General features: G+C 45.0%; 12 protein-coding genes across 24 annotated transcripts in view; 5 read left to right on the top strand and 7 right to left on the bottom strand.

The window, feature by feature from the left end:
- LOC310809298 (protein shisa-9) overlaps positions 1-5303 on the top strand; it is a gene marked incomplete at both ends in the record, with an annotated part of 51170 nt that extends 45867 nt beyond the window's left edge. Inside the window, one exon of the mRNA XM_083676493.1 lies at positions 4714-5303. Coding sequence (XP_083532619.1) covers positions 4714-5303 — 590 coding nt within the window. The remainder of the gene's footprint in view (positions 1-4713) is intronic.
- Positions 5304-18149: 12846 nt separating this feature from the next.
- mrtfaa (myocardin related transcription factor Aa) lies at positions 18150-49778 on the bottom strand. 6 transcript variants are annotated; one of them, XM_083677519.1, is made up of 19 exons: positions 48829-49778; positions 46887-46946; positions 42552-42751; positions 32951-33016; positions 26650-26705; positions 26391-26466; positions 26016-26177; positions 24356-24516; positions 24083-24208; positions 23578-23831; positions 23291-23459; positions 22713-23138; positions 21268-22284; positions 20846-21043; positions 20612-20728; positions 20074-20217; positions 19805-19894; positions 19539-19596; positions 18150-19444 (listed from the first exon to the last, which is right to left on the bottom strand). In XM_083677519.1, exons 3-19 carry the CDS (start codon positions 42712-42714, stop codon positions 18867-18869), a joined length of 3861 nt encoding a protein of 1286 aa, XP_083533645.1. In that variant the 5' UTR covers positions 42715-42751; positions 46887-46946; positions 48829-49778; the 3' UTR covers positions 18150-18866. The 6 variants fall into 6 exon arrangements, with proteins under 6 accessions (XP_083533645.1, XP_083533646.1, XP_083533647.1 ...); XM_083677520.1 differs by lacking the exon at positions 48829-49778 and adding an exon at positions 48629-48816; XM_083677521.1 differs by lacking the exon at positions 48829-49778 and having other exon boundaries at positions 19805-19891; positions 46887-48816.
- Positions 49779-49801: 23 nt separating this feature from the next.
- slc25a17 (solute carrier family 25 member 17) lies at positions 49802-53081 on the bottom strand. The gene is made up of 9 exons (XM_083677525.1): positions 52862-53081; positions 52574-52634; positions 52418-52484; positions 52140-52291; positions 51868-51984; positions 51305-51453; positions 50748-50843; positions 50563-50648; positions 49802-50395 (listed from the first exon to the last, which is right to left on the bottom strand). Exons 1-9 carry the CDS (start codon positions 52934-52936, stop codon positions 50245-50247), a joined length of 954 nt encoding a protein of 317 aa, XP_083533651.1. The 5' UTR covers positions 52937-53081; the 3' UTR covers positions 49802-50244.
- A 3691-nt stretch (positions 53082-56772) lies between these two features.
- LOC310809986 (uncharacterized protein) lies at positions 56773-61941 on the bottom strand. 3 transcript variants are annotated; one of them, XM_083677553.1, is made up of 11 exons: positions 61756-61941; positions 61164-61286; positions 60943-61047; positions 60607-60740; positions 60311-60382; positions 60144-60198; positions 59831-59986; positions 58930-59117; positions 58599-58665; positions 58097-58393; positions 56773-57890 (listed from the first exon to the last, which is right to left on the bottom strand). In XM_083677553.1, exons 1-11 carry the CDS (start codon positions 61784-61786, stop codon positions 57277-57279), a joined length of 1842 nt encoding a protein of 613 aa, XP_083533679.1. In that variant the 5' UTR covers positions 61787-61941; the 3' UTR covers positions 56773-57276. The 3 variants fall into 3 exon arrangements, with proteins under 3 accessions (XP_083533679.1, XP_083533677.1, XP_083533678.1); XM_083677551.1 differs by lacking the exon at positions 61756-61941 and adding an exon at positions 61612-61724; XM_083677552.1 differs by lacking the exon at positions 61756-61941 and adding an exon at positions 61612-61724 and having other exon boundaries at positions 60311-60364.
- Positions 61942-62588: 647 nt separating this feature from the next.
- On the bottom strand, positions 62589-65314 carry LOC310809297 (uncharacterized protein; the record flags this gene model as incomplete). Its single annotated transcript, XM_083676492.1, has 4 exons — positions 62589-63539; positions 63746-64038; positions 64315-64389; positions 65137-65314. The coding sequence occupies 4 exons, from the start codon at positions 65312-65314 to the stop codon at positions 62871-62873; spliced, it is 1215 nt and encodes a 404-aa protein (XP_083532618.1). The 3' UTR covers positions 62589-62870.
- Positions 65315-65874: 560 nt separating this feature from the next.
- LOC310810056 (uncharacterized protein) lies at positions 65875-75850 on the bottom strand. 3 transcript variants are annotated; one of them, XM_083677655.1, is made up of 25 exons: positions 75424-75850; positions 74910-75084; positions 74325-74558; positions 73566-73679; positions 73225-73355; positions 72792-72848; positions 72611-72656; positions 72260-72370; positions 71906-72094; positions 71407-71540; positions 71143-71199; positions 70968-71013; positions 70691-70840; positions 70420-70536; positions 70187-70320; positions 69910-69966; positions 69737-69782; positions 68791-68913; positions 68501-68640; positions 68255-68323; positions 67813-67940; positions 67497-67614; positions 67324-67398; positions 67041-67184; positions 65875-66786 (listed from the first exon to the last, which is right to left on the bottom strand). In XM_083677655.1, the coding sequence occupies exons 1-25, from the start codon at positions 75577-75579 to the stop codon at positions 66700-66702; spliced, it is 2838 nt and encodes a 945-aa protein (XP_083533781.1). In that variant the 5' UTR covers positions 75580-75850; the 3' UTR covers positions 65875-66699. The 3 variants fall into 3 exon arrangements, with proteins under 3 accessions (XP_083533781.1, XP_083533783.1, XP_083533782.1); XM_083677657.1 differs by having other exon boundaries at positions 68255-68320; XM_083677656.1 differs by having other exon boundaries at positions 68791-68910.
- Positions 75851-78205: 2355 nt separating this feature from the next.
- On the top strand, positions 78206-84398 carry LOC310809468 (uncharacterized protein). 2 transcript variants are annotated; one of them, XM_083676737.1, is made up of 12 exons: positions 78206-78723; positions 79067-79241; positions 79535-79773; positions 80125-80284; positions 80769-80942; positions 81098-81286; positions 81629-81772; positions 82140-82264; positions 82619-82675; positions 82786-82831; positions 83202-83386; positions 83990-84398. In XM_083676737.1, the coding sequence occupies exons 1-11, from the start codon at positions 78580-78582 to the stop codon at positions 83342-83344; spliced, it is 1596 nt and encodes a 531-aa protein (XP_083532863.1). In that variant the 5' UTR covers positions 78206-78579; the 3' UTR covers positions 83345-83386; positions 83990-84398. The 2 variants fall into 2 exon arrangements, with proteins under 2 accessions (XP_083532863.1, XP_083532862.1); XM_083676736.1 differs by having other exon boundaries at positions 79535-80284.
- Positions 84399-86427: 2029 nt separating this feature from the next.
- aldh3b1 (aldehyde dehydrogenase 3 family, member B1) lies at positions 86428-91601 on the top strand. 2 transcript variants are annotated; one of them, XM_083677566.1, is made up of 10 exons: positions 86428-86561; positions 87307-87478; positions 87768-87878; positions 88098-88218; positions 88307-88392; positions 88709-88790; positions 88956-89348; positions 89793-89959; positions 90230-90329; positions 90619-91601. In XM_083677566.1, the coding sequence occupies exons 2-10, from the start codon at positions 87317-87319 to the stop codon at positions 90813-90815; spliced, it is 1419 nt and encodes a 472-aa protein (XP_083533692.1). In that variant the 5' UTR covers positions 86428-86561; positions 87307-87316; the 3' UTR covers positions 90816-91601. The 2 variants fall into 2 exon arrangements, with proteins under 2 accessions (XP_083533692.1, XP_083533693.1); XM_083677567.1 differs by having other exon boundaries at positions 86434-86561; positions 87288-87478.
- A 455-nt stretch (positions 91602-92056) lies between these two features.
- Positions 92057-95969, bottom strand: clpp (caseinolytic mitochondrial matrix peptidase proteolytic subunit). Its single transcript, XM_083678000.1, has 7 exons — positions 95900-95969; positions 95277-95378; positions 95034-95105; positions 94685-94781; positions 94274-94461; positions 93558-93663; positions 92057-93037 (listed from the first exon to the last, which is right to left on the bottom strand). Exons 1-7 carry the CDS (start codon positions 95909-95911, stop codon positions 92811-92813), a joined length of 804 nt encoding a protein of 267 aa, XP_083534126.1. The 5' UTR covers positions 95912-95969; the 3' UTR covers positions 92057-92810.
- Positions 95970-99922: 3953 nt separating this feature from the next.
- On the top strand, positions 99923-111386 carry carm1 (coactivator-associated arginine methyltransferase 1). Of its 2 annotated transcripts, none has more exons than XM_083676871.1 (16): positions 99923-100098; positions 102879-103004; positions 103339-103445; positions 103697-103801; positions 103942-104052; positions 104218-104395; positions 104598-104688; positions 105495-105576; positions 106561-106646; positions 106863-106952; positions 107450-107587; positions 107847-107936; positions 108064-108176; positions 108913-108990; positions 109181-109249; positions 109493-111386. In XM_083676871.1, exons 1-16 carry the CDS (start codon positions 99957-99959, stop codon positions 109630-109632), a joined length of 1746 nt encoding a protein of 581 aa, XP_083532997.1. In that variant the 5' UTR covers positions 99923-99956; the 3' UTR covers positions 109633-111386. The 2 variants fall into 2 exon arrangements, with proteins under 2 accessions (XP_083532997.1, XP_083532996.1); XM_083676870.1 differs by having other exon boundaries at positions 109490-111386.
- Positions 111387-112397: 1011 nt separating this feature from the next.
- yipf2 (Yip1 domain family, member 2) lies at positions 112398-116508 on the bottom strand. Its single transcript, XM_083676880.1, has 9 exons — positions 116258-116508; positions 115793-115858; positions 115382-115530; positions 114974-115054; positions 114694-114781; positions 114376-114492; positions 114074-114240; positions 113451-113633; positions 112398-113285 (listed from the first exon to the last, which is right to left on the bottom strand). The coding sequence occupies exons 2-9, from the start codon at positions 115821-115823 to the stop codon at positions 113187-113189; spliced, it is 915 nt and encodes a 304-aa protein (XP_083533006.1). The 5' UTR covers positions 115824-115858; positions 116258-116508; the 3' UTR covers positions 112398-113186.
- A 425-nt stretch (positions 116509-116933) lies between these two features.
- On the top strand, positions 116934-118799 carry timm29 (translocase of inner mitochondrial membrane 29). Its single transcript, XM_083676237.1, has 2 exons — positions 116934-117055; positions 117572-118799. Exons 1-2 carry the CDS (start codon positions 116950-116952, stop codon positions 118297-118299), a joined length of 834 nt encoding a protein of 277 aa, XP_083532363.1. The 5' UTR covers positions 116934-116949; the 3' UTR covers positions 118300-118799.
- Positions 118800-139426: the final 20627 nt, after the last annotated feature.

The raw sequence follows: 139426 nt of genomic DNA, 5'->3' as shown, positions 1-139426 counted from the left end.
TCTGTCTAGTTCTCCTATCGTAAACGCACCAACGCCGGGGAGTGAAGCGGCCCATCTTATTATTCTGCTCACTGATTAAATAAGCTTGATTGCACCCAGGGACCTTCAATAGAAAAGCCAATGGATTCATAAGACGTTGTCATTGACATTTTGCTGTAAAATTGCTTAAAATTACATTTCCATTTCAGTTGTGATGCAAGACACTTTCCTTCATGGTCATATCTATTTCTGTTTGATGATTGTACGTTTAATAACTTCAAACTCCCTCTCACCAGTTGGACCCTAAACAGAATGCATAAGTGGGGGTGACTTGGTCTGCGTTTTTTTAATGTAGTCACTTTTAATTGAGCCGCATTCATTTTTCAGGGCTCTCTCACATCACACACACAGCTGTACAGCCGCACACACACACGCACACATGCACACACACACACACACACACATGCACACACACACACACACACACACACACACACACACACACACACACACACACATATGCACAAACACACACACAAACACACACACACACACACACACACACAAACATATGCATGCGCACACACACAAACACACACATGCACACACGCAAGCACGCACGCATGCACGCACACACACACACACACACACTCACATACACACACACTTCTTATAACACAGTAGGTCCTCCGTAGCATGGATGCCATGTCTGATGCCAGCTGGGGCACGGGTGCTCTGGCACTACAGGTTGGCATGCTCCCTCAACGGGTCGTTGACAAGGGCACGCCTCGCGGCTGGTGCTGGACCACGGGCAGGAGCTTTGTATTTACATTCTCTGCATCTCATTTGAATCCAATTGATCTTCAGAAGAGAGCGAGTCTGTATTTCTTTCCCTCCCCCCAGGGGCTCATCACTTCTTCCTGTTTCACAAAACAGAGCGAACAGCCGTATGGTCCTGGGGACACAAACGTATGAAATACACACGCACACACACGCACACACACGCATATGCACACATACGCTCACAAATGCTCACAGATGGCCGCACGAGCAGAAAAACAGTTTGACGCACGAGATGGCTCTAAACTATGGCAACGACACAGGAAAAGACATGAGAGGACGTTGAAGTAGAGAGATGAAACACACACACACACACACACACACTTACAAACACACACACGCACACATACACACACACACTCTTCTCACACTCTTTACACACAGCCAGCAGCTGAGTTTGGCTAGGCTTGTTACCTGTCTCATCTCTTCACACGTGATTTCAGCCCACCAGCAGGGCAATAAACAAAACTACAGGTCACCACTCACTCCCTGTGTGGGCAAAGTCATTGGGAGGACAGAGTGCTGATCACAAGGCCCCGGCCCTGGCGCCAGCTTACCTCTGCCAGGTGTACCAGCAGGTCCTTGGACCAGCTTCCTCAAATCCCTGTATCTTAATTAAACCCTAACGACCTGAGAACATCCGCCATAGGGCACTGAGGGGTGGTGAGAGAACAGAGGAAGAGACGGAGAGGGCGAGAAATGGACGGAGAGGGCAGAGAGTCTCCTGCCGCCCGCCTCCCGTGTGGGCGCATATGCTCTCGCGCCGCCGCGCTTCCTGTGCAGCCTGGCTGGGGTGCGGCGGAGATACTCCCTGTGACGACGTCGCAACTCCGAGGTCACTTTTGTTCAAAGCTCACGCAGGAAGTGTAGTGGAATTGGGTAGTACTGTACGTGATTTCAAGCAGAGCTGTTGAGTACAAAGGGAAAGAGCTGCAACGTTGCGTGCATCTCAATAATCTCCTTCTCTTCATCTGCACTGACTTTTAACACACGATAAGTGAAAGCAATATGGACAAATCATCATTATCCATCCATTGCAGGTAGGTGAAGGAAAAGAGACAAGGGGCCACTTCAGACTACTGAGCTTCACCCCCCCCCTAGTCTTTTTCCAATGTATCATTTTGTCATGTTCCCCACCGCGCAAATTAAAGAGTAGCATCCATTACACCAGTGGATGCAGGTGGAGGTAGAGGACGGGCTCATTGTAATGCATGGAACGGAAAGAGGAATGGTCTCAAACACGTGGAATGAAATGAGGAACGGTATGAAGCACCCTGCCTGCCCTCCAAATGACTGTGGATCAATGGACGTCATCTCCAGTATTATAATGAATGACTTGGCACCTGCAAGACTGCGCTATTCTTTATCTAAATCACGTGACGGGTCTTTATACACTGGCAGGGTCTGGAATCAAGCAGCTTATTCCCTTTCAGAAAAAGAAGAATGTATGTAAATGTATTCGTTGTTGTGTACACCGTGACGCTGGCATCATAGCCGTCTAAACCCTGGCATGTGTGCCAAACTTGGCATGCTCAGCAACATGAAAGCAGGCCTCTTTTCAGAGCCACCATCATTATCAACATAATAGCTGTTTAATGCCTCCTGCTTGAAGAATCTCCCACAATTGCAGTGATTTGGCCGTTTGAAATAGCTTCATTTGTATGCTTCAGTTCCTCTGTTTCGAAGGAAGTGAGGACTTCCCTTAACAAAGGAGACACTCAGTGCTCTATGTTCTGTATTGAAATGCAATTTACCTCCGTTAATAGTGCACATGGTATGGGTGTTGTTTGATCTTCAAGATGTCCAGTTATGGAGTCTGGCCATTGACTACGTTAGCTTTGAGGGGCAATGTACCGTAAGCATACTTTAGACTATGAGCACAACTCATGCTATGATCATAGTGTTCATGGGGAGAGTGAGAGGATGTGAGACTATGATCTTGACTTTCTCTAAAACCTTAGGCTCATTTGTAAGCCTGAATATTCTGTATTTATGGAGTTTGTGTAATACAGTATAGTCTCTGCTAGGCTAGAGCTTCTCCTACATCATCTAGAACACTCAATGGAAAGGGTTCAGCATGGAACCCAAAAGGGTTCTACATGGAACCCAAAAGGTTCTACTGTACATGCAACCAAAATTGGTTCTTCAAAGGGTTCCTCTACAGGGACAAATGAAGAACCTTTTGGAACCCTTTTTTCTAAGAGTGTAGGGGAAGCTCTAGCCTAGCTGATCTCGAGTTAGGATTCCACCCTTACTAAAGATAAAACTCAACTTGCTGCTTGGCTGCTTAATGTTCTGACTTGAAAGGGTATACCCTTTGCTAGTGTGTGCATTCATACATGTATTCATGCATCTTACACACACACACACACACACACACACACACACACACACACACATACACACACGGTCCACAGTGGCTGTCAGCAGCTGTGTCTTCTCTACTCGTGGTTCTCAATCGATAGTGAAAGGAAGACCAGGGCGGTTAGACTTGGGGTGAGGCGGGGGGGAGAGGTGGATGGGAGGAGGGGATGAAACAAACAAACAATAACAACCAGGAGAATGTTGTTGTTTTTTCCTTTTTCTATACCAACGAAAAAAGGGAAAGAAAAAGACAACAGTGAGGCAAACAAGGTTGTTAGTGTCTGAGGGCTGTGGGGCTGGGGGCTGTGACCTCACAGAGCAGAGCAGCACTCAGGGCTCTCGCGCTAATCTGACACGACACTACAAACCCGCTCTATTTTTACTCCACTCAAAACTCCCGCTTATCCGCCAGTCGCTGCTGCTTTTTTTATCCTTTTTTTCTTTTTTCCTCTCCTTTCTTTTCATTCACTGTCGACGGTGAGGGGCCTCAGGCATTTTAGCCCCCCCCTCCTTCCATCCCTCTCTCCTCTCCTTCACCGTGAACCAAAGCCCCTACAGGTGCCGTTGTATACTCAGCACAGCTCCACTTCCATTTGCATTCTAGGTTTACCTGACAGGTTGCAAGTTTAGGGAGGGGATGATGGTTGGGTGATGGTGTGTGTGTGTGTGTGTGTGTGTGTGTAGGTGTGTGCGTGCGAGCGAGCGTGCGGGCGGGCGGGCGGGTGTGTGTGTGTGTGTGTGTGTCTGTGTGTGTGTGTGTGGTGTGAAGCTACAGGTTGCACATAGTACATTGCGTAAGAGGAAGCCAAGGGCAGGATGAGAGGTGTCTCACCTTGGTTCCTCTCTCCACAGTGACACCAGGCTGGCTTAGAAACACTATGGTGGCTTTTATTTCTACTAACCAGAAATCTGTTATTGTTGGGATAAGATCAGATTGGGAATAGGGGGATGAAGCTCCAAGCCTCTAGTAATGACATGGCTGATAAATTACAAATTACAAATCTGTGATAAACCTACAGCATGACCTTGTGTGTCATTAATGACGTTGTTAAAGTATTATTACAACGTCATTACTTATGTGGTACAACAAAAGACATTTCCTAATTCATATTCTATCCTATATTACGCCATTCTATTCTATTCTCAATAGGAGCCATCTTTAAAGGTGCAATCTGTAATTCAAACAACAACAAAGCGGCTCCCTGCTGCTAGCTGCTAGAGCGCTGAGCGTCCAGAGACAGCGCTGTGCTCAGCTTTTTGAACTAAAAAGTGGACACGGCCCCTGACAGTTGATCTGAGCTCATGAGGCATTTATAAGTTATACTCTTCAATAATCTATGGCTATTTATTATTAATGGCTATATATAATTAATTTATATGTAAAAAAAAGTCAAAAAATGCATGTACCAATTACAGATTGCCCCTTTAAGGACCAACAGGTTAAGTGGGGCCAGGTCTTGAATATGAAATGTAAACTGCTTTCTTCTCTCTCTCCTCCACATCTTTCACTCTTCCCCTTCCTCTCTGCAGACACGGCAGCCAGAGACTACTACAAGAGCTACCCCATGGTGGACTACGTCCACCACCAGCCCTCGCCCCCCACCTTCCAGCCAATCGCCTTCCACCCCAAGGACAAGCCCTTCCTCCCCCCACCAGACATCCACGCCCCCCTGGCCATCACCATCACGGCCGCCCAGCTCCCCAAGCCCAAGATCTCCAAGACCAACACCCACCCGCTCACCTCCAGCTCAGCCTTCAAAGTCTGGGACCCCAGTAAGAGCCATACCCAGCACCCTGCAGCCCACATCGGGCAGCCTCAGCAGCAGCATCAGCATACGCAGCTACACCAACAGCAGCAGCTCCACCAGCAGCAGCAGCTCCACCAGCAGCAGCAGCAGCTCCACCAGCAGCAGCAGCTGCACCAGCATCAGCAACATCAGCAGCATCAGCAGCTACATCAACAGAACAGCAGGCGCCAGGCTTACTCAAACAAGCGGCAGTTCAGCATCGAGACGCTCCCTGAGCTGTTCACCCAGCCCATGGCCTACGGACAGTCTCCCCGCATGCACCCCAAACACAAGGGGCTGCCCACCAACAGCAAGACAGAGGTCACGGTCTGAGCATGGATGTTTGCAGAGCAGGGGAGCCAGAGAGTATACAGTAGTCTATGGGAGCAACTAAGGCCTTTGGGTGTGATGATGCAACCTTTTGTTAAGAATCAATGTGAATGGCTCTAAAAGGGGGACAAAGACAAGCATCTGTACTTGTGTCTATCTTTCGCTGTTTTAATTCCAGGTCTTCTGTGTTGTTGATAATGTATACTGTGTGTGTGTGTAACATCTACTGAAGGTAACGGTCAGATGACGCTTGGTGAATCACTCTCTCTCTCTCTAAACCTAGTTCCCCTTCGTATCCCAGCATCCTCTCTGTTTTTGCCAATCTCTCTCCTCCTCTCACCCCCCCTGGCACCACGACGCTACTCTCCCCCCTCCTCTCCTCCTCCTCTCCCCCGTCTACACACACTCTCTGCCTGTGTGTTCGCAGGCTGTCAGGCTGGAACACATAGGAGCGGCACCCCCAGGACCCTTCACATCAGCAAGGACAATGCCATTGTGTTGTCAGCTCCCATCACCCTCCACCCAGAACAGAGTGAGATATCATTCTGGCAAATCTATACCAGAGAGGGAAGGAGAGAGGGAGAGAGGGAGAGAGGGAGAGAGAGAGAGAGAAAATAAAAGTAAGACAGAGAGAGAAAGACAGACGGTGGGATACAGGGAAAAGGGGGGCCTGTTGACTCATCTCATCCTTGAGCAAAAGGCAGGAAAGAGGAAGTGGACTGGACAGACGATTGGTGCGCCACAAGCAGCACCCCTCCTATTGGTCACCTGCTGGAGGAACCCTGGAGCAGCTTTAGACCCCCCACTGGTCCACAGAACTGGAGGAATCTCACCCTCCTGTCCACAGAACTGGAGGAATCTCACCCTCCTGTCCACAGAACTGGAGGAATCTCACCGAGCGGTTCTAAGGAGGAACGTTAATGTCAGCGTCTCACACTGTTGTTGTGTTGTGTTGTTTGTTTGTTTACTAAAGCGGTGAGCTGGTGACATATACATTGAAAAGGGCAAATGGCACAGGTATCACCGAGGGCACTGAGCATCCAGCCGTATGTGTCTGTGAAACATCAACGGGTGGGGCCAGGTGCTGGTCGCCAGGGACAACAGGCACCAGAGCAGATGAGCCGGCTGGCGCCCTCAGACAGGGGGGTGGGATGGGGGGTAGGGGAGGGGTGGTTGTAAGACACTGTGTCCAGGTTACGATGTCAAAAGCAAAACTGGAATTGGAGGTGTGAAACAAAGGTCATTGATCTTTACAGAGGCACTTTGTCCAGCTGTTGGAGGGATTGTCTTAAAATGAATGCAGGAGAAATCATATACAGAATATTGTAGACGTGTGACTTCCAAACTGGCAGCAAATTCATGTGATGCATGCATATATTACTGTAATATTAAAATAGGCTTTAATATGATTATTTGTTTTGAATGCAGGTGTACAGTTAAGGTTCCTCTGTATGTAATGAATCACTTTAAATGCAGGGGTTGATGCTAGAGGCTAACATAAGAGAGAGAATCCTCACCAAGCAGGATTATATTCAACAGTCAAACTGAGGGAGAGGAGAGTTACGCATCCTGACTTGTTAAAATGTTAACACTTAACCTCAATGTGCTGTATTTGCATGGAAAACTGATACCAACTATGTCCACACTAAGCCCCATCCTTCACTCCACATTTCCATGGACTCTCCCATAAATTAACCAAGACTCCAAGCTTATCATAAGTAAACAAGTAACGCCCCAGTGCATACAGAACACCCAGAGCATGCTGCACAAGACAGGTGGATCCCAACGGAGAGGTGGCCGTCATTCTGACTAGGGTCACACACCATTTACTGCTCGTCCCTCCCCACCTCCCACTACCCGGCCCTCCTGCCTATCCCTGACATCCACCAGACTCCCTCCCCCCTCCCTCAGTGCTCCTGTGCCCATGGTGAGTTGAATGATGGAGGGAGCCTCCAGTGTTCAGCCCCTGCATGGTCTTCCAAGCTGTTCCCAGCCAGGGGACTCCCTGCCTCCACACAGTAGGGTGTAGCTATAATTAATGACAGACGATCCACAGCATGGCAGGCCCAGACCAACTCTCTCTCTCTCTCTCTCATACATACTGTATATACACAGATACACACACACACACACACACACACACACACATACACACACACACACTTGTGCGTGCACACACACACTCACACATACACACACACACGCAAACATAGTCGCACACACACACACACATGCTCGTGCGAGCCCACACACACACACACATGCATGCACATGCGTTCGCACACACACAGGCGTGCATGAGCAGGGGCTTTGCAGTGTTAGATTATTCACATTTGGAGATATGCAATTATTATATACTGTACCAAGTGGGTCTTGGGTAGCCTATATCATAGCTAGATATGAATAGAACTTCATAGGACATTCTTAAATGTGTACACAGTACTTACTTACAATAGGTGAAACCATACAGTATATCTTGCATTTAAGATAATAAAGACTGGTTCTATTTTACATTTTAATGGTGGATTTTAGGAGAGCAAAAGAGCTACTGTATCGTCCATACGTCAAGAATGTGAAAAAGCTGTTATATAATCTATGTAAGACCCACTTGGAGTTGTTTGCATGTTTTTGTGTTGGGGATCAAAAGCTGGTCATAAATAGAGAAGCATTGGGATATGCAGCGTATAAATATGCATCATGCACATCTGCACACAGTAGCTATACAATATACAACTTGCATGGCTCTTCACTTGCCTCTCTCTAGTTCAACCAGCTGTGTTCCATGTCCTACAGTATATTACCCTTGACAATGGGGTTTTATACAGTGATGCTTCCAAGCTTAAAAGCCCCACCATATATAATCTATGGACTCTCTCCTTCATCATTCAATATTATGCATTAAGGGTTGAGAACAAGCAATGGATGTGTGCAAGTAACAAGCAATATGTTCTGTCTGCAAAGCAATAAGGATCCATCTGGGAGTCAGACCGCACTCCCTGGAACCCTCCTGAGGTTTTTTGTCTGCGGGGGCTTAGAGAGGGATGAGATAGGAGAAGAGATGCATGTACACACTGAGTTCTCTTTTTACTATATCTGGACCTTCTGAAGGATGGTTTGGACTATTCTCTGAAAAACCAGTCTACTCAGCTTCTTCTTTTATAAAATCTCTCTCTCCACTTCTCTGGTTGATGTTGAAACGAGGCACATGAGTCAGGTGACATCAACGGATCAAAACTCTGAGAGCTCTAACTGCTCAGTAAACTAGCTCTACTGGCACATTATGACTCTTATAGACACAATTCAAGAAAGGCTATACAAAAGAAAATACAAAAACAGTACTTGGCAGTTGAGTTACAGTATGTCATGGCTGGACCTACAAAAGTGGACACTTCTTTAACCCCCATCTGAGCTCTACTGGCTGGAGGTGTTGGGATCTTCTTGTTAATGCTAGCTGAGTAAGGCTAGCTGAGAATGGCTAGGTTAGCAAGACTGCTGTTGTTATGATACTGTATGAGGATACTTACTTTGGTAAACGCAGACTCCAGGGAGTCTCCCTCAGCAAGCTGAGCTTATGGGACCCTTCAAGGACAAACAGAACCTGAGGCCAGACTGACAGCAAGACAGCACCAGGATGGCACCAGGCTGAAAACTTCTTGCCTCCTCAAACAAAATGAAGCTCTACGATTGGCTGAGAGATTCCTCCCTCCTCTCTAACCTCCCCTTCGTCCTGTGGGAGCGTCGCCACACAGGCGTGCGACTGATGGAAGCTGGACAAGACTGCTGATTACTCTAAACAGTGACACCTTCTATTAGTATCACTTTCCCCGTGATGGGCCTTTTTGGCCTCCAGGTATGCCTGCGTCTCTGTTGTGCTGGACTATGCACAGTGAATCCTACACCATTGCTGTCACGAGCCCTCCAACTTCGGAACACTTCAGTCTGCATAACATTGAACAGTTGATAGCTAATTCAATCTCTTGAGAAAGGTTCTCTGGCCTAAAGTTTTGCCTCAGTCTCTCTCAACACTGGACGATGTACAGTAACAACGCGACACATCAGCTTGGTAGAGGAGCTAGGAGGTGTACGTCTTTCGGACGACGTCCGCTCAGCGGTGGTAGGTGCAGGACCAAAAGCATTCCTAATCAGAAGAAACTGAGTACACCTAACTGATGCATCCAAACAGTAGGAATGCTGTCAGTCTGTTGTGGAAAACATCAGATTAGCGTGCTATACTCAATCTCTGCTGATTACGCTACATGGCACCCTCTCAAAAGAGCTGAATGACTGTTCTTTGAAAAACTTCCTTCAACGCAAGTATTCTACAAAGGTGATCTGAATGCAACCTGGTAGACATACTTGGGTCCATCCTTAGCAATATATTGTGTATGAATCTTTTTTTTTTTTTGTACTGTGTTCGGGTTTGAAGTTCTGTCAAAAATGTAGCGTTTGACTGATGAAAGATGAAGTGCTTCCAGATTTTAAACTCGAGGCCACGCACTCCCTTCCTCCCTCCCCCTTTCAGAGTATGTCCTGTGTTTGAAGCTTGTGCTTTATTTGGGTTACTATCTATGGTACATACACTCATGTATTTAAGTCAAAGACGCGTTGTATTCAAGTGCTTTGGCAACACATTAGTTTAAAGATGACGATCGAGATTTGTGATTCCTGTGCAGCTTATATCTGCAAAAAACATGTGTTGTTCCATACTTTTGGTAGTAGGCTACCTTTGATTGCTACTGTATGTACTCGTGTATATAAACTGTACCACTTGTCTGCTGTGAACTTTGTTGAATACTTGGTTTATATAAGGGCTTTTTATAGAGTTAAAAACAAACAAGGAAAATACATCTTTCTCTTGTAGTGTACAGTGGAGTGTTGTTACCAGCTCTCACAGCCTGCAGTCTGGGTCACCCAGATTGCCGTGTCCAAATTAATTTGTTCTGACATCATCTTGGATTTGGCTGAATCCATTTCTGTGGGTTGTTAGCTGGCAAAAGCGTTTTAGACCCCTGGAGTATGTGAGTTTATCTGACAACATGCAAGGCTTTAGAGTGGAGAGACCTTCTCCCCCCCTGTTTTCTCTGCTAAAAGACCTCCAACATCCTGCTCTTTAAAGCAGGGCATGTTCTGGCACTCTTTTGAATCTTAACCTTAAAAGGGGTTCCTGTATTTCAGCCAATAGCAAGATTCTTCAACCGGCAATCATCCATGCCCCTCCCACCCCTCCGCTCCTACATGATGAAACAGATGGAGCATAACCTCTATATGGAGACAATAAGGAAAAAAACCTTAGTGAAGTTTCAATTGACATACTGTACCAATAATCTATCAAGCTCCACGTACTGCAATGCCTGTCAACATGGTCAATAGAATAACCCAATTACGAATGTCTGAAATTGGATTGTTGAAATGAAATAGCCACCTAATTAGATTTTCATTCGACCGGCGACTTTGATTAAATGTCTTTTAAATGAATCTGAAAATTGGACTTGACACTCCTAATATGGCCTGTCTTGTCTAGAATAAAGATATACGGTAATTTGGGCGCTGGAACATTTGCATGTTTTGACCTGATATTATTATTTACAGAGCTGGAGGGGCCGGTGCTAATTAGACTGCACTCATCTAAAAATACATCCTGTTGCAGAGTTGCAGGTCTTCTGTTCTGTTCTGTTCTGTGTTCTCTGTTTACACGTGCTTCAGAGTATGCTGTTCTTTATTCATAGTTCAGGGCTAAAAGAAATGGAGCAAAAATGGAATATTTAATCTGTTAAAAAATTGGTGTGATGTGAATAAATGCATATATAGTATATATTTCTATACATATAAACTGTATGTTTATATATGTATGTACATGATATATGCTTATTCACGAACACACATTAAAACATTGTAGTACACACAGATACCTGGATGTTCCTTCAGATATACACAGCAAAAACACAGCTCCAAAATAGCAGGCACAAGACAAATTAATCGCATCTTAGTTTGTTTATTTGAAGGGCACCCTTGGCATTCAATTGGAGCGACACGCTCTGTCAACAGAACAATTCCACATTCTGACATTCCATGAGGTCACAATCTACCCGGGCATCCCCGACTCACACACAGTGTTCTTCATTCTTTTTTTTATATACCCTCCCACCCCCTCTCTTTCACCAGATAGAAGCCCACAGCCTGGAGTTCTGGGTTGGTAGTTTATTTTGCTCTCCTCAACTCAGGCCATGGCTCCAGGTTGTTCCACCACTGTGGGGGCAGTGGACACCCAGCTGTACTGTCACTGATGTCTCACTTCATTTGTAACATCTCCAGGCTCTGGACCGCATCCATCACTGAGAGCAAAGAGCCAAACGCCACGATCCATGTCCCCACTAGCCTTTCTGTCTGTCTGTCTCTCTCTCTCTCTCTCTCTCTCTCTCTCTCTCTCTCTCTCTCTCGCTCTCTCTCTCTCTCTCTCTCATTCTTTCTTTCTCTCTCTCTCTATCATTTTCTCTCTTTCCCTCTGTTTGTAATGCTCTCTACCAGTGGTGGGCAACAACGACATGTTGATGTTAATGTTCAGGTCAAAAGACTGAATTATTTTACAACACTGCTACTACTACTACTTCTACAACTAGTACTACGACTATCTATGTTAATTCAACCACACACAGTGATTAAAGGTTACAGGCACAGCAGACAGCGTTTCAATGACCTTGCTCCATAGATGACAGACAGCAATGAGCAGATTCGTCTTAACAAAGGTGGCTTCTGAAATTCTGACCAATTGCACCCTAGGTCTCTTCCAACTCTCTTGCCGAGAACGACTAGCCCCTCCCGTACAACCCTAACCCTCCTACTAACAGTTCAACCTGTAGGCAGATTGCCTCAGACAGATAGCAACTATAGCAACTACTGGGTCCTCTCACTCCTCAACTTACTGACATATTGAGGGGGGTGATCATATGTTTTGATGATAATTACAATAACAATAATAACAATGATGATGATGATGATGATGATGATGAAGGTGATGATTGTTTATGTTTTTACAGCACTAATTACTATTATTTTTGAGGAAGAGTCAACGTCAAACTTACTGTCTGGCTTTTTAAGCATCTCTTTTTAGAGGAAACCTTACTAAGTGTTCTTTGTATGAACTTGATAAAAAATTAAAATGGTAAGAGAAACCTGTGTCTTGAGTTAGTCTGTCTATCTGTGAAAGATGGGAGGTGTGTGTGTGTGTGTGTGTGTGTGTGTGTGTGTGTGTGTGTGTGTGTGTGTGTGTGTGCGTGGGTGTGTGCGTGGGTGTGTGTGTGTGTGTGGGGGTGTGTCTGGGTGTGTGTCTGTGTGTGTGATTGGGTGTGTGGGTGTGTGTGCGTGGGTTTGTGCGTGCATGCATGTGTGTGCGTGTGGGCGTGCGTGCATGTGTGTGTGTGTGTGTGTGTGTGTGTGTGTGAGAGAGAGAGAGAGAGAGAGAGAGAGTGAAACCCTTCTTCCTAGACCAGTACTGCGGTAGAGCCAATGTTTTTACACAGTACCTTTGTGCTTCATGCTCTGAATAGGTTTCTACTGGCACCTGACATAGTAAGATAAGAGAGGACCAGGAGCACAAAGGGACTGCAGTCAATAATGACAGGAAAGAGAAGGGAATGAATAAATCACGAAGCAACGGGAGGCTGAAGAAAGAGACTGGCAAAGGAAGAGGGCAAGAACAAGACACCACGGGACAACGCGAGAAGAAAGAGCAGGACAAAAGAAATCAGAAAAAAAAAAAAGACGACATTTCCAGAGAGAGAGAGGGGAAGCAGTACTGAAGGAATGGAACATGAGAGAATAAGCGAGAGAGAGAAAGAGAGAGTTAGATTAAAAGAGACAGAAACGAGAGAGACAGCAACACCGGGGAGAGTGGAAAAAGTAGAAGGGAGAGATAAGCTCACCACGAGCAGCAGCAGCAGCAGTATTGTGATGGTAATACTGCTAATGTTGTGATTGATTGTGAACTGTGCGGCAAGGATGGGGGTCCATGAGGGGCCTGAGGGGAGTAAGCAGGAGAGGAGAGGGGGTTTGAGACGGGCAACAGTCGGGCACAGTGGCTGGGGGGGCCTGGGCTGCAGAGACTAGGGATGTAAATACATTCAAACCTCCTCCACAGTTCACACACACACATACGCGAACATGCACGTAAGGACACATGCACATGAACATGCACGCATGCATGCAAAGCAGCATGAAGCATGGCGCCTGTATATGCCAGCTGCTTGACCCATGTCTGCTCTTATCTATCCCTCTTCCCCCTGCATGTTCTCACACTCACACACACACACATTAACACACACACACACACACACACACACACACACACACACACACACACACACACACACACACACACACACACACACACACACACACACACACACACACACACACACACACACACACACACACACACACAGCAGGCCAACGACGGCTCCATCAATCTTGTTGGCTCACTGTCTGTATCCAGCAGCTGTCAGCACGCAGTCAGGGAGGTCGCAGGCTGTGCAGACAGGTTTAAGGAGAGGAGGGGAGGCAGTGTGTGTGTGTGTGTGTGTGTGTGTGTGTGTGTGTGTGTGTGAGAACATGCAGGGTGAAGAGGGATAGATAAGAGCAGACATGGGTCAAGCAGCTGGCATATGCAGGCGCCATGCTTCGAGTGCCGCAACAACTCACAGTGGTGGCCCTGCGATGGTTGGTCAGTTGGACCGTAATGGTGAGGGAACGGCTGAACACCCAGTCTGTCCAAGGAGGGAGATCCACACAGAGGCCACAGTATATTAGATGGATGGGCTCCATCGATCTTCCCATCCACCGTTTCATAAACTCAATTAAACTGGAGGACTCCTGAGGAAGTGCAGCGTAGACCTGTTCTGCCACTATCCAACCTGGAGGGAAATCATGTCACATACCCCAACTACTCAGAGGTCACATCACACCCTGGTGGCCGGAGGAGGAAGCGCAGGAGAGAGAATAAATAACTGGTAACCTTCAAACCTCCAAATCTTTTTACCTGTCAATCAATAAAATATGACCACTTCACTTTGTATTTCAAAACTGCTGACTGGGTTATCATTTGTCAAATTCATATCAGTGAAATTGCTTCAACTCTTCCCCAACAATAACAGGTAAGGAAAAAGGAATCCTGACCACTTCATAAAACAGTAGCGACCCCAATCAATACGTGTAGTTTAAGAGGGGCAGTCTGTGATCGAGTTGTGGGTGGGTGTAGACAGCCCATAAAACCTGATGGATTATCCCAACCGCAGAAAATTAATTAAATGCAGAGGAATTCATTGAGATTGGACGCATCCGCAATGACTTGGGATTGGGGGGGGGGGGGAGGCAGAGGGGGGGTGGAGGGTGGGTGGTGGGCCATGATGGGCAGGGGAGTGGGGGGTAAAGTAGGGGTATGGGGGGGGGGGGGGGGTTCTCACTTTCAATTAGCCTGCAGGAATAAAGTACCTCGTTTACAGACCTGCACGCTCTATTGTTTCAGCTTCAATTAGAGGCCTGGGAAAAAGTAGCATGATGAATTACACAATGAGACGGGGCACTTCCTCTGTAGAGAAAATAAAGGCTTCCACAGATTAACTTTGGTAATTGGCTGGAAAGCTTCTTGCAGCCGGGGTCCTCCTTCCCGCAGTGCAATGGTTAAATAAGCCAATGGGAGGGACACAGGGAGTAGCAGTGAGGGGCGAGGATGGAGCATCATCACTGACATTTCAACCAATGGGTGGCCAGTTCACTCACCATAGAGAGGGAAAGACGTGAGGGATCTCCCCACTTTCAATCTCACCCTCTATTGAGCATATATAAATAATATAGGTCTATCTATTTACACACAAACACACACACACACACACACACACACTCCCAAATGTATTCCGGCGCCATTTCATGTGCTAGTCTACATCCCGTAGTGAAGACTGACGTGTGATGGTGGGTATCCAACGTCTACATGAAATGGTGGTTTGTTTTGACAGATAAAAAGGGCATATGAATGATGCCATATAAGCATTAACTGTGGTCCTCTGTGGCTCAGTTGGTAGAGCATGGTGCTAACAATGCTTAGGTTGTGGGTTTGATTCCCACTGGGACCATATATACTGAAATGTATGCACTCACCATCTCTACCTGTCAATCTTGTTTCTGTACAAACCTCTTACAACTACCACAGCTTGGTTGTCTAGGGAACATGCCAATGCCAACTGGAGTTCCAACCTGATAGCTTGAAGGCAGTATGACAGGGAGGTGACATATGTCAGCCTTTGTATCTGTTATGTGTAAGTCTACTTCTGACAGGACTTCACTTCTGAGTAACACTGCCCCCTGGGGCTGTGGAGTGTGTAGGCAGTCAGTTATGTTGTATCTAGTCAAAACCCAATCTACTCATACCGAAGCACAGTAGCCTATATTGTAATTTGGAACATTCAACAATCTCCAAATTTAGAAAGTATGCTGTATGCTGCTTGATCACTAAATAAACACTGCACTGTTGAGAGGTAGCACGTTACTGCTGTATCCCGTACAAGTGATAAACAAACTTTGATCTGAATCAGGGTCTGTCTATATGATATGATCACACTCCCTTTTGAAATCTGGTTCTAAATGAGTGCATGACAACATAATTATTCCCCATTTTCATTTTCAAAACCTCATTCCCTCCCCTCTCCCAAAACACACACTGCAAAGCACAAGTGTTATCACATTTTTATTTCACCAACTCTTTTCCTCTTTTCTAGAAAATGAAAACATAATTAAAGTCAAAATATGCATCAAGCCCAACCAGCCTCCCCCCTCCCCGTCCCTCGTTTTGACAACAACTTCAAATGGAGCGGTTCAGTACCCCTTATACAGTAGAGGCTGACTGGTCTAAAAAGTTCCCCAACCATGGGACTTTTAACGTTCAAGAGCACCCATCGCAAGTGCAAAGTCATAGAGGAGGTTATACCAGACACATGCTGAATCCTAAATCCACCCCTAGCCACCCCCTGGACACTCGGGTATTATAGTGGTATCATATTGGTAGGGGAGGCTCGTGGAGATAGAAATCGGAGGACAGGCTCATTGTAATACATTTACAATGAGCCTGTCCTCCGATTTCTACCTCATTGTAATGCATTACAATGAGCCTGGTTTCTACCTCCACCAGCCTCCCCTGCATAGTGGTATAATAGACGAAAATTCATTCAAAAGTAGGGAAAGGAGGGACAGAATCTGAAGTGGGTGACAAAAAAGATATAATTCTGATATTGATTAAATAGTTCTGAGAAAAAAAGCAGGCCTCTGTAGATCTGAAAGGATTGGAAAGATAGAATAGCTTCTTCTTCAATATGATGACATGATAATATCTTGGATATGATAAGAGCTCCATCTTCACCTCTGATTTGCCGGGTAGAAGATTTGACTATATTGTTTACGCCTACAGCATAAGTACCAACCCTCGATTATCTACAGGTGTGACTAGGGCGTAGAAAGTAGGAGGTAGGGGATAGAAGGTAGGGGGTAGGGATCCATTTGGAATTCAGCAAAACACTGCCCGTCCTCCCCACGACACACACACAAGAAAAATGAGGGATATCCTGAATGTTTTGTGGTGATATGCAACAAACCGTGAAAATGAAAAATTCAAACAAGCAAGCGATGCTCAAGAGAGAGAGAGAGTGTGTGAGTGTGAGTGTGAGTGTGAGTGTGTGTGTGTAGTATTACATGAGGGAGAGCCTAATGCCGTGCAAGTGGGTTTTTGACTCAGTATACAGACTTCTCACTTGGAATTTGTCACAGTAGCCACGTACTGCGTATAGTGCTCCATTGCTTAAAATGGAAAAGCTGTCAAGTCAATAAAAACTAAACAACAAATGTGCATTATAATACATATTCAGTGTCTAAACTGGTATATTACAGCAAGTATTCATATTCATAGGGAGGAATTTAACAAAATATTTTCTCCCTGTTGGCAAAGGTACTGATACAGTACAGCATAATAATAATAATAGTAATAATAACAACAACATTACAGTCCTGATATTAAGGGTCATTCATGATAATGATTAAATACAGCATTTGTGATTCACCAATGCAGCTCTAGGTTCAGTATGAATAACCTACTAGAGTGTCTGTGTGTGTGTGTGTGAGAGAGAGAGAGAGAGAGAAAGGGAGAGTGAGAGAGGGAGGGAGGGAGAGAGGGAGGGAGAGAGAGAGAGCGGGGGGGGAGAGGGAGAGAGGGAGAGGAAGGGGGGGAGACAATGGTGGTTTAAACACACGGCAGGAGAACTATACATATCATTTGTACTCAGTTGCGCAAATAAAGTTTAAAATAAAACATGAACATTATAATGACTGCCGTCTATGATACAGTATCAACCCTAAACGTACAGTATCTAAACTATAAGCATGTTATTGTATGGTGTGCCCAGTGCCCAGTGTGAATATGGTAATGAGTGGAAATAGTGAACACTAAGTAGCAGTAATACCTCTGTTAAAAAAAGCTGATTCTCACTTATTCATCAAATAAAGAATAAAACAATATCTTATCTGTCTAAAAGTATATACTTACAAGAGCAATACCATTAAAACTAAGAAAGTAAGACCATGCAATTAAAAACATGAAATCGTGTTTCATGGCGTCTTAAAATATATCCAAAATACATGTCCCGAATAATAAAACAGTTTGCCGTTATTTAAGACACCACACCAACGCCACGTCCTTCTGCAGTCCTCCTACCCAGTCAGAGCGGTGCTCACCGCCGGAGCCCTAGTCTGACACTATAACCATGTGAAATATACGTCTACGGCAGGGGAGGCTGGTGGAGGTAGAAATCGGAGGACAGGCTCAGTGTAATGCATGGAATGGATTGAGGAATGGTATCAAACATCATTCCTCATTCCATTCCATGCATTACAATGAGCCCGTCCTCTGATTTCTACCTCCACCAGCCTCCCCTGGTCTATGGTCTGACCATATGGGTATCACTCCCATATCCAGTAGGACCCTCTTCTACAGGCATGTGGATGCATGCCAGCGCTAAACTATTAGCCACTTAACTGTCCTTCACCTCGGCTTCGGCTTTCAGGATTATTTCTGATAATTACCCAAAGAAACAGGTATTGATTGTAGCACTACAGTAAGAGTTCTGTTTTTTATCATGATATCAAAGTTCTAACAATTATAATATATATCATAATGGCTGTAAGAAACCAAGACAGTAGTCGGCTAGTCCTGAATTCAAAATAAATGGCAAAGCAAGTTTGCCATTTAAAAGCCTATAATCCACAGGGTTTGTTAACAAAGGTATTACTGTTTAGAATAAGTTAAGGGTAGGTCCTGCCTTATGCGAGGGAAGGGTTTACCAGCAAGTCTTTCAGTGTGTGTGTGTGTGTGTGTGTGTGTGTGTGTGTGTGTACAAGAGCAGGACTAAATTCAGAGTGCTCTACAGTTCAACACACCAGTGTGTGTTTTTGTGTTGTGTGATAACAAAAGAGTGCTTTACACTAATGTGTATGTGTGTTCTACAGTGATACTGTAAGACCTGGTCTCTCTCTGGGCTATAAGCAGGAGTCCCAGTGGAGCTGGAGGTCGGAGCTGTCCAAGAAGTCTGCTGAGAACACACTGGGGGGCGTGTGGGGGCCTAGAGGGGTGAGCGTGGGGGTCTCGCTGACCCCCCCACCCATGGTGATGTCCAGCCAGTCCATACTGTCCAGGGCGTGGTCTCCAAAGTCCAGCCCTGGGGGATTGTGGGTGTACCCCCCCAGCTCGAAGGTGTCCATGGGGGAGGTGGGGTGGTCCAGGATACTAGGGGTGCTCAGCATTTGGCTGTGGAGGTCGTCAATCAAAGTCATGGGACCACCGGGTTCCACCCCTAATAGAGGCTTCCCGGTCGTGCTTTCCAGGAAGTCCTCCAAACGACCACTTCCTGTGTTACTGACCTCCTCTTGCTCTATGGTGGGTGGCGGTTGTAGCTCATCCTCCACTGAGGGCGGAGGCTGGGGGGTCTCAGGCTCTGGGGGGGTAGGGGGCGAGAGCTGGAGCTGGAGAGGGGACGGGGCCGGAGAGTTGGGAGGGGTGTTGGGCCGGAGCCTGGCCAGGGAAGGGTCGGGCGCCGGTTTGAAGGTGCCTGAGATTTCTGAAAAAAGTAGAAGGCAAAGAACAGAATGTTAAATGTATGTCAGTGGAAAGTAAGAATGAAGGAAAAGTAAGAATGATCTACTGACACTTACCTCCAGTCTGTATCAGGATGTCAAAGAGGTCATCCATATGCTGAGCTGAGCCATTCTCCTGAGGGGGGAGGGACAAGGTTAAATCCTGAACAGCCACAGGGTTGAGCTATTCACAAGGCGAGCACATCTGAATACAGAACAGCAGTGGCCCTGACATTGTTGGCCAAGGCCTACACTATGAGAGGGAGGGAGGGAGGGAGGGGGAGAGAGAGAGAGAGAGAGAGAGAGAGAGACAGAGACAGAGACAGAGACAGAGACAGACAGACCTTGTCATCAGGTGAAGAGGGGGATAACTTGATGGGTGGAGAAGGAGGGCTGAAGAGGGCATGCTGGTCCAGACCTGGACACACATCCTCCTGGTAGAAAGATAGAAAGGCAGTTTGATATCAGGTCTTAGAAAATGTATATAATTAACTTGACCCTTGAGACAAAGTGGTACTCAATGTAGACAGTAGGACCCCTCGAATCTGGGTTAAGAGATCTAACTACAGGAGTCTGCCCCAAGTTTTTCACTTTATAAGTTGACAAGAATTACCGTGTGGGGAGGAGACTGGGCGTCTTTCACCGAGGGGGAGGAGTCGTCACTGAGGAAGAACGGCTGGAGATTGGGCGGGGCAGAGAATGAGAGAGCGACGCCCTCTGAGTGGCTGGTCGAAACCTGCAGCCCCGCCTTCTTTCCCTGAGCAAAAAGCAAGAGATAAATCTTAATTTAGCTAAAGATGCTAATTAGTCTGAATCTTTTTTTTCCCGTTCCAAACATAAATCACAATGATGGCGAACATCGTTAGTGCAATTACCAGAATAATAATCACTATTACATGACATTAGTCAGCGGCTTTCTTATCAAGAATGCTGTCACTGTCTTTTCACAGACGGTATACATCATTAATTTCTACAGCCCGATATTGGCCTCACTGGAGCAGTTCTGAACGACTCTCCCTCTCTCAGTTAATGGAACATTAGCGACAACCCAGTCGCCATCACAAGTGAGGCTCATTGACCATTGGTCAGAGGAGATGCTTAATGACATTTCCAAGTACAAGACATTCCTTTTATGACCTTTTAGAACTCACCTTTTTGGTTGCCTGTTTCACGGGGCCTGTGTGTGTCGTCTGTTTTGATTGGGTGTCAGGGCTGGACAAACGAGGAGGGGATTGGCTGGGCAGCTTGATGGGACTTGACTGCAGTCTCTGAGAAAGTGTATGGGGAGATAAATACAGCAGTGAGCATAGAGTACGTCATAACACACCTACATGTAAAGATTACATGAGTAAAGAAAGGGGGATTGAACCACGTTTGTACTGTACCTGCAGTTTGATGTGATTGGCTCCCTTGCCCTGTGGCGTGTCACCTCCTTGGCTCTCTGCAGTGTGATTGGTCAGTGCGATCAGGAAGTGGTTGCCGTTGCCATCCGTCACCAGGGTGGGGGTGGAGTGGGTCTTGAGGAGATCCAACGGGAACGAGGTGGTGGAGCTGGACTGCTGGTTGAGGAACACCTGAGACACCTGCAGAAGACCACAGGTATTTATCACAATGTTACTCTAACAACGAGGTAGTGACCAGAGTTCTCCCTGGTGAGGTCACACGCTGAGGGAAAAAATATGGCCCCTGCATATGACTAACACAAAGTGCTAAGCTAACTCCATCTTGACTGAGATCCTATGTATAAGGTAGTCATTGCAACTCTTGTTAAGCATGTGACCAGTTGATTGCTTTGACTGTCACTGACCTGTTGTGACTTCAACTGCTGCTGCTGTTGCTGTTGTTGTTGTTGTTGTTGTTGTTGTTGTAACTGCTGCAACTGTTGCTGCTTGGCCTGCATGATCTGCAGCTGCTTGGACTGGATCTGCTGTATCTGCTGCTGCTGTGACAGTGACTGCTGCTGCTGCTGCTTGAGCTGCTGCTTGTGAGACTTCTTCTTCCTCTGCTGCGAGCGTTTCTGCAGGTTCTGCTGCTGCAGGTTCTGTTCATTCTGCAGCTGCAGGTTCTGCTGGTTCTGCTGTTGCAGGAGGAGCTGCTGCAGGGCCTGTTGCTGGGCCCTCTGCAGGTCGTTGATCTGCTGGGTCTGTTGTAGTCTTAGCTGCTCCAGCTGTTTCTGCTGCTGGGTCAGAGTCTGGGTCTGGGTCAGTTCAGGCTGCCTCTGGAGGGGGATCTGTCGAGGTGGAACCTCCAGGGGAGTTGGTGGGGTTGGGGGCTTGAAGCGCATTTGAGCCTCTGGCACCCCCTTTTCTGACATGGTCTCTTCCATATCCTTGACCTCCTGCTTAATGGTAATCTTAGTGACCTCCATGTTGCAGTTATGAGGGGGTGGAGGTGGAGGAGGGGACGGGGGTGGGGGACGGACAGGGAAGCAGGAGGGGGAGAGGGAGACAGTAGGGTTATCTGGAGGCTCCTCCTTCACCCTAACGAGACCCAGGGGTTCCGGGGCGTCTCCTCCACCGCCTCTCTTGCCCTGCTCCAGCTGGGAACGAAGGGTCTCCACCAGCCTCTGTTTCTGCCTCAGCATCCTTGTCAGCTCCTGGATCTGCTTGTCTTTCTCCTGCAGCATCAGGTCCTTGTCCAGAGGGGGCGCCACTGAGACGGGCTTGGGGGCTGGGAGGCAGGGGGCTTGGGGTAGCAGGCGTTTCTGCAGGGCATGCTTGGAGAACTGGCAGGCTGTAGGGGCTGAGCTGCAGGTCTCCTCCTTGATAGTGACATGGTGCTGGGGGGAGTGGTGGAGGGTCAGCTGGGTGAGAGGAGAGCTGACCTGTGTCGAGAGAAACAAATTGAACGTTTGTAATGTAAGCTTTATCAAATCAATAAAGTTGGGTAGAAACATAACCAAACAGTTTTCTAGGAAATAATTCTGTATCAAGGTTTCACTTTAAAAAGTTTCAAGATAAAAAGTTATACCAAGATAATGCTACAAAACGATGAAAAGATCTAAAGCATAATTTGCCCAGCTGATAGATATCATCATCATCTCCACCAATGGTTCTCAATCTTTTTGGCTCACGACCCCAAACATTTTTTGGTGGAGACTGGCACCCCCCCCCCCAAAAAAAAAAGAAAAACCCAGACCCTCGCGACCCTCCCAAAATCATCTCACCACCACATGTGGGGTCCCAACCCCAAGGTTGAGAATCACTGATCTACACTACTATGCCATTCCATCTATGAGAACAGGAGTCCTACCATCTCCCCAAATGTGTCTCCATTACAGCTGGTCTCATCCGGGCTCATGCCAGCTAGTGAGCGGTCCGAGGGGGCAGGAGAGACTGGGGGGGAGGAGCTGGTGCTGCCAAAGTGCATGACCTTCTGTGAAGCCGTTGCCATGAATGGGAAGGTGGCCACTACCATACCGCTCTCCCTTGACTGGGGGAGGACGGAGGAGGACCGGGCCTGGGGGTGTTGATGATAATGTTGATGTTGTTGTTGTGATGGGTTGGTTTTGTGAGCTCCAGCCCCTGACCCTGTGGTGCCCCCTGCTGTTGTAGTGGAGGTACTGCCACCAATGCCACCGTTCAGCTCCTGGTAGTTCCTCAGCCGCTCGATGAGGTCGTTCTTAGTGCCTGATACAGGCAAGCTCCGCAGTTTGAGCTCATGCTTCAGTTCGGCAACCTGAGTGGAGAAAAACAATCGATATGTCAATATTTACTGTGTTGTTCGAGCGGGAGACAATTTAATAAAATGTGGATTCTAGAGGGCTAGAAACACAGTTACGTTTTGTCAATATGAGGATTTCTGTATTTGTTACTGTTGGTGTTACTAACCTTCATTTCATCCATGTTAGGAGGCAAACAGGTCGGCTTGGCCCCTCCCAGAGGCATGACGTTTTGACGGTTTGGTGCACTCTGACTGGAGGAGGCAGTTGAGGGGGCGGGCATGGTCCGAGAAGGGGAGGGGCCAGTGGAGGAAGGAGGGGGCTGATCTGTTTGGGGTCTGGAGAATATAAAGAAGTGATGATAAGAATGTAGGAAGAGGTGGACAGACATGTGCTATGTACTACAAAACTACACTACACCACACACACAGACACACACACCCCGACCACACTCACTTGGGTGGTGCGGGGAGGATGGTGTGGTAGTTGTAGTGCTGCTGCTGCTGGTTGATGATCTGCAGCTGGAGGAAGAGCTGCTGCTGGTGAAGGATCTTGGCGTAGGTAGAGTCCAGCTGAGGGGGAGGCTCGCGGTCCGCCTTCTGGTCCGGGGGGATGTACTGGTGGTACTTGAGCTTCTTCACCTTGGGCTTGTTGTCCTTGGGCTTCTTGGACCTCTGAGGAGGCCTCTCTGAACTGGGCTTAGGCTGGGACTGGATTGGAGGGGGGGTGGGTGAGGGGGGGGGTCAGTCAGATGTGGTGGGTTAACTAATGGACCGGTAGAATAGAACATCCGTTACTGTCCAAGATAATGTGGACAGACTGATACACATCAAAACAATGGTTGAGTAACAACATTGAATGAGAATATACAGTATATATATATATAGAATATATTGGTACAGGTTAGACAGTGTTAAAAACTAGACTCATAATCCCATTGACTGTGACATCTGTCACTCACCTTTATCAGTGTAGGGGTGGCCCTATGAGCAGCTTGAGCTGCTGTCCCATTGGTCAACTTCAGTGGTGGGGAGGGCCCACAGACGGGGGGAAGAGGGGGTGGAGGAGGAGGAACCTGAGTGAGAAACTGCAACAATTCACTAGGTTACGATATGTCCTATTGAAGAGAGATACATACACACATTTGAGACCAGAACATTTGTCAGTGGTAGATGATTAGTAGAAACTGCATCTGTATGTGGGTGGGTGGGTGAGTGGGAGAGAAGGGACATACCTGTGTTGGGGAAGGGTTGCTGTTGCTTGCCAGGGTGTCAGGGGGAGAGGGTAGAGGCCCATGGCCCAGAGGGGAGTCCTGCCCAATGGGTTGATCAGGAGAAAGAGCATCACTGCTGTCCTCATCAAAGGATGAGTTCTCAACCTTAGGGAAGTCTGTCTCTGAGAGACAGAGAGAGAGAGAGAGAGAGAGAGAGAGAGAGAGAAAAGAAAAAAAAGAGAGAGTGAGAAAGCAGAATAACAAACGACAAGTGACAGTTGGTATCTGCTCTGTCATTGTTGTTGTCATCTAGCAGTATGAGACAATGAGGTACTGTAGGCCTAGAGCAATATCAGCCATGTCATCATTCCTTTCTCTCAGGCTGCTGTCTCCCTGTCCTGCCCGTCTTCCTGTCCTGCCTGTGTCCCTGCCTGTCTTCCTGTGTCCCTGGAGCAGTAGCAGCAGGAGCAGTAACAGCAGCAGCAGGAGGCCCGCTGGGAGTTTTATCCCATTGTATATGACTGGTACCTCCCCCATCCCTAAGTCTTTGATAAAGACCATTATGGATCTTTTATTTACTGACAGAAGCTGGTTGGAGCTCGCTCAGTTAGCACCGTAAGCTATTAATTTCACATCAGTGGGAGATGATGAACAACCGCTGTGGGGGTGATTAATACTCTCTCAAGCAATAACATGATGGCTTCCCCTCTACCGCCGGGAGAGAGTGTGTGTGTGTGTGTGTGTGTGTGTGTGTGTGTGTGTGGCTGCAGTGAGCTGAGAAGTGTAGGTCTCTAGGTCATATCCCTGTACTCTGTGGATATTACGGCCTGTAACTTGAGTGTTGTTATTAAGGACCACCGACAGGCAGGCAGGCAGGCAGTCCCCTGAAACGAAACCGTGTAGGGATATTTGCTCAGGCATGTTTACCTTCATTTTCCTGGCTATCAATCTATTTCATAGAATTATTCTCATAATCTACCGTGGAGGCAGGCCCCCCTGACTGCCAAAGAAGTTGCATATTGACCAAATATTTCATCATGCAATCCACACGACCGGGGGAATGTGGGAATATTTCATTTGAATTTTTTGTGCTTCCCCACAGAAATGTGAACATGGGTCTAATTAAAAGGCCTAATTAAAATGTCCTGCTTAATTTGGACCTCAGAGTGTTCTGTGGTGGGGAGCTGAGCTTTGAGTCTGTCCACTGCTCATCAGACAAGGAGGGATATAGCAGCATATATATGATTGCATATTTAAGGTTAATGATGCTATCTGGATGCTCGGCAGCGCCTCTCTGAAGCGTCTGAAGCTAAGCAGGGACATGGAAGACGGGAACGGAGGGAGGATGGGAACGGGAACATCAATATGTTTATTATGGCTGGAGGAGGAGACGGCCAGGAGGGACTGTCAGAGGCTTCACACACTCTCTCACACAGACACACACAGACACACACACACACACACACAGACACAGACACACACACACAGACACACACACACACACACACACACACGCACACGCTCGTGTTGTCGTCCGCCGTGATCCTTCATTAGAGAGTAATTCAGAATAAATGCATGTAATCATCCTTTACAGACATATGCTGTGGTTTTAACGGTAGTACCGCTGATGGCCTGTGGTTATGATATAGCTATAACATAGTTATAACCCAGTGGTATGTACCTATGATGGCCTGTTTGAGGCTGCTGTGCACAGGCAGGATGTTCTTGTGGATGAGTTCCATGGGACCGGGCCGGTGGGAGATCTTGTCGTTGAGGTCATCAGCCAGACGAGCCCTCTTCAGCTGCAGCTGCTTGGCCTGCAGGGACGGTTCCGCTGATGTCTCTGGACAGACGGAACATAGAACACAGTCAGTCAGTCTCTAGAACCACAGAACGGGGCAGGTTCGGCGATCTAGAACCACACAGAACATGAAGAGAATGGGCTATCTTTTCAAACAAGAAACTACATGAAACCATAGGGTGAGGAGGTTTTTCCAGAACATGAGGATCTCCTCAATATCAACCGAGACGAATCCCATCTGTGGAGAAACCTCACCCTCCAGAATGTGCATCCTGACCAGCTCCGCCCTCTCAGGTCGACTTCTGATCTTCCTCTTCAGGTAGTCTTCAGTCTGGAGGGGGGGAGAGGAGGAGGAGGGGGGGAGAGGAGGGAGAGAGATGAAGAGAGATGATGCAGTAGGTAAAGGGTGGTAGGGTTCACCGTTGATAGTCGTTGATGGACTGTTTGAGGACCGTAGAGAGTTCTGCTGGCAGACACACACAGAGATAAGATGGCAGGATTATCAGAGACTCACCCGCGCTCGCTCTAAACTTCGTCTCTGTTCGTGGAAGGCAGCTGGACTTTTCAGTGCTGTGGGGGAGGGAGAGAGAGAGAGGGAAAGATCAAAGGAGCATATTAGCAGGGCAAAGTGTTGGCCCTTATTCATGCTGTTGAATTAAAAATGGCTAGAGAGAGACGCATAAGTCCTTCTGATGTCACAGTCAAGCCCGCTGACTAATAATAATAATAATAGTCTCCCCTCCCTCTCTCCGTTCAGAATTCAGATGTCGAGAAAAAAACAATTGTCATGTTGTGGTACATCTCAATGATGTCATGGAACCATATCATTCACTAGTGGCTCGCGGGTTGCATTAACATGGTCATGGTCCGAGGGCCATAATCAAGGTAGGGTACATTATTATCATGGGAAAGAGACATCTGAGGGTTCTGCTCTAATTTCATTATGCACTGTCCTGAGGCACATGGAACCTCTGACGCAAGTGTGACTCCAGAGAAATGCATGTCAAAATGGTATATATTTAATGGTCTGTATTTAACATTCAGTTAGACTAGCAGGCATTGCAGTAAGGAACATGAATAGATTAGATTCAACAATGAATAAATTGACACTGTATGCCAGGAGTAAATGGGTTGACATCAGTGTATGCATACAACAGTAGTGTATTAACATAACTGTATTTAACATGATAGTAGGGATTCCATCTGACAGTTCCAAGCCACTGGGCAGCTACAGGTAAGCTACAGTAGATCACACACACGCACAGGCAAGTGCGGGCACGCACACGCACACGCACACGCGCACGCACGCACGCACACACACACACACACACACACACACACACACACACACACACACACACACACACACACACTTTGTTAAACAAGTGTCCCTTTCATAAACCTCTCAAATGGATTTCTATGTAAGAGAAGAAGTGGTGGAGATGTGAATCCCCCACCTACATATCTTCCTCTCTCTCTCTTCTGAACAGACAGAACAGAGTGTGTTCTTTTTTACAACTGTAACATGTCAATTTGCTACAATGAGCCTATTTTCTGCGCCACAATCTCTCCATCTCAAACTCAGTCCCAGACAGAGAGACTGAGAGTGCTAGATCGTGTCAGTCACACATTAGCCCTGGCACCCACAGTGCACAACCACCATTAGTGTTCTGACCCGGCAGGCCAGCCTCCTGGTCCTGGTTCAAGCCTCAGTTCACGCCGCTGAGCATTGGCACAAACATCACTGGTGCCCCCCCCATCCTAGAGGACGCTCCCCCCTGTGCCCCCGTCACCCTTCCCCCGGGGTGGGGGTACGTGACCCCCTTGGGCGGGGTAAGAGCACGGCTGTCCGTCAGCCTAAGGGGGGAAGGGCGATGAGGTCAGAGGGAGAAGACCACTTTATCTGCGTGAATGACCACATCAAAGTCCCTCATGTCCCTTATGTAACTAGCATGGATGAACAGGAAGACCCCCAATCATCAAGACCCCATCATCAAAATCCTCTAGTTGTCTTTAACAATCGGAATCAATTGACTACAACTGCGGTTACTCTCATACTGGGCATACAGTATCATACCATCACAGCATCTTACTGTAAATTCAACGTTAACTCAATGTTGATTCAACGTTTCTTCCACTTTCTTTCATACCCAAAAATCAACCAATCACGTTTGGGGAAATATGCCTGGCCCGTTGAGCAAAAGCCCTGGAGCAAAACCCTGGAGCTCGTCCCCAGTGGTACTGTAGGCCTGACAGGGTGACACAATGTCTCCCAGGCAGAACCCCTGGAGCTCGTCCCCAGTGGTACTGTAGGCCTGACAGGGTGACACAATGTCTCCCAGGCAGAACCCCTGGAGCTCGTCCCCAGTGGTACTGTAGGCCTGACAGGGTGACACAATGTCTCCCAGGCTGAACCCCTGGCGCTCGTCCCCAGTGGTACTGTAGGCCTGACAGGGTGACACAATGTCTCCCAGGCTGAACCCCTGGAGCTCGTCCCCAGTGGTACTGTAGGCCTGACAGGGTGACACAATGTCTCCCAGGCTGAACCCCTGGAGCTCGTCCCCAGTGGTACTGTAGGCCTGACAGGGTGACACAATGTCTCCCAGGCAGAACCCCTGGAGCTCGTCCCCAGTGGTACTGTAGGCCTGACAGGGTGACACAATGTCTCCCAGGCTGAACCCCTGGAGCTCGTCCCCAGTGGTACTGTAGGCCTGACAGGGTGACACAATGTCTCCCAGGCTGAACCCCTGGAGCTCGTCCCCAGTGGTACTGTAGGCCTGACAGGGTGACACAATGTCTCCCAGGCTGAACCCCTGGAGCTCGTCCCCAGTGGTACTGTAGGCCTGACAGGGTGACACAATGTCTCCCAGGCTGAACCCCTGGAGCTCGTCCCCAGTGGTACTGTAGGCCTGACAGGGTGACACAATGTCTCCCAGGCTGAACCCCTGGAGCTCCGGCATTACTGAGACTCTGTCTGTATCCGTGGTTAAGCTCATGAACATTTCACAGACATGGGAGTTGGCTTAGCACTCTCTTTAAGTGTACAGTCAGTGGAGCGCCAATGAACCCTGACGCATGAATGCATCCAGTACAGGGCTGGAACGGAGAGCCATCGAAAGTGAGCGTGAGTAACCAGTGTTTCATGCTTGTAAGTATAAGGAGCGGGTATCTGGATCACATCTTTTACTGCACTTTTACTAGAGGCACACGCTGTCTTAGAGGTGGTATAAATAACATGTTAGGTAGGGTATCACCACACACCCTCATTATAGCTCTGGGTGTCACACTGTGTGAAACCAACACGCCCCTTCGACACACACACACACACACACACACACACACACACACACACACACACACACACACGGTTTGTGAATTCAACCATGGGAAAATCTACAATTCTTCATAGTTCTAATTTCTTAAGGGGCCTAAAATTACATCTAAAATTACATGTCATATTACATGTCATATTACATGTCATATTACATTTCACAGATAATAGTGTACAGTGCATGTGATAGAACCATAACATTATCCCCATAACAAAAGATAATGACAATCATATGAAGAAGATTCAAGTGTCTCTGATCACCGTGGCAGGTCAAGCATGAGAAACATTGTATTGGATTAGCACGACGATGACGACGATGACAAAAACAACAGCAACAGCATTCCCCTTTGTCCCAAGGGTTGTGAGTGCCCTCAATATACCCCCCCCCCCCCCCCCCCCCGTTTCATATAAGAGTCAAAGGTCAGTCCTACTACTCGTTTACACTAATGAACTATTCTACTGTAGCTAACAGAGACTGCTAGCAGTTATGTCCATTGATGCATCTCACCCGTATGCCTGGAGGCTACATCACTGTTGGTGGGTTAGGAGCGTATTCAAGTTAATTTGTTTCCTTTGCTAATGTATGGCCGCTAGCTAATGTCCTAGAATGTTAGCAAGCCTCAAAGCGTCCACACCCAGGCTAACATTCAGCTGGACACAGAGCCAATGGACGGCATCTCGGAGGCAGTGAGGAGAAGCGTTGGAAGCCTGAGAGGTAGGAGAGGCGTTAGCTGCAAGACTAGCCTCTGATAGGAACCAGCCCTCAGGTCAGCACTAGTGATCAAATTAGCTTGCCACTTAGCATCACCCTCCAGTTCCAACTCTAGCCCTCTCTTCTGTTTTATTTTTCCTATTTTTCCTTTTTGTTTGTTTTATTTATAAAAAATCAGTTGAAAATAAAACATCTTGTGAAAGCCACATGACTCAACTTCCTCACTGCTCTCTGATTGGCTGACGCGGTGCCACCCTCATGCTCCTGGTATTGTTGCATAATAAGACCAGTAAATACGAAATGGGGAGGGGGGGAGGGGGGGGTAAGTGACTGTCTGGATGTCTGAATGTACCATCAGTGAGGGCTAATACTGTAGAGTACGTCTAGTCTGAGACCAAGAGCTATAGGTAATGGATGTTTGGGAGAGAGATGAGAGGATGGGAGGATGGGAGGATGGGGGGTGAGAGGAGATGTGAGAGGTAGCCGGGGGGGAGGTGAGGTAAGGGAGTAGACGACTGATGAGAGGGAAAGAGAGGTGAGAGAATGAAGGGGAAGAAGAGGAGGAGGAGGAGGAGGGAGGGAGGAGAGGAGAGCGAGGATGAGTAGGGGGAGGTGAGGATGAGAAGGGAGGAGAGGTTGACAAAAAGAAGACCTCTGACTCCCCTACTAGCAGGCGGTGGTGTGGCAGTGATGAATGTGACTGCTACACCTCCTACCACTCCTCCTCTCCTCTGCTACCTCTCTACCATCTCTCTCGCTCCCTTGCACTCTTACAGGTCACAAAATCAGTCGAAAAGCCCTGACCCAACCCAGTACTTAAAGGGCCCACCCCATCAGAGGTCTGCTGTTATGATGAATGGAAGAAAGTGACCACAAGAGGGAAGCGGGGCAAGCAGCTACATGAAGGCAGAATACCAAGCTTGTACCACGCCACAGACGGATCCCTGCAGAGCTGATTCTCCAACGTTCTACATTCTACTGGTTCTCCAATGTTCTACATTCTACTGGTTCTCCAACGTTCTACATTCTACTGGTTCTCCAACGTTCTACATTCTACTGGTTCTTGTCCAGCACAGCTGGCTGACAGGAGGACGTGCATCATACCCCAAGCCCACGCGATGAGATGAATCATAGCCAGCCTGCGGGTTCCGTTCTTAGTACTTACAAGCGTACGACAAATCTAACTGTTCAGCAATAAACTGCAGCATAAACAGTTACTGGAACAGAGGTAACTAGTACACATTTCATCTCTTTGGATGCCCCTGTTTCTTCAGACCAGAGAGCGTGATGCAAAACTCAAACTCGAACCAAAGCGTGAGTCAGACGGGGAAGGAAAAAGATCGACAGGAAAGGAAACCGGCAGCCCTTTTTTTTTTTTGACGAGCCCACAAGTCCTCTAATTGAATTAAACCACGGTGACAAAACACAGAGTGTAGAATCACTAGTTACCAGTCAGGGCTAATAGAGAAGTCCCAGGGACGGGAGATAGAAGACGACATTGCTCAAATGACTGCTCTGCCCAAGCCTGACAAGCTCTACACACACATCTGTCTGGACAGAGTGTGACTAAACTCCGCAGCACCCTTTGTCCTAGCATCACTAGCACCGCCAACACAAGTAGATTTCAATTAGGATCTTCCCAAATAGCTGCTAATGGATAAGGCCTACTGTATGCCTGGTTAAATAGAAGGCTAAATGCTATTAGGGTTGAGTCTGTCTCAAAAGATAAGGCCTGGCTTGGCTTGCTGTCTACCGTGGCTTCACTGCAGAGGGAGGAAATAGTGCATGCTGTGCAATTTATAGGATAATTCATTCTATTCCTGTAATACCAGTTTATGGACTGTAAATACATAAACAGTGACTTGCACCACATACAGCTTGGGTCAAAGTCATTTTGTATTTCCCCTAAAGGGCTAAATGGGGATTTGAAAGTGAAGAGGGAAAGTGAATTGAAAGTGTCTGAAAGAGTCAGCCATTCAAAGCACTGTGCGCCTGCCATGCACCTTGAATTCATTTATCAAGAAACACTTACTGCTTTATAAACCATAACACGGATTTAGTATGTGTGCTTCTGACATATAAAAAAGAAGTCCCTGATCAAAAGCTATGTTTGTTCCAGGAACCAACTGGTGTGCAATAGGAGGGGGAAGTCCGTCTTGGTAATTCAAACATCGATCATATAAACTGGGTGCAGTCAATAGAACAAGTTGTACGAGCTGAAAATGAAGACTTAGATCAATCTAGCCGTGAATGGCCTACAGAGACAGTTGAATGAGTTCAGCATACAAACTACGTCTTCAAAGTCAGAGAAAGAGAGAGAGAGAGAGAGAGGAAGGAGCTTGATTCACATCGCTTTGAAGATTTAAACCGGCATTTCTCCGAAAAAAGCCGGTGACAATTTAACCACATCCCCAATCCAAAAAAAAAATCCTCCTTTGCATATAAACTGCACTGTGATGTGTATAATAGCAACCTACAAGATGCTATACAATGCTGTACTGTACAAAGTGCTTGCTATGCAATAGGTGAGGTGAGGGGAATACAAAGAAAGAACCTCGCCAATTCTCATGGGCCTGATAGGTCAAACCACCTCTTGATTTTGAACAACGAAGTAGAGATGGTAGAGACGGTAGAGATGGTAGAGATAGTAGAGATGGTAGAGATGGTGGAGACGGTAGAGAGGTAGCATACAGTCTACAGGAAAGTCGCTAGTACAGGAGGGCAGCTGTTTGGGTAAGAGCGATGTTTGACGGACAGGGTTATTTCACTTACGTGGCATGATCCCCTGACTGACCAGTTCCTCCCGTGTCCGTCTCTGCTGGAGCTTGAGCTGGAGAACTACAGAGGAGACAGAGAGAGAGAGAGAGAGAGAGAGAGAGAGAGAGAGAGAGAGAGAGAGAGAGAGAGAGAGAGAGAGAGAGGAAGAGAGAGAGAGAGAGAGAGGAAGAGAGAGGGAGAGAGAGGAAGCAGGGTCAGTAAGTACACAACAAGGGCACCAAAATGACAATAACAAACAAGCAGACAGAGTAAAACCCCGAACCCCAATAGACCTCTTTCTCCTTTGGAGGAAATGTAATCCAGGTTATGACAGCGTGTAAATGAATAGAGCATACAGCCTATTAGAGGTCGGAGGTGAAGAAGGAGAGTAGCCTGTGTGCTGAACGGGCCCCGGCCTTGCTGTCTCTCTCATCCTCTCCCCTCCTCCCACAGAGCAGACAGAGGTTCTGACAGCTCTCACAGAGGTTATCGCAGTCAGTGAGGGGAAACAGCGGGCAGATGCTCTCTGACAGGCAACACTTCCTGTTTCTACATGATTATTTCAAACAGCAGCCGGTTTGTAGGGTTTAGACTTTTTTTTTTACCACACTCAGAGAGAGAGGGGGGGGGGGTAGACAGACTTCCGCATGTCTTCAACACTACTGTAAACAGTGTCTGTTCAAAAACAGGAAGACTCCTTCACCACACAGTTCAAAATAATTAAGGAGGTAGCAATCGGAGGACAGGCTCATTGTAATGCATGGAATGAAATCAGAAATGGTATGAATCACCGGTGTCCTACTTCCACCAGCCTCCCCTGCATGTGTGATATGCTACATTGAGAGGACTCAGAGGACTGAAGCAGCCAAACTATAGTAAAAAAAAAAAACACTTGCTAGACTTATAGTATACACACTTACTGCATACATCAAAGACATATGGTAAATAAATGAGAAAGAACCAATCTGCTGTCTCATTCACAAAGAACCAACGTCAACTTGATTTGTGGATTAAATTAACTCGACGTATTAGTGTCTAAGTACTTCCCTTTTTCTACATGATATTTCTTGGTATGTCATGGTTGAAGAAAACCACTGCCTAAATGTGCATCACATAGATAAATGTGTCACTGCCAAGCCTCACAGTGGCAGCTCAGAATTGGATCAAGGCTGCAGAAGGAACGCTTTGAAAGCTAGTGATGCACCGTTTGTAAATCTGATAGGACTGGATAGGCACAGGTCATGAGCAATATGGTACAAAAATCCAGAGGGGCAAGGTGGCACTCCTATCATATAGCTTATTTTATAATCTTATACTTATAAAATAACACCTATCTAATGCTTTAAGATCTACAGTGGATGAAGTGTGGAGAGAGTAGAGGCTCGGGGGTTAAGTGTTGTTTTTGGACCATGTATTTCTAATAAAACCATCAGCATTCTCCAGTGTTTACACTTCAGCCACTCTAAGAGGAGACTGAAGTGTGTGGCAGCTCTTCCTGTCATCGTCCATGGCAACTGTTATGCTGTAAACCGTAGCTTATATCTTGCATTTCTCGCATTGGGTCTGACTGTTTGAGTGTTGCCTGTCTGAACTCTGAATGTGCACGCGTGACATTCAGTGAAAACGAGAATAAGGTGTCAGATGCAAGAGGAAGGTGTTGAGGATGGTGAAACAACCAATTATAGATATGCAGTAGTTATACTCTATTACAGTAGTATACCTACACTCTATTACTTTATTAGGTACACCTGTTCAACTGCTTGTTAACGCAAATATCTAATCAGCCAATCACATGGCAGCAACTCAATGCATTTAGGCATGTAGACATGGTCAAGACGACCTGCTGAAGTTCAAACCGAGCATCAGAATGGGGAAGAAAGGTGATTTAAGTGACTTTGAACGTGGCATGGTTGTTGGTGCCAGACGGGCTGGTCTGAGTGTTTCAGAAACTGCTGATCTACTGGGATTTTCACGCACAACCATCTCTAGGGTTTACAGAGAATGGTCAGAAAAAGAGAAAATATCCAGTTCTCTGGGTGAAAATGCCTTGTTGATGCCAGAGGTCAGAGGAGAATGGCCAGACTGGTTCGAGATAATAACACGTCGAACCTTGAAGCAGATGGGCTATAGCAGCAGAAGACCACAACGGGTGCCACTCCTGTCAGCTAAGAACAGGAAACTGAGGCTACAATTCGCACGGGCTCACCAAAATTGGACAATAGAAGATTGGAAAAACGTTGCCTGGTCTGATGAGTCTCGATTTCTGCTGCGACATTCAGATGGTAGGGTCAGAATTTGGCATAAACAACATGAAAGCATGGATCTTCTGTTGTAGTACTGTTGGTGCTCAAGCTGGCTGGTCTGCACTAGAAATAACTAGTAGTGAGTGAAGTGTGAATTTTCTCATGGTCTCTGTCTCTCCCCATGTTGAGAACAGCCTCTGTGGTTCTTCACACCTCTGATCGACCTCTCTACATTACCAACAGTTCATGCTGTCAACGCCTGAGCCAAAACATCCCCATTTCTCTGGTATGGGCCCAGTTGACGTAGGTAGTTCCCTCAACCATAGACGAGTTTAAATAGGCTTAGTGAGGCAAACACACACACACACACACACATACATACATATATACACACATACACGATGATGATTTGCTGGTGATTGTGCCAAGAGATGACAGGCAAATTATGGAAGGTGCTGACACAGAATCTATTCTAAGCGAACATGCTCACTCTGAAATGTCAGTAAATAACACAGTTTATTCCGGTTCTCGGCATCTGACAAAAATGCGATGTTAAATGTGAAGATGACATCTCTTTATCGTTTGCCATCTCTCCCTTTGTGCTCAATATGAGCCGTATCACTGCCTTTCTCTGCACCTTTCAAATAAAATCTACTTTGAAATACATTTCCGCTCCTCTTTTTCTCTGCAACTTTCTCTAAAACTCCTCTCCTCAACTGTCTCTCTCTGTCTGAGCACCTTTTCAAACCACTCCATTCTATCCCTCCCCCTCCACCCTGACATGAAACCTTCTCTCACCTTCTCCTCCCTGCAGGATTCTATTTGTGTCCCACTCTGTAACAGCTAGGAGGTAACTCTACACTCCCTGGCCTGCTGTAGGCCTAGCCCGGCCTGGTGGTGAGTTAGACCTATAGGTAACATTACTGTAAATCACCCAACCCCCAACCGCCCAACCCAACCCCCAATCTGTCCTACACCCGCCACCTCAAACTGCTCCATAGCAGAAATTCAAGGCACAGGGGAGGGGACACACGTGTGGGTCTCCAAGCCTTACCACCACCACCAACCCTGTCAGGGCCAAGGTATGCTGCTGGCCTGGCAGCCGTGGGCTTGGCTATACCGCTCGGGTGATACAGTCGCACGTGCTGCCGGAAAGAAAGGCCTCGGTTGCGAGTCAATCAGGCATACAGTGTCTATCTTAAGACTGTGCAGTATGTCTCAGTGCAAACCTCATCTTTGTGGTGTATCTTTGTGTGTCTCCGTTGTTCATATTCTGTCTCTGTGTCTCAGGCCCTCTCAGAGTCTCAGTGTCGAAACCTGTCTCTGTGAGTCTGAGTTAACACCACTATCAGGACAGGGTCTTTACTAGTCTCAGCGTTTCTAACCATCTCTACAGTGTTAAAGGGACTATAACTGTGCAGTGTTTGTAACCATATCCCAGGCTAATGGGACTATAATTGTGTCTTGCTACACAATTAGGCCCTACAGTATGTTTCTCGGAGAGTCACTGTGACTCTCAGTGTGGGACCCTTCCTAAATCTATCCCAGTCCACCTGGGTGGGTCTCATGTCCGCATGGCTTGGCAGCGACAGCCTCCACAGGTTCCTGAGTTCATATCTCCTGGGCAGAGGGCCCGGTCCTGTCCTGTCCTGGCGCTGGCCCATCTGTACCGCAGCCACCAAGGACAGTTAGTCTGACGGACCGCCAGCCCAGAAAACACCTGACACCCACACATACTGGGTCAAATGGAGCAGAAGCAGCGTAACTCAATGGAGGCGATTCAGGTAGAAACAACTAAAACTGAATGACAGATGCATCGCAAGCCTTTGTAATAAGTCTATATAAATAATATATATATATATATATATATATATATATATATATATATATATATATATAAATAATTGACAACAACCTTTTGATTGAGGAGATATCAAACCAACTCCCCAAGGAAACCTCATTAGTGTAACAAATATATCAATGAAACCATACAGTATATAATATCTGTGTGAGAGTGTGTGTGTGTGTGTGTGTGTACAACATAAGTCCCACCTTCCCTCAGGCTCTGACAAGCCCGGCGCTCTAACTCCAATCGTATTACTCGCTTGTCCATGCTGCTGCTGATTGGAGGGGGCCTGAAGGAGGCGGGGTCAATGCGAAGGCAGGGGTTGGTGTCCAGCATGGCGATCAAGTTCAAAAAGATAAATAAATCTGACTAAAAGGCAGGGGTCCCATCTAAAAAATAAAAAAAATAATGTCCAATCCAATCCACTCAATAGGAAATATGACCTTTGTGATGTCTTAAACTTTTGTAAGTCACAGAGGTCTCTAAAACGCAATCATGAAAGACAAGGCACAATGGTCCGAAATAGAAGCATATGAAATCCTCCTTGTGCAAAAAAAAAAAAAAAAATTCAGACAAAGGATTTCTTCAAAAGTCAATTCAAAGTGTACCGTGCACAACTGCTGTCTCTTTCACCCCTCCTTTCTCTTACTTGTCTTTTGCAAACCCTTCAGAATAGAACAAGCTTCTTTTTGACGTGTCCAAAGGCAAAACAACCAAAAGAAAAAGAGAGTAAAAGAAAAGACAAACAAGCTTGCAGAGAAATGTATCACAGCTACACTCTTCAAGAGGCAGCACTGTATCTACTGCACCGACAAGACTGAGTGAGAGGTGTGTGTGCGGGAGTGTGTGTGTGTGTGTGTGTGTGTGTTTGTCAAACGCCGGTGAATTTGTGATCAAGCACTCTGTCAGCTGTTGCTGCACTCAGTCATTCAGTCTTTGACAGACAGGGACACACACACACACACACACACACACACACACACACACACACACACACACACACAGAGACAGACACAGACACAAACACACACAGAGACAGACACAACAGTCACAGGCACTGAAACAGACAAAGACACAGACACAGACACACACACCACCAACAGCACCATCAGTACCGTTTCATCCTCATCACTTCCAAATGGCACCTGTGATTAACACTCATTTATGACATCACAAGAGTGTGCACCTGTGTGAGCACCTGTTGTATACAGGCACACAGCACACTGGGCCTCCATAACACTGACCTGACACAGATACTGAAACACTTGCAGTTCCAAAATCAAATCTGCGTCTCTCTGACAGTTTCTCTCGTCACTTTCACTTAGGTTCTGTCAAACTAAACATCTGTTAACATGACACGGCATTAGGCCGAGAAGCAGAGCCTCGTCTGCTGCCTGCCGCTGCCCATTAACACGTCAGCTGCTGCTCCTATCAAGTCTCATACAGTATCACATTCAGAGGTTGATGGACGGGTACTTGTGCTTAGATAAGGCTGAAGTGAAGCATACGGTACAGGTGATTACGGTGTGAGTACGGTGTGAGTACGGCTTACAGTAGGAGGTTTTCAAAAGTGGGGGGATTTGGTGCCGCTTCTCAGAGGTTAATACGCTGACACACAACGTTGAGTACAGACAATCCACCTTTGGCTCGGAGAGACGGAAGGTTCTTTGATTGTTATTGACATTCAGTATGCTTTGTATAGTTCTGTCTATATTTGCCAAGCCTTAGAGTGTCTGCCATAAAAAATAAACTATTTACTGGGCAGCACATGCATACAAATAGGTTGTGTGTGTGTGTGTGTGTGTGTGTGTGTGTGTGTGTGTGTGTGTGTGTGCGTGTAGCATGCAGGATGCAAACACACCTCAGGCAAAGCTCACTTTGACGAGGAAGGGGAAAACGAATCAAGACTGATCCCCCTTGCTGCAGATAAGGCACCAACCATACGCTTGCAGGGATAATCCTGCTTTCATGTGTGTGTGTGTGTGTGTGTGTGTGTGTATGTGTGTGTATGCGTGTGTATGTGTATGTGTGTGTATGTGTGTGTCCTTATGTCAGCCATAAATACTGATAGGAAAAGCAAATAAGGACTCACAGGGGCTATAAGCATACCCAAAATACACTAAATACCTACATTCTGCTGTGTTAGTGAAAGTGGTAATCACTTTTATCAGCCTGGAATATGTCTCCCTGTTGAGATCATCTGTTAATGTGTCCCACTGCGTAGGTAGTCTGTCAAGGTCAAAGTAAAATGAACACAATGCCCAGAAGGAACTGTAGTGCAAATTGGCCATCACTGGCTAATGCTAACCAATCTAATCCTGGCTAATGTTACACGACCCTGTGAATTCTGCCACTTTCATCTGCCATTTTGAAACAATAACTGTTTTATGAGAGTAAGCATAGGCCTCGTGTTGGATCTGCTACATACAACATACTGAATTGTATACCTTTTTATTTTTCCCAAGGGAACTAGTTTATTGTATTATGGTGTATACTGGGATGGTGTATACTGAGGTGTCCTATGTTGTTACAGCAGTGGTATTGACCTAGCAGCTTAGATTCATAGCAGCCCCCAGGTAGTGCTAGGCCCGACGAGACCAGCCTGCAGGTTTTGTTATGACCAAGCACCCTAGCAGCTTAGTTTCACATCTTCTGAAAGAGGTATTCAGGGTTCTTTAAATGGAATGAACACAACGTCACTGTGGGGAAAAGATCAGGGCCTCAGGGTCAGAGGTCACTGTCATTAGCACTGCCGTAGACAGAGAGGCTGTAAAGATCCTGACTCAACACTCAGTTACCTGGACATTAATTAAGCCCTGAATTATATATCACACTTTCGAGGCTTGTTTCCCAGCAAAATACAATTGAATATAAATCAGTTATGATGCCTTCATTTTGATCTGTGTGCTGGAAACAGTCCCTTAATGTTCTCAGTCAGTGTGTTTCAGTGACCCTAAGACTAGAGAAAATCTCAATTTCAGGAACCGTTGTTAAAGTGTTGGTTCTGGATTCATAGCTCAAAAAAATTGTTCAACACCTGTGGCCAAATCACCTCAAAACCAACCATGTCAGAGTTAATTTGAGGTGATTGTGGCCACAAATGTTGAACTCATTTTTAGCCCCATCACTCCCATTGTATTTTTGTTAGCGGTGGCTAAAGTTAGTTGAAGTTAGTAGCGGCTATCTGACAAGAGTATTCCAAGAATCAGGGTTGAAAAACCAAAGACAAGAGGCCAACCTTCGATTGTTTGAAACAAAATGGTGTCACTACCAAAACAATGACATGGGTTTAAGATACTGCTTTCACATCTTCACCTTCACAATTATTCCTCTAAAAGCACACTGTATTGCAAGTGTGTATGAAATTACTCGAAAATAAATAAATAAATATCTGAGTTTATTAATTTTCATCTTCATCAGGGTCTTCTTCAGGAAGGGAGAGTGCTGTAAACAAGTCTCAAATTAACTCCTTCCCTCTGAGGCTGGCCTCCAGAATGTCAGTGACCCCCCCCTCTCACTAACCCACCCCTCAGGGGGGGCTGACTGGTTTAAATAGCAGGGCCAGCTGGCCACGGGGGCTATATCCAGCTCCTCTTCACCTGTGCAGACTGCAGATAGAGTTACTCACATATATCCCCCCCCCACACACACACACACAGAGAGAGAGAGAGAGAGAGAGAGAGAGAGAGAACCTGACTCAACACATATTTTAAGGTTAATGTGTTTCAAAGCCTGTTCAATAAATCAGACCATTCAAACATGCACAATCCAAAATGAAGGCAGAGAAAGTAGTTTCTAGAAAATATTAATTGAATTTAAACGCTTGAAAAGGATCTTAACTCAACTAGCTGACAGTGAATACAAATACAAGTGCACCTGTCTTTTTTAACGACACTGCTATTCCCTCTCTCAACAGCCCATGCATGGCTTGTTGCAATATTCTCATCAGCCACAAGGTGGCAGCATATGTCTCTCCACATAACTCTAGACACAGTCATTCCTCCACATCATAGTGGGCTGTATTGAATCCAGCTGTCTGCATCTGGTAGCATGTGTTCAGGGGCAGGGGCAGAGATGAAAGACTATGAGTTCACTGAATGGGTTAATAGGTTCCTGTGCAGTCATTCATTTATTGCCACACGGTACACAGATAGAGTCTCTCTCTCTCTCTCTCTCTCTCGAAATATAATGCAAACTAAGACATCTAGTATATACCCCAATTAGCTTCTTATCCGTGTGTCTGCACACATTCAGGCAGTGATAAAAGAGGACAGAAGTACTGTAGCACAGTGGAGCTACAGTGTTGTGTTGTGTACTGAGCTCTTTTACAGCAAGGGCCATATCTGGCCAGCCACTCCAGACTGTGACACCACACTTACACTCAGGTCTCCTTAGCAAAGTGGTTGGGTCACAGCCAGCGAAGTGAGCTAAGTGTACAATATGTCACTCTGAATTGCTAGAGTACAGTGTGTGTGTGTGTGTGTGTGTGTGCGCGCACGTGTGTGTACACACACAAGGATAACAACATGCAAAGTTTGAGCTAGTGTTTGCTCGTTGATTCGGATGAGGTAATCCTCCAGAGATAATATGACAACTATGTAAACTCTCTCAGCTGCCTGGGTGGAGAGGAGACGGCGCATGGAATCCTGACATTATGCTGCTGTGTTGCTTTTAGGTGCATGTCTCATAGCTTCCATTTGCAAGAAGATACTTGTGGTTTGGAAGGTTTTCTGTTTTTTCCTACACTAGTAGTCACTCAGGAAAGTAATCCACTAACCAAAAGGAATTGCGCACGCTGTAACACACGCACACACACATACACCCGCATGCACGCACACAGGCACATGCTGACACACACACACACACACACACACACACACACACACACACACACACACACACACACGCCCACACACACACACACGCCCAAGATCTTCCTCCTCATTTTTCCTCAGAGAGCAATTCAACTGGGTTTCTTTCCAGGACACCACCACTAACACCACCTCCACAAGTGGACTCCTGCAGTCTCTGCCAGAGAACAGAAGAACGAGAGCCTTTGACCCTGAATGCACGTGCACGTGCACGCTCACGCTCTCTCTCTCTCTCTCTCTCTCTCAAATTCTTCCTGGCATGGTAACAGCTCAGCCATAAAAACCTCTCCCTCCTTGACCACAGTGAGAAAGAAGCCTGGCCAGAGAGTGGGAGTAAACAAATAGCTGCACTCTCTGCCAAGTTAAAGAAAGGAGGCAAACACGCTGAATGTAATTAGCAAAAGAGAGTACAAAAGAAATTGTGTTGTTTTTCCATTTGTTCTACAGTGCCACTTGCCCTGCTAACCTGCGTGAGTTGAGTGAGTTTTTACTTGTTGATTACTCATCGTTAGCACTAGCGCTATATAGCACGATGAGCATTGAGCTGAAGGTGCTGTTCACAGTCAGAGAACTGTTCAAAAGTACAGACTGACGGATGATGAATGTGAAGCTGCAGACTGACTGACTGGGTTGGATCAGATCTGAACTGAACTCACCATTCTTCCTCTCTCGAAGGGGCAGCAGGTTGGGGGCGGGCTGCAGCGAGAGCTCTTGAAGCTCATTGGTCACGGCCTCGCTTTGGGGGCTGGGGGCGGGGCCAGATGTTGCAGCAGGAGCCGAGCCGCAGGGACTAGGCCCCTCCCCTGACTGGGACTCCATGGTCGCCACGGAGACTGGGGGAGCCTGACGGACAGACCTGAAAGATAAACACACAAACAAACATCCCTTTAGAACAAAGATCGATAGGCAGCTGAGGAGGATGAGTATTAACATGCGGCACACTTGTAAGTTACAGCAAACAACATGATGGACAAATGTCTGCACAACTCTTTCTAATCGCCAGCAAGAATGCATCATCATCGCAAAACCTGACTTTTTGACCACATCCCCTCAAAACAACTAGGCCACATCACAACAGCAATCTCAAGTCCCTCTCACATCATCAAAATAAGATGTCCATCCACATCCTGAACCAATTTCATCCTTCAATCCAGCTGCCTCATCCTTCCTTACATCACACCCTGCCACATCCTAACCCCTCCCCTCCCCAACCCTCCTCTCCTCTCCTCTCCTCTCCTCTCCAGCCCTCCCCTCCCCTCCCCAGCCCTCCCTTCCCCTCTCCTCCTCTCCGAAAGTGTGAGTCATTCCCAGTTATCTGAGCTGCTCCACAGTAGTTAAGACGTAACGGACACGCCAGTGTCCCTAACCCAATAACGACTCCGGCTCCATCTCCATGGCAACGCGCACCATAACAAGCAGGAGGAGCGCCCGGAACACCGGGCTGAGCCAGTACTGCGGTCCACCTGCCTCTTGCCATGGCAACGCCTCTTACATAACCCAACCACTGCCGTGTGCAGATACATTGGAGACACACATCAAAACATCTACACGGGAGACGCATGTGTTACACAGAGACTCGTGAAATGCAGAGGGCATCATCTCTCAGACCAGGGGGGGCCTTAATCACACCATCACCAGTGGGCTTCACAGGTGTTCCTCCTGCTGTCCACGAACTGGAGTTTAGGCCGGGCGATTATTATTCACTAGTCTTATTCACTAGATCTATAACACTATTGTTGCGGTGTGCTGGAATGTCGTCTCTGTAAGTTATGTCCTCGTTCCATTCGTCATGCAGTGTGTGCTGAGGTTTACCCGTTATGAACGCAGTGTTTAGGAAAACTATGCAGATTGTTTTTAGTTCTAAGGCTAAATAGCAGCATAAATGCAACTGCTTTAAAGAGGACAACAAGAAACAGTATCAGAAGAAGTGGTGATACAGTAGTGTTGTTAGAGTGCCCCGCAGTAATAATACTTTGCTGTCCACTCCAGTGTGATGAAGTGGATTGCATAGTGTTACACTGCGGTCCATTGTAGTCCTGTTTAGTGCCTCGTCCCATTGTTAAATCTGTGGGAATCATCATGGCAGTAACCTGAGCCCAGTGGAGGATTAACAACACACGCACGCACGCACGCACACACAGACACCTCTCTGTGAACCAGAATCACAACAACAACAACAACAACAACAACAGGCCGACCTCCTGCCTCTGGGGCCATGTTCCAGAGGCTTCCACTCCAGAGGATTCCACAATCTAACTAGCTAGGGTGAGGCTCCGACCGCAGAACAGTGTCCAAACACCACAGCATGTTGTCAGTACCAGGGGGCATGGCACTCAGTGCTCCAGGGCGAAGGTGGCAGGGAGGCTAGGTCACTTGTTGCTGACTCACATTACGGTAACTGACGGGACTGTCAATCAAAACAATGACATTGATTGATCAACCTCAGTTGAATAGAATGGAATCCAGAACAGAGTGGAATAGAATGATCTAGAAACTAGAAACCTAGCTTTGAGAGCCTACAGTCGTGGCACTATGATAAAGCTTGAAAACTGACTAAGCCATAAACATGGACGTTTCCTCCTGTCACGCTTCGCTGGGGGAGACGAGGTCAGCCGGTCTGGATCATGGGAGCCTAAGGTCATAGAATCCATAGAATTACAATGAGTGACTGTTGACTTGAATCATGGGACTGTCAGTTCTAACGGAGCATTCCTACTCTCCGGTAGAACCTCTGAACAGCAGCCATCTTGGCTGGTAACCTTCAGTTGAGGCGTAATCCTCCTTCAAGCAAACAATCTTTTTTCTGAAGCAGCCTAAACAGGTTCCTAATGGGCCATGTCCGTTGCCATGGCAACCCATCTTTGGCTGGCCCTTTTGTCAAACCTGCTCCGCAAGCTTGTCTCTTCCACCCCTTCTTGGCCTAGAAACACACTGAAAGGGTTCCTATCAGTTACACTGCCGTGCCTCTGGATATGGGAGGCTGGGAAAATGTAGGAGTCAATTCGAGTCTACCTACGAATATGCTGCATTTGATGCAATATTTGCTGCCTTTTTTCTTCTTTTTTTTGCTTAAATCAGTGACATAAATGCAGTTATACTGATGCACAGTAACAGCTGACAGGTAAGAAAATGGATTGTTTTATATTTTAAAAAAAAGAATAATAAAAAAAAAAAAGCCATGAGTGAAAAGACCAATGAGAGACACCTGCATCAAGACGCTTTATGAACGTTACAAGTGATAACCAAAATAATTAGCATGACTGACAACAGGTTTCCCATAGCATGACAACACAGGACTACTGTAGCATGTACATGTGGACTGATGGAATGTATCACCACATTTCAAAATCTGTTAGGACTTCAGTCAGGCTGTGTTATTTTGCCTCTCTATCTTGTCTAGATCTAGACTGTGTTCCTGTATCCCTTCATTTGAGTCTTCTCTCCACCTGGAAACCTGCTATATCCCTTCATTTGATGGACACTGACCTCAAGACTTGTTGGTTTGGACATTCAGAATTTTCAAGGAGTAACGTACTGTACGTTCTAACGTAAAATTAGATCAACCATCTGCCCCTTTCTCTTCATTCACTAAGCAACTGCAACAGCGCTTGTCTTTCAAAACTAGTTCCAACCAATTCCACTGATAAGGGCTTTTATAACTCAGTCATGTTGTTTGTGAGAGACCTGTCTTCAGTAGCGGAACGGCCATCTGGAGCTCCGGGAGAATTCCCGGTGGGCCGGTCGATCTGTGGGCTGCGGGGCAGGTGGTAAAAAAAGATATAGGCCGGCAGTAAAGAAAGATATGGGCCAAACAGCCCCCCCCCCCGACCCCCCACCCCCCCACCCCCCGACCCCCCACCACCACCACCACCCCCCGACGCCCATCCCGCCACCCACCCCCCCTGGTTTTTGAGGTATGACACCCAAAACAGTGCCTAAGCCTGATTATGAATCACATCCCATTACTTTGTTACAAACTAGGTTTCTTAATTAAACCAGCCAGGCAGTGAGCACCGCCAACACACCAAACTTAATGTGCAAAGATCTGAAATCACCCGTTTAATCATTTCCACTGCCAAAACCAATGACATCATCGCCTGGCCTCCCTCCATCCCTCATGCTTGGCTCGTAGAGGGACTGAACCCCAGCACCATATCATCCTCAGTCTCTTTACTTTTCTTTCACACTGGAAAAAAAGTGTTTTCACTGTGTGGGTGTGCTGTGAGAGCCAGAGTCACAGGGGTAAATAGGCTCTAAAGCCCCTGTCCTCTTCTTGTGCCATGTTGGGAGTGAGTGGCAGTCTTGCTGTCTCTGACCGTCACACCAAGATGATGTAACCGCATCACAATGGCACTGAAGCTGCCCGATGCATTTATTACATGACATGTGCTTAATCCATGTATGCCAGGTGGTCCAATGCCACACCCACGTGGCATTGAACAGGAGAACTGGGATCTACACTGCTACAGTACAACGACAAAAGTCCACCGTCGCAGATCTACACTGTTACAGTACAACAACAAAAGTCCACCGTCACAGATCTACACTGCTACAGTACAACAACAAAAGTCATTGTGGTATTGTATTTATTGTAGTTATGGCACTACATGAAACATTGTATTTTCTGTACAAAAGGTACTATATCAAAAGCAGTGCAATATCTGTTAAAATAAGTTTTAGCCACAGTAGGCTAATCAAGCAAACAACAGGGTAGGCCTAGAGCCCATCTACTGTACCATGAAGTGAGATAACGCTCTGGACAGGGATGAAAGAACTCAAGTCAAGACTCAAAGAAAGAGAGAGAGAGAGAGAGAAAGACCAGAGAGACCAGGGAGCAAACAAACAAAACCCTCAAGTTCTGAGAAAGGATTTACAATAATTGGCATAACAACATGCCAACAAAAAAGCAACAAATCAATCTTTGTCAATGCTTTTTGAAACAAAAGCAAAAGGAGAAAAGGTGTGAGAGGGAGATTACTAGGGGTGTTTACCTGGTTTACTTCCTGTTAAACAAGGTCCTGGGGGTTTCCATTTCAGTGGGGCCGCTCTCACTGTGAAAAAGAAGCAATAGGTTGAGAGGAGGAAGAGGGGTAGAGACAGAGAGATGGTGAGAAAGATAAAGGGAGAGAAAAACTTGTTATAAAATCAAAACAGATAGCCTAGGCTAAAATCATAATCTTTAATCCTCTGATCAGATTTCTTTTTGAGAAAGGAGGGGGGGGGGGGTCCTCACAATCTCATTTTAACAGTAACTTAATTAACAGTAACTTGTTTGATTGAAATCAGATGCTAGACCACTCCATCCCTAGCAAAGCTATCCCTTCAATTCTCACACCACCCAAATACAACCAGAGGGAGTTGGGTCTGCTTTAGATACAGTACTAGGTTAGATAATCACCCTGAACAAAGACTCTGTCTATATGCATTGAAAAAAGGAGGTCAAGCATTGAGGATCAGCCTTAACAAGGTTATCTGTAGCCTAAGCCAAATAAATGATGCACTAATGACACAGCAGGAAAATGAACTCTGAGATATGACGCACAGACAGGTTTATATTTTTATCCAAGACGTCACAAATCAAAAAGTTGAGAAAGGTTAAAAAAAATAAAATAAAAAAAACAGCAGGAAAGATGCGTATCTGCATGTCACCAGCCTCGCTCCACTTTTTATGGGCCGTATTAATGCTAATCTGACCCAGTTCAGTCTGACACACACAAACTCACTTCTATGCTGTGAGCTGAACTGTCCTGAGGGAACAGTTTGTGGTGTGGTCCAAAGAAAAGCAAATAGAAACAGCGATAGTCATAGTTTGTGGTACCAGCTCCGGAGTTTGAGAGCATCACTGAATACATAGCTGCTAATAAATCATGGGCTGATGGGCACCAAATATTAAAAGTTTCTCATGAAATAGCGTAAATGTTGAGGTTGTACATTTTCAATCACAACACATTGTCGTCGTCATCGTCATCATCATCACCACAAATGGGCCTGCTGGTGTTGATACTCATTTCAACATGCTGAAGTTGTTACAGATCATTTGATAGTGACAACCACACCAATAGGCAATATCTTCCAGACCCGGCTTACAAGATCAATGGGGTTTGATAAGTGACAACTTGAGTAGCTGTGTCAGGCACCTGATGCTTATGTGCTGACTGCAATGATATAGCTGCAACCCTCAATAGCTGCAATCCTCAATGGAAATACGGATGTATCACAAACAGAGCTGGTTAAATAGATGCATTGAATGATAGACATGCTCCTCATCATCATACACAAAAGACTGCAGAATGCAAAACAACGGTTCTTGTTGTTCAGTTGCCACTAGCTATGCTGAGATGTGACTTGTGAGCCATCACTTGATTTAGCTGGTAACAGTAGCAAAACAGCCCAGACACCAAACAGGACACACAGCACAACAACAACATCATCATCATCATCATCATCATCATCATCATCATCATCATCATGCCAGTACTGGCTGAGGACCACCACATGTAAGATTACTAAGGACAACTAGACAACAAATCCATGTCTCTTGCTGACTACAGACATACGATGGGGTGACTGTACGCTAATTGGCTTGCATTGTGTGAAGCATACTGCTACAGTAGACTAGCTGTCAAACAACTTGCTAGCTGACCATATTTATCTTATGCTAATTGCTCTGTATTATGTAATAAACACCGAGCTACTGGTGCTAGCTGCTAACTATGCTAGTCGTAGTACGTACCTAGTCTCTGGACGTTGTTGCACTTACTCTTCCCATTTCATGACCTGTGTTTATGGAGCACTAGAAACCTGATTTACCAAAAGACCGACACCCCACGAAACAAAAATTAGCTTCACGTAATCTGTCTGCGATTGGATTGGCTGGCTAATTGACAGCTAGCGAGCCCGCTAACCACAGTACAGCCTAGGCTGTCACCTCACCTCGCGTAAGACTGGAATCGTATTTGTATCGTTAGCATTCAATCGGTGACAGCAGGAAAGTAGTGATGTAGATTCGGTGTGTTGGTCTTCGATCAAATCAATACTTTATTGACCTCGATTTAAGTTGGCGAACTTGCTGTAATAACATTGTCTGACAGGCTGTCTGTCAAACGCAGATGTTGATGCAGTAGCAGGCTTCCGATTTCCCAAAACTTCAGCCGGAAAACCCTCCCCATCCTTAGATGACTTCGGCTGTATCCAATCGTATTTTCAAGATTACTAAATCCCTATGTTTGCCTGAAAGTAAAGCCCAGTTATGACAATTATAGTCTATTTTTTCATTTTCATAACTGAGAGATATAGCCTTCTGTGCTTTGTGCTTCTGAATCTGAATTTGCTGAAGGAAATTCCCAACACTGAAAAGTTATCTTGTCCAATGCTGTATTCAACCTATCCTATCCCCAACTATCCAAAAAAGAAACACAAATTGAATGGGGGTGATGGCAAGAATGCTACTGAGCTTGATAATCAATTGTCCTTTGGAATGAAATTAATACAATGGAATACAAATACAATGAGAGACAAACTTAGGCTAAACACCAACTACATCTACACCTACATACATATATAGCCTATGCCTATCTAGCAGTGGAGGCTGGTGGAGGTAGAAATCAGAGGACGGGCTCATTGTAATGCATGGAAGGGAATATATAATCGTATCGAACACACGTTTGACCATTCCTCATCCCATTCTGTGCATTACAATGAGACCGTCCTCTGATTTCTACCTCCACCTGCCTCTCCTGCTATCAAGGATGAGAGAGACATCAAATGTAGTTCTGTGCTGCTGTACACCTACAAGTACTTGAGCAGTGTGGCTGTGACTCCCTCTGCTGGTCAATCTAAATAATACTGTGATGAAAAAAAGAGCAACAGTTGCTTGTTGTTGATATGAATTTGAGCAGAAGCATCCTTTATTTCCTAATAAATATCTGTATTTATTAATTCATTTTACCTTTCAAACTAATCAGAAGGAATCCGAGTTCATGCTTGCGTTGCATACATCGTACAATTCATACATACATACATTCCACTTATAGAAGTCAGATAGACTCACCAATGACACACAACCACTACTGCTGATATTAATTGAAGCATTCCCAGTGATTTGACAAAGTGTGCCACAAAAATATTATTACATTTAGTAGTGTAGAAAAACGATTTTAAAAGCATGTACAAAGATTGATTAAATCTGGTGTCTCAGGGAAACAAATGCTGTTTACTCTCACAAAAATGTCAATGACAGAAAATAAATACAGTGAACAGAAATAAACAAACACAAGCTGCTTTGTTCAGGCACATTGAGACAGCGCTGAATGGGTCCTGTCAGTAGATTAGTAGGTTAGATGTCACAGGTCAGCGGCTGGACACAGGCCTCTTCATCCCCATGACTCTGAAGGTGCTGCTGGCGATCTTCTCATAGAGCAGGAACATGAGCGCAGCAGTGAGGACCGTCTGCAGGAGTTTGGCCTCCAGGCCTTTAAACAAACCCAGCATGCCATACTTCCTGGTTGGGTCAAAAGACAAACACAACTTAACTGCATTGATCAAGAGCAAGGTATAGCAATATATTAATGTACTGTATAATTTGGATATGTATAGTGAGTGGCAGTCGTATTGTGAAATGCATGTTTAAGAAGGTGTGTGTGTGTGTGTGTGTGTGTGTGAACCTACCTCACTCTGTTGATCAATAGATACACCACACTTCTCAAGCTGCTCAGTAGTTGTGATCTCTCTGGGTGCTGCTTATGTTGACCAAACTGAAAACATAATGCAGAAGATAAACAACACTGTAATTAGGACAGAGAGCATATGACCACACACACCCACACCCACACCCACACCCACACCCAGCCTACCCTCAGGATGGACTGCACAGTCTGTAGTGGGTATGTGACGGTGGTGGCTACTGCTTTGGCAATGGCACCAATCAGAAAGACCTCCGCAGATGACAGCTAGAGTAGCAAAGAGACAAACATGTCACAAATGAGTAACTCCAGTCCAATATCCATCTAACTGTACCTACTGTATGTGGAAATGGCAAACCAAGACAGGAGCTGTCCACTTCTAAACATTGTAAGTGGTGGAGGTTTACATGGGCCTTTCAGTTCTAGCCAGTCAATTCATAATAAGCCTATCCACATAAGCCTATCCAATAATAGCTAATCTCTTCTCCACATATCTGGTCTCTTCTCATCCACATGATGGGGTGATCAGTGGGTCAGTAAGCAGCAGTAAACAATCTAGTTCATCACCTCTCTTTCCACTAACCCCTCTCTTTCCACTAACCCTTCTCTTTCCACTAACCCCTCTCTTTCCACTAACCCCTCTCTTTCCACTAACCCTTCTCTTTCCACTAACCCTTCTCTTTCCACTAACCCCGCCCACCTTAAACACACCCCACCCCTCCACTTACCTCTCGGATTACCCCCATCCGCAGCTGCCTCTTCAGACCCTCATAGATCATGAACTGGACGGCTGGGTTTAGGACCAATAAGAGAGATGGGAATGTCCCGTTCCACAAGGACCCCACCCCCTCGTCCTGGACTATCTGCACAAAGGCATCTGATGGACAGAGAAGAGAACAGAGAGGAGCTCTGACTGTGCCCTCCATAACAGGCCTACAGGTAGACTCTGGGATATGACATCATAGCAAAAAACGAGCGGGGCATCGCTGCCAGAGACTTTTAAAAACTGAGACGCGACAGCCTAGAGCGTCAAGAATGTTGTGCAGTTGTGAGCAACTCTGTTAGACTTCAAGTATCTTTGGTTCTCATCCAGACAGCTGTATACTTTAGGCTAGTTTTCAGAGAAAAATAAAAAATAAAAAAAATAAGTTGCTCTGTTTTCACAGGGGTGACATCATATCCCAGACTCTACCTTTAACAAGGGACACATAAACAAGTATGTGTACTAGAAAGGGAGGGGGGGGACCTATGTGACAGCTTCACTGTCTCCAACTTGCAATGTTGTCTTTACCCATGATGCCAGAGTAGTTGGTGGGACGGATGTCTGCATTCCGGAACTTTGCCCCCTGGAGCTTGAGCCTGGTGTTGACCACCCAGAGAGGAGTGGTCACAAGAACATTCACTACACCTGCAGAGAGAGAGAGAGAGAGAGAGAGAGAGAGAGAGAGAGAGAGAGATGGACAGAATAAAATAGAGCCCTGAGAAATGATAGACAGACCTGAATTCACTACTGGTCTATGTTAGTGGTATCAGAAGTGTCTCATCCTGGAGTCTGTAAGGTACCTGCAGCAATGCCAATGAGCAGGTCACTGCCTGGGGTTGACTTGTGTCCCCTGAGTCGGCTGGCCTTCAGGCTGTGGAAGCAGTAGAAGTAGACGAAGTTGGAGCAGCAGAGACTGCAGATCACTGGGAACCAGCCTCTGTAGGGCGCTTGACTGCAAAGGGGACAGAGGACGAGGGAAACATCTGGTGATTCTGTACTGATGTAAAAGGTCATAGAAACACTTACATGGCCATGAAATTAATTACATTACAGTGTGAGGAAGAGTAAGTTTACTCACATCCCCTCCTCCTTGACAATCTCTGCCAGAATGGCAGGGGTGCATTTGGCATTCCTGTTCTCATCCACTGTAATAAGAGGAACAGTACTAATATGAACTAAAAGCATAATATATGTTTTCTCAATTCAGGATGGCATCAAAGGAAAAGAAAGGTACCTTGGAGCCGTAGTCTCGCAGTGTCCAGCGGGAAGAAAACTGTCATTGCTGTCACACTCCCCTTAAACACATACAGTAGCTTCTTCAGGCTATTATGCAGATTGTTATGCTAACATCACGATGACATATACTGTATTTTACCTGATATTTACCGGATATAAACTATAACTGCATCTAATTGGCAGTATCTCTAAATCTCTAAAATGACTGAAACACTGTCACAAATGTTTTGATAGAATGCAAGTTTATGAAATGAACGCGAATACATCAAAAACAAAGTTTACTTACCATTGCTCCAGCGACGGCGTGCACTAAGCTTTCATACGAGAAAACTTCGACAAGTCTAAAGTCTTCAGAACCCATTTCATTGAAGTATGGATAGATATGCAATTGTTCCGCTTATTTCCTTTTTTCTACAACGCAGAAGATAGCCAATGTTTTACTTTCAAGTAAACAGCTGTATCGACGTCTTTTCAGCCACATTAATGAAGTACTTCCGGGTCACGGAATTTCGAAAGAATTCAAAATAAAAGTCCCAAAGTAATAAGTAAATAACAAAAACTGATAAACCCGTATTTATTCATGATTTATGAAAAAACATCGTCTAAACATAAACAATGATTCGTATTTGTTGATATTTAAGTGACATTTGTATAAAATGTCGGTTTTAAAACATGTTTTAAGGTCAAATAAATGCAGCTAATGCAAACCACTGTATATTAAATATAGATTGGCTTATAGCGCAAAAACTATTCTATACGCCGCGGTAAATGTATTGTAGCAAATACCCAGAAGAGTCTGTAGTGATATATGCTGTCATATCATGGGGCACTGCATAATTGCAACTTTTACTGGCCTTTGAGTCCGCCCATATCATTGGCCACAATGCAAATCACTGTATATTAAATATATATTGGCTTATAGCGCAAAAACTATTCTAGGCGCCGCAGTAAATGTATTGGAGGGAATGGTCACTAGAGTCTCTACTAACCAAATCAAATTTGTTTTGGAGGGGCACTGTGTGGTACATCCAGCAACACTACATTTTCCACACTCTTCTAAGCCCCCAATGCAATACACTGTAATACACTGTACATGAGATACCTATTGCCTTATAGAGCATGTATTGGAGGAAATATGCAGTAGAGTCTGTAGAATCAATATATGCTGTAATATAATGGGGCACTGCATAATTGGGATTGTTCTTGGCCTTTCACTCCGCCCATACCATTCGCCATAAACACCAAGATCCGCATTTTCAACACAAATGTAAAATCTGTCCTTCTCTATGGCTGCGAAACATGGAAAACCACGCCAGACTCAAATGTAATTGTTTAGGCTTTTTTTTTTATCCAAATGCCCACACAATGAAATGATGTTCAACTCTCATCTCTCCTATTGTTTCCATTTTCAATAAAAAGAAATATGCATGACAAATTCCCAACACTTTGGAATGTTGTGAAGTGCCGCCCTACCCAGTCTGGTATGGGAACTCACATTCAAACCATTTTCAAGTCTGAATTATCCCATTGTTCCCATTTTCTGTCAAGACATTGGAATGTTGTCAAGTGCCCGCACTATAACCTGCTGGACAGGACTCGGACTCTCACTGGTGAAGTAACTGAATTGGCTAAAATGAATATGTATAGGCCCACAGTGATTTGCATTGTGGCCAATGGTATGGCTTACTTGACTTATTCCTCTTGGCCCCCTTGGGAGAATAGGGCGTCCACCATGGCTCTCCACCTCACTCTCTTCTGTGTGAGGGCTTTTAGCTTGTAACATGCATTTATTCATAGAAGTAGTTTTCCATCACACATTCAAATAATGACTGTCATGGCACATCATTTACACACTTGTGTACTCCACTTTCACACAATACAGAAGTACAATTTGCATTTTTAAATATTTTTGTATATATATATATATATATAACCCGCACACAGATGTGACCACTGTATATCATATACAAGAATCAATCAAGGCAATTAATCAGTCAATCAGTCACATACATCTATCAGATTATCATTTTGCATCATATTCAATTTGTCATCAAATCTGTATCAGTCATTGAGAGTCATCTCTGTCTATTTAAATGCATCCACTAGTCTCTCATCATGTCCATAATGGGTGTTGATGTTTATGGCTCCAAAGAGCTTATCCACCACCTCAGCAAGGGCTTTACAGACGGCCTCTCCCCCTTTCCTGTACAGATAGGCCAAGGCAACCCCCAATGGCACACTGACAAGGCCTGAGAACCACTGGAGGGGTAACCCCAGGTATAAGACTCCCACCCCAGCCACTGTAGCGCTCACTAACCCACCTAGCATAGGTCTGGAAGACACCTGCCTCAATGTGGATACACCACCCAGCCACCCCAACCCAAAATGCCACCACCCCAAACCCAGCAGCACCCCTATGGCTCCCAAAGTCCTGAGGTCCCTCCCAGTCACAGTCCCAAGGACGCACCCTACCAAGGCTCCTGTGGCCATGCAGCCGGGGGTCAAGCTCAGCACCATTGTGACAGCCCCCACGGTCACTGTGGCGGTGAGGAGAGGAGCCATCCTGAGCTTGCCGCCCTTCACCACGTTCTGGATTGCTACAGTTGCCAGGATGCACATAATGCCCCCGATGGGTACCCCACTCAGTGCAGCCACCCTAGCCCCCACCCCAGCCCCTCTCAGACCATTCCCCACTGCCTCCCACAGTGCCCCAGGCCCTGAGAGCTCTGACACCCGCCCCACGCCCTCTGAAATGCCCAAACCTGCTCCTATCAGTAGCCCCAAGAGAGGGATCTGGAGTACTGATGCAACCAGACCCGTAGATGCAGACAGAACCTCTGCTATCCATACTGCCAGGACTGCAGCTACCCCTCTGAGTAGCCCGTTGGCACCCCCTCTGGCTGTGGCTTGCAGCACCAGCTCCACACAACCATGGTAGTCCAGTGGCCCTCCTGGTGTCATTGACCCTGCCTCTACCAGGCTCTCATCCACATCCCCTAGTCGTGCCCATGCTCCCACAGAGAGAGCTCCCACCACAAGCAGCATGGCTTCAACAAGCTCCCTGTGACATCTCATAATGCCCTATGTGTTCTCCACCTCTCTTCTCCTCAGGACACAGAGTTGAGCTGTTTAATCTCCACTTGTTTTAGTCTCCATTGGTTGAGGTTGAGGCTCCTCTTCGTGAATCCCAGCAGCTGTTGGAGGAGACTAGTCCTATGTTGACCCACTGTTGGTGCTTCCAAGAAGATCCTTTTGGTATAACAGGGTGAACACTGGGGAAACACTCCGATGATACAACTCAAAAAGCGACTTTCATTACCATTACATTGACAGTATTGAATATTGCCTATATCCGTTCTAGTCAAACATACTGTTCACTTACGGTTGCCTCTTAGGTGCTAGGTACTCTAAGGTGCTGATCTCTGCCTCTCTTGTCTGTGTCTGTCTTTTATAAGCTGTCAGGCTGCTGAATATGTTTGGGCGTGTGTTTTACCGGTCGGACAAGATGCCAGTGAGGTACCTTAAGAGCTAATTTCACCTGCTATTTCATCATTCCTAAAGTATCACGCATGTGTTTTATGTGTAATGGGAGGTTTATGCTCAACACCATACGCATTTAAGCAAAACATCACACTGATTCTGCCCTCTAACAGCGGGAATAATACATTAAAATACATATTACCACTCTTAAATGCTGTTGTTGTTGTTATTATGTTAATTATAATCATGTTAGGAAATGCAATCACTGCCACACTGTGTTGCAGTGTTAAGACAGGAAATGAATGAGTAATGGCTATGAGGATAATGTTTTACCGTAGAGACATTTCATTTACATAATATAGTATGTATATATTATGTATATATACAGTATGTACATACTATGATATCTAATAATAATCAAATTATTATAATATTATATAATATATTAAACCTCATGGTGCCCATCAAAGGCAATACACCCTTCTTTACACATGTATTTTTGGATTGGTTACGATGGAAAACACTGAATGAATAGGCCAACAATTTAACAACAACAATTTAGTAAAAGTGGTTTAAAACCCACTTACGGTCATTGGGTTGGGCCTCTACAGGAGCAACCTACCCTTGTGCAACCTACCCTGGGAAACGTTCTGGAACGTATGATTGATGTTGCATTAGATTAGAATGATATAGTACAAAACTGTAATTGTTCAGATGAAAGAAAGAAAGAAACACTGTTTATTGGCCATGCAATAAATTTTCATCAATTGTTGGAATGTGGTAGTATTTGCACCCCCAAACCCCTGAGACAATACACTTGCACTGCATACCCCCCCTCTGAGACAACACACATACACTTCCCCAAGGGAGCACAGGGTCAGCCATATTCGGCACCCCTGGAGCAGTTAGGGGTTAAGTGCCTTGCTCAAGGGCACAACGGCAGTGGTAGGCAAGAAGGTACCTTAGATATGATGCCAGCAACCTTCCAGTCACCAGCTCACATGCGGCTCCCTCCTGGGGTGGGGATCGAACCAGTGACCTCTCTAACCTGCCTGCCTACCTGCCGATGAGAGCTTGTGTGAGTCAATTTAATGTTCCGTACATTATGAGAATATAAAAATAGTACTGTTGTAGTTTTCCCACCCCATAGACAACAGCTTCACAAATTCATGGCTTCTCCTGCATTGCATACACCCCCTCAGCCTTGTCTTTCCACCGAGGTCACTTGCTGTCAGCCAGCCTCTGCAGCAGTGCGATGACTGTGTCCAGTTTGGAGGAGAGCAGCTCCACAGCCCTGGCGTTCCTACGCTGGGTGTAGAGCATGAGTGCTTCCCTCCTCTCACGTCTCCTCTCCTGGGTCTCTGCCCTGCTGCGACGCAACAGGTACGGGGGGAAGCGGCGGATGTTCGTTCCGCGAACACGCTCGGGCTTGGAGGGAACACTATGGGACACAGGGATCTGAGAGGCTGGGGTAGAGGACTTGTTGGGCTGGGAGGGAACACTATGGGACACAGGGATCTGAGAGGCTGGGGTAGAGGACTTGTTGGGCTGGGAGGGAACACTATGGGACACAGGGATCTGAGAGAATTGGGAAGAGGAGGAGTTGGGCTGCGGCATGTCTGTAATAATCTCGTTGGCGTCCTCACCGGTGACAGCCAGACTGCTGTCTTCAAAGCCTGACATGTCAACATCATCATGATAATGGCTTTCTCTTTCAGCTGCATTCACCACAGCTTCTTTCTCCACTTCCTCCTCTTCTCTTACCTGCTCAGTCTTCACTTCTTCCTCCTCATTCTCCATTTTGACTGGGGACTCCTCCTCTTCTGTATCTGATACTGGAATACAGATGTTCTAAGATGTCACTGACAATACTTGAAGATACTTATGAAAGCTTCATATTACATGCTTTTTTTAAACTCACAGAGATAATAATATATGGGTCACCAGGTCCCGGTTTGCCCTCTCATAAATGAACACAATGTTCTTGGTGTCTTATCTTCAGGGGCTTCTTACAATATCATACATGATAATGAATACAAACCAATGATTACTACAGTAGGCAGACTGAAATGAGCAGGGAAAGGGTGGGCCTTCTGCTCGTCCATATCATTGGCTGTCCCGGAAGAGGGTTTGTCCATGAAGGGCTGGTTGGATGGTTTGGACTCCAGGACTCTATCTAATGTGTCGGTCTCGGTGTGTCTTTTATCTCCCTTCACCTCCTCTCCCGTCTCCTCGTCCCCCTCTTCTCTCCCATGCATAATTTCCTCTTCTCCATCTTCTGCTTTTTTTTCATCCTTCCTGCTGGCTTCATTCTCCTCCTCAAATTCCAAGTCTGACACTGGAATAAAGATGATTGTTAACAATGATATTAAACTTGAAAAAAACAGTGAAGCTGCAATGGTCCCTCTTTCCAAAACACAAACATAACATATCATAACACATTAATAACAGGGTCCCATGTTTCAGATAATGGATTACATTCAAAGTAACAAATACTGTCATTCATGTTGGTTAATCTTCAGAAGATCTGATTAGCTATAAACCTGTGGCTGAGGACTCTGATTGGTTGGAGTCCTCTGATTGGTTGGAGGGAAACAGTGCTCTCTTGATCTACAACAACAGAACAGACAGTCACAATAAAGGCAACGTCTTCATCAATAATACTGAAAAACTATAAAGAAAAAAAAAAAGATCCACTTCTCTGTGAAAACCCACCCACAGTAAAAAATAAATAAATAATAATAATAATAAAATTTAAAAAAAGAAAAGAAAAGAAAGAAAGAAAGAAAATAAAGAAAAGTTAAAATAAATTTGATAAAAAGCAATTGCAACAGTTACAATCTGACAGATGTGTTGAATAACATGAGTACTTACCGTTTCTTGTATTCGAGGGGACGACCTGATGGAGGAAGCTGGGCGGCCAGGCTGGATACTCTCACTCCCTGCGACCTCCAACAATCTCGGCTGGGGAATATTCTGGCAGATCTGCTTCCGTTTCTTAGCCCCACATTTCCCCTGAAACTCGTCGGAACCAGGGATGATAGAAATGCGTGTTTTTGTCCCTGCGTCACAAATATAGGGAATGTCAAAAATACACCACTCTCAAGACAAACGGAAGAACAGACAGATCGAAGGATTATTTTGTATCAGTGTTGCTTTTCAGGTAATAACACTAAAATGAGGGAAATTGTGATAGAAATATTATTCATAGAGATGTGTTCAGACAGAATACTTCTGTATGCTTATAACAATGTACTAGGCCTGAGTATTGTTGTTGGGCAAAGCGGGGGTTGGGGGTAGGTAGCAGACTGCAGGAAACAGTCCTTGAGACACCTGTTGTTGACAAGGTGAGCTCCAAAACACCATCACACTCTCTGTCCTTGATTGTGTTCTTTAAGGAGGAAGGTAGCTGAGCTGCATCTCAGAGATTTTACTGGACTTCTGTTTGGAGTATCTCCCTGCTTGCAAGTGTAATAAACTCATATTGTGGCTTTAACAAAACCCTTGGCTCATGAATCACACTTTTGCTGAAATAAAATACTAAAGTGGAGAATTTCCACGACAGAAATAAAGATCAAATCAAGTTGGAAAGCCATCTTAAAAAGTCTACATACGTGCATCTCTGTTTCTACATTTTTCACAATACAATATCCCCTTCTGGAAGGGACTGGTTAACCTCCAATTTAGCCCTGGCCAGATTGCTCCCACAGGTAACAGTTAGACTGCTAACTGTGAATCTTGACATATCATCATCATCATTATGTCTGCTGCTTACCTGTGCTCTTGCTCTCAGTAGCATTTGCCTCCTCACACTCCTCCACTTCATCCTCCCCCTCCTCCACAGTATCATGATCATTTTCCACTACTCTATGTGGTGTCCAGTCTTCATCTTTCTTTCTATCGTCTTCGTCGTCGTCGTCCTCCTCAGATTCTGAGTTGGACAATGAAATAAAGATTGAAGAGTGATTTGAGAGGCAGATTAGATGCTTTACATTACAGTGTATACAGTACATACATTGTAGTGTATTATAGCATAGTGTTTGAGGGATTCAGAAAGCTAAAGTTGTGATTATGTCCTGAATACAGACCTGAGGAAGAGTTCTCTGTTTCACTAGACAACTGTGCTCTCTTGGTCTGTAACAACTGGAAGAGAAACAAAAAAATCCTCACAAGCTTGCGGTAGACCCACAAAATTACAGAAGCTTCCATATTAAAAACATTCATTGTTTTGAAATATAAAACAATAATCTCATACCGTTGCATTGTGGCTCCTTTTCTGCTTGATGCATGGAGATGTCAAATGTCCCTTCTGAGGTGGGTTTAATTGCTTAAGGTTACATTCAGAAAAGTAATTCTGCTTAATCCTGAGTACTCCTGTATTGCAGTACAACATAAACTGTTGGGTTTGGTCAGGTATGGAATGGTATGTAATAAATTGCAGTAAAATGCAACTACAGTAAATGCAGTAAAATGCTGCTAAATTTTAAAAAGAAAGTATGCAGCTATCATTGTCTGAGGACACCAATTGCATTATCCCCTTCTCCCTCTCACCTCAAACAATCTCTGAAGGGGTACTCTATGGAAGTAGATACTGATCTTCCATTTCTTGTTAGTGTCTTTCCCCCCAAACTTCTCAAACCCAGCGGGAGTAAACCAGTTTCCTTCAGACTCAATGCAGCTTTCTCCTGAGACACAAAAGTCAGGTCACCCCTATATGAATAGACTAGAGGACTACACAAAGGATCAAATGGGGAAAGCTTTTCTTACTGTGGTAGTGTGTGTGATCTGTAAATGTTCTTTTCAAGAGTGTATGGAAGAAAAGAACAGTTTTGTGTAACAGCAAACTCAAACAGACTGTACAAAGTACCGTATAACATTTAGACGCACCTCTGCTGAGCTTGTCTGTGTCTAGTGTGCCCTCTTTGTCCCCACAGGTGACTGGCAGCTGGTTGTTGTAACTTGACAGGTTCAGGATGTCCACAGTAGGAGAACCTTAGAAACACAGTGAGGACACAAACACACACACACATTAACTCGGAAACCTTTGGACCCCCCCCCCCCCCCCCCCGACACACACACACACACACACACACAAAGACTAGACTCACATTGGACTTTCCTCTTTGGTTTCGGGGTGCAGATGGAGGACGGGCCAGGCTGCTCTTCATCTTCCTCACTCACGTTTATCTTTCTTTTCCTCTTTGTTTTCCTCCTCACCACCAAATCCTCATCTTCATGAATTAATAAAAATATCAATGTTGAGAAGCTACTCAGAAAATGTAAGAAGTTGAAGAAGACAATTGAAGAAGTTAAATTACACCAAAGCTACCATTGAGAGAAATATAGTTTGTCAAACTAAAGCTACTTTGAAAAAGTAGTTCAATACATCGAAACTACTCGATGAAATAATACAAAATAAAGAAACATGACTGCAAGAACAGATCACTCTGGAGTCGAATGTTAACAGGATGTGTAATTTATTACACAAAGAGGCAAATTGTTGAAACACTTTGTAGAACATGTTTCTAGGCCAATAACAAATGTCCTTGTCCTTACCTGACACTATATTTCTCTCAAGGGTAGCTTTGGTGTAGTTTAACTTCTTCAGTTTTAGGGTTAGTAATTTGGTTAACAACATGTTCTGAGTAGATTCCCCAATACTCCTTATAGTATTCACGCGTTTACATGACAACAACATACCCGATGATGAGCTTGCCTGTGGGTTTTTCATAATGATGATGCTTTTGCGACATGAAACCGGATTGTTCTAGGTGTCAATTTGAAGAGATGTGACATCTACTGCATTTCTTTAGTTATTATCCATTCCATACCAATTGTTAGTTGGAGACTGATTGCAGCTTTCTACCGACTAATGCAAATCGCTGTCCATTGTAGAGAAATAAAAGTGAAAGTAAGATTTTCTTGATCATGTGACGGGAAATCCTGGTCGGTCCGTTCAGGAGGGTGTAACTTTACACAACGTTCAGATATACATGTATTGTGTATAAGGAGTGTCTATAACTGTTCTGTAGATTGTAGTCATGTCAGCTCATACAGTACATTTGTACTACTATTACTATAAATTGTGAATGATTCACCTCAGAGGAAACGCCTGTATCCCTATCCAGTAGGGGTCACTGCAGTCCATCTAATCTCAGCAATCAGACAGTCCAACAGTTGTGTCGTGTAGTTAGAAAAACATGTCACATAGTAACCCAACACCAATACTATTAAAAGGATATTCCACTCAAAATACAACCTCAAACTATTTTCCACTTACCTTAGCTGTAGTTGACTGATTCACCCTGACAGTTTGTAGGAGCATTACTTTGCCATACTTAGATAAGAGTAAGAGTATTGCTGTAGGACCACATTTGGTGTGAAAACATGCCTACAACCCCTTACAGACCCTCCAACGACTGTTAACCCTTATTAGAAATGTGTCCCCTTCTAATGACAGTTCTTACATCCAACTAGTGAAAAAATGTGTGAAACATTTATTCAAATTGTAAACTGAAAACAGTTATGGGGGATCATTATATATCACATCAGCGAGAACAAAGAGAACACACAGTGACAAGCAAGTCAAGTCTTCAATCTACAGAGCTTGTTGAGTCAACTTAACGATTGTCCATTTCATGTGTCTAATTCACCCTTCTGAGCTGGGTTGAGTTGTACTGTGTTGGCCTGGCTAAGTATCCACCATAGTTTGTGTGACAGTGTTGTAAAGGACAGTGTGAAAAGAGAATGTTTGAGCCAGCACAGTACAGTTCAGTTTGCCCTGTAGTGTGAAACCCCAACTAGTCGCGTCACGGTCACTTCCTGTCAGCCAGCCTCTGCAGCAGGGCGATGACAGTGTCCTGTTTGGAGGAGAGCAGCTCCAGGGCTGTGGCCATCCTGCCCAGGGACTGGGCCATGCGCGCCTCCCTCCTCTCGCGCCTCCTCTCCCGGGCCTGGGACCCACCGGTACCTCCCTGCTCTGGGCCGGCCTGCTCCTCCTGCCTCCTCAGGAATTCCTGCAGCTGGGCGGTGTGCTCCTCCATCAGGGTCTGCTGCTGCTCCAGGAGGGAGGCTGCCACAGAAGAGGAGGAGGAGGAGAAGGAGGGGGTGGAGGAGGAGGGAAAGGAGGAGAAGCTACGGTGCTTCTGTTTGCGCAGGCGCCAGCGGTTGACATGGGAGGGGGTGCGACGGGAGGCCAGGGGAGGAGCGACGGGGGCGGGGGAAAGGTGTGGCTGCAAGAGGTCAATGTTATGGGTCGTCCAGGGGGAGTTTGTTTCCATGTGGTGAGGGGAAGAGAGGAAAGAGGGGTCGAGGTTGGGTATCTGCGTGCAGGTGGTGATGATGTCACCGTTTGGAAGAAGGAGGGGTTTGGACTCTGTGACTTCGGGTTCTGTGGCGATGGTCGTCATGGGCAGGGTTGTTACAGAGACAGAGGTGTTGTTCATCTGGGCTCCGATAGTGTCACCAAGCATGGCATCCATCATCTTATGAGAGAGAGGGGGAGAGGGAGGGAGGGAGAAAGAGAGAGAGAATAGGTTTGGAAGAATGATTAAAGTTTTGCTCCACAATAGTAGAGCATTTATGCTTCAATAAACATAAACCCAGTACAGATCTCACATCTCAACATTCCTTAAGAACATTTTTCAACAGCTCCTTTATACTGTATATCAGTTTTTGACACAAAACATACCTCAAAGTATTCCCAGGAGGTCTTGGCCTGGCCGGTCTCTCTACCACGGTCTTTGACCCTCTTGTAGGTGACAATGAGGTTGTTCCACTTGCGGCGAATGCGCTCCACAGGGAAGGGGTGCCCCTGGGCCTCCAGCTCCCTCTGGACGCTCTGGAAGAGCTGTGAGCGTTCCCTGGTCCCGTACAGACTCCAGCTACGCCCCACAGCCTGGATCAGGTACACAATAGTCTGGTAGCTGAACTCTGAGTTTGACGTCCTTTCTGGGGTACAGGGAGTGGACTTCATATCCTGGCCTGCGAGGAAGAGAGGAGGGAAGGCGGGATGGAGTGGAGTGAAAATTAAAGAAATACAGAGACATTTATTGCGTCACAGGTACATATAATTTCTTTAGGGCTTCGGCGGTTCCCCCCTCAAACCTGTTCTATACAGTACTGACACAGAATAGTATAGTACAATAAGACTTTCTGTCTGTCTGTCTGTCTGTCTGTCTGTCTGTCTGTCTGTGTGTCTCTCTCTCTCTCTCAAGATGAGATGGGAATGAGATGAGTCTTCTCAGTGATTTGGCTCACCTGGAGCAATCTTTAACATGGATTTGCCATCTGGATCTGTAGAGGAGAAGAACCTGCTGCTCGTACTCACAGGATCTGGTTGGGAGAACAGAGGCAGGTGTTCAACAGGGAAAACGAAAACAGATACATTGGGCACTCAGTCAACAGTTATCCAGACAGCTATAGGCAAAACATAGACCCAGATATAGCATCCTCCTCTATACAGTCCTATGGACAGAGAGTCAGCTTTGTCATATATCGAAATAAAAATGACCCAGCCAAGACACAGTTGGCAATAAAATCCTTCTTTTACTGCAGGTTCGTCGGGCATCAAGCTTGCCAAAGTAATTTAATAGCAAGTAACGGGAGTTAGCGATCTAACTTTGACCAAATCACAAGTTGGAGCTAAAGTTAGCGGGCTTCGTAGTATACCTCTCGGGTAGTTGAAAAGTGCGTTTCTTGTTTGTTTTTTTAAGGCACATTTGCCGAAATAGACAACCACCAGAGGAACAATCAGAGTGAGTGAAAGAAGGATTTTATGGACAGACACACACACACACACACACACACACACACACACACACACACACACACACACACACACACACACACACTGTGGCTTGGTGGGGTCATTTTTATTTAGATACATGACGAGGTCTCCTACTCTATCTGTCCATAGGACTCTATAGAGGAGGATGCTATCCGGCTAACCCAGATAATGATTTGGGAGAATGATAGGTAAAATCATTCGCAGAGATCTGTAACAACTTTGCAGAGTAGATTAAATAAATTAACATGCAAGACTCAACACATAATACCAATTGATACAGCATATCAACTCACACAGTAGGATGCGGGCAGTAGTGTTCGGTTGTGAATTCCCCTGTTCTTGATTTGTTGGACCGTCTCCTCCGGGCGCAATATCATCACAAGCTGCAGACTCGGCACCCTCGCCGCTCAAAATCAGCGATGCTGCTGCGTCCTCTTCAGAGAGTGCCTCAGTTTTCAAATGTCCATTCATTATCGCCACGTGTCTTACAAGCGTCTTGCTTTATAATGAGTATTGAGGAATATTGTGGAAATATGCACGAGTTTGACGGTCTTCTTTTAGCTTTATTGTATTGAGAAAAGTTTTTACACTCTGAATTCCTTTGCACTTTTCAATACTGAACGAGTTGTAATATGAGAAAATGTCGCTCTCAAAACAAATGTTCTGCCACTTTAGAGTAGTATTTTGGTTCTATCCATGACACCCGTTCCCTTCATTTCAAAACAGAAATATGGCTGCGTTCGTTCTTTACTGAGCCTGTCTGCGCAACGCTGCTGCGCAACTCTGGGATATGCTGCTGGCATCTGTGGTGATGTAATACACAAGCGCAGGCAGCTCTGCTGAAAAAACAATGCAGACGCTGCTGCTTTGCAGAGGGCGCTCTTGGCTCGTGATTATGGACGGGTTATACAGACAGCCGGTTCTCTCCTCGAAAGAGAACCATCTACAATCTAGTATTGATTATGTCATTCGTTTGGATCATTTGGAAAGTTGAATGGTAATGAACTTATACTGAACATGAAAGAATCAACTTTTAACTTTTTCCTTTGGTTTATTTTCAGAATTAGATATCAAAATTAGAGGTCAATGTAAAAATACATTTTAAAAAAGGAAACAAATAATACATTTATTATAAATGTGAAATGCTGCTAAATAACCTGCAACATGTCATCTCACACATTCTCAGACATTTTGAAAATAAACAACATTCCTCTGTTACTTGAAAATTATTACACTAAAGGGTCAGTTTTACAGGCATACTCCTGTCCTGTCCGACTATTATGATGTCACAATACCATCTGCATTCTCTGGGTCTTTGAGTTGTCATAATGCTGTCTACACTAAACTATTTGTGATATCACAATTGTGTCTGCACTGGAAAGGTCTTCATGATGCCAAAGTGTGATATATTTGTTTCTTTTTCGTTTTATAGGCCCATCTCAATCTACTTGTTATTGTTTTTTTTAAATTTAGTTAAACCCTCCCCCGCCGTATTTCTGTATCTTTGTGTCTTCAATGTTTGTGTGGGAAAAAAACAAACATTATAGATTACAAGTAAAACACATGATTGTCTGATGTTGCAGTTTGTTGGCCAAGTTCGGCCATCTAATCTTTTACAATGTACTGTACCAAATGTTTTTATTTAATGTGAAACCATATATTGTACATTTAACATGCAATGTTATTACAGCCCTATGGTTTTGTACAGACTGACTGCTGTAAAATTACTGAAATTACTGAATAACTATGACATTGAAAATTGAAGATGCATCACATAGATTTTGCGGTCTGTGTGAATGCTGACTACTCAGAGGTAAGAAAATCAGGCATATTTCCTGTGGTCTTAGAATAGAAGATCAAAATTTGATGTTGAAGATTCTCATGAACTCCCTCTGAAATAAGTCCTTCATTCTGGCGCCTATGTTCCGGATCTCTGCATTATCCTTCAAAAAAGGAGGAGAAACACTATTGATTTAATCAAATCAAACTTAATTTGTAAATAACATTCCGGACATCAATACAACATGCTTAGCAAAGTATAAAGTCTTATAGATATAAAAAATATATTTAATTACAGGGAAGAAAGCTTTCTGAAAAGGAATCAACATCACCACTGCAAATGTAATAACACGTAGTTTGAATTCAGCTCAAAATGTGTGTAGTGCAGTGTGTACTGCAGTCTAATACTGTGTCTTACTTTGTTGAACCTGGCACAGTTGTCAAAGATGAGCCGAAAGTCAGACAAAAATGGTTCCATTGTCTGATACAAATTGTTCTGCAGCTTCTCCGCAATCATGTCCAGCCACATGGGTATCTTTATGACGTTTTTGTCGCGACTCAGCTGATGAATACACACAGACACAGTATATAAGAATGTATATATACTGTAAGTGAACGTTGAGGTAGACCTCATACACACTGACAGATGCACACGCATGCACACACTCTTTCCTTTATTGTTTGCACGCATGCACACTTACCAAGCAGCAGGGATCATTAGCAAATATCTGGTCCTTGTCTGCGTTGTATATGAACAGGAGGAGGTAATGGCATTCCTGTGAGAGAAACACTCTTCTTTATGCATCATATTCTACTGATCAAAAGGTGAGGCTTAATTCATACAAAAGGTTCAAAGGTTATTCAGGCTCCTCACCAGTAGGTGGTCAGTGACTGGGTAGGATATGACTGCCTGGAGATCCTTCTGACTGGGGTAGAGCCACTTCTGGGTTGCCTTTAGTATACAGAACGTGCACAGCCATGGACTTTCAAACCTGTATGGACGGACAGACACAGGCATGCACGCACGCACACGCACAAACACACACAAACATAGGTTAGGACAAATTAGGTTCCTCCATTCTACAGAGTGCACACATTTCCATTTTCTAAATAATGTGTAAATTAAGTGATGATGTCTCCGTAAAGACCATCATAACTCATAAGTCTCTGTCTCCGTCTTTAGAGCTCACCCCAGTATGGCATCATCCACATGGGGGAGGTGACAGGTCTGATGGAAGGAGCGGGGACACTGCTCACACAACACCAAACTGCCCTGGGCTCTGCAGGTGAAGCATTCATCATCGTTGTTCTGTTCTTGCTGCCACCACAGAGAACAGAGGAGGGTGAGGACAAGTGGTTCAGATCTACCATGGTTTACAGAGCGATGTTGAATACAGTACGTCAGACATGCACACTTGTAATGTCACCCTCACAGACAGTTGCCACAAAAACATTGGAGAAAAATTTACAAATAGTGGTATTCATAAACGCAATAATGACATTTCTCGCAACAAACAAGAAAAAGTTTCAAAACACTTTCGAAATATCAGATACTAAGGTATTTGTTGGAGTCCCGTGATTGGCTGATTGTGGTTGCTATCCATGTTACTCAAGGGATGAGGGGGAACTTACCTGGTATCTTGTGTCCTGGCTGCAGAGCCTGCACCGACACTGGACTTGGTGGTGAGTCAGGACACCCTTCTGAAGAGGAGACAAGAGTCACACCATGTATCCATACACCTCTGTTATCATCTTTAAGTAACTCATAATAATACATCCTTTGCGCACGCACACAGTCATGCATACACACGCATTCCTACAGACAGACACACACACACACACCTCAAAATGTCACCTTATCCCTTGTATTACACTCACTTTTATGAGATAGCTGAGCGGCTTCCCCTCCCACTGAATGTCTTTTATCCAGGAGCCACCTGACACTGCCATCCCCACATTCATGAACTCTGCTGGGGTTACCCAGCTACTTTCCGTACGGATGCTCTTCCCACGGGTCCCTGAGGCAGAGAGAGAGAGAAGGAAGCCCATCCCAAAATCCCAAATCAAAACATTTCCTTAAGAGAATGAATGTCTCCATCTCTTGAACAAGCACACACACATGCACTCAACACATTTACATGAAGACACACACACGCACGCGCACACACCTGATGCAAAACGATAGTTGTGTAAGGTCCCAGTGAGGGACCCACAGGACACTGTGTAGTTGGATTTCTCAACACGGACAGACAAAATGTCATCTTCCTCCTCTTTCTCTTCCTCCTTCTCTTCTGGCACCAAATCAGACAAACAAAGAATGAGGATAAGATAAGATGAGCCATTTAGCTGACGCTTTTATCCAAAGCGACTTACATTGCAGTGAGTGCATACATTTTTCAGTATATATGGTCCCAGTGGGAATCGAACCCACAACCTAAGCATTGTTAGCGCCATGCTCTACCAACTGAGCCATAGAGGACCACACAAGAGGAGTGACACAAGAGAAGCAGCACAACTTTTGGTCCAAACACTTGTAATCTCTCGCCTTGACTACTGCAATGCACTCTTGGCCGGACTCCCCACCTCCTCCATCAGGCCTCTGCAGCTCATCCAGAACGCTGCCGCTTGTCTGGTGTTCAATCTCCCCAAATTCTCCCATATCACGCCCCTCCTCCACACTCTCCATTGGCTCCTGGTAGCAGCTCGCATCAAATTCAAGACCCTAGTGCTTGCCTACTGGGCGGCAAAGGGAACAGCCCCTCCCTACTTGCAAGCAATGGTTCACCCCTGCTACCCCCCTGTACAAGTTCTCTCCTGCTAATAAAATAAATAAATAAATAAAAAATAAAAAGAATAGCCTCCTGGCAGTACGACTGCCAATGGCCCCTGGTGTGAGCATTGATTACTTTGTCTTATGATGACTGTTGGATAGATGATTCACTTACTTAAACAAAAGTCGCTTTGGATAAAGGCGTCTGCTAAATGCCATAAATGTAAATGTAACAAGAGGCAGGTCAGATGGATTACAGCAGTATCACATAGATTATTATGGATTTTTGAAGGATTCAGAGAGATTACTTTGAACTGGAATCTGATTATTTACTGTGTACTAACCTGGGACCGATTTCTCCAATGCCTTATAGGCTAACAGTGAATTAATCTAGAACAGGAGAACAGGGCTGGTGGTTACACATAAATCCCAACAAGGCCCAAATCTTCATGGTGAAAACATTACAAATTAAAAATTATGCTGTAATGCAAATCAATTAAATTAATTAATCTCAGACCTGTCCACTGTGGATACTCTTCTTCCTTAAAAAGCCTGGACATATCAGATGTCCCTCCTGAGGTGGGTGCAATGATGATGGTGATGATGGTGATGGTGATGATGATGGTGATGGTGGTGAGTTGGGCGACGGGTAGAGAGAAGAGGACATTGCAGGGTTAAACGTTTTATTTATTTAACCATGAAATGGTTTGGATAGATCCCACTGCAAACGGTTTAAGCTGCCCACACATTGCACTATCTGGGTTGGATGTCTCTCTCTCTCCCCTTTACTGTACCTTGAGGAGTTTGCCCAGAGGGGTGTCCTGACAGAAGACATTCTCCTTCCACTTGCCATGGCCATTCTGTGTCCCCTGCTTCTCAAAGACTGGAGCAGTGACCCACTCCTTGTTGACCAAGATGCACGGCTTCCCTAGAGCATAGGAATAAGGGTTCAAGAGGGTAAAAACCCCAAAGACAAATGAACTGTACACAGTATCAGATCCAGAGAATAACAACATTTTATCTTCACCTAGGGCCATTTTATCCCTATTGAGCATGCCCATTAACTTCCCACAGGTGACGGGGAGCTCGGTCTTGTATTGCGGCAGGTTCCAGATGTCCTCCTTCTCTGGCTGCAGAGTAGAGCCTGGGAGACAGAGGAACAGTAAGGACATTGGGGTAAATCATTTCAGAACCGTTTCACTGAGAACATGGCCTCTGAATCTAACCCTGACCTAGCCTCAAGTTAACGACATACAGAATCAGACACAGACAACAACAACAAAATCGTCCCTTCTCACCTCTGTCGCCATTCTGTGTGTCCTTTAAGTTCCCACACGTGACGGGAAACTGGTTCTCGTAGATCTGTAAAAATTCTTCTTCATCCTTCATCTCCTCCTTTAACACTTCTGCCTCCTTTTCCTCTTGCTCCTCCTCCTGCTCCTCAGGTTCTGAAGAGTGAATGAAGAGACAGGTGAGATGCTTCACTGCATCAAAGCGTGCTTGGAGAGGTCAGGTCTCTAAAACATCTGATAACAAAATATACCTGTACTTTGAAATCAAACTTTGTGTACTAACCTGGAAGCGACTTCTCCAATGTATTATAGGGAAACACTGCTCTGATCTAGAACAATAGAACAGGGTTGGTGGTGGTTACACCAAGAAGTCACAGTGAGGCCCAATTCTTCATGTTTACAAAATAATTATGCTGTAAATCACATCAAATTGAATAAATGAAAGATTGATCTCATACCTGTCCACTGTGGACAGACATCTTTTTTTGAAAGCCTGGACATATCAGATGTCCCTTCTGAGGTGGATGTGATGATGATGATGGTGGTGGTGGTGGTGGTAGTGGGTTGGGCGTAGGGTAGAAAGAAGAAGAGTAAAATAGTAAAACATTTTTACATTAAATGGTTTGGATACTGCAAACTGTTTAAACTGCCTCACATTTCAGAATAAATAAAAATGCCTGTAGGGGTTGGATGCCTGTCTCCATCTCTCCCCTTTATTGTACCTTGACGAGTTTGCCAAGAGGGGTGTCCTGACAAAAGACATTCTCCTTCCACTTGCCATGGCTATTCTGCGTCCCCTGCTTCTCAAAGACCGGAGGAGTGACCCACCGGCCATTGAATAAGATGCACGGATCACCTAGAGCACAGGAATAAGGAAGGAAAGAATTAATAAGGAAGTCAGGAGGGTATAACACTCCCAAGACACATCAACAAGCTGACTGTGGAGGAGGAAGATACAAGATAACTGATAATCAAAAAGCATCTGTTTGCACCTTGTGAAACAAACAATGCTACTTGTCAAAAACGACAGTTCAACTACAGTATTGTAACTGTCCCACCCATCAATGTATGGTATTCATTCAAACATACCCTCTTCAAACGGAAACTCAATGGGAAGACGTTGCAGTGACTAGTGGAAATTACTTAAAATACAAACAAGCAAGTTTCACTTCCCAAAGTCAAATGAACTGTACAGGTTTTCTCTCCGTCGTTATCTCTCACCTACGGCCATTTTGTCCCGATTGAGTATGCTCTTTAATGTCCCAGAGGTGACGGGGAGATGGGTCTTGTATTCAGGGAGGTTCCAGATGCCCTCCTTCTGATTAGAGCCTCTGTGATAGTATTGGAATTGGGGTTTGTCCTTATTCTTCTGCTTCTTCTGCTTCTTCTTCTCTGGCTTCAGAGTAGGGCCTGGGAGACAGAGGAACAGTATAGAGTTGGGGTCAATCATCAACATGTATCTTGCCACTGAGAACATGGCCTCTGAATCACTAACCCTGACCTAGCCTCAAGTGAACTGCACACAGAATCAGACACAGAGAACAAAAACATTTTCTCTTCATTGTTGTTTCTCACCTCTGACATAATCTTCTTCTTCTGCCTCCAGCTCCACCTCTACCTCTGCCCCCTCTAACCTTTCTTCTTCTTCTTCCTCCTGCTCCTCTTCCTCCTCCTTTACCTCATATTCTGAAGAGTGAATAAAGAGACAGGCGAGATGCTTCACTGTGTCAAAGCGTAATTAGAGAGGTCAGGACTCCAACTGATGATAACATGTGCACCAGTAACGATGGATCTATCGTTACGTGTGCTCATTACAATGAGGGAAGAAGCCACTCTATCAATTTCCAATCTATCATTTTGGATATTGATTGAAGGATTCAGAGAGATTAGTTTGAACTGAGATCTGATTATGAACGGTGTACTAACCTGTGACTGAGCTATCCAACATGTTATAGGGAAACACTGCGTTTATCTAGAACAACAGAACAAAGTTGGTCGTTACACAGATACATCACAGCAAGACTCAAATCTTCATGGTGAGAACTTGAACAAAATAATTACGCTGTAAATCAAGTTAAATTAAATCAATGTAAGATTTATCTCATACCTGTCCACTGTGGATAGTCATCCTCTTTTTAAAACCTAGACATATCAGATGCCCCTCCTGAGGTGGGTACAGTGATGATGATGATGATGATGATGATGTGATGAGTTGGGCGAGGTAGAGAGGACATTGCTTTAGAGAGTAGTACTGTGTGTCTCATAGTGCAGTATATCTTCATTTAGGGTTAGGGTTATCTTCAACACTGTGGCTGTGGTCTATTGCTCTGTCTGGCCAAATGTGTTTGTACTACATCTAGTAATTCTCCAAAGTAATATTGCTTTTAAGAGTAGAAAAGAAGACATTGCAATATAATAGCCCTACTGTACATGCATTTAACAGAATAAGATATCTGATATGGATAGATGTCCCACTGCAAAAAAATACAAATGCCCTGTATGGGTTGGATGCTTGTTTCTCTCTTTCCCCTTAACCGTACCTTGATGAGTTTGCTTAGAGGGGTGTCCTGACAGAGGATGCTCATCTTCCAGTCTTTGGAGGTCCCTTTCGCAAGCTTCTCAAAGGTGCTTGGGATGACCCACTCCCCGTTGACCAAGATGCACGGCTCCCCTAGAGCACAGGAATAAGGAAGTCAGGAGGGTACAACACTCACAAGACACATCAACATGCTGACTGTGGAGGAGGAAGATACAGGACATCTTCTGATCAAATAGCATCTGCTTGCACCTTGTTAAAACAGGCCTACTAATGTCAGTTGTCAAAAACTGCTGTTCAACTATAGATAATAATAAAACATTTCTCTCCATCGTTCCCTCTCACCTCCGGTCATTTTGTCCCTGTTGAGTGTGCCTTTTAAGTTTCCACAGGTGACGGGGAGCTGGGTCTTGTACATAGGACGGTTCCAGATGTCCTCCTCCTTCGTCTGAGCAGATGCTGGGGGATGGAGTTGGGTTCAATCATTACCATGTATCTTGTTGTGCCAGTGTCATTGCTTATTTGTAATGTGTCTGACAATTACGTACAGTATATGCTACCCAAAGGTCCTGGGTCCAGCAGTCTGCCCTGTTCTACCTCTCATCTGTTTCCCCTACTTTTCTACTGTCTCAATAATTGTGAATAATAACAAAACAAAAGCTCCCCGTTTTAAAAAAACATAAAACAAAACATTAATCTCATCACTGAAAAAATGGCCACCGAATCACTAACGCTGAAATAGAGAAGTGTATTCCTGTATAGAGCTCCCCTTTCAAAGCTAAAACTCACTTCCTACAGTAAATTCACCTTACTGAAATTTTAAGATACACCTTCCTGGACCTAGATTAGGCTATCCTGAACTAAAAATCATTTTCAATAGAAGTGCTCCACTGAAAGTGTGATTTAGCCCAGGTCAGGATTTGGCTTAATCTCTGTCCAGGATATCACCCCAAAAGAGGATATTTTTCAAAGCTCCTCATATCAAATGGTATTCACTATTCATGTCAATATTTGATTACGGTATGTTTGAGGTTAGAGAGTGATGTTAGACATTCCCACTCAAACCCTGTTCTCTCCCCAGAGAGACTGAAACTTGGGACTCACTGTAGGTGGGCTTCTGGGCCTGGGTGGACCTGGATGATGGGCCTGGCAGCTCATACTCAATACTCCCGCACATTTCTTTCTGCTTCTTTTTCCTCCCTGTCTTCTCCCCCTCCTCTCCTTCCTCCGGAGCCTTCCTTTTGTTGTACTTCTCTCCCTCCACCTTCACTTTTGTCTCCACCACCTCAACTTCTGGCTCCTCCATCTTCACTGGCAGGTTGTAGTTTTTGGATGATCCTGCAATTGGTTGGATGCCGTATTGAATGAACACCACATATCACAGAAAAAATGGTTAGCTGAGGTCTCCATACAGAAGAGCATATAATACAGTATATCCTTGTCCCCAGTTAATACAGGAAACATCACTCTTACTTAACTCATAATCAATGATGATCAGACACTAATGATCAATATCTAATGTATTTAAGATAAATACTACAAGTAACCTCAAATATATAACAGCAACACCCTTCAGTCTGCACTGACCACATGCTATAAACTACTGTAAGAGTGAGGTAGACTGCACCTCCCTGTATGAAATATGTTTAATATAAATAAAGTTGATCCTTATTGTTAGACAGTACTGACCATCCAGCAGGCTGTTGCGGAATAGGCAGAGAGTGGGGTACTGCTTAAGGAGGTGATCCTTGAACACACATCTCCAGAACAACTTGATATTTTGAGGTCTCTCTGTCTCCAACCAGTCTAGCAGCTTGTACATTCCCATCTCTCTCTGCCCTTTACTCTTCATCTTGATCACCTTCTGCACAGGGAATGTTATGCAGTATTTAACAACACAGTTAGCAAATACAATGGGTTTAACAAGCTCTGATCCCAACTGTGCAAGGCTGTTTAAATGAAAGGGAAAGGTGGTGGGTGAGATGGGATTAGTTGGGGCGGCCCATTTCATCTCACAGTCACAATAACCTAAAACAAAATCTAAATCAGACACACCTGAAATCAAACAATATATTATGTAACAGCTGGGTGCAAGGACAAGCAAACAGAAGCAACTTCATGTATGCTTTAATGTTTCAGCGCATGTTATTTGTGCTGAGGGGTGTGTTACTTGCTATTCGTTTGGTTGTAGGTTCTCACTCACTTTGTACTGGTCCTCTGGAATGATGTTGTCGTCTCGGAGCTGGTTGAGGAAGGTATACGGTGGATTCAAGACCGACATCTCTGTTCTCTTGGAACGGAAAAACTGCAGTAATTCTTCATCTGTTAAATAATCCAACGGGTCCATTGGCATAAACATTTCCTTATTTTGAAGAAGTCCGCGAATGCAAAATACAAAAACTGATCATTTAACGTTTTGATTGGCAAAACATGCTTTGCAAATATTCAATCCAACTATGCTTGATGATCCCTAAAAGAAAAAACTAAACGGTCTATTTATGACGAGACCACCAGCGAGCGATCCAACGAGAGACTGTAATCAAAACCAGTTTTAGTGGAGCATACACTACATTATTTTCAAAGAAACATTGATCCAATTCTGCACCAACCCGCTCCTGTTCGCCTGCAGAATAATAATACGGAAGTGGCGCATCTGGGATATGACGTTAATGAGAATAGAGCGGGGCGACGCTTTCAAAACAGAGTCAACTCCAGCACGCATATCGTGACTGTGGGCATGCGAGTGCCTACAGTTGTTCACAGCTTTACTTACTCCATGATTGCCACAGCTCAGATGCTGCCAATCAGAGGGCTGGTTATTAGAGTCAATCAGAGGGCTGGATATTAGAGCCAATCATAGGGCTGAATATTTACATTTACGACATCTAGCAGACGCCTTTATCCAAAATGACTTACAACAAATGCATTTGTCTAAGAAAGTGAATCATCTATCCATCAGTCATCATAAGAAAAATAAATCTATGCTAGTGCCTGGGGCGATTGACAGTCACAATGCTAAGAGAAGGAAGAATTAATAATTACTTTATTTAAAAACAAAATGTATTTACAGTAGGAAACTGTACAGGGGGGTAGTGGGGATGAGGAGGTCTTTAGGAGGGACAGTCAAGATGTAACCTGAAGAGATGGTTCTTCAGTCTGCAGCGGAAGATAGGTAGTGACTCTGCAATCCTGGCAGCAGTGGGAATCTTGTTGCACCAGCGGGGTGCCAGGACAGTGAAAAGCCATGACCGAGTAGCGTGACTGTGATGAAAGTGATGTGATGCGTGATGTGTTCACGGTACATTTCTGCCTTTGCCCAGGTAAGGCTCCACAAGACTGGTGCTAGCACACATGAGGCCCCTGGTGAAGACATCCTTGGACCCCCTGCAGTTTTCCTACCAGGCAGACATTGGTGTGGATGATGCCATCATCTACCTGCTACACAGAGCTCACTCCCATTAGATAAGGTTGGCAGCACTGTGAGGGTCATGTTCTTTGACTTATCCAGTGCATTTAACACTATACAGCCCTTACTACTTGTGGATAAGCTGCTGAGGATGCAGGTGGACTCTGCCATTGTTTCCTGGATTACAAACTACCTGACCGACAGGCCACAGTTTGTACAGCTGCAGGGATGTGTGTCAGACTGGGTGGTGAGCAGCACTGGCACCCCCCAGGGGACAGTTCTGGCTCCCTTCCTCTTCACCCTCTATACCTCGGACTTCAGGCACAACACAGATACTTGCCATCTGCAGAAGTTCTCGGACGATTCTGCTATTGTGGGATGTGTCAGTGGAGGCCAGGAGACCGAGTACAGAGGACAGGATGCTGGACAGTTTTGTTGAGTGGTGTGAGCAGAACCACCTGTTACTCAACATCAGCAAGACAAAGGAGATGGTGGTGGACTTTAGGAGGACTAGGGTCCCCCTGCCTCCTGTTTCCATCCAGGGAGAGAACGTGGAGGTGGTCCAGATCTACAAGTACCTGGGGTGCACCTGGACAATAAACTGGACTGGACTGGCAACACAAATGTCCTGTACAAGAGGGGCCAGAGCCGGCTTTATTTCCTGAGGAGGCTCAAGTCCTTTGGCGTATGCAGGACTCTGCTGAACATATTCTACCAGTCAGTGGTGGCCAGCGCAGTGCTATACTACAGTGGTATGCTGGAGGGACAGCATCAAGGAAGGTGACACCAAGAGGCTGAACAAGCTTATTAGGAAATGTGGTTCTGTCCTTGGTGTCACCCTGGACACTGTGGAGGAAATGGCCAATAGAAGGATGAGGACCAAACTCCTGGCCATCATGGACAATCCCTCTCATCCCCAACATGATACTGTGGCAAAGCAGAGAAGCTCCTTTAGCAACAGATTATTACAACCACATTGCACTAAGGAGCGCTATAGGAGATCTTTTCTGCTTGCCGCAATAAGACTGTACATCTCCTCCTCCAGCTGGCTCGATCGGGGTGATCAGAGTCAGGCTGGGAGATGTTAAATCATACGGGACTGTTCTTACTGTATATAATGTTTCAGATGTCTATTTTATTTATCATTCTATTGTCACTTTATTGTGTTGTTGTTGTTTTGTGATGTGAGCTGCTGTAACGCCTTAATTTCCCCTCTGGGATCAATAAAGTATCTATCTATCTATCTATCTATCTATCTATCTATCTATCTATTTAGCGATAGAGACAGTGCGGCGGTGTGTTTTTATGTTTTGGTCTATGTATTTTTGTTCAACGCAAATGGGAAGTAGTCGTGCAGTTGCAGCTATATCGGGTAGGGGTATCTCAAAATGTAAAGCCAGAAATTTTAGAATACATGTTATATGATCTGTATAAGGCTTTTTGAAGTTTGTCCACAAGCCCCACCTCTCCCTGCCAAGGTCTTCATTCTTGTTTGGGTGCACGCCATTGGCCATTGGCTGCCTTTTCAGTGGCGTAAAGGACCGGAGTTTTTGATTTGACCAGACGATTAGTACGAAGACGATATTGCCTGAGCAAACAGATAACTAAAATAAACTTTTTTCGGAATATGCGCACAAACTAGACATGCCAACAAAATATGTAGGCCATTTAGAAATAATTTGGACTCAAACACAAAAAAGCAGCTCGTCTTTGTAATAAAAATAAACACAACCCAGGACTGGATTTACATATGTACAGGCGGGCAGCGGACTGGCAGGAAATCTTCGAAAATAATGTGGTAAACTCAAAATCGTTTCTACATTTGGGTTATACACCTAGCCTACCATTTGTCAATGAAAACCTTTATTAATCAGTGTTTGGATTTTAGAATAGGGCATATGTTTTTCGTCACTTACAAAGTGGCCACCTAATGTCGGACTATTGTTTACACCAATGGACCCGTTGGATTATTGGACAAATGAAGAACTACTGCGCTTTTTCCGTTCCAAGAGAACCGAGATGTCGTGCTTTCATCCACCGTATACCTTCCTTAATCAGCTCCGAGACGACAACATCATTCCGGAGGACCAGTACAAAGTCAGTGAGAACCTACAACCAAACCAGTTGTTCACAACAATCAAACTTTATAAACACACCTCTCTAATAACAGGCGCTCTTGCCAATGAATGCGAAGTGAAGATTGCGAAACATGAATGAGAGAATGCATAGGCTAGGCCTAGCTACATTCCCAAACCCCAAAGTTGCTTCTGTTTAGCTTGTGCGTGCCCCTGGTGTTAGACTATTCTTACATTTAAGCGTTGTGTACATGTGATTATGGATTACTTGGCGTCTTATTATTGCGTCTGTGACTATGAAATGAGGCCTTTGTATTGTTGTATTGCTTGTTAAACACAATTTTAAATAAAAATTCTCTCTGCAGAAGGTGATCAACATAAAGAGTAAAAGTAAGAGAGAAATGGGAATGTACGAGCTGCTAGACTGGTTGGAGACAGAGAGACCTCAAAATATTAAGTTGTTCTGGAGCTGCGTGTTCAAGGATCACCTTCTTCAGCGGTACCCCACTCTCCGCCTGTTCCGCAACAGCTTGATTTACGGTCAGTACAGTGTAATTATAATGATAAACTTTATTTATATAAAACACATTTCATACGTGGGGTTGCAGTCTCCCTCACTCTTAGTTTGTTACATGGTATCAATGCAGACATAATGGTTTTGGTGTTTTGTCTTTCAGGTTACTTGTTCGATTTAACTTAAATGCATTAGACTTTCCTTATATGATGAATTATGATACATTTCCAGTATTGACTGGGAACAGGGTTATTTCATGTTTTTCTGTTTTGAATGCTCAACAAACCATTTTTTCTGTGATATGTGGTGTTCGTTCTAGACGGCATCCAACCAAATGCAGGATCATTAGAGTTCAACAACCAGCCAGTGAAGGTGGAGGAGCCAGGAGTGGAAGTGGTCGAGACAAAAGTGGAGAAAGACAATAAGAGGCAGCCTCCAGAGGAGGAGGAGGAGGAAGTGGTGGTGGTGGAGCCAGAAGTGGTGGTGGTGGAGCCAGAAATGAAGGTGGAGAAAGACAATAAGAGGCAGCCTCCAGAGGAGGAGGAGGAGGAAGTGGTGGTGGTGGAGCCAGAAGTGGTGGTGGTGGAGCCAGAAATGAAGGTGGAGAAAGACAATAAGAGGCAGCCTCCAGAGGAGGAGGAGGAAGTGGTGGTGGTGGAGCCAGAAGTGGTGGTGGTGGAGCCAGAAATGAAGGTGGAGAAAGACAATAAGAGGAAGGCTCCGGAGGAGGAAGAAGTGGAAGTGGAGCCAGAAGTGGAGGTGGTGGAGACGAAAGTGGAGGTGGTGGAGACGAAAGTGGAGGTGGTGGAGACGAAAGTGGAGGTGGTGGAGACGGAAGTGGAGGTGGAGACAAAAGTAGAGGTGGTGGAGACAAAACTGGGGCAGGCTCCAGAGGACGTGGATGTGGAGGTGGAGAAGGACAACAAAAGGGAGGCTCCAGAGGAGGGGGAGGAGACAGGAAGTAAAAAGAAGCAGAAAATAATGGGCAGGAGTATTGTGTATGAGCTGCCAGGCTCATCATCCAGCTCCACCCAGGCCCAGATGAGGGAAGACCTGAAGCCCACCTACGGTACGTCCCAGGCTTCAGTCTCCCTGGAGAAAAGAACAGGCCTTGAGTGAGAATGGCTTGCATCCTTCCCTAACCTCAAACTTAACTTGATCCAATATTGATGATGTGAATATTTGATATGAGGAACTTTGTAGAATAGCCTCTTTAGGGTGGTTTCCTCCTTGACAGAGATTAAGCCAAGCCCTGACCTGGACAAAATAACACCTTCAATTGAGCATCTATTGAAAATCATAGGATAGGATAGGCTAGGATAGGTTTAATCTAAGTCCAGGAAACTGTATATTAAACTTTCAGTAAGGCGATGTTTACTGTAAGAAGTGAGTTTTAGCTTTGAAGTGGAGCTCTATACAAAGCCCTTCAGAGGAGCTCATTTCCTTTTTAGGGCTAGGTCAGGGATAGTGATTCAGAGGCCACATTCTCAGTGAAATGATTCTGAAATGTTGATGATTTACCCCAATGTCCTTACTCTTCTTCTGTCTCCCAGGCTCTACTCTGCAGCCAGAGAAGAAGGAGAACAAACCCCAACTCTATCGCCCAGACTCTTCTCCAGAGCGAGAGAAGGAGGAGGACATCTCGATGCTGACTAAATACAAGACCCAGCTCCCCGTCACCTGTAGGGAGTTCAGTATCACACTCTACAGGGACAAATTGACACTAGGTGAGAGGGAATGATGTAGAGAAAATGTTTTTGTTCGCTGTGTTTGATTCTGTGTGCAGTTAATTTGACTTTGACATTCAGCCACAGGATTATTATTCTCATCCTGGCTCCTGACAGTGAGAAGCATCTCACCTGTCTCTTTATTCACTTTTCAGAACCTGAGGTAAAGAAGAAGAAGGAAGAGGAGGCAGAGGTAGAGGTGGAGCTGGAGACAGAAGAAGACCAAATGTATGGAGACGGAAACAGGCCAAAAAGACCTTCTATCTACGATAAGACTAAGACTGTCAACAGGAATTTCCCTGTCATGTGTGCAAACTTAAAGGGCACACGCAGTAGCGTCAGAGGTGAGAAGGAACAATGGAGAGTACATTTTGTCGTTCTCTGTATCTGATTCTGTGTGCAGTTCACTTGAGGCTTGATCAGGGTTAGATTCAGAGGTTCTCAGTGGCACTCCTGCACTTCTTTCACTTCTCCCAGAAAAATGTTGCAATTACAAATGCTTTGGTATTCACATGTTTATTTATTTTGTTTGCATTAGAACAACACAGAAAAAAAGCAGAGCCAAAGCCAAATCTGATATCATTCCACATAGAACTCCAAAAATGGACTGGACAAAATTACCTGACCTCTCCAATCACACTTTGATACAGTGAAGCATCTCACCTGTCTCTTTATTCACTCTTCAGAACCTGCGGAAGAGGAGGTGGAGGTGGAAAAAGAGGAAGAAGAACCACAGAAGGACATTTGGAACCTGCCTAAATACAAGACCCATCTCCCCGTCACCTGTGGGACGTTAAAGGGCATGCTCAACAGGGATAAAATGGCCTTAGGTGAGAGGGAACGATGCTATTCTCTGAATCTACACCCTGCACAGTTCCTTTGACTTTGGGAGTGAAACATCTTGCTTGTTTTGTATTTTAAGTAATCTCCGCTACTCATGGCAACATGTTTTACTAAGTTTCCGTTTGAAGAGGGTATGTTTGAATGAATACCATACATTGATGGAAGGGGCAGTTACAATACTGTAGTGGTTGAACAGCAGTTTTTGACAACTGACATTAGTAGGCCTGTTTTAACAAGGTGCAAGCAGATGCTATTTGATCAGAAGATGTCCTGTATCTTCCTCCTCCACAGTCAGCATGTTGATGTGTCTTGTGAGTGTTGTACCCTCCTGACTTCCTTATTCCTGTGCTCTAGGGGAGCCGTGCATCTTGGTCAACGGGGAGTGGGTCACTCCTCCGGTCTTTATGAAACTCGTGGGACGTGGCTTCTGGAAGTGGTATGTCTTCTGTCAGGACACCCGTCTGTGCCAACTCATCAAGGTACAGTAAAAGGGAGAAAGGGAGGCTGGCATCCAACATATACAGGGTATTTGTATTTATTCAGAAATGTGAGGGCAGCTTAAACCATTTCCTGTGGGACATATATCTAAAACATTTCATGTAAAATATTTTACTCTGTTGGCTGTTATATTAAATTGTCTCTTTTACTGTTACCACAGCATATGGAGCAACATTAGTACAAAGAAATTTGGCCAGACAGAGCAATAGGCCAAAACGTATAGCCTATTGTTGAAGATGTACTCTACTATTAGAGTCTCTAAAGCAGTGTCCTCCTCTCTCTACCTCTCACCCAACTCACCACCATCATCATCATCATCATCGCACCCACCTCAGGAGGGACATCTGATATGTCCAGGCTATCAAAGGAGGAAGGCTGTTCACAGTGGACAGGTATGAGATCATTTATTTGATCTGATTCACAGCATAATTATTTTGTTAATGTTTTCACCATAATGATGTGGCTTATCTGTGTAACCACAAGTTCTGTTCTGTTGTTCTAGGTCAAAGCAATAACACATTGGAACACATTGGATAGCTCAGTCACAGGTTAGTACACAGATCATAATCAGATCCCAGTTCAAAGTAACCTCTCTGAGTCCTTCAATCAATATCTATAATGATAGATTGGATATTGCTTCTTCCCTAACAATCAGTCATTGTAATGAGCACGTGTAACGACAGACCCATAGTTTCTGCTGTGCATGTTAAGTAGAGTAAGTTGAATGAAACACAAATAAAGCTACAAACATGAAGTTATCTTGTATCCCAATTACCCACGCATGATGCTGAAGACAAAGTAAAGGTATATGTTGTTATCAGATGTTTGGGAGACCTGACCTCTCCAAGCACGCTTTGATGCAGTAAAGCATCTCACTCTTTATTCACTCGTCAAACTTTATTTGATTGTCTGACTCAGAAACTGAGGTAGAGGAGGAGAAAGAAGAAGAAGAAGAAGAGGTGGAGGAGTACGAAGACATTTTGCTAAAGAGTATATCTCTGAGAATTGCAGCAGAAGAGGACAGCAGCGATGATGCTGTTCATATGCAGTCTTCACAGTGACCTGTGGGTCCCTCGCAGGGACTTTGCACACCTTTGCATCAGGTGGGCGTGTGTGTAAATGTGTTTGATTGCATTTGTTTGTGCTTGTCCAGGACAATCATTCTTACCATTTTGCATAGATGTTTGATTCCTTCCATATTTCAGAAACTAGTGAACATTCTAATCGTTTGGCCTACTCTCTTTGTCTGTCTGCGTCTCAAATGACACCCTATTTCTAAGACAATACACTACTTATGTTTCCTTGGTCAAATAGGGTGTCGTTTTGGGATGAGCCTTCCTCCCTCTGCCTCAGTATTTAACACAATGTACAGTTTCTCAACCATGATTGTTAATAGGATCCAATAGCTGGACAAACATCCTATCAATATTCTGTAAATGAGGAAAAGCTCAAAAACTTGATCCATGAACTGGATTGTGCTACCATTGTAATGTGAATCAGTCTATCTATGGTGAGTTGACTTGACTTGAGTGGTTTGCCCCATTGACTTGAGTGGTTTGCTGTTCAGTAAATCAAGTGTGTCTGAACTAGTTTGTATTATGTGAATGATGGTGGGTGATTAGTTTCAGGATCTCTCAGTAGGAACATGGGTGCGGAGACTGAACCATTTTGCATGACTCTAAAATAAAATATTCTCTCTCTCTCAGGATTTGTCCTGCGTCTGCGCCTGCTGTTCCTCCCAGGAATTAATAGGGAGCAGAAGTCAACCTCACTCTGGTTTACAGAGCTAAACACATTTAATGATTGTATACAAAGTATGCCATGTGGAGTCCTGTGTCATCTGTCACTTGAAATGGTTGAATTACCATTTAACACAAACTGTTATAAAAGGCAGAAAACAACAACCACCAGTTACTTGAGACTTGTCTTATTTTCTTGGTTATGGCACATGAAATAATGATGGGGGATTTTCAGGACTGTGTTTTTCTATACAGTGCCTTCAGTAAGTATTCACCTCCCTGGACTTTTTTTTGTCTCTGATCTACACAAAATACCCTATAACATCAAAGTGAAATTTATGTTTTAGAAATGTTTACAAATTAATTAAAAATTAAAGGTTGAAATGTTTTGAGTCAATAAGTATTCACCTCCTTTGCTATGACACTTACAATTTGCTCAAATGCAAAAATGTCGTCAATAAGTTGAATTGAGTGCAAGGACAATAGTTCATCATGTGATTTCTGGTTTGCGTAGGACTCAATTACACACTGTGGATTAGGCTGTCACTACCAACTCTGCAAATTTCCTAATTTTCTCTTGATCCAAACAAACTCCTCAGTCCCTGTCGGTGACAAACATAGTGTTTCCGAAATGTCTATGAGCAATACATCAATATCGACACGATGCTAAAACCCAGAGTGGGCGGGGCTTAAAGGTCCAGTAGGTATGTTTGAGCTTTAAAATGGTGCTAAAGGGCCATGATAAATTGGTAGCTGAATGTACAGTAGTACTCACACAGGACACCAGTCAGACGGAAACCCAGGAGGGACAGCAGATGCAACACTCCTCCAGATAACCCCCATCCATTCCAGTGCTTTTCCTGCTGGTAGCCGTATCCAGCTCATGCCATAGCTGCTAAAGGTAAACCCAAAATCTCTCCCATACAGGAGAGAGAGAGTTTTTTCAGGCTTATTCCGGAATGGACTCCAGACTATGAAGTGTAACGAAGAAAAGAACGAAGGAAAATCTATCGAAATATCATCAATGTTACTACCTGCCTGGGCATCATAACTGTTCAAAACACATCTTGTAAAAATGGAGTTTCTTATAAGAGTTTTCTTCCTTAATTGAGTACATAGCCCCAACAAGTCCAGCAGGAGGTGTAATTTGCCTGTCACCTTTAGAGTGTTAGAAATTATTTTTATAAAAACAGTTTATTATTGCTATAATAAAAATACATTGCTCCAGTGTGCTAAATTTGCTAATGTGATGGCCTGTTGATAAATGAGATGAATCAAGCATTAGTCCCATAGTGCGTTGGATTAATACATGGAGAGGTTGAGCCAGGTCATCAAGAAAGATGTTGCAACACACGCTTACACAAAGAGCTATAGTGGAATAAGGACAGGCTAGGGAGGACATACCAGAGTAGGTATTTTATCTCTTACAGGGTGCTGACTCCGCAGATGGGATGAATGGTGTGACCAGCCCGTGAACAACAAGGGATGCGAAGTCTAAACCGCGGTTCCTCCACAACCAAATAGCCAATCACAATCATTTTGTATAGTGTAAATGCTTTGTTTGACTGTTTGAATGCATCCATTTTTGGAGGGTTGGTTACAGATTAACAGCTTGCTGACTGTGATTTTCTTCTCCAAAAGTGGTCCTTGTACAAGCCTAGAATTCTGACATATAAATAAATAGCTAAAAGTAAGAAGTAGTTTGTCTTCTCCTTCAAATAAAGAACACGTTTTCTCACAAGAGCAAGGAAGACAACTCCTCATTGACATCATATGAGTACACAGACTGAGGGAGAAGTAATTAGCATTAAAATCATGGTTGGTTTGCAGCATTTCAACAGACACATAAAAGTGGTAACTAAGGTTTGTCTTGTTCAGAATGGATGATGTCTAATATCAGTTATGTGTAGTTTTCGTGTGTCTCTTCAGTGAAAAACATAAGAAATAGTACAGTAGGCCTATGTTAGTTTGAACATAAATCTCTTGTTTCAACAAAAAAAACAGCACAAGGAAAATACCAAACTACTGCAGTCCTTGTGCTTTGTTACTGTCATGTGAGATAAAGTTTATCATGCCTAAGCTAGCCATTATGATGAGTAAAGCATCATGTTCACGTTGCAAAATATAGTGGGGACCAAGCATCTTGGAACCCATTGGCAGTATTGAGGTATACCTCCTTTATTTGATTCCAATTAATACCTTTATTAATATTGCTTGGGATTGGGGCAAATGGGCTATAGGCAATAGTCTATATCGGTAGATGGGGCTAGGGCAGATGCAAGGTCATAACTTTCTTGCGCTTACACAAGTGCGTCTTGCTCATCAATGGACAGGTTTCAAGCAGGTTTTTCTAGTTATGCCAAGAACCTATTCCCCTCTCCAATACAATGCCAGTAGTCGTGGTTGGGGAAACCACTGGCACCCGGAAATACGTACTTTTTCACCACTTCATAAGCAGTCAAAGTTGGCTGAATGTAATAAAACAGAAGGTTGCGACGACTGACAGACTGACTAGCTAATTTAGTTGTTGGGTCGACAGGTGAGTTTCAACTTCCCTACCTGAGCATTTACTGTTTGTACTTAAAGGCGATATGTTGTAATTGGCAGAATTAGGTCATGCAGTTTTACAGATAATAAACTTTATGCATCATCAAGGGAAACTTCCAGGCTTTTTTTTTGTGGCTTGTGCCACAGACGTCTAGACGAGCATGCAAGGCTATTTTATAATTTATCCAGCCAAAATCGTTAAATTGCCTCGCGTGAGGGAGTGATAAGACCGCCCACGCTTTCAAGAAAACGTTGACGATAAATGGTTACATTAACCTAACTGTCATAAGTTTTTCACCTATCAAGTAAGCGATCAGCCGTGATCACCTCGCGCCGATGCTTTTCGCTTTTGCGTGAATTATTTGGTGCCTTTTCGCTGGCCGTGTCACGTACAAATCTCATATTTTATTGTCTGTTTTGAGAAGGTAAATGTGTATCTGTGTGCTGTTTCGCCTGGCTGTGAATCATGATGGGCGGGGTACATTTTCACAATGATAATTGACCGTTGATTGCATGTTACTCCAGGTCCACTACAGCATTGTCTCACTAAAATAACTACAACCTGGCCCTTCTAAAAGTTGGCCAGTAAAAAATAGGTCACTTTGAATTCACATTGTGTGAATCTAGGTTGACACAAAACATCTATTTCTGTTTACCTCACCAGTTTTCTACACTTTATGTAGTGCAAGTGTGTATCTAATCTGTCAAATGGTCTCAGACGTGTGTGTGTCCCTCAGGTCTGCAGAGATGGACGACCAGAGCGATTTGATTGACCGGCTGCGGACAGTGTTCCGTTCAGGCATGACTGTTCCAGAGCATTTTCGTCAAACCCAGTTAAAAAACCTCCTCTCTCTAGTCAAAGAGAATGAGCAACAGATCCTGGATGCACTCCACAAGGACCTTTCAAAGGTACTTAAACACTTCCATTATTAGGAGGCAACACTGTATAGTCCAGCCCTCATACAGAGAGGTATGCTCCATAGTGTGCCTCTAGTAAAATGCAGTATACCTCTTCCCCATAGTTAGCTGGATTGAGACACCTTTCACTGTGATGGATTTATCAGCAGCAGTCACATTGACCTGACCATGGCTGGTTGCTGACACTCCATCCCTCAACACACACACGCACACACACAAACAAGCTCCTGTCCTCCATTCTCACTCTATTCCCTTCTCTCTTTCTCTGTCTCTCTCTCAGCCCAAATTTGAGTCTATGTTGTCAGAAATAGAAATTGTGACAAACGACCTGTACGTCGCGATGGACAACCTCAATACCTGGATGCAGCCAGAATATGCGGGGAAGAATTTGGTAAGGCCTTGCCATTCATACACTCCAGTGTTAACTGCAAGTTAGCACACACACACACACACACACACACACACGTCATGTCCAGCTGCCCATTGCCTGCTCATTAACCAAGTGGAATCTATGCAAGTGTGTTAACTTGCATTCTACTCTATGATCGTCAGAGTGAACATTGTCTCTGTCTCTTTCCCCCGCCTCCTCTATCCCTCCTTATTTTATAAGGCTACAAAGCTGGATGACTGTTTTGTGCGCAGGCAACCCTTGGGGGTTGTTTTAATCATAGGAGCATGGAACTACCCATTCCAGCTCATCCTGTTACCCCTGATAGGGGCAATCGCTGCAGGTAAACGTCTGCGCACATCTTTTACATCCAGAGGCTTTGAATCAAATTCTGATGTCATTATTGATTCTGTGATGATGTTATCAACCAGGAAACTGTGCCATTGTCAAGCCGTCAGAGATCAGTCAGGCCACAGAGAAACTCCTGACGGAGCTCCTCCCCAAATACCTGTCGCAGGTAAGACCTGTAGATGCATACCTGTCTGTATTGTTGCTTATCTATACCTGCCAGTTACTGTTACCTTTTTTGGTGTGTGTGTTTACTGTGTGTGAATTATTATTTTTTTAAATATATGTTTTTAGGGCATTTCTGCTTTATTGGGATAGAGATAGTAGAGATTGACAGGAAGGATGGGTGAGAGAGAGAGAGGAGGGATAACATGCAGGATATGTCAATGGCCGGAATCGAACCAGAGACCTTGCGATGATATGGTATGCGCCTTAGTGTACTATACCACTGAACGCCCCACTGTGTGTGAATTTGACCATTGCAGGAGTGCTATGCGGTTGTGTCTGGTGGTGTAGAAGTCACAAAAGCATTGCTGGAGAAGAGATTTGACCACATCTTCTACACAGGTAAAGCCACACAGAGAGCTATTTAGTGGAGATCTACTTTACAATCAGTTTAGTTTTTTTTTACGGGGGAACGTTTGTAATGTCACCCCTCTCACCCTCTCCTAATTTTTTCCCTGTTGTAACATCACCAGTCTCCTTTCTTTCCCGCTTCGCTCCCTCCCCCAGGCTCCCAGGCGGTGGCACGCTCCGTCCTCCAGGCAGCCTCAGCCTACCTCACCCCTGTCACCCTGGAGCTAGGCGGCAAGAGCCCCTGCCTGATCCACGGCGACCTCCACATGCCCTCGGCCGCCGCCCGCCTGGTCTGGGCCAAGTTCTTCAATGCAGGCCAGAGCTGCGTGGCACCCGATTACGTGCTCTGCACTGCGGCCACCCGTGACGCCCTGCTGCCCGCCCTCCGCAAGACCCTGGAGATTTTCTATGGCGCAGACCCCCGGGCGGGCCCAGACATGGGCCGCATCGTCACGCCCCGCCACTGGACCCGGCTGATGGAGATGCTGGGGAAGTCTCTGGGGAAGGTGGTGATCGGAGGGGAGAGCCATGAGGAGGAAAAGTACATTGGTGAGTATGGGGGGCAGTGTACTAAATGTAGTACACTGCCAGCTGCTCAAGTTGTAAACAAAAGGATGGTCATCATCAGTTTGAGCTACAGCAAAAGGTTTCGGAGGATGGAGACTTTGCTGCCAACTTCCCGTCCCCACTTTTTACTTCCTTCATCCCCAGAATCTCAATCGAAAGATGAGATTCGGGGATCCGAGAATAGACACATGCTGGATGTGGGTGTAGATTGCCTCTTTTTATTTTATTTTTTTGCCAGGTTGTCATTGTAGAATACATGTTCTTAATTGAGCTGGTTAAATGTGAGTAAGGGCTCTCCGTGCTTGAGCAAATACCTTCATACATATATCGAATCGTCATCAAAGATAGTGTGACTTAATTAACTTACAGTTCAGTACTTTCCTATAAACCTCTCTAAATCAGCCCCTCTGCCCCCTCTCTCTGTAGCCCCCACAGTTTTGGTGGATGTGCTGGAGAATGATTCTCTGATGCAGGAGGAGATCTTCGGCCCCATCCTACCCATCATCACCATCGAGTCTCTAGAGGAAGGCATTGACTTCATCAACCGCAGAGAGAAGCCCCTGGCCATCTACGTCTTTTCTGACGAGGCCTCGGTAAGACCAAGGCAACTTTCTTCTTCATGTTTTCTCTTATCTGTAACTTAAAAGGTCAAGTAGAATGGAAGCAGGTTTCTGGATTATGTTGATTAGGCAGAACTTTCTAAAAGGTTTTTGAAACATTTCAGTTTTTTCACTGAAGGGTATGTGTGTTTGTTAATAGCGGAAATGAGTCCAGTTCATAATTTGCTCCTGTAAGGACATGATAAATGGATGTTGTTGCCACGCTATCTCTAACAGAATATACATTGCCCCTCCTTCCCCAAGATTATCAACACAGTGTTGGAAAACACTAACAGTGGAGGCTTCTGCTCAAATGATGGTATAGTCCATATGGCTCTGCCAAGCCTTCCCTTTGGAGGAGTGGGTAAGTGTGTGTGTGTGGGGGTGGGGGTGGGTGGGTGTGTCACCTATGGGCCAATGTTCTTTACATCAGATTAAAGCCACTAGCTATTCACCTAGAGTAATAACCTATTATTATCAATTCAAGCTGGTTATACTGTAGTATAGATGTTGCATTTTTTACTCCATTTAACAATGTAAAGCACTTTACAACCTAATAAGTAAAAAAAAAAATACATTTGTTTTTTTTACACCATGGTGGTAAATCAAGTGCTATGGTGTTGTCCTAACCTGCCCCCGCCCTGCCTCTCCAGGAATGAGTGGGATGGGCAGCTATCACGGGCGCTGGAGCTTTGAGACGTTTAGCCACAGGCGGGGTTGCCTGCTCCGGAGCTGGGGTCTGGAGAAGATCAACGTACTGCGTTACCCCCCCTACTCAGAGTCCAACCTGAGATGGCTGCGCTGGGCCACCACCTACAAGAGCTGGGGAATCCCATGCTCTATCTTGTGAGACTGCTGTGTGTGTGTGTGTGTGTGTTTTTGTGTGTTTGCCTGTTTTATTAAAGACTACTCACCTCACATGAAAAATTCACTTAATTCTATAATTAACACTTACTGTCACTTACCCAGCTCCCTAGCTGGTTGTTTGCTCAACTTGTTTACGTAAGAGACATTTTAAAAGTGTTTTAGAGCTTTTGTATCACCTTTAATTTGAATATCTATGTAAAATACATGATTGATGAAGCAATGTTTACTGCCCTTTTCTATTCACCTGAACTGAGGTCAATCACTTTCTATTTATTCCTTCTGTTAAGCTTCGGGTGGGATTGCTTTCATGGGCTCATACACACACACACAAACAATGTTTTTATCAAGAGTTCAGTTTCATAGGCTGCACAAAGGGCTGAGGGGGGAAAGAAGTAGAACTTGTGGTTCTGGTTTAACCAGGTTACGCAAGTCATGCCATTGGTTACACATCCCCTACTTTACCTAATCTAAGCATCCACCATGTTGTTTTGTCCAATGTTAAATCTTCTGATTGTTGCAGATGGAGGAGAGAAGGAATCCACTGTATACTATTGAAATGTTATATATTTGTATTTCCTGTCCTTCTACTAAGGTCAATGGAGAGCCAAATGGCCTTTAACATGGCAAGCCACTTGCACAAGACCCCTTCATTAAAGATGGGGCTGGTTCTTCACAGCATATCCTGCCTTATACTGTTCAACACTGTTACAGAGTGGTATTGTTACAGGTGCAATATGAATTATGTCCATTATAAAATGCTATTGATGAATACCTTTGTTGGCTCATTACTTAAACTTCATCTGGACAATTTCTGTGGTGTAGCGATTACGCTGAACCTGTAACATTCCAACACTACAGTATAGCCCCCCCTGTTAGATTAGATTAGATTAGATTAAACTTAATTGTCATTGTACAGAGTACTGAGACAATGAAATGCAGTTGTGGTCTTGAGGCAGGCAGGTGTGCCTGTTTGTCTTGAGGCAGGTGTGCAGGCTATTGTTCCATCCTGACAATTGCTTCAGCAGATCAGGACCTCAATTAGCAGTTAAATCAGGTGGTGCTGCTGGTCTGGAACAAAAGCCTGCACAGCACACACCCTATAGCTGTCATGGATCAGGGTTGGGAAAGTGGGTAAAGTAAAGTGGGTCAAATTATGTAATGCGAGTAAAGATACCACATTTTCATCTCATCAGAAGAAAGAAAGAAATACACAATGCAAAAATCTTACAAGACAGGCTTCATTTATTGACTGTTCAAAATCCCATGCGATGTCATAGATCCTGGGCTCAAGTACAGCAGTGTGAGGCACACTAGACTTACACGGGTCACATTAATACTCAAACAGACACTTCTCAACTGAAGCAATGAAGAGACATGACTTGTGTTGCTGGTCTTTAAGATGTGCGTCAATACAAATATTCAATTTTCTTTTACCTGAACATCAACAGTTGTTCAAACTAGCTCAATGCTAGCTTAGGTATGATTTAGAGACAATTATATTTCAGTTTATTCAAACAGACATTACTATCAGTTCAAAAAAACTAAAAAAATGTGAGGGCTATGTTACTGTTTGCATTCCACAATGTAGAGATAATACTCTGTGGTAAGTGAGTATAGTGTATTTCTATATGTGGAAACAGTACACATCTTTAAGTTTTGGCCTAAATTATGATATCAAATTAATAAAAAATGTAAATATCCAAATGTTGCTGCTGCTGCCTTCTTTCGTTCCAGAGGTCCATCCAGCACAGAGGTTGGGTGCATCTCAATAGTCTACAACTCTCCTTGTCTCCTTTCCTTCATATGTACTCATCTTGAAACTCAGGTTAAGAGAAAAGCAACATGGTGCAGGTCTAACACGAGTTTTCTTTCACCTGTCCAGTGCTTTAGTGAAAGTGCATACAGAGGAAAGGGGACCAAGGTAGGGAGCCACTTTAGACTATTGCACCCAGAAACATCTTTCTGCTTCGGTGTCAGTTCAGGGCTCGGGTTTGTAGGAGGATGTGGGGTTGTTCCCGATGGGTCCCTGGTCGGGGATAGGGGTTTCGGAGGTGGGCGAGGGGCTGGCGGCCGCGGGGGGCTCCTTCTGGACCAGTTCAGGGTCATCCTGGCCTGCCTGAGGAGGATGCACCAGGACCCGGTCTATGATGCCAAAGTCCTGGGCCTCTATGGGGCTCATGTAGCGGTCCCTCTCCATCACACCCTCTGGGAAATGGAGGACACAGAGGAAAGAAGAGAAATGAGAAGAGAAGTGAGCATGAACTTTGCAACCTAATTAAAAGCGCTGTGTGATTGTAAAAAAAATGCAATCCATCATCATAAAATGATCAAATGTATAATAAATTGGAAAGCTCTTTACAAACCACCATGTGAAAAGTGTAATGCAAGCTATTAACCATCATCATTACTAGTAGAATTATAGACCATCACTTTGTTCTTATACACTTAACAAGCTTATAACATTTCCCATATAATCAGAAAATCATGATGGCCCCACTGTTGACAATTATGGGGATAATGAGGAGAGGGGCTCAGTCAGTAACCAAGTTACTCATAGGAAGAGCTATTGGATTAGCTACAGGAGTCAATAATTGACATCCGTTCTTAACATAGGACTCAGAGGAACCTTTCCATATCATTGTGAGAGCTTGTATGTTGTCTGTCTGGAACACGTTAGGCTTTCCCCCTCTGAGCCAGACTGTAAGGTGCCCAACCCCTAACTTACCTATGGTTGTCAAAAGCTGGCCGGTGTGTTTTGCATATATGCGGTTGATCTGCCCCTTCAGCTTCATGATCTCCTCGGCCTGAATGGCGATGTCTGTGGCCTGACCCTGAACACAGAGAAGAAGAAACGTGTGTTTTACCATCATAGCAGCATAGAGAGCTGAAGTCATCAAACACTGACATAAATGGTCCATACAGTTAGAGAATTCATTTCTTTGTGCCCATACCTGATCCAGTGGAGGCTGGTGGATGTAGAAATCAGAGGATGGGCTCATTGTAATGCATGGAATGGAATGAGGAATGCTATTGGTTTTCCATGCATTACAATGAGCCCATCCTCCGATTTCTTCCCCTACCAGCCTCCCCTGGCCTGATCTCATCTTCCTCCCAAATCTCTTTACAACCCCTTCACATCCACTCAACTCTCAAGTCATTGCCCTGCTGTTGGGGTGTTACGGTCAATGCCACCCCTATCTGTGTACCTCTTCCCATTGCCTTTGTACACGCCACCATAGTTCACGCGACTCAACACGCTTCCCCCTGGCCCTTACCCTCTCACCCCATGCCACCTACCTGTATGCCTCTTCCCAGGGCGCTTGCTCCTTTGGTTCTTCTCCTTCACTCCTTCACCCCCCTACCTACTTAGTTGTAACCCTCTCACCCTTACCCCCTCCCACCACCTGCTGCCTCTCGACTCCCTCGCCCCCTGCTTCTTACCCTGGCTCCTCCGGATGGCTGGTGCACCATGATGCGGGCGTTGGGCAAAGAGTGCCTCATGCCAGCTGTGCCTGCAGCCAGGAGCAGGCTGCCCATGCTGGCTGCTTGGCCCACGCACCACGTGGAGATGGGGTTCAGGATGTACTGCATGGTGTCATAGATGGCTAGGCCCGCCGTCACTACACCACCTGGGGGGAAGAGAGGAGAGTAACTGTCACTGTGTGTGTCTGATACTGGTGAGACACACATACCTAAAGGAAGCACTTTTCAGTTTTAGAACGCAACCTTTAACTCTGTCCCCTAATACAGTAATCTGTCTCCCGTCTGATCTCCCATCCATCCATCCATCCATCCATCCATCCATCCATCCATCCATCCATCTCTCTCTCTCTTTCCTCCCCCCTCTCTCACCAGGGCTGTTGATGTACATGTGGATGGGTTTGTTGTTGCTCTCTGACTGCAGAAAGAGTAGCTGTGCGATGACCAGACTGGCAATATTGTCGTCAATCTGAAAAGAGAGAGAGAGACATGAACAAGTGAATCACAGGAGTTGTTAACCTAGCCTTTAGCTTTATCTGGTAAACACTGTCTCCTAGGAGCCTTGGTTAAACAAGGAAAAAAACCCGTACACTGTGCTAGCAAAGACCCACTTATTATACTGCCAGGATTTCGGTCTGAAGACCTTAGTCAAAGCACAAAGCCTAATCCATGAAACAGAGTAACATAGGTATGTCCACACAGAATGAAACGTGAAACATACCGGCCCCATTACACAGATGATCCTCTCCCTCAGGAGACGTGAGTATATATCATATGCTCGCTCTCCTCGACCCTGATAGAGAACGAGAAGGAGAGAGATGAGAGGTCTACGAATAGCAAGAGAAAGACCACCTAGGTCCAGAGATGACAGTAGGTGACTACACATTTCATAACAACTTTAGTTAGTCCCAGTTGCATCTGTTGCAAGTCCTGAACATAGCTCTGTTGAGGTTCCAGTGCTTACCGTCTGTTCTACAACGATAGGTATGAGCGGACTCCTTAATGGAGAACTATGATGGATGGATCTGCATCCTTTTAACGTCGACACCCCACACTGCAACACCCTCTGAGAGAGAGAGAGAGAGAGAGAGAGAAGGGAGTTTCCATAAGAGAATACATTTAAATGTTTTTCTTGGAAATTATAAAACATGTGTTCCATGTGTGTTTACATATCATTCATTTTATTTCAGAACACTTGCATTATGTCCATTCTTACCACTCTGGTCCTCAGTGCTTATACAAGCTGATATTTCATCATCATCATCACCACCACCAACTCCTCTCACCACTGAAGTTGAAATTGCCATTTGCTTGCCAATTTAGCAACTGCACATGCAATATACTTAAAGGCAATGTTGACATAACTATCTGTGTCAATTTAGCAAATAAACACGCATGTTAGCTCGCTAGACTATGGAGGTGCAGTGAGTTACACAAGTGCATGGCATCATCGCTGTATGTTTAAAACTATTCATCTGAGATGAGGGAGAACGGGTATGACTGACAACATTCATACAGACAGTGCGTTCCCTTTAGTTTAAAAGGCATTTCCATAATATGTGTCCAATGTTTATCTAGAATACTTACTCGTATAAGCATAATTGTAATGTGCAATCCCCTCTGCGTGACCCCAAATGTAACCGGAACTAAATCTCCTCTGACCATTGAACTGTTCCTGAAGTCAGTACGGTAACATTCCTCCGTCATGTGACGAGTTTGTTTACAGCCTCGAATGTTGTTAATGGACGCTAGAGGGCAATGCTGCACTACAAAATTCCAGTGGGGTAAACTTATTAGGCGGCATCCTAATAATAAGGTTTTGGATAAGAAATAATTTAAAGTAGGCTACTATCGACAGAGCACATTTTCATGGATGCAAAGACAACATGAATTTATAGCTAAATGCCCTAGGGTGTATTGCATTGATACATTAATACTGGAGTTCTCCCAGTAAAGAAAGCCAAAATAACCCGTGACATCATATTAGATGGCGAACTCTATAAATAAACAAATGAAAAAAGAGCACATGACATGACAGACCAGTACTGAATAGCCTAATGAAATCCTCGTGGCAATGATATGTCCTGTTGAAGAAAAAACCCGCCTCAGAAGAGCCTACAGTCAAGGCTGGTTCTTTAGAAAACCACTGATAGCAGAGACCCGTCTCCCAAATGCTCTTTCCTTAAACTCACACCAGGCTCACACCAGATTATACCAGAGTATAAATGTATCAGTGTATCATCATCATAAGGCCTTTTGTAATGGGGCGAAGATCTAGTCCATACTGTTTGTGCTACAGATAATAACCAAGTAGTAATAATAATTCACTTCTAATTGGCTTTTTTTTTACAAGGAAACATGGGATTCTCTGAAATTTACAGTAAAAAAATACTGCAGAAAGAAAAGAGAAAGTATTATTTTTCCCTTCATACCTAGGGGTATACTCTCGGCGTAGGGACGCCTTTTGGATTTCGTGTAGAAAGGAACCCAAAAGGATTCTTTCAGGGACAGCCTTTTTTAAGAGTGTATGTAGTGCGTTTTCTCAGTCAGAGAGAGAGGGGGCACTTGAGTCACGCTGGCCCAGGCAGTCAGACAGTTTCATTTCGGTCTTTGAAGAGATAGGCCGAACACTTTCACCCTTCCACTTGGCTGGGTAGTGGACGTCGCAAACATGTCGAATAACATCGCAAACAGCAGCAACTTGGTAATCGCTCAAAAGGCAGTAAAGCAGCTGCGGCTAGAGGCGAGTGTCCGCAGGATCAAGGTAAAGAAGCAATTGCAGACAGCCAGACAACTAAAATCGACTGGGTGTAACTATTGACAGAACTGTCAACATGGCCCTTTGCTTTGGCAACTAGTGTAGCCAGCCTGGTAAAAGCCTTGTACAGTTATTTTGTGAGAGAAACCTGTGTTGTAATTTTTCTTTTCCGAATTTTTTTTATTTTTGTCCATTATGAAAATGTAACAGTTGGAGTAGCCAATGCAACCAAGTAACAAGTTCAGTGAAGTGGCCAAGTGGACGGCATCTATCTTTCTGAATTTAACGCAATTTCGGCAACCGCTCAAGATGACAAAGTCATGTATGTTGGCATAATTGTTTTATGGCATTTTGAAACATAGCGCAATTGCAGGGCTTATAGGCTACAGCACTCGGCGTAACAACTTTGCATAGATATAATTCAGGGATTGTAGTGTAGCCTACCCGTATGTAAATAATTGCTGCTAAAAATATACTTCAAGAGATTGTGAAAAGTGATTTCCCGCTGGGCTCTGCAGTCCGGTGAGAGCAAACAGCTGGTAGTTTCCGTGCAGTGCAACACAGTGGTGGCCTTTGTTGATTGTGGCTATGTGACAGTGGTGCGATTGTTGGCCAGTTAGTTCTATTAGGAGAAAAGACCAGATTAGTCTTCGTGGAAGGCCTTAAACCACCTAGGAACACTCAAAGCATAGAATAATTCTGGAGATATAAAGTGGGCCTATGTTATTAATTACATTATAATGAAATAGCTTGGGGATATTCCATATTATCACTTAGCAAATTGTCTTGCATCAAGGAAGAGCTCTATCCAATGCTAAGTGTAAACGTAGTAATAAAAGATATATGATGTTTGTTACTGCTGAGTGTGAGAGTGTTTCAGTGTTTCCTCTACCTATGTATGCAAAGACCAGGCCTCTCTTGAAAAGGAGATCCTATGCCAATGATAAACTGAGTAAATTTGTGTTTAAAATTATTTCATCTTTAGCCTATATTGCTCTTTCTTTTTTAATCCCAGGTATCCCAGGCAGCAGCAGATCTGAAGACATTCTGTCTGCAGAACGCCCACAAAGACCCTCTCCTCATGGGGGTCCCCTCCAGTGACAACCCCTTCAGACCCCCCAAGTCCTGTGCCCTCTTCTGAGGTGAGACTCACACACACATGCTCAAACTTTGTGAGAAAACAGCACTAGGAGTATAGTGACACCAAATGAAGATATATACTGGATGCTGAAAAGCACAAGTGTTGGCTATGATTATGCTAATGATAAACAAATCTCTCTCTCTCTCTCTCTCTACTTATTCCAATCAACAATGAGGTCGGCCCTTTCGATTTTGCTGAAAACACATACGGGCAGCTATACCTCAAACTACACTGATAGTTTTGTCTTGCTTTATCTCTGCAGGCAATGCTGATGACGGAGGACCACACACTTCTAAACATTCCCTAAGGTCTTTCCTATTTCCCGGACCCTCTCCCCCCCCCCCCCCCCTCTTTCCATCCCACCTTGTCCAATCACTGAAGACCTCAAGACACACAGACCTGGCCAGTAGGCTAGAGAAACACAGCACAACTGAGAAAAATTAGATTCATGAGATTCACTAGATTTTTCCAGATTTTAAATGTTTGGAGTCCACAAACAATTGTTATGCAGCATTAAAAAGGAAATAGTGTTACAGGTGATATTTTTTTCGAAAAGAGTGAAAAGAGTATAAATGTGTTTATATACAGTATGGTAACAGAAACAACTTGGAAATAGAGGGCTCAAACTCAGGTCATGCAACACCAATTTCAACACAGGTTTTATGGTGTAGCTCATTATAGAAAAATATGAAGGATATTTTGTTTTAATCTTTACTAACACTACGGACAAGTGCTATGGCTGTGGATCGCAATGAAAATGCCTTACCTCAGAAAAGTTAGTGGCAATAGCCTGTTTAGTAAATTGAACACAAAACATACATGCTTTGCCATCATTATTCAAAGTCAGTGTCCCCACCCCCCCACCCTCTCTAACCCTCAATTGACTAGAATGTGCCTTAGAATGTGCCAAGCTTCTGTTGTTAAATGTTCCAAATTCAAGGAAAAACAACCTACAAGGTATAGAAGGCCTCACATAGTGGAGGCCTGCCTTCCAGGGAAAACACTTTTAGAGGAACAGAATGAGTTGAGAAATGACACTATAGTAGGAGTTATGTTAAGGAACCATAACATGTTTTTATTACAACATGAAGTGTTGCGAAAGAAGGGTTGAGAATAGCACAGCGCTGTGCCTTGTGTCCTCTTTCATGACCATTGATAGCTGAAAGGACTGCATATGGTTTCACGATATTACCTAAGCTTTCAAAGCAGTGGCCACGAATGAAAAAAGATGAGGAAAGGAGACATGGATAATTGTGTCCACAATGAATTGGGCAGTATGAATGCAGAGCCCTCTTTTCTTTTCTTTTTTTAAGTATTTCAAGTATTGTTAACAAAAGACTCTAATTGAAGGACTTAGAATGTTGTAAACACTGTCAACCTCTTGTGCCTTAACAGAACATGTATTGTATTTGTCGTAGATGGTACTGTAACATGTATTGATTGAATAAATGTTTTATTTCACCAATAAGATCCTCTAGAGTCATGTTTCAAAAGGGAGTTTTCCTCTCCGCATGCACGCTCAGTTGTGATCACACAAACTGCAGGCAGATACAGACATATACTTATCTAAAAAGGGCTGTAGATGGACAGAATGAAAGTGTATGCTTGCATACAAAGCAAACATTTCGCCTTTTGGCCACAAGAAGGCGGTAGTGAACTTGATCTTTTTCCTGTGACTGTGAGCGAGTGCGCGTCCAGTGGAGAACAGAGCGCCGCTACGAGCTGTCTCTTCCCCCAGATCGAAGATGGCGGTGTCGGTGTTCCCCGGCGTGCGGCTCCTCTCTATCGGAGACGCGAACGGAGACATACAGCGTCACTCTGAGCAGCAGCCCCTACGGCTGGAGTTAAGAGCCACGCAAGATGCTGCCCTGATCAACCTCTCCAACGGTGAGTGGACCTGTGCTTCTAGTACCCCATGGCTCGGCCTCACCTGGCTAGCCAGGGCTAAATGCTAAAGCTAATGTGAGCTAACGTTAGCCCGCTAGCTGAAGCAGTCAACTAGTCTTGCACATGTGTAATGCGAAAAACGAATGGCATATTATACTGGTCTAGCTACAAACATGGTATTATTTATTCAAATTATGCTAACATTTAGCTGGTTAGCTGTGTCGCACAATACAGCTAGTTTGCCAAATTAGCTGGCTAGCTTGCCTGATTGTCTACCTGTGTTCATTCCATACATCATAGATAGCTCCAGACCACGTTGTCTCCTCGGGCTATATTTGTCTTGAAGAAGCCTTTTAACTAAAGTCTCATCTTTCATCAAAATGTGTGGCAAGCAACGTGTCTTTGAAAGCTTGAACTGGTAGCCTATGTAGCTTCTATTTAGCTAGTGACATTGAAAGTGAACAAAGTGGGTTTCTATTTAGCTAGCTTGCTGGTTAGCCAACTTGAAAAAAAACATTAGCTCGCTAGCTACATTGTTACAACTACACAGCGAAGTACGCCGCTCGCTAGCAAATGCTGTCAGGCGAGTTTCACGACAGCAGCGCGTCTACTACCAAGCCAGCTAGCATTTTGTTACGCATTTCTTTGCCATTCATTCGCGACTAGCATTAGTTGGGTCACATCCATTTCGTCCTCTCTTATTTGTTTGTCTTGATATTTCCCCGTGTAAGTGTGTGTTTTGTTTTGGTACAGGTGGCTTTGTGCGCTGAGGTCTCTGATCTGTGTGTGGGTTCTCAGAGCAGAAGAAGCTAAATCAGATGAACAGTGCGTGCTGCTTTTATGAGCTCTGAGCTAGCAGAATGAATGATTACCTAGCTTTGAAATAAGGTTGTCGAGTAGGTTATAAAGGAATATCAGTCTCCGTGTTTTTCTCGGTTAACCGAAACAGGCCCATATTAGTTATGTATTCATCTTTGTTCTCCTCCGAACAATAGCCAGTCCCCCGCCTCACACTCCGTCCTCTGTAGCCCGCCCGCTCAGCGCTGTGGCAGCCTCGTTTGTGTGAGAGGCGCAATGATATGATGTCCCATTAAAGAAGCAATGATGTCGCTAGTTTTGATGCACAAGAACGAACCATAGAAAGTGAACACTTTTGTCGGGTCATTTTTTGATGGTGGGTTCTTTAGTTACGTTTTCCTATGCATGATTGGCGGATCCACAGGCCCAACCAGTTTCTATTTCCAAGATTTCTCGTGATGATGGCGGATTTAAACGTTTCCATACCGCTGACCTGCTTATGCAGACCAGAGTCTTCAGAAACCACATAATGTTAACTACGCTTTTCTTTTGGAAAATATCCACGTTACCTTGCAACACAACACACCAATCATATTATTATTCTTAGTCACCTGTCAACTCATCGTGCTGACCAGCTGTTTACCTCGTGAATTCTTGTGCTTTTCTATCAAGTTGCTTTGAGGGCTTTGTTTGGAAAGTTTGCAAGTCGAACATGGCTACCAAACAGCCCCATCTCCCAAGCAGCCATCTGTGAGCCTTTTAGAAGGGGGCATGATGAGTGTCAGCCCTGGGAGAGGGGGATGATTGTCAATAATTTAAAGCATGCACTCTGTTTCTCTCTGCCCCAGCACTGTGCCCACACACACAAACTCTAACTCATAAGTATGCACTGGCAAGCTCCCCCACGCACATACACCATGTATAGTCACACACACACACATTCACTCATCTTTTATTTTATCCCATCTTAATCTTTGTTACTTGCTGGTGTGAGACTGGGTTTGTTTGATGTGTTGCATGGGTATAATCCTATAACAACTGCTGGATTAAACCACAGATTATGGGCAGCAGTATGCACTGACATCTCACTGCCCAGTACAGCACTAATCAGGACCTCAACTCTGTTCCACTATTCCAAAGTTACTCATCCTTTCCCAGCGTGATCACTAGATCCATCTCAGTAGTCCATAGGGGCTCCTCTTCTTCGCTCCTATCTACCTTAGTTTATATCCTCCTACAATTGTTGTGGAAGCGCAGTACAGATTGAGAAAATTCCTAGTAAGGATTCACTGCATTGTGGTCACCAGATGAAGGAGAGATGAAAAGAGAAGAATCCACTTTAGACCATTGTGAGGCACCCCCTTCATCTGATGTGACTGGACAAGTGAAAGCAACATGGTGGTAATCTCGCTTTTGCCGTCTCTGTTCTGTCAGATCAATGTCATCTTCAAGGGATGGAGGAAAGTTGCATTTGAAAAGGCCCCTCATCTCCCTTCCTTGTTAAGAACAGATTTCAAATGACTAGATAGATAGATAGATAGATATGTTTCTTGGGGTTGCCAAAACTACATTGCTCTAACTTATCCAGTCTATTCATATTTAGCGTTCAGGAAGGGAAAGGGACAAGGAGGGAAAGTACGCTGGATTCAGGATCGTTTGGCCTGTGCTTAGGACTGCACCTCGACTCTAGTATTCACCTTGTATGTAAACATTGAGCAAACAACACAAATGGAAGTTACAGCTATTGTCAATACCCAAATGTCTGTGGCTGTGATTACCTCAACAGAAAAGATTATATGAGGCCCCTGATATAATAGGAAGTTCGAAGTAAGAGGCTCTGCTCATGACTGTTATTGAAGAGATGCATGTGACGCATGTGATGGGACCACTGGGGTGTGTTATTCATGTCATTCATATTGCGTGACTGACAGCCGTGTGTGTGTGGCGTAAGTGTCCTGACTAACACGTGCCTCCTCCCACAGCTGAGGACATATGCGTGTTCAAGTGTTCGGTCTCTCAGGAGACAGAGTGCAGTCGCGTGGGGAAGCAGTCCTTCATCATCACCCTGGGCTGCAACAGCGTCCTGCTTCAATTCTCTTCGCCCGCAGGTAACCCCAGGCAACCGCCTCTCCATCACACCCGGGTCAAATACATATTATGTCACTCAAATATGCTTGAAAGTATTTGAGGTTTGGTTCTGACTGACTGACTGAGTGTTGGATGTACCAGGGGAGCATTGATGAGGGGGCAGTGTTTTGTAATGTTCCGGTGTGTAGTTGAAGACCTGGCCATCTGACATGCAGTGTATGGAATCACACTCTTTGTTTCTCAGTCTTTCTACAGTCCTTCAATCTGTTCCTGTCAGTAAGGAGTTGTTGTTCATATGTGCAGGCTACTGTATAGAATATGAACTGTTATAACTGTTAATTGTGTTTCCCTCAGACTTTTCCTCCTTCTATAATCTCCTGAAGAACTGCCGAGGCCACAGCAGTGAGCGGTCGGTTTTCAGTGAAAGGACAGAGGAGTCTTCTGCTGTACAGTACTTCCAGGTGTGACACACACACACACACACACACACATACACACGTCATTACACTGTACAGACGCACACATTCACTCAGTATTCAGCTTGTTTATTCTGTAGCCAAAAATATACCAAATATTTTCATCTCGTCCATTTCTTAATAAAGACATGCAAACACAGACACACAAACATGCTGAATCTGCCATATCCTACTAAGTGATTCAATGATTCATCGCCCTCTTACTCTATCTCTCCCTCCCTCCCTTCGTCCTCCAGTTCTATGGCTACCTCTCCCAGCAGCAAAACATGATGCAGGACTATGTTCGGACCGGAACCTACCAGCGGGCCATTCTCCAGAACCACACAGACTTCAAAGACAAGGTACTGTACTGACACCACTTGGATGGGTTTCAAAACCTCTGTCTGTTTCTGTGACCTCACGAGAAGGTGGCACTAATCTATGTGGATTTAAAGTTGACAGATGCAGATCTCATTGCATTCAATCTTCTCTCTCTCTCTAGGTGGTGTTGGACGTGGGGTGTGGTTCAGGTATTCTGTCATTCTTTGCGGCCCAGGCTGGAGCCAGGAAGGTCTATGCTGTGGAGGCCAGCACCATGGCTCAGCATGCAGAGGTGAGGCTCTTCCTCACTCACATACACACCCTTACCACCTTTTTCTCAAGGTAACAGTAACACTCTGACCCTCTTATTCCGTACGTGTTGGAATCGTAATTGTCTGGGAGTCCATGTGTGTGTGTACACACACACACAAATGAACCCTCTCTCCTTGTCCGCTAGGTCCTGGTGAACAGTAACCGTATGGGAGATCGTGTGGTGGTGATCCCAGGGAAGGTGGAGGAAGTGGCTCTGCCTGAGCAGGTTGACATCATCGTCTCTGAACCAATGGGCTACATGCTGTTCAACGAGAGGATGCTGGAGAGCTACCTGCACGCCAAAAAGTTCCTCAAGCCCAACGGTAAGGGAGAGAGAAAGGGGAGGGGGGGGGGGTGGAGAAGTGAGGTGACTGGAGTTGGAGGGAAAGAGGGATGGAAGAAATACAATCCTGATTGTCAAAAGCTGACTCGTCTTAAGTTTGAAAAAAGGGTGTATATTCATTACGAAATGCTTCAGTTATTGTAACGTCTTTAAATGACTCATTCTCTCCTTTTGTGTCACAGGTAAAATGTTCCCCACCATTGGCGACGTCCACTTGGCTCCTTTCACAGACGAACAGCTCTACATGGAACAGTTCACCAAGGCTAACTTCTGGTGAGGAGCAGGAGATTTATTTAACCGTTTAAAAAACGCAACACAACACAAAATACACACATGAATCAATCAAAACAAGTGCATGTCTCTGAGCTGGTCCCAAACCAAGGACTTAATACTAGTGTAAGGAACCACGTTCTCTGAACATTTTACCCTGTCTAAGGGGCACAGTAGCTAAAAGCAGTTTTTCCCAATTCTGTAGACACCCTTGGTACATTAAAAAGTAGCAAGCTCTGAGTGTGTCTCTGATCCCCATTTTACCTCGCACCATTGCTTTTATGGTGACCTAGTGACTGTTTTAACAGAACTGCTTTATAGACAAATAAAATCCAATGATAAGCCCTTCTCAAAGTCAAGCAATCCCAACCCACAGACTGATCTAAAAGACAGTGGTGGGTGGTGGAAACTATCCCTGGAGATGAACCGCGGGGCAGAGTGATAAAACCAAGTGTTAACGTTTTGAGAACTAAGGCTGCCGCTTGCATGTAAATCGTCATCATAGTCGAGGACAGGGAGGAGTACGCTGATGGAGGAAAAGAGAATCGGTTGAGGAAGAGGAGCACACTAGAAGATGGAGGGATTGTTACAAGGGGGGGAAGGGATGTTAGATGAACAGAGAATGAAAAGCAGGGAAAGGGTGGAAGTGAAGAGATGGAGGGAAAAGATGGATGAAAGGAGATGAAGATAGAAGGCGTAAGGTAGTGAGAAACCAAGGAATATAGTGACAGAAAATGCTGAGAAGCACAAGTGTTGGTCATCTATGATTATGCTAATGGTAAACAAATCTGTGTCTCTCTCTCTCTCAGGTACCAGCCCTCCTTCCACGGTGTAGACCTTTCTGCCCTGCGGGGGGCAGCGGTGGACGAGTACTTCCGCCAGCCCATTGTGGTGCGTACACGGCGGAGGGAGAGGAGGGGGGGGGTTAGGGGTAGAGGAGGGGGCACACAAGGGTGTGTGTGTGTGTGTGAGGGGTGTACCTCATGGGGGGGGTACATGAGGACAAGATGTGTTTGTGAAAGATCAGGTTATAGTACAGACTCCAAGTGTATTCCAAGTGTGTTGAGAGAGTGTGTTTTGGAGGAGGGGATAAATTGGCCTGTTGCTTTTTGAGATCAGTGCCCTGGTGTGTGTTCTCTCCCCTCCTAGCCTCCCACCACAGAATCAACACTTCCAGAATAGCTCACGAGCTCCAACCATCTCCATGTCTCTAACTCTAGCTCAGTCTATTGCTATTCTAACACACACACACACACACACACTCATATGTCAAATAATCTATTAATTTCCCTGGTGTTATGAGTGCAGTGTGCCTGTTTGTGCTTCTATGTTCTCACACAGTTCTACTTGTTTGTTTGTGTGTATCTGTGTCAACTGCCCCCTCCAGCCGTAGTCAGCTGTGCAGGCCTCCCGTGCCCGCTCTGGTGTTACTCTGCTGGGAGAGCGAGGCTCAGCCGGTGGGCGTGGTTCTGGTGGAGTCTAGAGCCTCTCTTACCCCAGGCCATGGCACTGCCAAGCCCCCTGAGCATGGGCTGTCCCACCTCTACCAACCATGGGGCAGCGCCAGACAGGGGGGCAGACATACTAACCTAGAGAGAAAGACACATCTGACTTTATAACATTGTGTATTGTCTGGTTTATGTTTGGCTATAATCAATAAAACACATAGTTTATGAGGCAAATCGATACTCGCAGACATTGTTCACTTCTTACCAACCTTTTAGCCCGGGTTCTTTTGTGAAAGATGTATGTCTGTCTTAGACCTTTTATTAGAAGGCTTTTCATTCGCGACCTGTGTGCTACAAGGCCATTTTGGGGCGAGACGCTCTCCTTCTACTCTCAATTCTCTCTCTCTCACAAACCTTCCTCTCTTAGGACACGTTTGATATCCGTATCCTGATGGCCAAGTCAGTCAAGTACACAGTCAACTTCCTAGAGGCCAAAGAGGAGGATCTGTACAGGTGTGTGTTCCCTGCCATTCACTCCAGTTACTAACATTACTTACAGTAGTGTCCATTCTTTACATATCTGTGTTTTGACTTTCATCCGTTTTGAGGACATAGATGCATTGCATACCATATAACGGGTTTTGGGGACAGTGTGTTACAAAAGACCCTCTTGACTAACACTGATCCCTCTCCCCATTTCTCTTCCCCCTTTCTCTCCCTCTCTCTCAGGATAGAGATTCCCTTTAAGTTTCATATGATGACCTCAGGGCTGGTGCACGGCCTGGCCTTCTGGTTTGATGTGGCGTTCATAGGATCAGCGTAAGTCTGCCTGAGCTGCCTTAGCCAATCACTGCAGGTTGAATAGGGGAGCCCTCAAGCCTCAGCCAATTAGAGAGTTTGACACAGAGGCAATATTCAGACAGGGATGTTGAGGTTGACTTGCGTTTGAGGATAGGCAGGTTATAGGTTGACAACTATAGGGGTAGACTAATAGAGCAAGTCTGATGGGACACAAGAAAGGAGGGAAAGAGACAGCAATCTCACCAATCTGCTTCCTCACTCCCCTTCCCAGATCTAAAAGCATAGAATAGATGAAAGCAATACAGCCACAACCAGGTGGAGGGGTTGCTTCCACCCACCCAGACCTTACAGATCTGACATCTTTTAGAAAATGAACTAATGCCCTGGTCGTCCCCGTTGTCAGAGACGTTAACTGAAAATGACAACACTTTTTTGGAGCATAATCAGCGTTAAGGAATCCCCAACCCTGACTTCTGTCTCTAACTCTCCCTTCCTTCCTTCCTCCATGTGTCCAGGATGACAGTGTGGCTCTCCACTGCTCCTACGGAGCCTCTCACACACTGGTACCAGGTCCGCTGCCTGCTGCAGTCCCCCCTCTTCACCAAGGCAGGAGACACACTGTCTGGCACCGCAGTGCTCATAGCCAACAAGAGGTGAGGTACACTGTGTGTGTGTGTGTGTGTGTGTGTGTGTGTGTGTGTGTGTGTGTGTGTGTGTGTGTGTGTGTTTTCTCCACCCCTCTGGGTTGTGTGTGAGTATGGACATGGTCTGTGTCTTTTTGATACAGCATTGGGTATGCACAGTTTCTCTTGCTATATCTGTCTTTGTCTCCTCTCTTATCCGTCTGTATGGTTCTTTCCGTCTGTCCCACCACCACCTGCTATATCAACCCCTGTCCTCTTCCCCCCACAGACAAAGTTATGACATCAGTATTGTCGCCCAAGTGGACCAGACAGGCTCCAAGTCCAGCAACCTCCTGGATTTGAAGAACCCCTTTTTCAGGTGAGTTGATACATTCCGTGACCTTCCATTCAGGATAAAAGTGGGGGGGAGGAAAGCTCCCTCTCATTGTGTGTATGTTGTACGTGTGTGTGTGTGTCTGTGTGTGCGTGCGTGTGTGTTTTTGTAGGTACACAGGCACCAATCCCACCCCCCCTCCTGGGTCGCACTACACCTCCCCCTCTGAGACCATGTGGAACACTGGGGGGGCCTACAGCATGAGCCAAGGCATGGCTGTATCAGGTAAATACACACACATAGAGAGGACACACATAGAAGGACACAGACGCACACACACAGAGGACACATACACACATAGAAGGACACAGACACACACAGATGACACATACACACATAGTGGAGGACACACAGAGGACACACAAACAAACAGAGGACACGCATAGAGGATACACAGACACACACACACACACACACACACTCACTGCATCAGTTAGAGAAATGCTGTCAGATATGCACACACAGAAGATGCTCATGAAGGACAGACACACAGGCCATGAATGCACACAGATTACACACTCAACACCGCATGAGTCAGGGCAAACACACACACAGAAGACTCACGTAAAAGACTCACAATCACAGCATGAGCCAGACAGAAGATTAACGTACACATTCAGATATCGAATCATTGCTTGTGGCATCATTGTGTTTGCGCACAGACACACACACACACACACACACGCACAGCTTATTGACTCCTGACCCAGTGCTAGGATTAGTCACATGCACAAAGTAGATTAAACAGAGTAGCAGAAACACAGGGATGCATGCTGTCTCTGACGGGAACAACGGAATGTGTGAAGAGGATTTATGTTTTTTTCTTCTGTGCTTTTCCCTACCCCCCTCCCCCCTTTATCTCTCTCTCTCTTTTTCTCTCTCTCCCCCTGCGGTCTCATTTTCTCTCTCTCTCTCTCTCTCTCTCTCTCTCTCTCCCTCCCTCTCTCTCTCCCTCTCTCAGGGATGCCTACAGCCTATGACCTCAGCACAGTCATCGGCAGCGGTTCTACGGTGTCCCACAACAACCTCATCCCCCTTGGTACTTCCTCCACTTGACCCTAATTTACTTCTCTTTGAACCCCACCAAATTCTCACAATGGCCAAGTCTGACACACTAGATAAGCAGACACGCAGAAAAATCCGCAACCATGGTATTGCAAGTGATATCAGGTAGTGACGTCCAGATTTGTCAGATGTCTCTATCATTGAGCTCTCTTTCCCTCCTGTAGTGAACACAGGGATAGTGAATCACACCCACTCCAGGATGGGCTCCATCATGAGCACAGGAATCGTCCAGGGTACGTCTCAGCGCTACACTGTCTCTCTCTGCCACTGGGATGTTGTGTGTTAATGGGGGAGATAATATCTAAACAAATGGGTCCCCCTGGCCATTCAAAGAAAAAAGTGATTGTAATTGCTGTCGCTCTCTCTCTCTCTCTCTCTCCTTCTATTCTTTCCTCCTTCTCTATCTCCACCCCCCTCCCCCCTCTCTCTTTCCTCCCCCATCTCTCTCTCTCCCTCCCTCTCCTCCCCTACAGCAGGAGCTTCTACTGGCCAGTCGGGGCCTAGCAGCAGCAGCACTCACTATCCCGTCACCAACCAGTTCACCATGGGCGGGCCCGCCATCTCCATGGCTTCTCCCATGGCGATCCCTAGCAACACCATGCATTACGGGAGTTAAGGAGACCTCGTCGGCCCCCCCTCCCCCTGCATGACCCCTAGTCCCCCCCCACCCCTGACCCCACCGAACCCCAAACGACCACAGCCAAAACCAGAATACCAAAACCAGTGCTGTAGCGTCCCTCCAGCACCTCTTCTCTCTTGTCCTCTTCTCTAGACTGTCGATCTACTCTGTCACTCTTTCTCTGTTATTCTCTCGTATCCGTCCCTCCCATCCACAGACACTATCTCTCTCTCTTCGTTATGAGAGCGGTCACCCCCAACCTTCCTCCCCCTCTCTCTCTGCATCGTGCAGCGGCTGCTATGCTATCCCCAGTCCAGCCAGCGGGTGGCAGCACTTCCACGGTCGACCGATGGGCTGATGAGCACAAAAAACGGAACAGGTTTTTTCTGAATGGAGAGCTGAACCGACGTGAACTTTGTTTGACTGGACCTTTTAATGCTTTACACACACACACACACACATACATACATACATAAACAAACATACATACATATAGAGACTCTTGTTTCAAAGAAGAACTCATTGCACGACTGTACAGCAGGTGTCATCTCTCTGGGTTCCCCCCCCTCCTCCCGCCTTTGTCCATCCCTCCTGCCTATCTCCATTTTGGAAGTTTAACCCCCCCCTCCTTGCTGCAGATGTGGTCCCCAGCCCTCACCCCTCTCCCCCCAGCACACAACGAGCCCCGTCCACAACAGCCAGTCCATCTCCTCCCCTCGTCGCTGGATTGGACCCCCCCCCCTTCCCCACCAACCTGCACTGAAAGGACAGGGGCCTTTACCTCTACAGTAGAACACTAGTAACACTCACCAACAACCTCCATTTTGTTTTCACATCATGAAGTTCAAGGCACTTCTCCACTTCCTTGTAGAGAAATACTGTATAAACAGACACATCCCAGACAGCTCCTCTTCCCACTGCGTGGTCCTCCATAGCTGTAGTCTTTAGCAAAGCAGAACTAGATGTTGTTTGTCTAGGAGAGCCTTCTAGAGCTTAAGAACACCTCTGGAACCCCCAAGTTAGAACCTAACATAGCCTCTGGTAGGACTGGTTGACTTGCGTGGCGTGCCCTTCCTCCCACCACCCCCGCCAATGAGCTTTGAGGACACATCAGCAGATCTGCCCTCTAATCCCCTCCTTAACTAGTCAGAATTGCAGTGAGTTGGAGTGGGACAGCGGCATTGGATGAGGAGACAGGGTGAGGTGGGACTTCAGGCAGACGTACTGACAGTAAGGACCAAGGACATGTTGCTGGGGCAAGATAACCCTTTGGATCAGCTGTATCCTAGTTTACATCCTTATTTCCTTCCCTCCCTTCCTTCCCTTTCCCATTGAGACTGTCGCTCAGAGACTATGGTGGGGAGATGGGGAGAGAGGAGTAGAGTCTCACCTCCTCACTCCCTCCCCCATCCCTCACTACCTATGATCTCCAACATATCTAATCCTCACCCCCCAATTTCCCTTCCTCCATTTCCCTTCAACCAGGCAAGCCGATTGCCAAACTTTTCGGACAAAGACTTAACGGACATGTATGCATTGCTTCCAGTCTCACGTTTTGGACTGAGTGAATTTGAATTTTTGATTTAGCAAGTTTTAAGAGAAAATGTCTCTTGCTAGTTTGTAGAGTTAACTTTTTTTTTGTTGTCTTTTATTTTTTTTGTCTTTCTTTCACAAAAAAGCAACAAACAAAAAAAAAACAAGCAAAAAAGGAGCAAATTAAATGTTGGTGGAGAAGTCCCAAAAACATCCTCGATCACGCCTTGTAGTATTTGATTTTTTTGTGTGTAGCTAACATCACCAATGCAACTAGCTCTAGAACTGAAGATGGAATGTTCATTGTCATGGAATCTCTCAGCTGTCCTCAAAAGTGGCATCCTTTGATGGAACGTGTATCAGGAAGACCTTGTCTCATGCTGTGTCAGTGTCCAACCCTGTGAGTCGCCTAGAGGATATGTTAGAGGGTGGAGTTGGTCCTTTGTATTAGGTTCAAATGACACCTCAGCTCTGTCCAGAAATGACCCCAAACGTCTTCACCCTAGACATTTAGGGGTTGTTTCCGAACAGGATCATTGTCTCTTAGGAAACCCTAAAAGTTGTGAGCAAGATAAAAGGTAATATTTGAAGGTTAAAGATGATACCCTGGTTTGTTATGGAAGTAGTCAGGCACCTCCTTAATAAGAGCCTTGGTCCTTTTTTATACTTGTGAGAATAGTGGATACTGGGCATGTTGCCAAGTTAATAAAGCCCTGACCGGTTGTGGCTGTAGCTGTTTGCCCCTCTCCCCCCAGATATGCTTACGCTCTCTCTCACACACACGCAACAGCAGTAACCTGAGTAACACACACACAAACAACCTCAGGGGGTGCGTGCCCATACATCTCAGGGATCATTGCTGACTAAGCCAAGGCTGGGACACGACAGGACTAACAAGAACTGCTACTACAGCAGCAAACCACTGAGCTACAGCCTGGGGCTGGATCCCATACTGCAAACTGACCAAAATAACTCCACCCTCCTCAAATAAGCAGCTCTTCAGTCCTCTAACCCATGTTCAAGCTCTGTAATCTTGAGGCAATAGCAGTGAGTTAAGCACACTTCCCCCCTGAACTGAATGACATGTCCTTACTGATCACAGTTCTAAGACCGTAGAACCAGGTAAAATCAAAATGGTGAAATTTCCACTGAGTCTATCTGAGGGGTTGGTTAAAGGAAAGCCAACAGCATATCTCTGTACGGTGAGTCACATCAACCACAGAACCTCAGGCTGAACTGGAATGACAGTTTATTCAAACAACCTAAAACGGAAAAAAAGGACTGGAAAATAAAGGAAACACAGGAAAGGAAATAAATAATTACACCGACGTAAACCACTTTTCTTTCTGAATTTACAAGTCATCTACAATAAAGAAAATAGTCCTGTGTGTGTATATAAGCAGGAACCGGTCTACACGCATGTCCCAGGTCAGGAGTGGTTTGGGGTCTAGAATAACCCTTTTCAGTGTCACAGTTATTACATTATTAGTCAAACATTCATCCAGCATTTCCCTTCAATGGGAATCTCGGTAATCTAAAAACGGCTTCCTTCCCACCTTCCTCGATCTGCACTGTTGTGATAGAACTGGACAGGTGAAAGCAAGTATCTGGTATAAAGCGTCCACCATCTTGCTTCCATTTTCAGATTTGTGCAGATTGAGGAGAGGAGTGAAACCATCTTTAGACAAGTGCACGCCATGGATGGACTCCATGGATCCAAATCTAGATTTATTGCAATACGGAAGTGCTGAATTTACAGCGGAATTATCTCTGCATAAATTAAGCAAGCAACCATCACCCATTAGTCCTTGTACTCTTGTCCAAATACTTTTTTGTAACTGCCCTCTTTCCTTGTGTCCCTTGATGTGATCACAGGATGATGTGGACAGATGGAAACACCATATTGTAGTCCAGTCTCTTCAGGTCAACCAGTGGAGATGAGAGCATGAGAAGAGATCATGTTAAAAGTATTGGAAAAAACAAGGACTAAACAATGCTATCTCCCTCCTATTCCTCTGTTAGTGGGACTGGGCGCTGGTCAGTATTGTGTGGTTGGGGCTCATTGTAGTGACTGGTGTTACCGCAGGAACTGGAACTGCCGTGTGGAAGAAGTACATCTGGAAGAGAGCAGAGAAAATGGGAGATTAGATTTGGTGATGATATGAAGGATACTGAACTCATATATATATATATGAGAGAGAGCTTTACCTCATTGGATTAAGGTTAATACAGTATTGGGCAAGACATCTTCTACCATTGAGCACTCTATGGTGGTGACTTACCTTACAGCCTATGGCCAGCAGTGCATGAAGAACCACTATTGTTGCCACGGTGGCAAACGCCGTCACCTTTGTGTCATCACGGACAACAGGCCAAAAAGTGAGGACCAGCACTGAGCCTGAGATCACCATTGCGACCACGATCAACAGCCAGCGGAGCTGTTCGTATGGTAAGATCCACAACACCTGAACGAGAATGTGATTGGTTAGTTTGTAATATGGGCGTTCTTGATTGGTTTGCCAGTTACATGCTTGGTGTGAGTGTGTCCTTATGATGGCAGTGTCTTTATCATCATAGAAACAAAAGCAACCAAAGTATCATGGCTAGATAATAAGGGTTCGACCATTTATATAGCACCCAATCATGTCAAATTAGTTCTCATTGAGGGAACGATAGAGTACTTGAGTATTCAAACCTGGGCCCTTTCTCAACTGTTATGAACTTGATTCTTTGCGTCCTCTCCGTCCTCCACTCACATCCTCCTCAAAATCCATTGGAGGAGAATATCTAGTTTCCTGCCCTTTAGATATTCTCCTCCAATGCTATTTTAGATGCAAGTGGAGGACGTAAGAAATCAGGTTTCTAACAAATAAAGGGCCCAGGTCCCTGGTTTGTGCCGACTCACCGAGGTGGGGATGTAGATGAAGAGGGAGTAGCCGTAGACACACACAGTCTCCAGGAAGGAGTAGCCAGTGGTCTGCCTCTCAGCTCCCTGCCGCCAGGTCAGGAAACCCCATACACCCAGGGGCACCAGCCAGGCATACATAAAGATCACTACTGCAGCTATCGTCACTGAGAGAGGGAGAAGTATAACAACACTATATCAACAACATGTTGTGTAATTCTAACATAACATTAAATATGCCAATTATGGCATTTGTTTGATAAACCTGGTCTTATCCCCCCTCTGGTCTGGCAGAACCTCACCTCTGTGGAACTGGGGTCTGTAGTGGCCCTGGGGGTTCCCCATCTGGCTGATGAAGGTAGACAGGTTCCCACTGATGACCACTGAGAACACCAGTGTCACACAGATCCAGAAGGGACCTGCTGACACAGCAGACAGAGAACAGTCCGTAGAGTTAGAACTCTCCTCTATAATATCCTATACTGTATAAATAAAAATCATAAAAATTTATTTTTGCACTGTTTCTGTCAAGTTAAACTAATGCTTACAGTACATCTCATGAACATTGTGAGTACACTTGTGAGAAGAGAGGTTATGGTGAATCAGATTCAGTTCTTTACCGTATAAATCCGGACTGGTCCGGAGGTGATGTTTGATGAAGTTCCTTCCTGGCAAAGGCATCACTGACCCCTTGACTCTGTCCAACACCTGTATGACATCACAGGCAGTCAACAAATGAGAGTGACGCACAACAACAATCGACACCAATGGAATCATGACTTAAATGTATTGTTGGCCTTGCTCAGATACTTCTGGAAAAGCAACCCTTCTTAGTTGTTAGAAGGCTGGTATGCTAGCTTGGCATAAGAAGGTGTCTCTGTGCATAGAATACATGTGTACCTGCATTGTGTCCACATCGAAGAATGACTGATAGTATTCAAAGGTCCAGAAGCCGCTAGTTTGTTTCTCTCCTCCCAGCAACTGTAAACAATGTAAACAAAAGTCTGAGATCTTGTGTTTGTGAGGTGGCCACTCATACACGATATGTCTACTAGATAGTATGGAAGTATGCAGTATCACAGTGTTATCCCCTACCATTGAAAAGGCGGGATCCCCCCCCCCCCCCCGTCTGGATTTCTGTTTCCCTACCTAAAGCTTTTTGGTTTATAATGAATTCAATAGAAAATATTGGTAATAGCAGCCCTGGATCTGGATTCAGGGGCCTCTGCCTAAGAAAAATATCAGAGGGAAACAATGCGGTATCAACTACAGCCCAAGATGATTGGACTACGCAGCCATTCTCCTGACCTCTGAACTCTCCTCCTGGCCCTCCTCGTCATCTGACATGTCCAGCTTGATGTCCCCTCCAAGTCCAGCTGGGACTGTGTTGGGGCCCGTCACACTGACGGTGGAGGCCCCCGGGTCAGCAGACAGCAGGTCTGTGGCCTCATCAAACTCTGCAGATAGAGGGATAGGGAAGGTGAGACAAGAGGAAGGGATGGAGAGGGCACCATAAAGGAAATGAAAAGGATAAAGGAAAGAGAGAGAGATGGAATTGAAGAGAGGGTTAATACAAGATTCATACAAGGGGTGGATAGAGAGGAAATGAGAGAGAGAGAGAGAGAGAGGGGGCGGAGTTGAAAGAACATGCAGTGGATGGATGTTGGAGAGAAATCAGAGAAAAGGGAAGGTGGTAGATAAGAACTCTAGGGCCCTCACCTTGGAACTTCAGATCATCTGGACTCGCCATTGCAACTTCAGAAGAACGACCACCTCATGCAAGGTCTGGAAGGAGGCAAGAGTGGACATGAGTATAAGATCAGATAGCCTGTCATACAAAACACATGACAGGACAGCAGACTGCGTGCTGCTCTTCCAGATAGTAGTGCTTAATCTGACACTCAAGTCACATTCTTGAATACACCTGGTAGGGTAGCTTTATGCATGTGTTGCATTGACTTCAATTGATATAAAAACAGCAACACTCTGCCATACATAGTACATCAAGTAACTTTGACGCATCGCATGACAAGTTTGTCATCATCAGGCGAACACATTTAGGCTAGCTGTCATTCTCATGAATGGAGATTAATCAAGCTTGTTTGCGTAATTGACTGGCTTTTACTAACTTTTATCTGTGTCAATCCTTCTTGGCCCTAGTTGTAGTCGTGATCAGAAACATACCTGTCTGGCGCAAGGCTGCGTCTGGTATCCGCAATGTGAGGGGCAGCCAGCAACGTTAGCAGTGATGACACAACCAACTTAATACAATAGCCTGAGAAAGCTCAAGTGTAAATATCTCAATTCACCTGACAATAACAACATACATATAAGCCGTAATGTTGGAGTAAGTAAGTCGGTGCCTCTATCCCCAAATATTTAAATTCAGCAATATATCTCTCATGTTCCACGTCACCTTACGTACACAACGGACACTGTGGTAGCTCAAGGCGGATAATAGCCACGTGACCAGGAATACGCCGGAAGATAATCCTGGGTACACAAAATCATAATGCTAAAAATAAATCGAAGCGTCTTTTTGTTGTTGTGTCGTTTTATCTTGGTGAGAAAACATGCAACGCTTGAGCACAAGTATAATCTATATTGTTATTGTCGACTGAAAAGACTTCAAGATTTCAAGAGGAACTATTTTTATGTGTATTGTGTTGTCCTTCCGGAATGAAAATACAGACAATCCCCAGTGGAGCGCCATATTGGCTCATTCGTAAATTCACTTGCGTATTTTTGCATTAGTAACGACTGCATCAAGATCACATTTATTCTTCCGGTCGAAGCTGTCTGATTGTGAACTTCCGGGAATATTTTTTATTTATTAAATTTTTTACTTCCGGAAAGATTCTCATTGCACAACGAACATGGCCGCCTCGTGGGTGGTTAGGAGATTGTGCTCAACTGCAGCAGAGAAAGCTGCGCCAGTAGTCAAGGGCACGCGATGGGAGAGGTTAAAAAACAGTAAAGCAGGTGAGAATTCTAACTAACTTGTGCCCATGCATACATGTTCATTTCTCTTCCGCAAGCCAGAATGAGTGAACCCCACGTTTACTATCATGTCAAATCAAAGTCATGCTGTTGCTGTCAGCTGATCAGGCTATATTTCAACTAGCTAGCTGGCAAACGGTTTGAAAAATCCACAAGGTTCACAATGAATGTGTATTTCTTTGAAAATGGTCAGATTTAAGATTCCATCATCTTATGTGCATGACACAGGGATGAAGGCACATGACAACTTCGCATGTACTTTGATGTGACCTCTCTAATAGTACTCTTGTGCATTTCGTTTTTGGAAGTGGCTGTATTCAGTGTTGTCACATGTATCATTCACTATCAATCCTATCTGTGTTTCAGGGTATACTGTATGCCTGCCTACTGGTTTTGCCTTGGCTTCAGTACCTGTGTGATCCACATAATCTCACTGTTATATACTGTCCTCTCCTTTGTCTTTCCCTATCTCTCCCTTCTTTTGTATTTGCTTCTCAGCTGGGTGGTGTCGTGGCCTGTTGACCGACTACAAGGAGGCGTGTCGCGAGGTGGTGGTGGGTGCGTGGGAGCGACCAATCAAAGCATCTGTCTACCTGGGCATGCTCGGCGGCACGTGGGCCTGTTTCTACACTAACCCTGACGACACCTCCTTCGAGACCTCCCTCCTCGAGACGTCCAATAAGCTGGCGCTCCTGTCACCATGGATACGCAATGGAACCTCAGACGGGCACCTTCAGAACCTGATAAAACTGCGAAACCAGGGCCGGCTACGCTACGCCAGCCTGGGTGTGGCATCGCTCACTTATTGTGCCAACTACGATCCAGAGTCCCGCCTCTACGAGGCTGTGTGCTCGAACCTCTCTGTCCCATGGAGGGAGCTCCCGTCACGGGTACTGGATGTGGGCTTCGCAGGCCGCTGGTGGATCCTGGACACTAAAATGAAGGACTATGATGTGAACATGGACGAGTTCAAGAACCTGCCTCCTGCGATGGTCGCCACATTACCTCCTGGTGTCCAAGAGGTGGAGAGGAACGAGAGGCTACACAAGGAGTCATGGCTGCCCCTGAAGATGGAGGAGGATGATGATGATAAGAAGAAGACAGCAGAAGGGAAGGAGGAGGGAAAGGAGAGAGACATTGTAGAACAACTGCAAGAGCAAACTCAAACACTGGAGCAAACAGAGTCAGAGACACAGGAGCAGGCACAAGCCCAGGCACAGGCTTAGGTCGGATGGACCAATGGACTCATACTAGCAAGACAATGATTGGTGGGCACGGTGGCATAGTATCAGGTCAAGATTATGATTGGAGGACAGAAGACATGACATGTCAGGATGAGAATATATGAATGGACACATTTATTCAATGTTGAAAAGATGGTAAAACGTGTTTGTGTAAAGGAAGAACTTAAGGTCTACTAATGTGAAGAAGAACCAAAGCAGATTCAATCTGTGGATGCTGATAAAGGGTCTGCAGGCCCTCGTTATTAGATTCCTTTATGTTTACTAATGATATACAGATAATGTTATATAGATAATGACATCTATTTGATATTTATGGAATAAAGTGCTCTATATAGAAATCTATTGGTGCAAGATGTTTATTATGGTGCCATGGTACATTCTGTCAACAACACAGAATATCTGGTCTGAATATCACTCTCAAAATAAAATGTACAGGACTTTACTAAAGAACTGTTTTTGTTTGTGAAATTAAAAGGCTGTCATTGAATTTCATTCTTGTCAGGTTTTTCTGCATGTCATTACTTTAGAGCTCTGATACTGTATAACGTCAGTTTTGGATAAGCAATGTTTCCCCTCAATATGATCTTAGCCAGGGAGCAGAAGTCCTTACAGCAGCATCTAGAACTCCAGATAGCAACATTTACAATGGAAATCGAAACTTCAAAGTAGAGAGCCTCTTCCTGAAAGGAGGGACAGCCATTTTGATGCGACCAGACAGTTTCAGTGCTTCTCACACTATTATGACAGTGGAGAGTGGATCAATGAGTCTTTTTGTCAGATTTCTCCAATAAGCTGTGTGTGTGTCTGTCTCTGTGAGGTGAGTCAATCAGTGCTTACGCCGGTGTTCTTTTAGGGATTAGAGACGCTGTATTGACCCTCAGGCAAAGAGAACGAGCATCCTTTCTTCATAACGAGGGAGGTTAATTATTGCGCTAATCGCATTTGCTTTTGACCGACCTCCCGTGTCATTGTGGAAGCTTAATTTATTTTGTAGAGAAATCCTTAATCTCTCTCTCTGTTTTGCCCTGTCTGTCTCTCTCCCTCTCACAGGCCCTGATTTTCTCTCCCTCCATTTCACTCACTTAATCTCTCTCTCTCTCTCTCTTCATGTCGTTTATTGATCCTGCCGTTCCTTGGACACTGAAGCTGCATTGGCTCCTGTTTCTGATCCCAATCTCATCTGTAGGACAGGATCATCCATCCTGATCAGGAGGTATTCACATACAGAGACACATACTCCTTCTTAAATCCATCCTGCTTTTTCAAACAGGCCTACTTGTCTCATATACATCTATTGCAGTATGTGCTGCTTATTCCAGAATAGATGATGTCACCGCAGTCTAAACATGAATACTCTAAGATGTTATACCAATGTCAGCATTTATCAGTGTAAGGGTTTCAGCAGGTGACTTGGGCCCAGTTAGCCCATCTGGACTATACGTCACGGCTGACCATGCCCTTCTACCTGAGACTTAGTCCGGGTGACCATGGAGAGCTGCTTCCTCCCTCCCCCCACCCCCTGAGGCTAACATCCTCAGCTTGTAACTCAAACCTGAAACAGAACCAAAGACAAACCTGAAACTGACCTTAATGGGGTCAAAGGTGAATCAATTACGCCATTAACATGCATTTACAAAGCAATGGTGAGGACTATCAAATATCAACTATAAGAGGTAGGTATCTATTTAGGGTCTGCCTGGGCCAAGAGTGCTTACTGCCCTCAAGAGCGGGTTTCCCGGTTTACAAGCGGATTAAGCTTCTAAGTGAAAAGTAGTCCAGGACCAATGGGTGTCCGGGGAACCACCCCTATATGTTTGAAAATCCCTTGTCCGACCTAATCTGTCGGAATACAATATAATTCAAACCAAATTGTATGATATATAGATTGTCGTCTGTTTGTTATTGATTGATTGATTTCAATCTGATGACTTTAAGAATACACACACAGCCATATCACTGCAGAGACATGTTTTCTAATACTATATATGATCAGACAAGTAAATCCAGCAGACATTTCAAATATTAACATATCATTTTTATTTAATTTCTTAGAGTGTATTATCATGATATTCTTGTTTTGGGTCTGGTGACCAGGGCAGTTTACCAGTCCGCTTCAGGCAGCATCTGTTGTACCTCTATATCTCTATAATGACAAACTGATGCACTCTGTCTGTTAGTGTGTCCATAGGGAGCTCTGTCTGAGTGCTGGAATGGAAGAGTGTGCAACAACACACACACACACACACACACACACACACACACACACACCATTACATACATGGGCGTATTCCCGAAACACATCTAAAAAAGAAAACACACACACACCCTGTACTGTAGGTGATTCGATGGACATGCTTCTCTACTGAAATATTAGAATTACTAAATGCTTTATCACTACAACCAAGAAGCATACAGTAGGCTACACGTCACATTGCTGTTCTTGTGTTTCTTTAGTCATAAATAATTCCATTTCACATGCACTCTCTCTCAAGGACACTAGGAAGAACATGCAACATGCATGTGTTACATCCTTTTAACCTGTGGCTGACTTCCCTTCTCCCTCCTGTCTCCTTTCTCCTTCTCTCATCCTTACCCTATGGCCTTTATCGACCCTGACTTCCAACCCATCCCCCTCTCTTCTCTCCTCCCTTCTCCCTCCTCCCTCCCCTCCCCTCCATTGACCACAGACGGTCGTTCTATATGTCAGAGAGAGGGGTCAGTGTGGTCATTGGTCAGGTGGTGGCGTTGGTCAGAGAGATGATCAGTGCCGGTCCAAGATGAGATAAAGAAGACAACCATGATGTCATAGAAGAAATAGAAATGGACATGGACGTCAAAGGTTACATTACTTCTTCAGACAATTGACTTTGCCTACCTACTAGACTACCTTGCGAGAACAATGTAACTTCCTGGGGAATGTTGACATCACTGTCCAAACCTTCTTCATCTTATTCAAGGCAATTACCAGCCTGGCTTCTGCACTGAGGGCTGGAGGGTGTAGAGGATGGGGGGGAGGGAGAGGTGTGTGTGTGTGTGGGGGGATGCTGTCTGGCCACCATGTTGACCTCAATGACCACAGCAGCACCAGAATACTCCTGTCACGTGTTCTGTAGGAATAAAGATAGCTATATTTAACACCCCCAAGACATGGTGGGGTTAAATATAGCTTTATTCCTATAGCACACGTGACAGTAGTATTCAATTAATTTGCCATGATTTGGCACATGGCTGAATATAGACTGCTTGTACTTCCTATCAAAGTAATGAGATTAAAAGAGGCAACAACTCAGCCTCTCCCAAAGACACAATGAAAGCCCTGTGAATGTTTATATCAGTGAAAGAAGCTGGGGAAGAGAGTAGTGGTTGGATGGTAGAATTACACATCGGGGGTTAATAAACACAGACAGGATGTGTGATTTAATCAAAGGGTTAATTGTCTGGGACTGAGAGTGTGAGAAGTGTGGTGTGTGTGTGTGTGTGTGTGTGTGTGTGTGTGTGTGTGTGTGTGTGTGTGTGTGTGTGTGTGTGTGTGTGTGAGAGAGTGAGAGAGAGAGAGGAGGGGAGAGACTCGAGTGACAGGGATTGAGGGGGGCAAGTATATAAATATAAATGTCTGTCTGGAGTGTGAACATTTTGAAGGAAAGAGAGAGAGAAGGAAAGAGAGAGAGAGGCGCAAAGAGAGACAGAGCATGCACACCAGAGGGAGGGAACGAGAGGGTGGAGGAGGGGTATAGAGGGGGAAAGCGGGAGAGGGGGAGGAGGGACTAGCCGAGCGTGCACAATTTTCATTCAAACTGACACAGGCTGCGTGTCCTGGTTTGCACTCCCCACTCCCTCTCTCTCTCTCTCTCTCTCTCCCTCCCTCCCTCTCTCTCTTCCTCTCTCTCTCTCACACAGGCACGGACGGAAACATCAGACAGTCTGCAGTTAAGTTTACAGCAGCAGGAAGAAGACATTGGAGACGTGGAGAGAGGGAGAGAGGAAGAGAAAGAAAGAGAGGAATAGACCGAGGAGGGGAAGGAAGAAAAGACAAAACAGGGAGAGGCACACAAGGGAGGGAGGGATTTGAAGGAGACGGATGAGTGAAATATGAGAATAGAGACGAGAGGGAGACTTTTCAAACGGGGGGAAGAGAGGATGGAAAGGCGAGGGGCGAAAAGGGAGGGATAGACGGAGATAGAGGAATGCGGGGCGAGGGAGGGAGAGAGAGAGAGAGGGAGAGAGAGAGAGAGAGAGAGAGAGAGAGAGAAAGCGCGAGACAGACAGGGCTCGTTGTATGGAGGGGGTAGAGAGAGGAGGGGGGAGACGTAGTGTCTGCATCAGGGCTGGACTCCGGAGTACAGAGGGTAAGTGCATTTTGCCAGCATTTCATGAGAAATCATGAATAATTTCTATCAGAATGTTGCTTATAGTGCTGTATGTGTCTGTGTGTTGAAAGGACTGCACCATTGTTACACGCAATAGATTTGGCATCTGGGTGCATTGTCATGCTACAGGAGAGGTTCTTACGCGCAGACACAAATTTGATGTGACAAATGTGTCATGGGCTGTTTGTGGACATAGACAGTAATGCATGCTGCACTGCTCGGAGCTATGTCTTGTATATGTGCAGTGGTTTTTGCATTTATGTGGGTATGCATGTGTGGGGAACATTTTAATAATGACAGAGTGAATTTGTGATTCCTCATGGGTAGTGCTATGTGTCATATGATAGTTGTTGTAATGATGCATGTTGGAAATCTGTGTGTATGTATGTGATAGTATTATGTGTAATTGCATCCACACCTCTGAATGTGAGTTTTGGTGTGTTAGGCATGATACGTGTGTGTGTGTGTGTGTGTGTGTGTGTGTGTGTGTGTGTGTGTGTGTGTGTGTGTCTGACTGAGTGCTTGCGTGCGTGCCTGTATGTGTGTGTGCAGCAGTCCCAATGGAAGTGAATGACAATTGGATTAAAGTATTGATCCAGTCTGGGGCAGGTAGACACAGACTCAGTCACCCAGACGAGGGGGAAGGGCCATCACCATTCCCATTACCTCTGACATCTTCATCAATAACCCACACAAAGACACACACATACGCACACGCACACGCGCACACACACACAAACGCACTAACAAAGTTAAAATATTGGTGGTCACTCAATACCAAACTCATTGAGATTTTTATACATCCACATGTACACAGGAACACACTGACCAACTTAAAAAACACACAAGACTCAAGCCACTTAAATGAAAGAAGTAAGCAACACACACTAACACACACATAGAGCGGCAGTTCACAGTAATAGTGGTGCCTCCCTTGAACTCATTCACCAGAGGGTCATGGGTTCAAGTCCCAGGTGGGGGAGGGAGGGAGGAGGGGGGAGTCAGGCAGCCCTATCCTTCCTCTCAACCCCTCCCCCGCTTTTCCGCACTTCACGCTCCAGCCACCACAACAGGGGGACCAAGACCATCATCAAGGGTAATCTGTCTTCTCACTCAAGTAAAAACCCTGAACACACACACATACACACACACACTCAGTAGATTCAGGCAGAGCCAAACATGCTTAGCAGTGTGTGTGTGTGTGTGTGTGTGTGTGTGTGTGTGTGTGTGTGTGTGTGTGTGTGTGTGTGTGTGTGTGTGTGTGTGTGTGTGTGTGTGTGTGTGTGTGTGTTGTGTGGTGGTGGTGGTGGTGGTGTGGTGGAGGTGGGGGGGGGTCAGTGGTGCTAAATGTTTATTTTGGTTGCTGTTACCAGAGAGTTGTGCTAACTGCGGGGTGTTAGGAGCCCCTCCACTCCATCACTGTCTGTGTAGGCGCAATTAGCATGCTCTCTGTGTCTGGAGTTCTCTGCTGTGTGTGTGTGTAAGTGTGTGTGTGTGTGTGTGTAAGTGTGTGTAAGTGATAGTGTTCATGTAAATATAGTGCATGTGTGTTTATGTAATGTGAGTGAAAATGTTTGGTTGTGCCTTTATATAAATAAGTCTATGGGTACATGATAAGTCAGTATGGGTACATAGATATCCATTCATACTGTATTTGATATATGTGTATATTAGTTTGTGGTTGTTGTCAGCAGTATGTCCATGTGATCCTGTTATGTGAGCAGCCACAGCCCCAGTGGAGGAGGGGGGTCCAGACAGACAAACGGACGCACAGCAGAACCAGACACACACATACACACACACACACACATATTCACATACATTTATACATATACACACACGCACACACACACAGACAGCCTCCCTTTCATAGGAAACGAGACCCGATGACCTCTGACCTTTACCATTCAGCCTGTCTGGAAACGCAGAGCCTGGAATCGATCAACACCACCCCCCCCCCCCCCCACACACACACACACACACACTGCCCAGACAGCCTCCCTCCCTCCATCTCCACTCCCTACTTCCCTCCGTCCTTCCCTCCCTCCTCCCACTCCTTCCCCCTCTCTCTTTCTCTTTCTCTCCACCCGGCGACCCCCCTTCGGCATTCCCGCTCACCCTTGACTCTCACTCTCCCCTCCCCCACAATCAGATAATCGACCCCACAGCGGTTATGCTACAGCTACCTCACACAGTGGCACAGCAGCAAAGACGAACCCCCAACGCCTGGTCTGACCACGTACTGAACAGGACCGTCAGCTCCGCTAGCTCAAGAGGTAAGGGGTAGTCAGTCTGTCAGTGTGATTGTGTTTAGCCGATAAGAATTCAATTAAAATTTGAAAACTTGATTGTCTGTTTATGCATACAGTGGTTATGTACGGCTTCTATATACAATGTTTAATGCATTTAAAAACATGGTGAATGAACAATGGTTATTTGAAATGTGTATCAATGTCATTTGGATCCATGCCTGTTTGTGATTGCATGTGTGTGTGAGGTAAATGGTTTGGTTTAGCAGCAGGCCTAGTTTGTTACTTAAAACTTATGATGGATGTGTTAATATGTGTAGCTATGGGAGTATGCAGTCAGTATGACTATTGCTTGTTAGCATTTGAATTGTATGTGTATTCATCCTTGTTGATGTTTTACTACTCTGAATGTGCTTATGTGTCAGAGCACAATTACCTATTAGGGAGTTTGTCAGTTTCAACCTTTCGAGTCCCAGTGAACATTCAACGCTGTCGGTGAGTTTGTGACTCAGAGAAACCATCGAGTGTTGAGTGTACCCTGACGCTTGAGTTCACATCCTTGCACAAACACATAAACACACACGCACGCACGCATGCATACATGCATGCATGCAGGCACACACACACACACACACACACACACACACACACACACACACACACACACAAATACACATTTAGTAAGTTAAAACACTGCGTTTTGCACCATACAGTACATACATTCACCTTACCAATATGGCTGCCTACAGGGTCCTTCATTGAGGCATGATGTCACTCAGAAGAAGTGTATTTCTTCACCCACTCTCACAGAGCAGAGCAGGGTCCCGATTCACATTCATCGCTGTCGGTGGGTTTCGATGCTTTGACTCGCCCGACGATGAATGACAACCGTGGCCAAGTATGACCTCGTTCTCTCTGATGTAACATCCATCAATGTCTGGAGGCTGTAGCTGTCCAGGGTGATGAGTTATCTGTAAAAAGAAAAAAATGTGGTGATTTGTCAAAAAGGGAGAACAAAAAATCAATAAAGATCTTATTATGTATGAGTGGTGAACTGTCACTTGTATTTTATTATATATTATTTTATTTGTCAGAGGACACCAGTGGTACACCTGGATTTCAATGTGATGGTTTTGTGGGGTGGAGAATTAGATTTATTGTATGATTAATCCATAGAAACAAGCATGAAAACATGTTAGTCATTGCACTGCTTGAACTACAGACAGAAAAAGAAACAAAATAGAAAGATACAGACCGGGGGGAGGAGGAGAAAAATAAAGACTGAGTTTGAGACAGATAGAAAATGACAGAGGGACAGAGAGAAAGATCAAGACACAGAAGGAGAGAGAAAGATGGAAAGAGACAGGGAGAGAGAGAGTTGTGTGGGAGAGAGAGAGAAAGAGGAAGATTTGAGATGACACAGAGCAATGTGTTCCTTCTCCAGGCTCTATCAGTGTGTGGCCTCCGGAGAGAGCAGCACGACAAGGTCAGAGAGCAAGGTGCTCCTTCAGACACTCCATGGACGGCCCTTCTAACCAATCAATGCAGAGTGTTTCTCCTTCAAAACCACAAACAAAATAACAGGTCAACAGCTAAGAGCGCTTCAATGACTGTGTGTGTGATTGGACAGTTAGGTGAAAGCAATATAGCAGAGATCCACCAGGAGACTTGCTTTGCCCTTTGCAAGTCTTTCAGATCAGTGCATAGTGCACGAAGGAAAGGAAACAAGGAGAGGAAGCCACTTCAAACTATTGAGACAAAGCCCTTTTGACTACACAGGCAGCTGCAACCGGCTCCTCCCTTACATCTACCGCCAGCCATCCCTGTCTCTCTGTACCACTAGTGAAAGCGGAAGCTGGCAATTAATTCTCATCCTTTTAAGACCCATTATGAGCTGCAATGGCCGCCACAGTGATTACAATGGCCGTATTCTCATGGAGCGTGAGACAGATAGAGGGTCACATCTTCTCAGAACCGCCTGGGGTTCTCAGGGGTCGTGGCGGTTCCTGGGTGAGAAAAACTACAAAGCTGTCTTCCACCTTTGACCTCTTTGACCTCTGGCCCCTGTGCGTTATCTACTCCCATCTGATGATCACGCATTGGGTCTGGACTGCAGACAGATATACAGGAAGAGATACAGGCTGGTTGGAGAGAGGAGCGCATTCTCATTACCTTTATGGCCTCATGGGCTCATCAGTGAAGTCCAGGAGCCTTTCTCTCTCTCTCTCTCCCTCCCTCTCTCTCTCTCTCCCTCCCTCTCTCTCTCTCTCTCTCTCTATCTCATTCTCTCTCTCATTCTCTCCCTCTCACCCTCTCATTCTCTGTTTCCTAACCCTCTCTGTCTCTCTCTTTCCCTAATCTATTCTCTACCCTCTGTCTCTCTCTCTTTCTCATTGTCTGTTTCCCTCTCTGCCCTCCCCTCCCTCGCTCCCTCTCTCTCTCTCTCTCTCTCTCTCTCTCTCTCTCTCTCTCTCTCCACTTCCCATCTCTCCTATCCTGTTCTCTTTGTGTGAGGGAGACAGATAGGCTGGATAGACGGCTATGTTTTCATTAACTTTATGGCTACTCACTGTGCATCAGTGGAGTCTGGGGCATCTCCCTATCTCTCTCTCTCTATCTCTCCCCCCCCCCCTTCTCTCTCACTCTACCTCTCTCTCTCAGGCATACTCCTGTCCTTCTGTATTCAGACGTGTGTAAATCACAGTGCACACAGGCTCATAAAACAGAGACATGAAGCCAGACCTGACCCTGCTCCTTCACAGCTACCCGCAGCCCTCCTCTCTCGCTCTCTCTCTGTCTCTTTTTAACAACTTGTTCCATCACTCTACCACCCCTCTCCCTCGCTCTTGAGCTCTTACTCTCAGTCTCTATCTGCTCTCTCTTTTTCTCTATTTCCCTCTGTCTGTTTCCTTCTTGCTCTCTCCTCTTCCCTCACTTCAATTATCTTCTCTCACCATGCCTTACATCTCCACTAATCTGGTCTCTCTCTCTCTGTCTCCAATCTCTCTGTCTCTACCAGCCACCTCTCTTTTCTCCCTCTTGTCACTCACCCCATCACCTCTTCCAGTCTCACTCTTGTAATCCTTTCTCATACCTCTCTATCTATCTCTCCTCACTCTCCCACCCCTCTTTCCCACCTCTCCCTCATGTGGAAACTCTCTCTGTCAGTCCTCATCCTCCCTCCTCTCTCACTCCAGCCTTCCTCCCCTCCCCCTCTTGCCCTCTCGCTCTCTCTCTTTCACTCTCTCCTGCAGTTTTATGATCTTAAGCTGGAGGGTCAGAGACAGTGCCAAAGGCAATAAGAGGGCAAAGAGGTCAATGTCAGAATGAACTCCAGTGGCTACTTCTAGCCATATACTGTTCTTTCTTCTTCTTTTCTCCCTTTTTACTTTAGCTCTGAGGGGGTGGTTCAGAGATAGAATATGCTTAATATGTGTTAAATTATCTTATAACACACATATGAATTCCCTGTGCTCTTGGGTGGCAGTTAGCTGTTCAGATGGAGATATACTGTATTTGCTGCTGCAAATATGTGTGATGGTCGACAAAGGCATATTGTGTACTAGAATCTAAGAAAACCCTTAAATCTCACCTCAGGTCATGTTTGGTCCTCTGTCCTTCTCTCTTCTTTCTGTGTGTGTGTGTGTGTGTCTCTCTCTCTCTCTCTCTCCTCCTGCCTCTCCCTCCTCCTCCATCCCTCTCTCTGAAGCCCCTAGGAGCAAGAGAGGACAACCCCACAGCCAACGTCAATATTCACAAACAACACACAGCTCATCAAAGCTTTAAGCTGAAACACAAGTCATTCATAAGCCAGGGAACTCTTGGCAGTTCTTTGATGGCCTGGGTGTTTGCCAGATTGGTTAACCAGTAAAATGGCTTCTTATTGGGAATCGGAACCTCTGTGAATTCAAACAAACCACTAATCCCAAACTGCCACCCCATACGGCATGTTTCCCATATAGCGACACAGTACATACAACAATGAGGGGGAGAATTCCTAAAATCAGTACCATCCCTTCTTCTCAGTAAAGCGACAGAAAGGCAAAGAAACGACAATGAGGCGACAAAAACAAAGATGTGACGCTTTTGGAGTGAAGGAGAAACCACATGAAAGCTCAGAGTCTGTGGAGAGAGGAAAAGTAGGAGGCAGTCTGTCAATGCAGGGCTGACAAGCCTGGTGGTGGTAGCGTTTTAAAATGGAGATGTGGAGGATGTGTTCAGAGTTTAAACCGCTCTCACGCAGTGTTCTTGTGACCTGTTGTCCTGTTGTCTGTCTCTCTCCCTTTCTCTCTCTCACTCTCAGATACACACACACACACACACACACACACACACACACACACACACACTGGTGACACAGCAAGAATGATGACGATGATGGCAAAAAAAAAAAGAATATGTGAGAAAAGGCAGAAAAAAATGTGTGTGTGTGTGTGTGCACACAGCAAGTGAGAAAGGTAGACAGGTACACTAGATACACAGAGAGGGATCAAGGGAGCGAGAGAGCTGGTGAAAGTAGCTGCAAGGCTATTACCCCAGTCAGCTGCGATGATGAACAGTGCTTTGGTCATCCCTAGTCTGCACACGCACAGGGGACCTGCATCACAGAGCAAGACAGTTGAGCCCGGCCACAGCGGCCATTTCAGGAGCTCATGGTCATAACTCATCTTACAGCCCGCGTGCTGGGGGTCATCTGGGGGAGAATACAATACATATGGATGCTAAGGTGCGATAGTCTGAGGCAGAGGCTGCCACACCGACGGGTGTGACTCTCATTCCAAGCAGTGGCCTACATTTAAATCCATATCTATCATACACACACTGCCTTCCCCATTCTCTGAACAATTAAGAGATATACAAAGGCCACCATACTGTAACAAGTGAAGATAGATGGGTCACCATCATACACTCTCCTTGTGTGTATCAGCATACTACTACAGCCTGTGTCAAGAGGTATGAAGCATAATACTAGTGTTTCATTCATCACAAAACCCACACCTTAACTGCTTCACACTATATTTCTGCACAATCAGAAGGCCCTCTACATTGAATTCTCACCAGTGGAGGCTAGTGGAGGTGAGAATTGGAGTACAGGCTCATTGTAATGCATGGAATGGAATAAGGAATGGCATTCCATGCATTACTGTACAATGAGCCTGTCCTCTGATTTCTACTTCCACCAGCCTCCACTGATTTTCAAATTATCAGCTTGACATTCATATCCATTTAATTGACATGGTACTTAATTTGCCAACATAACGATATTAGGCAACCGTAGTTCAATACTAGTGAGTGCGTGTCCTATGATAGTTCTATCTCATCCAACTCTTAATAAAGGCGTGTTGTTCCAAGTGTCCAAGCCCTGTCACTTACAAAATATAAATTTTCCAGAAGTATATATCCGCTATAACAACTAAAATATCGACACATTATCGCAACCTGCAGAATTATCCGCTCCCAAGTTCATTGCAGTCGCCTCTCTGATTGGTGTCTGCGTTACCATTGGAAACAAGTAGAAGCAGGAAGTCATCTCCCATTTTCCCTCACCTGTTTAGCAGTCTATGGTTTACCCTCACCTCTAGATGGTAGTTATGATTTTTTTAAAAGGTATATATTTTTAAAAGGTTATATTTAACCACTGTATTCGGGGTCGAGGTTGAAGCTGGAGCCACAGAGTAGAAATAGCCTTGTGCCTTAAAATAGTGTCTGATCGGTTACTGTAGTAATGTCGTGTTCAACAAAGGTTTGCAGTAGTGACTACCTGATATGTCACACCTAGCGACTTGCTAGGTGCTATGCAAAATATGAAGTCTATATAACTTTTAACTGAAATGAGTGCCATCTGGCCCATATAATCTACAGGGAGGTTGGAAGTGGTAAGCATGCATCTTTGGATTTAAAACCTATTGTGCGTGGGCTATGTCAATGATTTATAAGCATGTCCAGGATGACACCAATGTCCATGGAGACATCAGCATCAGTAATGCATAGGCAAAGCACGTACATTTTTTTTGTGTCCACAGGTCTAATTGGTCGTATCGCTGAGTGACAACTGGGACCATCCTCCACAGACACCGCAGGCAGATAGCGGAGACAGACAGGTGAGCTAAAATGTCTAAAGTGGATTTCAAAACTGTAAAACAAAACTTTTATGCCATGCAGCTTCTGCTTTGTTGAGCAGGATATATCTACTCGAATATATCAAGTTGTGCACTGTGCAGATCATGTATATCAATATTGAAATATTATCCACAGTGTTTCAAAACACTAGAATATATTAGCCTAGTGTGTGTACAGTTACATGTACATCACACAAATGCATTGAAATTCCATGAAGAAAAGAAAAAAAATGGTATACAACATTTAATGTTGAATGTGACCCATTTTTCTGCTTGCTTGGGCTTTCTGATGCTCTGTGATGCGTCATTCCCTTGGGACCATGATGACTAATCCACCATTAATACAGTGTCTAGAACAATCAGCACACCTCTACTCAAAGTGTCATTCTAATGATGTGTTATCTTCTCCTCAAGTCAAGTGCATTTTGCACCAGCCCATCAATACCATGGGGCTATTACTTTGTCCCACCTTGCCTTCCGGCTCAACAATAACCTTCTAGAGGACAAAGCATCTATTTCCGCTCAGTGCACCTTTTTGCTCAAAGCATTACCTTTAATCATCTTTTATTCAGAATGTTGAATTGTATTGGACTGATTAAGGATTTAGGCTAGGGGACGCATGGAAGCCTATATTGGATGCTTGAAAGATACGGTATTAAAATCCAGCATGTTCTCACTGACATACGCCCTCTGCTGTTTGCCCATGGTAGTGGCCCTTTTAATTGCTGTATTGGGTGATGCTATCCCAAGACGCTGATCTAAGGTCAGTTTTGCATTTTCCAATGTGTAATGGTTAAGGTTTGGATGGAGGAGGGGAAAGCTGATTAGAGATCTGTGCTTATAGGCAATGTCTTCAGAGCTTTTTTGAATTGGCATATTTCTTTTAAAGGAAAAACAAATCCCCTGGCAGCGTCTTTTGCGTGTCACCTTCTCCCTGCCATTATGATGGAAATTAGATCTTGCATGCAGAGCAAAGTGGCTCTTGTCCTACAGGTGCTGTTTGATACAGACACTGTCACCCCCTTTTCATTCAGCGAGTAGAAAGGCAGGTTTCACCACACGGATGAAAAGGAGTTTAAAGAAGGGGACAGGTGGTTGAGCTAGGAGCACTTCTCTATCTTTTATAAAATATGCATATTATGCGCTGTAATTCTGTGTATTCTCTGTATTCCTCTGTATTCCTTTCTTCCTCTTCCTCATTTGGGTTTGAATACAGCACCTAACATTTATGGTGCAGTACTGCCAAAAACAAAAGACCTCCACTCCTTCACCCTTTCAATCCATCTCTTCTTCTGGACTGTCTCCATCCTCTGTTCTTCTACTCCCCCCTCCCCCTCCTTCCCCTTCCTTCTCCTCGGTCAAGTCTTTTTTTTTCAGTTCCTCGTCTCCTCTCTTCTGGCGTCCTTCTCGCCCTGCATTGGAGGAGAAGATCTGTGGTGCCTCCTCCAGGACCTTCTCATCCTTGTGATGCTCTCCTCTAGAGACTGACTCTGTTTGAATACTTTGAAAATGCAACCCTCCCCCTGGATAGAAAGCATATCTGATCAGGAATTTCTAGAAAGGAAGTGAGGATTGGTGCATGCAAGTATTGAAAAAGGACGTCATATGGAAGTGATAAGCCTCTTTCTCTCATTATTCAAACCACAAACAGGTTTTTGGGGAAATTCTACGAAGTACTCTTGATGTCTTTTCTCACCCTAGGCCCTAAGCCCATAGTGGATGTTGAGGGCATGGCTGCTGTGTGTGAGCCGGATTTGAAAGAAGAAGAGGTAGATGGGGAAGAAGGAGAGGATGAAGAGGTGGATGAAGAGCTCTTGGTAAGATCAAGGAAAGGGAAAGGCTTGGGAATCATGCACAAGACAAACAGAATAGAAAAAGGAGAACATGCATATATATATATAAAAAGATTCCATCCCATCCAATTATTATTATAATAATATACAAATTATTGCTGACCTTCAGATTGAAATGCAAATTGAAATCATCATATTTTCAGGCAGATTTAAAGGAGGTAATGGGGGACTTGAATACAGCGGACGAGCCCAACAGCCAATCCAGTGTGCCCCCTTCCACCCTAGCTTCTTCTATTGGCAGGGCTGCTGTGGAGTCCCGCCTCCTTGAGAGGATTGACATGTATGAGACAGCCCTGCGAAATGCCACAGCTGAAGGGGAGAGCAACAGAGTATGCAGATATGGGAGAGGACTTAAGGTGAGGAGGGCTAGCAAACACAGATATACACACAGTATGCCACCACAATTGCCATGGTGCATTGATACATTATGGGCCTGTTTACACAGATTAAGCCTAGTCCTGGACTAAATAACATTTTCAATAGAGAATCATTGAAGATGCATCTTTTTCAATAAAGATTAATTGAAGATGCATTTTAGTCATTCATAATTAATTTGTGTCCTGGAAACCACCCCTTCTGCATAAGTTTAGCCACCCTGTATGTAAGTGCTAGTGGAAACTGGTGGAGGTAGAAATCAGGAGACAGGCTCATTGTAATGCATGAAATGGAATAAAATGAGGAATGGTATCAAACACATCTGTTTGATACCATTCCTCATTCCCTTCCATGCATTACGATGAGCCCGATTTCTACCTCCACCAGCCTCCCCTGGTAAGCACACTACGGCCAGTCGAAAGGACTGAACCTTTATGACACTGGAGGTGTTGACCTAGCCAAATGGCCAATAATTGTGGGTCCACTGAGTGAACAGAGATATAAAATCAGAGATTAAATAAAGATATTGTAGATACAATTTCTTTCTTTTTTTTGACACACACATACTGTACATGTACAGCTGCCTCACATGACATACTTAGCTAACATGTATGCAAGACTGTTTCGTTTTACCCACTTGAATGATTTTAATCACCAGTAAATCAATAAAAACTAATCAAGTGAGTTGGATTGAATGACCACTTTACTGTAAAAAAAACAGTAATATGTACATGGTACATATTTCAGAACTGGCAAGTATTCAATAATATGAAAGATTAATTTTCCTTCCTTTCTTCCTTCAACCGTGACAATAGTTTGTACAACTCAGATCTTACGATGACTAGTCGCATTGTAACCAATTTAACATGTGTCAATAGAGCATTATCACCTGTCATTGTCCTTGTGTTGCAGACCCTGCAGTCAATGCTGGAATCCTTAAAGAGGGGCCAACCAATAAAAGAGGAGGAAATCCCACAGCCTGTAGCCACAGGCTGCAGCAGCACTGTCCCTCAAGACCACGCACCAATCATTGAAGAGAAGCTTGTGCGTCACCCACTCCTGCCAACTGCCTTAACCAATGAAAACGCACAGCAGGGTGTTGATGAGCCAACCTCCTCTGACACGCCCATCCAACCAGAGCTCACACATTCAGGTACAGTATCAAATCAAATCGATTCAAAGTTTATTTATCATATGCACAGGATACAGCTGTAAACGTACAATGAAATGCTTATCATGAGCTACCTCTCTACAGTGCAGTGAATATAAGGATGGGAATCAAAAAAAATAAAATAATAATAACAATACAATACACAATATAGTCAACAGTCAAGTAGTAACAGTCAACAGTAGTGGAGGTGTTAGGAGATGGACAGATCTAGAAGCAGTTTACATTCATTCTACCCTTATGATTATGATGATGGTTGTTTATTTGGTTAAGTCCAAACGATGGATGCAACAACAGATCCCAAAGCTACGTGTTTTCCTCGAGAACAGAAAACCTTGTGATTTACACATTTACATTTACTCAAAATGGGCCATTGGCATTGATGCGTGATTTATGCGTTATGCTTAACGTAGTTGCCATAAAACATGAGAGAAACAACAGAGATCAAACACTGTAGCAATAACAGTCAGTGTAACAGTGCACAGCAGGAAATAACAAGTTCGATATTATCCTTACCTACTACAGTATGCATCAGTAGCTGTTCTGTCATTAAGCTCTATTTTACCACACACACACACCACATACCACACACACACACACACACACACACACACACACACACACACACACACACACACACACACACACAGAAACCTGACACAGACTCCTGTGCCAAAAAACAGACAGATACTTGGCAAACACCATTGCTCACCCACCCAACCTGAGTTGTTACCGCATTTCCAAACCCTGCAGTTCTTTATGATCAATTATATTAATGCCCCTGCCTCTCGTAATGAGATTTGCAACCGTTGCCTTTCCGAATGTGATCTCCCCCTAGCCCGCAATGATTTATAACTCTCTGAGGGGTCCCACGTCTCCACAAACTGAGAGTGAATTAGCTATTGATCCTACCTTGGTCCTGGCTCACTCTGTGTGTATGTGGGTCTCACTGACTGACTGGCTGTGGTTTGTGGGGTGTGAAGATCCTCCCTGGTTAAAGTCATGGAATTATGGTTTCCTGTTAGTGTTAATGAGTTGATGATAAATTGGAGACAGTGATCTATGAATGCAGTAGGTTTAAGGAGTTGTCTGGGTCAATGGTGACCGCTGTTCTGTTTCTACTGGGACTTTATACTGGCGTTGTCAAATATGTTTGGGATAGTTGATCTTGATAGTGTTCTGACAAGCGTGTGTGTGTGCGTGCGTGTGTGTGCGTGCGTGCGTGTGTGTGTGTGCGTGTGTGTGTGTGTACGTGTGTGTGTGTGTGTGTGTGTGTGTGTGTGTTTGTGTGTGTGCGCGCGCGCTCATACAGATTTCCAGGACAGACGAAGGGAATACAGACTGGCTGCGGTCCAGGCCAAAAGGACTGGAGACATGGAGCTAGCGAAACATTTCTATCGGATAGCCAAGGTACCACACACACACACACACACACACACACACACACACACACACACACACACACACATACACACACACACACACACACACACACACACACACACACACACACACACACACACACACACACACACACACACACACACACACAACAAACAAACACACACACACACAGACACTCATTTACTCATACTCACACCTATCAACTGAGCTGAAAAATCCTACCCAAACACAACATGCACCACTGTGCCAAGTCCACCTGAAAGCTAATATACCACCACCATGCTACTGCATTAACCAACCAACTGCTTGGCAAGCACTGCTTTGCCCAGTGGTGCCAAACCAGAATGGGCATCTGTCTGTGCCCACGAGCCAGTGATCTGGGTCACAGCCGTAAATCCTGACGGTCATCGGGGGCAAGCGCTTCTCGTTACTCTCCTCTCCAGGGCAGTAGCTGTGTGTGTGTGTGTGTGTGTGTGTGTGTGTGTGTGTGTGTGTGTGTGTGTGTGTGTGTGTGTGTATAGACTACAGCCAGTCTGATGGATGGCCTCAGCCGCATGCAAAATAATAAGTCAATAATGAGGGTCATAAGTCAACTTAATGGTTTGTCTGTTTGTGTGTTTCTCTCTCTCTTCCTCTCTCATACTGGTGTTCTCTCTCTCTCATATTCTCTCTCCCATTTCTCTCTCCTCTCCCAGAAATTAGATCTGATGGTGGAGGCATTTGACAGAGGAGACTGTGTGGATATTACCTCCCTACCTCCTCCTCCTGGTGAGACAATGTCATTACACTGGACCAGGGTGGGCTTTGGGATTAAGTTGCCCCACTGTACGTGAAAGAATCAGTTAACAAAACCAAGTGTATCTGTACTGTTGAATTCAAGAGAAATTAAACTTTGACAAATATAGACTAAATATTGTGCTTTGAAGAGCACATTTTGCATCAGTCATTCTGACCATCACCAAGATCAACAGCTCTCTGAACAGAATACAAGAAAACACTATGATATGGTTTAGCTGGCATTTAACTTATATTTAAAAGTGAAAATTGTCTCACCATGTCAGAGTCAAACTAAGCTATGTAGTTCAGGTATTTTATGTTGACCTATACATCCTGGCCTTGGTAAGAAACATCCCATTCCAAGGGCATTGCTTGATAAACCGTATCAAAAGTAGGATCATTTTCTCCCTGGACTTCCTCAATAGAAGCCTAAATTAAGCTTCCTTATGGAATACTACAATTGCACATTTGTGAATTTTATCTAGAATATAGTGTTAAGATAAGAAAATATTTATATTATATATGTATATAATATATCTACTACTTGGGGGAACACACTTTCATTAAAGACACTTTAACTGCAGAAGCCTGCATTGCTGTATAGTCCATCCTCAGTTTCTCTAATATATCATTATTTTGCTGTGCACTTGTCTGTATGATATCCCCATATGGTGAGGCTTTGAAGTCACATTAGCCAGTTCAGTCAGTGCCTGTGTTCTCCCCCCCGGCCATTTTATCCTGGTCATTTCAAAGGCTAGAATGAGGTTCTGAAGTACTGTCGAATCAGGTTTTCTCTCTTGCTGTCTTCTCAATCCCTTCTTTTCCCCCCTTGCTGCTCTCCAATTCTTTCTTTTTCTCTCTCCTCCTCTGAAATTCTGTCTTTCTTCCTCTCTCTTTCCTCTCTGTTCCCATCCATCTCTTTTTCATATTCTCTCCGTCTCTCCCTCCTCCGACTCCCATCACTCTCTCTGAGGGGCTCTCCTGGGGTAAGGGCTGTAATGAGAGGCTAATGAGGAAGAGGGGGTTGCTTACTAATCAGCATAGTATCATATCCCCTCTCATCTGTCTCTCTCTCTCTCCCCCCCCTCCCCCCCTCTCTCCCAAGCCCAAGCTGTAAAGTCAGGACTCTATGTCACCTGCTTTGTTTTCATGTCTTTGTTTTCATGTCTTTGTTCATGTCTTTGTTTTCAATTGTATAGTTTTTGATGATGTGACACATGATTATAATAATAATAATAATAATAATAATAATATGATTAGAACTCTATGTCTCTGTTCTCAAAGCTACCAGAAAAACTAAAGTTAACCATGTCAAATGTTAGCAGTACTATATTGATCTAAAGTTACACAGAAGCCCTATGTGATGTAAACATGAAAGTATGAGATAATGATCATATTTTTCCATTATTAGAGGGGAATCCACTCATATTTTAGGTATCAGATTATTCTCCTCTAAAAATCTAAAATCCCCATGGGTTGCACGATTGACCATCCCTCTGTTGTTCAAAACCTTCTTTCAAGGGTGCATGCCACTTTTTAATGATCCCATGCTGTCAGAGGTCTGACATTTTAAGAGGATGTTTTTTTTACCACCTCCTGTGGTGATTGACTGCAGTCTTACAATAATTATCTACCATTTATGCCACTTGCAAAATTCAAGATGAATTTTATAGATGAGTTCTATAAATGCCCTATAGAACCTACTCGGAAATAAGTAATTCTAGTTGTCATACTTGATCTTTGGTAGGTATTTGATCAACCTTTTTTTAATGACATAACACTTTTCCTTTTTACAATATACAAGAGTGATAATAAAACAATTTCCATTTAAAAAAAAGAAAAAAATGTCATCAGATTCCAATTGACGTCATCATGCAAAAAAATAGGGCATACGTGACTATAACCCTAACCTTCTGCCTAGGGACTCTAACCTCTGTGACTATAACCCTAACCTTCTGCCTAGGGACTCTATGTAACCAAATTAGGGTTTGGAGCATATTTACAGATACAGTGAAATAACCAGTTATATAACTATCATATGTACACCCAAATGACACCAGGTCAACTGCCTCTCAACTCTCTCTCTCTCTCTCTCTCTCTCTCTCTCTCTCTCTCTCTCTCTCTCTCTGCCTCTCACCATCTCTTCATCTCCCATTGTCCCCCTCTCTCTCTCTCCCCCTGTGAAATACTTAATGTTGCAAGTGTTTTCCCTCTAGCTGATAATGGGGCTGAAAGCCAGTCCCCCCCCAGCCCCATGCCCAGCCCCATACTGAGATCCCCACCACAGTTCCCCCCCCCAGCCCCATGCCCAGCCCCATACTGAGATCCCCACCACAGTTCCCCCCCCAGCCCCATGCCCAGCCCCATACTGAGATCCCCACCACAGTTCCCCCCCCAGCCCCATGCTGAGAGATACTTAACTTTTTTAGCCTTCTTAGTTTGCAAGTGTCAGTAATGATAATGTAATCTTGTGTGTGTGTGTGTATGTATGTGTTGCTGTATGTATGTTACACGTGTGCGTGTGTGTGCGTGCGTGTGCGTGTGCTCCTCCAGACAAACCTATTCAACAACAGACTGAGATCGACAGTAGCCTCAATCACATGACCTGCCCCGCCAGTAAGGAGCCTCCTTCCAGCACCAGCATGGTATTCACCCATATAATGGTATTCACCCCCATCATGGTATTCACCCCTATCATGGTATTCACCCCTATAATGGTATTCACCCCATCATGGTATTCACCCAATCATGGTATTCACCCCATCATGGTATTCACCCCATCATGGTATTCACCCCA

This window comes from Argentina silus (assembly GCF_951799395.1).
Source record: "Argentina silus genome assembly, chromosome: 9".
Taxonomy (NCBI): domain Eukaryota; kingdom Metazoa; phylum Chordata; class Actinopteri; order Argentiniformes; family Argentinidae; genus Argentina; species Argentina silus.
Note: the sequence above shows the minus strand (reverse complement) of the source record. Positions and strands in the feature narration are given on the sequence as shown.

Excerpts from the sequence above, each read along its gene's own strand:
- aldh3b1 (XM_083677566.1), top strand. The coding sequence starts at position 87,317 with ATGGACGACCAGAGCGATTTGATTGACCGGCTGCGGACAGTGTTCCGT. Across the intron at positions 87,879-88,097 it reads AATATGCGGGGAAGAATTTG|GCTACAAAGCTGGATGACTG; the intron begins GTAAGGCCTTGC and ends TTATTTTATAAG. Across the intron at positions 89,349-89,792 it reads TGAGGAGGAAAAGTACATTG|CCCCCACAGTTTTGGTGGAT; the intron begins GTGAGTATGGGG and ends CTCTCTCTGTAG.
- carm1 (XM_083676870.1), top strand. The coding sequence starts at position 99,957 with ATGGCGGTGTCGGTGTTCCCCGGCGTGCGGCTCCTCTCTATCGGAGAC. Across the intron at positions 105,577-106,560 it reads ACTTCCGCCAGCCCATTGTG|GACACGTTTGATATCCGTAT; the intron begins GTGCGTACACGG and ends TTCCTCTCTTAG. Across the intron at positions 107,588-107,846 it reads GTGCTCATAGCCAACAAGAG|ACAAAGTTATGACATCAGTA; the intron begins GTGAGGTACACT and ends TTCCCCCCACAG.
- timm29 (XM_083676237.1), top strand. The coding sequence starts at position 116,950 with ATGGCCGCCTCGTGGGTGGTTAGGAGATTGTGCTCAACTGCAGCAGAG. Across the intron at positions 117,056-117,571 it reads GTTAAAAAACAGTAAAGCAG|CTGGGTGGTGTCGTGGCCTG; the intron begins GTGAGAATTCTA and ends TTTGCTTCTCAG.
- slc25a17 (XM_083677525.1), bottom strand. The coding sequence starts at position 52,936 with ATGGGTTCTGAAGACTTTAGACTTGTCGAAGTTTTCTCGTATGAAAGC. Across the intron at positions 51,985-52,139 it reads GCTCATTGGCATTGCTGCAG|GTGTAGTGAATGTTCTTGTG; the intron begins GTACCTTACAGA and ends CTCTCTCTGCAG. Across the intron at positions 51,454-51,867 it reads CAACTACTCTGGCATCATGG|ATGCCTTTGTGCAGATAGTC; the intron begins GTAAAGACAACA and ends TCTGTCCATCAG.
- clpp (XM_083678000.1), bottom strand. Across the intron at positions 95,106-95,276 it reads CTATCGTTGTAGAACAGACG|GGTCGAGGAGAGCGAGCATA; the intron begins GTAAGCACTGGA and ends GTTCTCTATCAG. Across the intron at positions 94,462-94,684 it reads CATGTACATCAACAGCCCTG|GTGGTGTAGTGACGGCGGGC; the intron begins GTGAGAGAGGGG and ends TCTTCCCCCCAG.
- LOC310810056 (XM_083677655.1), bottom strand. The coding sequence starts at position 75,579 with ATGTTTATGCCAATGGACCCGTTGGATTATTTAACAGATGAAGAATTA. Across the intron at positions 71,541-71,905 it reads TCGGGACAAAATGGCCGTAG|GTGATCCGTGCATCTTATTC; the intron begins GTGAGAGATAAC and ends CCTGTGCTCTAG. Across the intron at positions 70,537-70,690 it reads CACACAGAATGGCGACAGAG|GCTCTACTCTGCAGCCAGAG; the intron begins GTGAGAAGGGAC and ends TCTGTCTCCCAG.
- LOC310809468 (XM_083676736.1), top strand. The coding sequence starts at position 78,580 with ATGGACCCGTTGGATTATTGGACAAATGAAGAACTACTGCGCTTTTTC. Across the intron at positions 81,287-81,628 it reads CACACGCAGTAGCGTCAGAG|AACCTGCGGAAGAGGAGGTG; the intron begins GTGAGAAGGAAC and ends TTCACTCTTCAG. Across the intron at positions 82,832-83,201 it reads ATTGGATAGCTCAGTCACAG|AAACTGAGGTAGAGGAGGAG; the intron begins GTTAGTACACAG and ends TGTCTGACTCAG.
- mrtfaa (XM_083677519.1), bottom strand. The coding sequence starts at position 42,714 with ATGGAGTCCCAGTCAGGGGAGGGGCCTAGTCCCTGCGGCTCGGCTCCT. Across the intron at positions 20,218-20,611 it reads TGAAACAGGCAACCAAAAAG|GGAAAGAAGGCGGGGCTGCA; the intron begins GTGAGTTCTAAA and ends CTTTTTGCTCAG. Across the intron at positions 19,445-19,538 it reads CATCCTGATACAGACTGGAG|AAATCTCAGGCACCTTCAAA; the intron begins GTAAGTGTCAGT and ends TACTTTTTTCAG.
- LOC310809986 (XM_083677551.1), bottom strand. The coding sequence starts at position 61,693 with ATGTTGTTAACCAAATTACTAACCCTAAAACTGAAGAAGTTAAACTAC. Across the intron at positions 59,987-60,143 it reads AACAGAGAACTCTTCCTCAG|AATCTGAGGAGGACGACGAC; the intron begins GTCTGTATTCAG and ends TGTCCAACTCAG. Across the intron at positions 57,891-58,096 it reads GCCTACTGTAGTAATCATTG|TATCAGATACAGAAGAGGAG; the intron begins GTTTGTATTCAT and ends TCTGTATTCCAG.
- yipf2 (XM_083676880.1), bottom strand. The coding sequence starts at position 115,823 with ATGGCGAGTCCAGATGATCTGAAGTTCCAAG. Across the intron at positions 114,493-114,693 it reads GACCAGTCCGGATTTATACG|GTCCCTTCTGGATCTGTGTG; the intron begins GTAAAGAACTGA and ends CTGTGTCAGCAG. Across the intron at positions 114,241-114,375 it reads CAGACCCCAGTTCCACAGAG|TGACGATAGCTGCAGTAGTG; the intron begins GTGAGGTTCTGC and ends TCCCTCTCTCAG.